This window comes from Miniopterus schreibersii (genome assembly GCF_964146895.1).
Source record: "Miniopterus schreibersii genome assembly, chromosome: 14".
NCBI classification, from domain to species: domain Eukaryota; kingdom Metazoa; phylum Chordata; class Mammalia; order Chiroptera; family Miniopteridae; genus Miniopterus; species Miniopterus schreibersii.
This window is the reverse complement of record NC_138114.1, coordinates 9,194,352-9,338,530: the sequence shown is the minus strand read 5'-3', so window position 1 is coordinate 9,338,530 and position 144,179 is coordinate 9,194,352. Positions and strand designations below refer to the sequence as shown.

The 144,179-nt window shown below is 41.1% G+C and overlaps 3 protein-coding genes, 1 long non-coding RNA gene and 1 pseudogene across 14 annotated transcripts; 2 read left to right on the top strand and 3 right to left on the bottom strand.

Moving 5' to 3' along the window:
* Positions 1-42,376: 42,376 nt before the first annotated feature.
* LOC308566754 (uncharacterized protein) lies at positions 42,377-59,537 on the bottom strand. 7 transcript variants are annotated; one of them, XM_081157424.1, is made up of 7 exons: positions 59,453-59,498; positions 59,038-59,198; positions 58,767-58,957; positions 58,379-58,436; positions 55,947-56,091; positions 55,577-55,672; positions 42,377-46,094 (listed from the first exon to the last, which is right to left on the bottom strand). In XM_081157424.1, the coding sequence occupies exons 4-7, from the start codon at positions 58,391-58,393 to the stop codon at positions 44,008-44,010; spliced, it is 2,343 nt and encodes a 780-aa protein (XP_081013550.1). In that variant the 5' UTR covers positions 58,394-58,436; positions 58,767-58,957; positions 59,038-59,198; positions 59,453-59,498; the 3' UTR covers positions 42,377-44,007. The 7 variants fall into 7 exon arrangements, with proteins under 7 accessions (XP_081013550.1, XP_081013552.1, XP_081013551.1 ...); XM_081157426.1 differs by lacking the exon at positions 59,038-59,198 and having other exon boundaries at positions 58,779-59,037; positions 59,453-59,537; XM_081157425.1 differs by lacking the exon at positions 58,767-58,957 and having other exon boundaries at positions 59,453-59,528.
* An 11,722-nt stretch (positions 59,538-71,259) lies between these two features.
* On the top strand, positions 71,260-89,901 carry ZNF25 (zinc finger protein 25). 3 transcript variants are annotated; one of them, XM_081158137.1, is made up of 7 exons: positions 71,260-71,879; positions 72,669-72,754; positions 73,436-73,550; positions 82,371-82,497; positions 82,783-82,878; positions 85,045-85,105; positions 86,471-89,901. In XM_081158137.1, the coding sequence occupies exons 3-7, from the start codon at positions 73,536-73,538 to the stop codon at positions 87,516-87,518; spliced, it is 1,347 nt and encodes a 448-aa protein (XP_081014263.1). In that variant the 5' UTR covers positions 71,260-71,879; positions 72,669-72,754; positions 73,436-73,535; the 3' UTR covers positions 87,519-89,901. The 3 variants fall into 3 exon arrangements, with proteins under 3 accessions (XP_081014263.1, XP_081014262.1, XP_081014264.1); XM_081158136.1 differs by lacking the exon at positions 72,669-72,754; XM_081158138.1 differs by lacking the exons at positions 71,260-71,879; positions 72,669-72,754 and adding an exon at positions 72,784-73,328.
* Positions 75,076-76,892, bottom strand: LOC308567158 (rRNA-processing protein FCF1 homolog pseudogene; annotated as a pseudogene). The gene has a single exon. The product of its transcript is annotated as an rRNA-processing protein FCF1 homolog pseudogene (transcript).
* LOC308567008 lies at positions 85,784-105,144 on the bottom strand. Its single transcript, XR_014000253.1, has 3 exons — positions 104,932-105,144; positions 102,244-102,338; positions 85,784-85,999 (listed from the first exon to the last, which is right to left on the bottom strand). It is a non-coding gene; the product is annotated as an uncharacterized lncRNA (long non-coding RNA).
* Positions 105,145-105,332: 188 nt separating this feature from the next.
* Positions 105,333-127,061, top strand: ZNF248 (zinc finger protein 248). Of its 2 annotated transcripts, none has more exons than XM_081158863.1 (5): positions 105,333-105,395; positions 106,827-107,059; positions 115,594-115,720; positions 115,982-116,077; positions 123,695-125,588. In XM_081158863.1, the coding sequence occupies exons 2-5, from the start codon at positions 107,045-107,047 to the stop codon at positions 125,191-125,193; spliced, it is 1,737 nt and encodes a 578-aa protein (XP_081014989.1). In that variant the 5' UTR covers positions 105,333-105,395; positions 106,827-107,044; the 3' UTR covers positions 125,194-125,588. The 2 variants fall into 2 exon arrangements, with proteins under 2 accessions (XP_081014989.1, XP_081014990.1); XM_081158864.1 differs by lacking the exon at positions 105,333-105,395 and adding an exon at positions 105,711-106,116 and having other exon boundaries at positions 123,695-127,061.
* Positions 127,062-144,179: the final 17,118 nt, after the last annotated feature.

Below are 144,179 nucleotides of genomic sequence, written 5' to 3'. Positions count from 1 at the left end.
TCCATCCCCAGTCAGGGCACATACCCAGGTTGTGGGGTCCATCCCCAGTCAGGGCACATACCCAGGTTGTGGGGTCCATCCCCAGTCAGGGCACATACCCAGGTTGTGGGGTCCATCCCCAGTCAGGGCACATACCCAGGTTCTGGGGTCCATCCCCAGTCAGGGCACATACCCAGGTTCTGGGGTCCATCCCCAGTCAGGGAATGTACAGGAGGCAACCCATCGATGTTTCTCTCTCTGTTCCTTCCCCTCTCTCTCAAATCAGTAAACATATCCTTAGGTGAGGATTAAAAAGTAAAAACAATAACAGCACCTGTCAACGTATTAACGATGATTAAATAACAGAGTCCATGAGAAACTTAAGACAGTGTCCACTAGACAGTGAAAACTAAGTAAGTTATGATTATTGCCAAGTCCGGTGTCACTGTGTGCGTCTGAAACACTCCAAATGTGTCAGCTCCACACATGCATGGCCTGTAACCAGCACAGGTTCCAACCTGTGGTCTCAAATTGCCTTGTCCTTTATACCCCTTTTGGCTTCGCCCATGCCAGGGCTTCTTCAACCCTTTAAGTGTCTATCGGACTCTTGGTCTTTTTTTCACTTCCTATTTCCTTTTATTCCTCCTACTTAGAATTCCACCTCTGGCCTGAAGTTCTCAGCAGAATTTCAGCTTCGCTGATTTTATCATGAGCAAATCCCCAGACAGAATTTGCATTGCCCTTCTACCTCTTTCACATGGGAAGACCCAATCCACTTGACCCTGCTCTGGCCTCCTGGATCCCCCACCCACTTGGCAAACCTTAGTTGGTTACATCATAAGCAGTAAACTCTTTTAAAAGAGAATATGAAACTATATATGAAGAGCTTAAATGTTCATACTTTCTGACTCAGAAATCTCACTTTCAAAAATATATCCTAAGAAAATAATACAAAACATAAGAAAAAAAACATAACATACAACATTTTTAATACAGACTTACTTATGATAGTGATAAATTAGAAACAAACTAAATGTCCTACAGTAGAGGAATGCTTAATTAACTTATGGCACATTCACTCCATGAAATATTATGCAGTCATTTAAAAGGAAAATTATAGCCCTGGCCAGGTAGCTCAGTTGGTTACAGCATAGTCCCAATACACCAAGGTTGTGAATTTGATCTCTGGTCAGGGCACATAAAAGAAGCAACCAACTAAGTCCACAACTTAGTTGTGTGAATGCACAACTAAGTGTAACAACAAATTGACATTTCTCTCTCTTTCTCTAAAATCAATCATTAAATAAATTTTAAAAAGAAAAATTATAAAGACTACAAAGCAACTGAAAATAATGCTTATGAATCAAGTGGGGGAAAAACAGATAAAACTATTTATTCTGTATGGTTGCAATTATGTAAAAATATGGGTTCATATAAAAAGAAATGAATAAATACTCAAAAAGGGTAGTAACTATGTTAATGAGATTAGTGGTGTTTCTCTTTTCTGTTTTTTAACTTCCTGTAATATTATTACATTGATTTTATAATAAAAAGAAGTTCCTTATAAATGTAAATAGTTACAAGGCCAAACGCAGCTCCCAGAATATCTTGTACTTTTCGCTCAGATGATTCATATTTCAGGTTTAATTTCTCATGCTCGAAGGATGTTCTAGAGGGAAATGTTTTTCTTTACAGATAGAGTAAAGAAAGTAATTTAGTTCGCTGCAGAAAATTTGACCTCTATGTAAAAGTAATGTTATACTTGGATAATGCATTTGCTCCTCTGTGAGCAGGGCATGTGTTTTGAATTGTTTTTTCAATCATGGAATAGATTTAAGCTGAACTATCATCTCTCCTTTCACCTTGCTCTCTTCAGCTGATGATGAAGCATTTGTAAGCCTGGGGACTGGGGGTCGGGGGATGGGGAGAATTCAGGATCCTGGCCAAGCAAAGTGAACCGACCTGTCCACTGAGACCTTGGCCAAATACTCAGTCCAAACATGCTGAATTGATATGTAATGAAATGTTTGTAGGTGATTCTGTGCCAGCCCAGTGAAGCACATTCATTGATGGTGGAATGATGAATTATCTAGAATACCGCAAGATGACATTGTGTGTGTGTGTGTGTGTGTGTGTGTGTGTGTGTGTGTGTGTGTGTGTTTTAATAAGGGGAATTACCCATGCTAATATATAAAGAATAAATATGCTTAGAGCCCTAATGTATGAGTATGAGGGGAGAACATAATAATAATCTACATGGAACATCCTCGCCTCCTCCCATCCTCTCTCTTTCCCAGATCCTTCGAAGCCCCTGAAAGCGTTGTCTGTATGCACAGTCTCTCTTTCTTCATCTCCCTTAGGAATCCATAGGGTCTGCCCTCCCCACTATGTTGAAATTGCCTTCATTAGTCACAAATTAATAGTTGCCGTCTATTTTAGTCTTTTTCTTACTTGACTTTTCTGTAACCCAGATGCTGGTGAGTAGTCCCTCCTCCACGAGACTTTTCCTCACTCAGCTCGCATTTTCCCAGGGTGTTGGTTTCCTTCTGCTGCTCCAGGTGTACATTTTCATTCCGTGTGCATGCATGTCTCTTCCTCTCCCTGCCTTTATGCCGGTTTTCCTTAACTTCTCTACATACTGGTCCAGGACAACTTCGTGCGTCTCTGTGTCCCACCTCCCACCTACCTACTGATGACTTGCAGATCTATATTGCTATGCCGCCTCTCCTCTAAGCTCCAGCCTTTTGCATGACTAAATTTCTGAGACAATCTCCCATGGATATTCCATGGGGGTGCCCGAACTCTGCATGTCCATTGTATAGTTCGTCTTAGCGCTCTTCTTCCATAACCAATATTATTTCTCTCTAAGACAGAAACCGAGGGCCACACTTGATGCCTTCCTTCTTTGCTCACATCTAGTAAGTCACCATGTTCTCTTGATTCTACATCTTAAATATTTCTCATATTAGTTACCTCCCTGCATTACCCTGGCCTAAGTTCAGGCCCTTGTCATCTCTCCTAAAGTATTTCAATAGTCTCCTACCTTGTAGTCTCTCTGCCTCCAGCCTTCCTTCCTTCCAATGTCTCATACATCTATTACAATTGCAGGATCCTGCCATTCCTCAAAACAGCCAAGTGATGCACTGAGAAGGGCAAATCACTTCCGTAGTATTCTTGCCCATCTAATTGTGAGGAAACTTCAGACAAACCTAAGTTAAGACACATTCTACAAAATCCATGGCCAATACTTTTCAAACAGGTGAAGGTTAGGAAAACAAAGAAAGGCTGAAAAACTGTCGCAGATTAGAGAATGCTAAAGACCTGTGACAACTAAATGCAACGTGGTATTCTGGATTAAATCTTGGAGGTTTACAGAAAAACAATTATTTGTAAAAGTGGTAAAAATCTGAATAAAGTCTATAATTTGGTTGTTAGTATTGTACAATGTAAATTTTCTAGTTTTGATAAAATATAAGTTGTTGATATTAGAGGAATCTGGGTAAACAGCATATAGGACTTTGTACTATTTTTGCAATGCTTATGTAAGTCTAAAGTTATTTCTAATTAAAATTTTTTTAAATGATTATTTCCTTGGTACCTAAAAAATAAAATCCAATTTCTTTAGCATGACATATAATGTCCCTCATGATCTGGCCTACTTGTCCACCGCTATCTCCCACCACTGGTTATGGCACACCCAGCATTTCAGCTATGCTAAACTTCTTACCTTGTGTCATTATTTATAAACATACACAAAAATGCCCAGACACACACACTCATGTACACTCACATACCCAAAACTCCTGAGGCTCACATAAAATTGCCCGACCTCATTTTTAATGGACATAGGACTAAAATACTGATTCCCTGTTTCCTGAACTGCTAGCCTTTATTGAATCACTATAATTCCAATCCACTCGCTGGGACACCCAGCTTATGACATATGACAAGTTATAGCTAAGTCAAGGTAGTCAACTTAATTTTACCATCAGCTTAATTAAAACTTTTGGTGGGGAGTAATATCCAATAATGGTGTATGTCACACATGGAATTGAGGACTCCAAACTCATTCATCTCAAATGCAAACACTTCAATCAGTTCTCACGAAGCCAAAAATGGGCACACTCATGCACATTTACAAAGTATACAGTTCTGCTTTTGTCAGCCCCATTACAATCCTGTCTAAATTCTAAAGTGAAATGAATGGCACAGTGAAAAATTACTGATGCATGTGAAACAGCCTGGTCTAACTTTTATAATTTATTCACAAATAGGGATTTGATTTTTTATTAGTAGTTAGCAAAGGTTGCATTAATATTCAGTAGTTAAAATGTGCCATCCTAAATTTTTCATAACTTGCCATGGGGGAATAAATTTTTTAGAAAATATTTCCAGTAGGTGAATGACTTTAAGAATGCGGTGTCTGTGAAGATGGCAAATAAAATGGCTCATAGAGCTATGCTTTCACAAATAGTTGAAATAGCTTTTCTTTATAGACAAGTGTTAGTCCTGCTCACCTGAGGTTGAGATTGGTTAGCTTCTGAATATACAAGTATGTTGACAGTTCTTTGAGTCCTACTGACTTTTTGGGTTCCCAAATCTTTCCCTGAAAACTTTAAAAGCTAATGGCTTAGTAGAGAGAGCAGAGTACAGACATATGGGCTTGAGGGAACAGAAGGGTTATAAAATTTTAAAAATGAAGACACTCATGAAGGCACTAAATGGAATTCTCTGTGTGTGTGTGTCTCTCTCTGTCTCTCTCTCTCCCTCTCTCTCAGTAGTAGAGGTAGGGGACCAACCTCTAATTATTTATTTTTTTAAAGAATAGCAACTTGAAGGAGCAGAAGGGGAAACTTCTTACTCAAGTGAGGGAAAGAGCTACTAGAAGCCACAGAGGGAGACAAGCAATCATAGAGCCACAAAGGACTGCAATCCTATCGAGAGCTTTTATTCATGGGGTGCTGGCGAGCACCGTGGAGCACTCTGCAATTCACAGGCAGGACCAGAAGCAAAATTTCCTGGGCAGAAAGAATACCAGCTGCTACACACAAGGCTAATGATAGACTCTTCTAAAAACTGTTCACAAGCAAGTAAATAGCCCTTTTCCTTGAGAGTGCCATGTCTGAGGATTCCAACCTTTTGAAGTAGGAGCTACTTTTCTGCCTCCCAGAGTTCTGAGTAGATTTGTAGATATGAATGTGAGGGACTGGCAGTTCCCAGGCAGGCTCACATTCATAAGCAAACACCTCAGCGATAGTAGGGAAGGGATGAGCGGAAGATTTGGCGACAACCCTCTCTCAAGTCCCTTCTGCAAGGGAGAGAACAGCAATGTCCCAAAAGTAGAAAAATGACTAATGAAATTGAAGAAGTAATCAAAAAACTCCTAGCAAACAGAAGTCCTGGATCAGATGGATTTACAGGCGAGTTTTACAAAACATTCAAAGAATTAACACCTATTCTATTCAAACTATTCCAGAAAATTCAAGAGGAGGGAAAACTCCCAAACTCTTTTTATGAGGTCAGCATCACCCTAATCCCAAAATCAGATAAAGATACTACAAAGAAAGAAAATTACAGGCCAATATCCCTGATGAACATAGATGCTAAAATCCTCAACAAAATACTAGCAAACCAGATCCAGCAATACATTAAAAAGATCATACATCATGACCAACTGGGATTTATTCCGGGGATGCAAGGCTGGTACAACATCCACAAATCAGTAAATGTGATACATCACATAAACAAAATGAAGGACAAAATATCATATGATCATATCAACAGACGCAGAGAAAGCATTTGACAAAATCCAGCACCCATTTCTGATAAAAACTCTCAGCAAAGTGGGAATAGAGGGATCATACCTTAACATAATAAAGGCCATATATGACAGACCTACAGCCACCATCATACTCAATGGGAAAAAACTAAAACCACTTCCATTAAAAACCAGAACAAGACAGGGATGTCCACTTTCACCACTCTTATTCAACATTATACTGGAAGTCCTCGCCATAGCCATCAGACAGGAAGAAAACATAAAAGGTATTCAAATTGGAAAGGAGGAAGTAAAACTGTCATTATTTGCAGATGACATGATATTGTACATAGAAAACCCTAAAGACTCCATCAAAGTACTACTAGATTTGATAAACGAATTTGGCAAGGTAGCTGGATACAAAATCAACATCCAGAAATCAATGGCATTCTTATACACCAACAATGAACTTTCAGAGAGAGAAACTAAAAAAGCAATACCATTTACCATTGCAACTAAAAAAATAAGATACCTAGGAATAAACTTAACCAAGGATGTAAAAGACCTGTACTCAGAAAACTACGTGACACTGAAAAAAGAAATAGAAGATTTAAACAAGTGGAAGAATATACGATGCTCATGGATTGGAAGAATTAATATCATTAAAATGTCCATACTACCCAAAGCAATTTATAAATTCAGTGCAATTCCTATGAAAATACCAACAGCATATTTCACAGACCTAGAACAAACATTTCGAAAATTTATATGGAACCAAAAAAGACCCTGAATAGCTGCAGCCATCTTGAGAAAAAAGAACAGAGTGGGAGGGATCACATTACCGGACTTCAAACTGTATTACAAAGCCAGTGTAATCAAAAGGGCCTGGTACTGGTACAACAACAGGCATATAGATCAATGGAACAGAATCGAGACCCCAGAAATAGACCCACACCATTATGGTCAGTTCATATTTGACAAAGGAGGCAAGAGCATACAATGGAGTAAAGACAGTCTCTTCAATAAGTGGTGCTGGGAAAATTGGACAGATACATGCAAAAGAATGAAACTAGACCACCAACTTTCACTATACACAAAAATAAACTCAAAATGGATAAAAGACTTAAATGTAAGTTACGAAACCATAAAAATCCTGGAAGAAAACATAGGCAGTAAAGTCACAGACATCCCACGTAGTGGACTCTTCACTGATACATCTCCTAGGGCAAGAGAAACAAAAGAAAAAATAAACATATGGGACTACCTCAAACTAAAAAGCTTCTGCACAGCAAAAGAAAACAGCCTCAAAATACAAAGGGACCCCACGGTCTGGGAAAACATATTTGCCAAGGATGTATCTGATAAGGGGCTAATTTCCAAAGTGTACAAAGAACTCATATTACTCAGCAAGAGGAAGACAAACAACCCAATTAAGAAATGGGCAAAGGACCTGAATAGACACTTCTCCAAAGAGGACATAGGGATGGCCAAGAGACACATGAGAAAAAGCTCAACATCGCTAATCATCAGAGAGATGCAAATTAAAACCACAATGAGGTATAACTTCACACCTGTCAGAATGGCTCCATCAACAAATCAACAAACGACAGGTGCTGGCGAGGGTGTGGAGAGAGGGGAGCCCTGGTACACTGCTGGTGGGAAGGCAGACTGGTGCAACCACTTTGGAAAACAGTATGGAGGTTCCTCAAAAAATTAAAAATGGAGCTGCCGTTTGACCCAGTGATTCCACTCCTAGGAATGTATCCTAAGAATCCTGAAACATTCATCAGAAAGGATATATGTACCCCGATGTTCATAGCAGCACAGTTTACAATAGCTAAGATCTGGAAACAGCCCAAGTGCCCATCAGTAGATGAGTGGGTAAAAAAGCTGTGGGACATTTACACCATGGAATACTACACAGCTGTAAAGAAGAAGAATCTCATACCCTTTGGGACAGCATGGAGGGACCTGGAGAATATTATGCTAAGTGAAATAAGCCAGGCAGCGAAAGACAAATATCACATGATCTCGCTTATATGTGGAATCTAAAGAACTTAATAAACTGATGAACAGAATAGATTCAATGACATGGAAGCATAGGTGAGACTGATGAATGTCAGAGGGATGGAGGAGGGTGGGTGGGTGGAGGGGGAGAGAGTAACCAAAGAATTTATGTGCATATATGCACAACCCAAGGACATGGACAATGGTGGGGAGAGGGACTGGGGAGGGGGGAGGAACGGGGTGGAACGGGTCATTGGGGAGAAAAAGGGACATCTGTAATATTTTAAACAATAATAAAATTTTTAAAAAATTAGAAATGGAGCTGCCTTTTGATGCAGTGATTTCATTCCTAGGAATGTATCCTAAGAATCCTGAAACATTAATCAGAAAGAATATATGTACCCCGATGTTCATAGCAGCACAGTTTACAATAGCCAAGATCTGGAAACAGCCCAAGTGCCCATCAGTAGATGAGTGGATAAAAAAGCTGTGGGACATTTACACCATGGATTACTAAGCGGCTGTAAAGAAGAAGAATCTCTTACCCTTTGGGACAGTATGGATGGACCTGGAGAGTAACTAAAGAATTTATATGCATATATGCACAACCCAAGGACACGGACAATGGTGGGGAAAGGGACAGGGGAGGGGGAAGGGACGGGGGTGGAACGGGTCATTGGGGAGAAAAAGGGACATCTGTAATATTTTAAACAGAAATAAAATTTTAAAAAAATAAACAAATAATAAAAGTAGAAAAATGACCTTGTAGATACATATACATTGGGGGAACATGAAAAAAAAAATAATAAACAATGAAAGAAATAGATGAATAGATAGACCAACAACAGTGATTCATCTACATTCACAGACAAGGCTCTGGAAGAACATAACTGTCGTATTAACAGTGCTTATCTCTGACCACTGGGATTGTGGGTGGCTTTGTTTCTTCTTATTTTGATTCTGTGGAGCATTCACTTTGGGATAACCCTGACTCTGGGATAACCCTGACCACTCATTGGAAGCCCCAGCTCTAGGCAGCATCTATTCTAGGAAAAAGATTAAGCCGAATGACAAAATGTTCCTCCTGGATCTAAAGAGGTGACAAAGAAAATCAAACAGGAATCTGGGCACTTTGCTGAATGATTTTATTAAAAAGAGGAATAAAATTCTAGTGTATATTTCTATAAAAATACTAATTTTATTTGACAATTACCTCCCAAATATTTCCATATTACCTTTCTTCATTATTTTAATCACTTTTTAAATGAGACTATAAAAATTACAAGTGATTTGTTGTCCTAGAAAAACATCATTTTACCTTACAGTAATGAAACTCAAAATTAGGAAAATAATTTTAACTTGTTTTCATTTTAAAGATGTTTGTTAATTTATATCTGAAATTAACTGAAATCAGCTGTTGTTCTAATTTGCCTTCGCTGGCCTTAAACTCTAAAAGAATGTATAATTAATTACCATGATTTCTTGCAGAAATGGTAAGATAAAGAATTACTTTGCCATAAAATTATTGAGATCTTTGAAGTTGGGTATGTAGAGAAATGGTGTAACCAGTGAGGACAACAAGGACAATCACGGAGATAGTAAGGCCAAACCCCAACGAATGTATGGCTTACAATGGGCAGAAGGCCAGCTTGACCCAACATGATGACTAATTTCACCCTGCGATGACCCCTAGGCTCCTTATACACTCACTTTGATACATTAGCAAACTAAATGACACACCCCACAACACCGTGATCAGAAGTGGAAAGCCCATATAAGGACACAAGATGGCTGATAGGACTCTTCCAAGAAGTCTTCACCACTTTCCGGAAAAATCTTGAATATTCCTCCCCCTTATTGAATGCCCTACTCCTGGATTAAATGAGCCTCAATAAAAGAAGTAAATACCACTGAGGGGCAGGGGCTGCTCTGCCTGTGGGGTAGCCTCTCTCCAACCCACAGCTTCACTAATAAACTCTTTCACTATAAACTTTATGCTGGCTTGTCTTTGAATTCTTTCCTGCAAGAAGCCAAGAACCTACAGTGGGTCACAGATCGTGGGGTCCCTGGAACTCTGGAACCCCTGTATCACTCTGATTCCTCACAGTGTGTCATGAGGACTTCTGAACAAAAAGCCTAGCTCTACCACTCAGAGGCGCTGGCTCATGAGTATTCACAAGCTGGCAATAGGGAGCAAATACTATATACCACTATCTTAAAAATTCAATAATTGTTTTTTGTGCAAACTTTTTGTTTCCCATTGGTTACAGGAAACTTGGTAGTTCTGAAATACATGATGACTTCTCTCCTTGAAATAGGCCCTAAAGGAGGTTGCATATTTCAAATGGATACTAATAAACCTATAACTTGGAACACATTTTTTCCTTAAGATCTCTTTAATTCCAACTGTCAGTGTCCTCAACATTAGCCTTTGTCCAGTATAAACCTGCAAGCTTCTAATTTACATTCATTTCTAAAACAAGAGCCAAGAATGAATAGTAAATGGAGAATGAAGAATGAATGAAAGAATCAAGAACATAGATGCTCCTGCCCTGGCTGAGTGGCTCACTTGGTTGGAGTGTCATCCCATACACCAAAAAGTTGCAGGTTCAATTCCTGGTCAGGGCATATACCTAAGTTTTGGGTTTGATCCCCAGTCAAGGTGTGGACGGGAGGCAACCAATCAATATTTCTCTCTCACATAGATGTCTCTCTCTCTCTGTCTCTCTGTCTAGGTCTCTCCCCCTTTCTCTCTCTCTAAAATCAATAAAAACATATCCTCGGGTAAGGATTTAAAAAAAAGAACATAAATGCTTCTGCATAAAAAGGATTTGGACCTAATATTATTCTAGTTACGTTTGAGGGCAAGGCTCAGGAACTCCAGCATGCTAAATATTTAAGAGTACTCGCAGAAACTCTGCTCCCAAGTCCACAGTGATGTAGGTGCTGTCTCCATATGTCACTGTTAAAATATTTATTATGAAGGCTAGAACAGAGACAGATCTTTTATTAAATAGATATGATAATATAAACATAAATAGCTTCAATAGATAAGCACCCGAATCCCTGTGCAATGCACTGAGAGGCATCTAGAATTCAGAGTAGGAGGCAAAGCCATGGCATGCTCAGATTTTTTTCCCCCAGATCTAATTTTAAAAACTTCAGTGCAAGCTCACTCCAAGGAGAAATTGATTAAGCACAGACTCATTTATTTTCTGCTGATGAACACAGCCGTGAACAGCTGATAAAGTTGTCTCTCTCTGCAAAAGGATGCCAGCAATGTAGTTATGAGTTTCAGATCCAAATTTCAAAACCACCCTATTTGCTAATGCAATTATAGGTTTGTTGCCATTGAGCTCGGCTAATATATAGGTGACCTAGTTCTATATTTTTTATTTTCTTACTTAGTAGGGATGTCAAGAAAATGTGTTCCACCTACCAGAAAGAAAAAAAAAAGGTTTCCACACATCCCTTCAGGAAATGAATGCAATGGGAGGTAATATGAGTATTTCTGGAAAAGTATGAAAAAATCCTTAACAAAAGAAGTTCTCAGCATCAACATGCTAAGTGTGTGTTTTTAAATTGGGCAAGTAACCACTAGCAGTAGAGTTTTCAGCTGCCATCTGCTAAGGGTCTCCCATGCTCCTCCAAGGCCCATTGAAAATGACCCTTTGCTGGGGCCATTTGGGGGGAATTTCTTATTGAGTCTCCATTTCATTCAATCTCAAAGCCTTGAAGATAGTCACAGAGGGTCTGGCATCTATTACAAATTTCTCCACTCTAGTCCTGCAACTTCTTTTTAAAGCTATTAAGCCTATAGACAGAACCACATAAATGATTTGCAAGGTCCAATGCAAAATTAAATTCTTAATAATTTTTAAACATATTCTAGACAGCAAAAGCAGAGCACTAACCCAAGCACTGATTCTTCTAAGCAGAGCGCCCTACGTGGCCGCATAGGTCACAGGCCCATGAAGATATATGTGCCTATAGAAATGCTATGCACCTTCTCCGACAATCAATGCCATAAATACTGGCTGCACTTCTCTCCGTGAATCCATGTGATTTCCCTGATTTTGCTCCACTCCTCAGTAAGCTAATATAATCAGCTTCTTACATATAGACAATGTGTGTTCATGCAGGTGCGCGTGTGTGTGTATGTGTGTGTGTGAAGAACTCCCGGGAACACATTTTGAAAAAAGAAGCAGAGAATATTGACTCTCATTTACTTGGTCTCACTAAGCTCACTGCTAGATTTCTTTAGGCCAGCGATTTTCAACCATGTGCCACAAGAATTTTTAAAACATGTAATACCTGACTATTTAGTCAGGGCACTGACCTCTTTTCCCTTAGACTGTCAAATAAAATAAAATAAAAATGACAACAGCCAACACAACAATAGCCGTCCAATTATACCTATTTTTTGGGTCAGATCAGCAAAAAATACATGTTTTGTTGTGCCACAGAATTTTAGTAACTAGTTTATGTGCCATGTGATGAAAAAGGCCAAAAATCACTACTTTAGGCTTTGGACTCATGGGACAAAGCACAGGATGCTCACCTCTAAATCCTTGCTGGAAATTATTTTTCAAACATAAAATATTGCCTTAAGCATAATAATATCAAATGCTCACATTCATAACACAATAGGAATATTAAAAAGAAAAATGTCAGCATTTTTACTTAGCAGTAAAAAGTCTGCATGGAGCTTAGGCATGAAATATAAAATGTGAAATGCTAGGAGTACTCCCACTAATATTAATAACTAGCACCCTGCATTTAATCAGGTATGATTAACACATGACTTGTTTAAATTAGTGCTACAGCATAACAGATTTGGAATCACTATAAATAATGTAAGGTGTTTTACTGTTAATATTTTCTTTTAAACCTGAATTATCTGAAGATGTTGAAGGTGATCCCACGGACCTGGTTTTAATGACCTATCTTAGAGCGGCATCTCCAGAACACTGCTTAGGGAACTTCTCCAAGAGTAAATAAATACAAAGCAGCAAACGGCTTGAGAGGAAGCATGGAAAGCCAATGGACATTCAAGTGTATCTGAACAAGGCTTTTAGCCCAGTTTGTGGCTTTATCACGCACAGCTAGCGCCACCTACGGAAACAAAAGTGGAAAATTGTGTTGACAGCAAATAGGCTATTTCTGCAACAATTGAATGGGATCGAACGTGACAAAGGAAGGGCAGCACTTTAGCGGGAAGCTGTCCTCTTTGTTCAGTAAGCAAAGAGCTCTGCCCTAATGAGCCTCAGCAGCCAGCAACTCGGGGTCGACTGGAAATGGAACCGGGCTTGTTATCAAGGCCGCTTCTGCGTCGCCTCCCAGCCGATCGGGAGGGAAGAGCAAAAGCCAAACGAGCACGATTCTCCCGGAGAGGGGATGAGCATTGAGACTTTCATTTTAACTAAGACACCATATTACTTGTCCTTTTATTCTCTAAACTGTTCATCTACATTAAAAATTGTTTGGGGGACACCTACTTTCTGCCAGGTACTTGGAAATAAAATGCTCACTGTCCTTCCGGAGCATCCAACATAATTGGAAACACACACAGATGCACATAAATAATAGAACCCAGCACAGTGAATAGCAAGCACGTAAGGCTCGCGGGGCTGCCAAGCAGGACAGAGCTGAGGCTGCAAAGCAAAGTAAACGCCCAGTGAGGGTCTCATCAGGGTTTGAACCTGGGAGTCACAGACTCAGGAAAAACCTGGGATGCGCTCCTGGGAAGACCTAACGGCATAAACCACGTGTGCGGGTCCGTCCTCCTGTGCAAACGACAGCTTCTCACTACGTGGCCGGGGACCTGTCGGCCTGTGATGCAGAGGAGGCGCTGAGCCCGGCTCTTCTCAAGGTGAGGGACGCGCCTCTGGTCCAGGCGCCGCGGTGCGGAGGCCAAGTTCGGGGTGTGGCTTAAAAGTTTAAAAGTTCAAGGTTGCCTCACGGAGCTGGAGTGCAGGCTTTGAGAGCCCGCTGTCCCAGTGGGGTGGGTGTGGTGGCTCCATGGCCTCTGGAGGTGGGGTCCTACTGATGACGACCAGGCTGCTGGGCTGGAGCAGGAGGTTGCGATGGCTGCACGGAAGGCCCTGGACCCATACGATACGCTAGCACCAGGGGACACCCTAATTCAGTCCCCCCCACCGCCAACAAGCCAGTGGTGGCTGCATCTGCGAAGAGGACAATAGTGCTGGCATCTGGTTCTGGGTGCACAAGGCAAGAGACCCAGCGATGCCCCTAACTGTGGAACCCATTATGAGCTGGCGCCCACAGGTGGCCCACCGAGCCCCTGCACTAACTCACTCAGAATGTGCTGTAAGGGTTCTGGTTTCCAATGAAGACTGGCCATTGTTTTGGCTCCTTCTGCCCCCATCAAAAAAAGTTTACAAGTTCGTGGGGGAGACATGCATAAGGCGACTTCCTCAGGGCCTCCCAGCTGCATTTCTCTTTTGTTCCCTTGACATAAATGGCTCTATCTTGGTATCTTCCGCTCCCAGGGCTCAGATAAAAGCTGTAGTCATAGAGGAGGGAGAGGCACTTCTGGGGGGGAGATCGGAGGAAGCTACATGGAGAAGTGGTACATTCATGGGCTGACCTTTGAAGAAAGAGCTGATTTGGAAATAAAGAGATTGAAACAGAAGGGAAAGTGGGCAATACAATGTGTGAGGGGAGGAAAGCAGAGAGACCCACTGGAAGGACACCCCGGAGCCAGATCATAAAGAACCTTCATCAGCAAAGTAGTAAAATAGTGAGCACTTGTATAACGTCTGCAGAGTGCCAGGTACCGGTCCCCAGCTTTCTATAGGTTAACTCATGTCATCCTCAGAACCGTCATTAATAGGCAGGTGCCACATTCACTGTCTCGACTTCACAGAGAGGACACCGAAGCACGGCGGGGTTATGTAATGACTGAGACCGTGTGCACAGCCACGCTCATGACCACCATCCCTACTGCTTCTTGATAGTAAGGAGTTAAATCTCAACAAGATGAAGAAAAGCGGACCAGTCGCTATTGTTTTCTAAAAGTAAACAAAAGTTTCCGTGAAAGGGGAAACAAAGCTCGTTATAGATAACTCAAAAGATAAAGGGAGAAGAAGGGGGAAACGCAGTTTTACTTCCTAGAAACAAATGCTATTAACATTTTATTGTTTTATTCCAGTGTGTTTTAAAACCTTTTAAAAACAATTTAGAGAATAAGAGAGAGTTTAGGCTGAAAAGAAACAGCCTGCCCTCTACCATCCCTGCTCCCCAGCTCAGCCCGGAGGCAGCCGATTCCTTGTTTGACAATTGGAGGCAAAAATCTACTGAGTCCAGGTGTGCTACGCCTCCTCCTAATGTAACTGTGCCAGTTACAGGGTTGCTTTTAAGACTGCTATCGGTTATCTTTACCATTTTCGAGAAGATAGTAGTCCTCTGCTTATTCTACCAACTTTAGTTCTTCCCTTTGAAAAATGAGAATATTAACACCTCTCACCTGCCTTCAGCTGTCCTCCCTGACCTTCGTCACTGCACCTTCACTTCTACAGTAAGTACCAAGGCTGTGAACATTTACACCATAGTCAAGTCTTCTGTTCTTTGCATTTAGGTTGGCTTTAAGAGGTGAAAAACCAATAAACAGCATTTACATTAACATGACTGAATATTTTTTACTGCAAGGCCAAGTATAAAACTATGCTATTATTTTATTTTTAAAGTCCAGTGTCACAACCCCTGGGCCATAAAAAAAGAAATGATCCTTGCATCAAAATGAAATGGGTTCTCTTACATTCTATCAATTGCATTTAAAATCACTGAGTATTTTGCCCTGGCCAGATTGCTCAGTGGTTAGAGCATCGGCCCGGGGACTGAAGGGTCCAGGGTTCGATTCCGGCCCAGGGCACATACCTCAGTTACAGGCTCGATTCTCAGCCCAGGTCGGGGCACACGTGGGAGGCACCCAATCGATGTGTCTCTCTCACATCGATGTTTCTCTCTCTCCCTTCCATTCTCTCTGAAAAGCAATGGAAAAAATATCCTCGGGTGATGATTAAAAAATAAATAAATAATAAAACTTTAAAAAATAAAATCATTGCATATTTTATTTTGCTTTAAATTTGGATCACGACAGCTTGTGATCTTACATGGATTTCATTTGGGGTGGAGGGAATTAAACTGCCTGTTTTTCAGCATTCTCTACTCCTGTTTCAAGCTAGAATGTTTGTGCCCCAGGCCTGTGGCATGGCTCGTACCCCAATTTTCCCTCACTGCCCTCTAGGATTGGGTCCACTGTTCCCTCTTGCCCTCTTTGAGTGGATCGAGGTGCTTTTATTTTTAATTCCTCCCTTGATTTTCTAGAGTATGTCACATGAAACTCCCTAAGAAGGATTATGGTTTCTGATACCATGAATTTCTGAAAATGTCTTATCTTGCTGTTTTCCTCCGATTCCCAATAGGAAAAGTAAAATCACTATAAGCACTTAACAGAGGAAATTTAACAGAGAAAATTGAATACATAAATAATGGAAGGACTGAGATACCAAACCGGGAGAAAGGCAGCCTGGATATGACAGACAGTGGACATTCCCAACCACCCTTAGGCTGGAGGGAAAAGGCAGGAGGTGTTGTTAGCAGATCCCAGCCCTGGGCCAGGTCACCCAGGAGAAACTATAATCACAGAGAACACACAGCAAAGGTCGGATTCCACTAGAGGGGTAGGGACAGGAAGAATTGGGGGGAATTAGACCCTGGTTTCTCCATTCCTCCTGCACTCTCCCTGCTTGAACCCAAACAGAAGCCGATACAGGAGCCTGGGATCGGCAGCCGACAGAGCCAGTCCCCTGAAATACAGAGCAGAGTGGAGCAAAGCCAAGGGATCCAGCCCAGCTCAAACTCCTGTGCTCACTCACAATTTGTATGCTTACTTGGTACAAAATTATAGGCCCTCGGTTTATTTCTTCAGAGCTCTGAAGGCATTGTTCTGCTGACATCCAGACCCAAATGTTGTGGACAAGACATCTCATGTCATTCGGATTCTTCTTCCATGTTAGGTGGCTTATCTTTTCTCCAGCCTATCAAGCCACCAGACAAAGTGGAAGATCCAAGCTTCCCATTCCTAGTAATACTTCTCTCCGGTCGACATCCTTTCCATCTCGTCTCCCCTCAACCAGCCCAGCCTGTCACACCACATTGCCCCAGAACAGAGAAGAAGCTTTTGAGCAATTCAAATCTCTGGCATTGAGGAGAACTGCCCCCAAGAATCCCCAGGAGGATGCGCTAGCTTGCCCTGGGTCAACAAATTATTCATACCCATAGCAGACCCCTGTCACAGGAGGTGATGAATGAGTATGTGTTGAACATGTAAATGAAACCACCTGGAGATGAGAGACCCACAGGACTCTCACCTCACTTCCTTATTTATCCAGGTGGCATCAGAAACCCAAACGGTCTAGATTCTTCATCAGCATATCCCTAGTCTGAGCTGGATCTACACGGCCTGACCCTGTTCCCCACCCTTCCCTCATGACCCCTGGAACACACGATCTATCACCTGTAAAACCCCTTCCCCCTTCTAAAAGCCCAGCAGCACTTACGTGTCCACATCAGGCGTTACCTCCTTAGTTCTGTCACTTGCCACCCCACCTCCTACCCACTACCACCACTCTCCCTAATTCCTTCCCTACTCCACTATCTACTGTGCTCATTTTCTATTGCGGCTGTGACAAATTACCACAAACTTATTGCCTTAAAACGACATGAATTTACCATTTATGTTTTGGAGTCTAAAACGGTTCCAGCAGGGCTGCACTTCGTGGTGGGGAGGGGTCTGCATCTGCGGCTTTTCCGGCCCTGCAGCGGCCCACAGCCCTTGCCCGTGACCCGCACTGCCCCAGCCTCTATCTTCACCATCGCGTCTCCTCTGACTCTGATCCCATTGCCTCACCCTTATAAGGACCTTTGTAACTAAACTGTTCCTTAATCCAGGATAAATTCCCCATCTGAAGATCCTTAACTTAATCATATATGCAAAGTCCACTTTGCCACCAAGGTCAGATAGTGACAGGTCCTGTGAATTTTTAAGGGGCCATCATTGTACTCACCACACCTGCCTTCCCTTCCGCCCCTAGTCCTGCCGCCATTCTCAGGGCATCAGCATCCACGGAAGATCCTCCCAGTACCTCTCAGCTCTTAGCCACTTACGATCATCTTTTTTCCTCACGTACCTCGGTCTCCTATCCATGGTAATACTCATGACTTTGCCATTACCTATAACCACACTTCCTCCAAAATCTGAATTTCAAATATCCAATTTTGTGTACTAGAACCTCATTTCATTGAAATCACTAACACTAGCAATTATACAAATTCAAAAACTTCCAACCCATTAGCTATACCAGGTTTTTTTTCTTTTTTCTTTTTTTTAGTTTCTCTCATTCTTCTCATATCCATCCTGACCCAGTTCAGATCCTATGGTCCATCATCCTAATCTCTCCCTTGAAAACTCAATTTGTTAGCCCTTTTTACCCACCTACACACTCACCTAGAACAGCCCCATCCCTGGTTAAATCTAATCAAGGGATTTCAGTTCCTTTGGGGGAGAGGGGAAGGAATGGGGAAAGGGCAGGGCCAGCCTCTGAAGCTATCTTACCATACACAACATAATAAACATAAGATGACCAACAACTAGTAATGTCTACCCACAGGAGAATTCAGTAAGCCTTAGCTATTACTAGACTATTCTTTTGGCCTGCTTTTCGTATTGTTGCTGAAACAGTGTCGTCTTGATAACTGACACCCTGTTTCACCAGGGTCATCCTTTTTCAAAAGATTTACGTGGGCCCCACACGTTCAGGTTTCTGATCATGTGGCCCAGTTCTGAAGTATCTGGGTGACAAGCACATTTATGTTCCAGTGAATCTAAATAAGTCAAGTCCTAAAATGTGAATTCTTTTTACCCAAAAGGATTTTCATTATTTTTTAAACTATCAGTGTGCTTGATGCTTAAAACTGATGTATAAAATGATATCAAATGAGTGCTTTCTGCCCAGAATAATTTATGAACCAAAAAGACAAGCAAGGCAAGATGTAAAACACTGAAGATAAAAATGAAAATAGTGTTGGGTCTATTATTTGACAAGAACATTTTGAAACATGGCAGGTGAGCTTCATTGGGCTGATAAAAAGTAATTCACTCAGAAAAATAATATAATCTATAGAGAGAGAGTAATGAGCTCAGAACCATCTGTTATAAAGCAGTAAAGAAGACATTAAAAACTGCTGAAATGAGACACTCACCCAACGTTACAGAGGTCAGGGAAGGGAATGAGACATTAACAAAAGCAGATTACAAATAAAATGTAAAAAGCTATCCTAAACCACATATATCATGTATGAACACCTACTTGGTTCACCTCAAGAAAAATAAATGAAGCTCAAAAAAACAAAAACATAGAGAGTAGTATCTAAAAATCATAAAATGAGGTCACCGTTTAACTCTTAATACTACAATAAAAATAATAGAGTGACCAATTTTTGTGTACCTTCTCAGCTCAGAAACTACATTCATGCGTGTAATGTCATTTAATCCTCATAGAAACCCATGAGATACGTATTATCATCTTCACCTTATAAATGATGTGTTAGCTCAGGCTGCCATAACAAAATGCCACACACTGGGTGGCTTAAGCAACAGAAATTTATTTTCCCACAGTTCTGGAAGCTAAAAGTCCAAGATCAAGGTGCCACCAGGGTTGGTGCTTGGTGAGACCTCTCCTCCTGGCTTATAGACAGCTGCCTCCTGGCTGTGTCCTCGGGTGAGGGGAGTGAAAGAAGAGAGGGGTCTGGCCTTTATTCTGCTTCTCCTAAGGCCATTGGTCCTTTCAGATTAAGACCCCACCCTTATAACCTCTTTTAACTTTACATCCTGAAAGTCCCCATCTTCAAATACAGTCACATTGTGAGTTAGAGCTTCAACATATGATTTTGAGAAGACACAATTTAGCCTATAGCATATGAGAAACTCAAGATCCACTCTCCACACATCTCCACCCCGCCATGGTCCCTGGAAGGCTGGCCTCTGGGGACTGCATCATCCCCCATCCCTCTGGCTTAGAGTTGAGTTCAGTCATTGGGAGGCAATAGCAGGTGGTCAGAAGGTAAGATGCTGGAGCATTTATCCCCATGGACCCCATCCTGCCGTGCCATGGGTTTAGTGGTGGTCACAGCTCCTGGTTGGTGATCCCTCTCCTACATCTGGGACTCTTGCCAGCATCCACTGACCATTCCTTCCCCTTGTCCCTCTAGGCTCAGCATGGTAACAGCTTCTCACTGCTGCTAACTCCAGGGTGCTTTACCAACCCCATGTGCTTTGTTATTCAAGCGCACACATTTTTTAAAAGTGCCTTCATTAGGCTATTCAATTGCCTCTTTTTAATGTACCATCTGTTTCCTACCAGATGCTAATACAGTAAGTGATACCCAGGAGCAAAAAAGATTTCTGAAATGGATCACATATTTGAAGCGAGCACAAGTAACCCCTTTTCCAGACATGTCGTAGCATCACAATTATTCAAATTATTCCTAGTAGTGGCAAGGGATGAAGCATGATCCAGAGAAAGGAGCTGAGAAATAGTTGTGGCATTTAGTTGCTAAGAAAAAATGTGGCGCTTACTTGTTAAGGCAACAGAGGTCATTATAAACATTGTGGAGCCAGTTGGCTATTTCTTATTGTCCTGCACAGGGACAAGGAAACTCTGAAATCCAAACTCAAGTAATGGGTGTAAAATCAAAATACTACTGTAATAAAAACGTCTTATCTCCTGTGACCACAGAGCAGATGTAGTTGAGGATGAAGCTGAGGGCCTGGTTGGAATGGAAGGGTTATGAAGTCCAGTAGGAATAACTGGGGGAAATGTGCCAAGTCTCTTAAGCTAAGGTAAGGGTGTTGGTGCCGAGAGAACAGTGTGGCAACGTTTGAGCAGACATTAATGAAGCTGAGAATTTTGAACCCTCAAGTGCCCCTTAAAATTCTTCCCTGGCAACAGTAGCCACACACACACACACACACACACACACACACACACACACACACCCCATCTTAGGAAACCAGCCTTTGTCCCATTTAAAAAATAAAATAAAATCCAACAACCACACTTAAAGCACTTGACTCACAGTGGATGCAGGGCCTCTCCACCTATGTCACCCTTCAGTGGCTCTGGGCCTGAAACAAAAGTTAGATTTCAGTATAGCCCAGAAAGAGAAATATAAAGCCTGCTCCTAGAGAGACATATTACATACCAAAAACGATGTAGGATCTCACCACTTTACATCTTCAGGTGTCTGGTTAGCATGTATGGAAGTGGATCTAGGGTCTTAGATTAAAGAAAAGAAAATGTATGGCTCAATTATCAATATGGACGCATTTGTCCTGGAATTCAGAATTTAGATGTGTTAGTGTAAACTTGTGTAAGAGCCCTTATTGTTTTCTGGTTGGTTAGTCAAAGATTGGAATCAACAACGGCCTGTAGTCTAAGATGCCAAAATTTCTCTAGCATACTGCAGTAATTTTTAAATTTTAGCATGCATAAACATCACCTGGAGATCCAGTTAAACAGTTTCCTGGACCCCATCCCCAGAAATTCTGACTTAGTAAGGGGGCAGGGGGAGGGGGGTTGAGTTTGCCTTTCTAACAAGCTTGTGGGTGATGCTAATGGTGCTGGCATTAGGACTACATGCTGAGAAGCACTGCAATGAAGAAATGTGATTAGAGAGAAAGGAACATTAGAGAATATCTATTATGTGCAATCTCACTGAGAGTGCTTTGGTAAGAGCAAAACCTAAAACATCCTCAAAATTCCTATGGGGGCAGACGTTATAGGTGAGAGAGGACGATTTGGAGATGCCAACATGGAACTGGGCTCCCCAGTCTCTATGCTAGCAAGATCCCAATGCAGTAGAGGCCAGGGTTTGATTCTTAACAATTAAATAAAAATGTGGAATTATTACCATAATAAAAACCAAAGAAAGAGTAGTAATCAGAATATTTTGCCCTACAGGCAATTGAGACTAACACAATGGACCACTCAGTCCCTGGGAATAAAATAGATGAGTGGCCTAGTCAAGAACTGTTTGATAACATGTAAGCAAAAAACTTCTTAGTCTAATAAGCAGACACCAGACTAAGTTGCCATAGTGAAGATTGATAGCTTCCTGCCCAGTTCCCAGACTAAAACCAATAAAAAGACTCAGAAATCTTTCTTTGAAATATGGCTATAAGCACGTACTTTGACTCTCCTTCCAAGTCTTCTTTGGAAAGATTTATGGCCATTTACTAGAGAAACAAAAATGCCCAGGCCTTCTGGGGGTCTTAGATTCTGCCTCTGAAGTGTCACTACTCCCTGGAGAATCACATCACCATGACCCACTGCTACAAGGGAGGACTTGAGGAGCTCAGGTGACATGTGGAATCTTAGCCTAAGCCTGTCTCACAGTGGGTCCCATGGGTCCGTAGACACGTCCTGTTATTTCCCAAGAACCAGACTATATAATGAGAAGATTACTTGTACCTGAAAAAATCTCCACACTGCTTACCTGATTATGAAAATTATGGAAGAAAGGACAAGTGGAACCCCCTGGAATCCTCTCTGCCAATAGAGTAAATACAAAGTAATATCCCTGAAGAAATGCCAAGATTCGTGTCACCACCAAAGACTTAAAAGATGCAAGGGTGGTCATTTCTATCACATCCCCATTTAACCTGACAAGATGGCCAATGCCAAAGTCTTCTAGGTCTTGGATATGAGCCTTAGTTATCATAAATTAAATTAGGTGATGATGTCAATTGCAACTGAAGTTCCAGACGTAGTATCATTACTGGAGCAACCACCAAAGACTCTGGCACCTGGTGTGTAACAGCTAATCTAGCAATATTTGGTTCTATTCCGAGCAATAAAGATCATCAGATGAATTTGCCTTTACATGGCAGGGTGATCAGTCCGCCTCCGCCTTAACTCAGGTCTATGTCAACTTGACTGCTCAGTCCTAACATATCCCAGAGCTGCACTGTCCAATATAATAACCGTTATAGCCACTTGTGACTATTGAGCACTTGAAGTATGGCCGTTCTGAATGGAAATGTTCTAAAAGTGTAAGATACACACCAGACTCCAAAGACTTGCTACAAAAAATGCAAAATAGGTCATTAATAATTTCATATGTTGTATGTTGAAATTATAATATTTTGGATATGTTGGGTTAAAGAAGATTATTTAAATTAATTTCACTTCCTTTTTACTTTTTTAATGTGGTTGTGCATAGGAGGGGCCAATCTGCAAACTGAGGCCAGCTGCAACCAATGCTGGGTTTGGGGCAGATATCAAAAGCCAAAGGCACCCTGAGATTCAGAGAGTCATCAGGTAGGAGTGAGTGGTGTTCACCTGGTTGATACAGATTCAAACTCAGTGCCAGTACTGGGTCTGAGGCCACTGAGAAAAAGTCTCAGGGCACCAAGACCAGCCACCACCTGCCTGTGACCTGTAGACCTTTGGGTGGAGCAGAGTCTTAGGGAACTGTCAGAATGGGGTCATTAGAGTTCATCAAGCTGAGAGATTAAGATTTGACCCTGTGGAAGGAGGGCTCTGCACAAGAACAGTGCTGCCTGTCAAAAGTTTTCAAGGACTGCAACATGGGTTTGGTTTGGCTACTGCCAGCAGATCCCTCTGTCAGACGAGAGCTTGGCAAGGTGGGGTTTAGGGAGCTGGCAGGGTAGTTCTTACGCATCTCCCCAGGCTGATGCCATGGGTGGGGGGCGGGGGGAGTCGGCAGCCCAACACAGGAATGGTAGCACTGGATGGGCTCATGAAAGAAAAAATGGCCTTTGCCCTAAAGCCACACAACTCTGTCTTTCCCTGTGTGTCTCTGGCACCCCATGAGTTTAACACAAAATTCCTCTAGAGTTTTTAAGAAAGGCTGTAATGTGGGTCCAGACCAGCTGCCACCAGTAGATCCCTCCACCAGGTAAGAGCTTGGCAGGGCGGGGCTTCAGGGAGTTAGCAGTATGGGGCTAGTGCATCTCTCCAAGCTAATGCCATATGGAGGAGAGGGCTTGTCCCAGGAAAGATGGCACCTGTGGGCGGTGTGGGAGAGGGACTCAGCACAAGGGCATTGGCAGCTGTCCCTTCTGTCCTCTCCCTGAAGCCACACAACCCAATGTCTCCCTGTATGACTCTGGTCCCCTCCGAGTCATTGTCCTTCTGCCAGAGCTCAGGGCAAGTGCCCATGAGGGATTTATTTTTGTGCTGGCCTTTTAAAACGGCACATGTGTTTCCAGCAGTATCCTTCTCACACAGGCGACAAATTCCCTGCTGATGTTTCCAGGCAGATATTACACGGGCTCCTCTTTCCAGCACTGGTGTTCTGGGCTGGGCAGCCTCGCATGGGGTTGAGACCCCCTCGCTCTTCTGGGGACCTTCGTAGCTGAGATATTCCTCTGGATTTTCAAATGCCTCACGTAGGTGCAGGGCCACCCTTTTTGCCTCCCCACCCTTCCTACCTGCCTTCATATGGCTTCTCCTGTATATCTTTAGTTATAAAAATTCTATTCAGCTAGTCTCCAGATGGTTATTCAGATTTATTTTCCTATAATTTAGTTGTAATTTTGATATGGTCCTGGAAGGAAGTGAGTGTAAATTGTACCTATTTCACCATCATTTTGGATCCTCGAGTTTATTCCTGTGTATGATGTAAGAAAGTACTTTCGTTTCTTTTTATTTTTATTTTTTTGCATGTATCTGTCCAGTTTTTCCATTCATTGAACAGATTGCTATTAACCCATTGCATATTATTGCCTTCTTTGTCAAAGATTCATGAACTTTATAGGTCCAAGTTTATTTCTGGACTGGCTGTCCTAGTCCATTGATCTATGCATCTGTTTTTATGCGAGGAGCATGCTTTTTGATAATAGCCTTGCAGTGTAGTTTGGTATTGGTAGTGGAACACCTCCAACTTTGTTCTCTTTCAACATTGCTTTGGCTATTCCAGGTCCTTTTAGGTTCCATATACATTCTAGGAGTATTTGCTCCACCCTCTGGGGCCCTTCTGGGTTGTACTTCCAGGACACAACTGGTCAAAAAATCCTTACTTCGACAAGCTCTGTGGACTTCATTCAGTAAATCATTTCTCAGAAATTCATTTTAGGAATTCAATGTATGATAGTCATAGCAAAAATCTATTGGGAACACTTAATTTATATTTAGGCCCTTAGTTAAAAAGAGTTCAACTGTAAACGCTTCCATGAAATAGGTACACACAGGCACACGGCCAGAGTCCTGACTCAAGGCTTCGGACATCGCGAATCAGAGCGTCTCTCAAAGGAGCGCACAGATGCACACCGAGCCTTCTGGAGAGGCCGTGGGGTGTAGCAGGAAGGCTTCGGAGTCCGAAAGACATAGGTTCAAGCTCGGTTTAACCACTTCCTGGTGGTGGGGTCCTGGATATAATTTCAACTCTTTGAGTCCCAGTTTCCTCGTTGAAAAACGGGGAGGAGGCATGCTGTATAATGGAATAAATTGTTGATAATTCCTGGAATTTATTAGTAAGTGGTCAAAGAAACGGTTTCTCATAAAAATGTTTTAATTTACGTGAAGTACGTAGACGGGAGCCTGGCATATAATACGTGCTACGTAAATGTAGTCTGCCGTTAGTATTTTGTTACTTTTTTACTTGCACAATGATTTCACTCTTCTTTGTCTGCCAGGAAGCTCAGAAGTCACCTCAGTGCAGTAATAAATGGTAGTAAGGGCCCGGCCGGTGTGGCTCAGCGGTTGAGCATCGACCTAGGATCCAGGCGATCAGGGCTCGATTCCCGGTCAGGGCACATGCCCGGGTTGCGGGCTTGATCCCCAGTCAGGGGCATGCAGGAGGCAGCTGATCAATGACTCTCTCATCATTGATGTTTCTCTCTCTCCCTCCCTTTTCCTCTCTCTGAAATCAATAAAGATATATTTAAAAAAATAAAATAAATAAATGACAGTAAGGAATATTTATTATCACTCTTATTCACACATTTCTCTCTCCTGCACCAGACCCTTTCTAACTTTTTATACGCTCTCTGAAAGCCTTTGTATTTCCAGCATCTTTCACTACAAAGCTTCTTGGTTATAGGAGCTGCGTCTCGTGGGCTTTGTTACATCTCATTTTACACTCCTCTTTTCCTCCCGCTTCCCCTCCTCACCCAGGCTCCTTGGGCTCTGAATCTCACACAGCCTTCTAGAACACCTTTTGTAATTCTTAAAACACTTTCCAAGACTCTTCTCTCATGTCCTGTGAAATTTATCATGTTCTGCAGACTGATTTTCATCCCTACGCCATGCTGACTTTATTGCACATAAATAGAATGGCCAATAAAGCTAGCGCTTTATTTTCGCAGACGACACTTCTGTCTTCTTTCATCATTTCTCTTCTTAGCACCACGCAGTGAATGTGTTATCTGTCTTTCCATCAGCCATTCTTTTGGAAGCTCCTGCCATGCACAGTATGTGCTCGTGAATGGGCTTCAGTCCCATGGTCCTGACTCCTTTTCCTCAGCAACAGGCCTGAGTTCACTGAAACAGGAGCAATAAGAGTAAATCTGAGAGGGGCTGGGGAACAGCTGGCGGGTAGGGAGCAGCTGCACCCGCCGCCTCCCGCAGCCACATCAACATCACAACTAAAACACAGAACCACCGTCACTCAGAGCCCCCTGAGATCTGGCTGCACAGAAGCCCCACAACCAGGGAGCTGAAGGAGCATCAAGACCAGTAGGAGGGACGGAGACGCGGGCGGATGGGGCTGAATTGGAGACCAGGCCGTGGGCCCACACCCAGTGCCGCGGTTTAAACCCGGGAGGACATCTCGGCGGTGGGGGTTTCCCGGAGGAGCGAGGGGTCCCAGTCCCACATCAGGCCCCCAGCCCAGGGCTCCAGGGCCTGGAAGAGACGTCCCCACAGCTTTGGGCTGTGAAACCAGCAGGGACTGTCGCTGAGGGTCAAGAAGCCTGCGGGAGCCCCAGCAGCTCCCCTAAAGGGCCCGGCACTGACTCACTCGGACGCTCCCTCTGAGCCCAGCGCCGGGCAGCAGCTTGAAGGGACCCGGGACACTCGGGGAGGAACTAACCTGCCTGAAGTCGGGGCGAGAGCTGGAGGGACGGCTTCCTCCCAGGCAGAAGGGCTGGCGGAGGCCATGGCTCCTGTGGCGAGTCCTCCCTGCACAGCCGGCAGGCAGGCGCCATGTTTGAGTCGCCAGCGCCTGACGTACACCGTTGGCCCCGCCCCGTGATTCCCGGAGGCCCCGCCCCTCCCCACCTGCAGCTCATCCGGGCCATTTCCAGGGGCTTTTCTATGCTAGTGGCCTCTCCAGCCTCAATGCTTAGGACTTTCCTAAAATCTCTCAAACAAGCAGCAGCTGCCCCATACGGCTTGATAAGTGGCCCAGGCCTAGCACTAGCGGCAGCTGCACTGGCTCATAGCTTGGCCTCTCCTGGGCACCTCCAAGCCCAGCACAAGTAGCAGCCAACTACGGTTTGCTGTGTAGCTCATGCTGGGTGGCCCTGGGCAAGGCACTGGCACAGGCTGACTTTGCACCTCCCGGGAGGCCCCAGAGACAGTGCACCTGGTGGTCAGACTCAACCATGCAGGATTACAACCCTACCACATCCACGAGTGACACACTCAAGGGGTGCACTTGGTGAACACCAAAGCCCCACTGAAGTAAATCCTGATCCATAGGGGTGTCTCCAGCACAGCAGTTCTTTGGCTGTAGTTGCAGCTGGTCCTCATAGCTGATTGGCCTGGGCATCAATTCCTCCCAGTGATGCTAACAGCAACCAAGGCTCAACTACAACAGGACAGTGCACACGGCCCACACAGAGGAGCACCTAGAAGGCCCAGATCAGGTGACTGGGGAGGCTGAGCCACTGGACCCTACAGGATGCCTACTACACAAAGCCACTCTACAAATTCCAGGAGACATAGCAGCTCTACCTAATACATACAAACACCTGGAAGCAGCCAAAATGTGGAGGCAAAGAAACATGTCACAAAGGAAACAACAGAAGAAATCTCTAGAAGAGGAACTAAATGAAATAGATCCAAACAAGCTAACATATACAGAGTTCAGAATTTTGGTTATAAGGATGTTTAAGCAGACTATTAGGGAAATAACTGAGAAAATCAATAACATAATAAAGTACCAATTTGAAATGAAGGCTACATGAACTAAAATGAAAAATAATTTACAGGGAATCAACAGTAGAGTAGAGGACCCTGAGAATCAAATCAGCAATTTGGAACATGAGGAAACAAAAAACACCCAACCAGAAGGGCAAAAAGAAAAAAGAATCCAGAAATATGAAGACAGTGTAAGGAGCCTCTGGGACAACTTCAAGAGGCCAGAAGGGGAAAAAAGAGAGCAAGAAATTGAAAACCTATTTGAAAAAATAATTACAGAAAACTTCCCCTACCTGGGGAAAGAAATAGACTTACAAGTCCAGGAAGCACAGAGGGTCCCAAACAAGAGGAACCCAAAGAGGCCCACACCAAGACACATCATAATTAAAATGCCAAAGGTTAAAGACAAAGAGAGAATCTTAAAAGCAGCAAGAGAAAAGCAGTTAGCTACCTACAAGGAAGCACCCATATGACTGTCAGCTGATTTCTCAACAGAAACCTTGCAGGCCAGAAGGGAGTGGCAAGAAATATTCAAAGTGATGGAAAACATGGAACTACAACCAAGATTGCTCTACTCAGCAAAGCTATCATTTAGAATTGAAGGTCAGAGAAAGAGCTTCACAGATAAGAAAAAGCTAAAGACCAGCACTACAGGAAATGTTGAAGGGTCTCCTTGAAGAAGAAGCTAATGAACAAAAGAATCTGACAAACTAAATAGATCCAGAGACACTGAAGCATGCAACAGACAATCATATTTCAGAGGAAAGAGGGAAGGGGGGTGGAGGGTGGAAAGAGAATTTACACCCTTTCCCTCAGCTTTGGAATAAATTTTTCTGGGATTATAAATTTGTAAAATATATATAGATAACTTGTTAAATTTTAAAACATGTGTAAGTATTTAATGTGAAAACACATGTGAAAGTGCTTAGAGTAACCTAAAGGCCAATATAAATTCAAGACCTTTTTTTCTGTGATGTATTCCAAAGAGACAAACTCATTTTATTTTCTCTAAACCATCCTGGAAGTGCCTGTCCTGAAAAGTGATTGGGTGTTTTCAATTGTTAAACCTCCTGAACTAACTGAAAATGTGTAGGTCCCTTTTTTATAGAAGTCTAAATGAACACCACTCTGCCTCTGCTATTACTGTTTTAATCATGAAGAGCCAGGGCACGATATCTTTGCAGTTTGCAACCATGCTTTATGCTAAGAGCGATTATTAGTGCTTCTTCCTAATTCAGGACCCAGTAGGCATCACAGGGCCTTTAGGGGTTTCTCTTTTGAGCTGCCTTCTTTGCTAAAAGTGTGTGCCTTCCGTCATAATTTATTGCAGGATTCAATAGCTAAAGTGAGTTTTGCCAGCCAGGTGTCGGCAATGCCAGACCTGGCCACTAGGCGGCAGAGCAGGCTTGGAGGACAGCCTCTGGGCAGGCGGGCGCCAGGGCCAAGGCCAGCCAGGTCCCCAGGGTGCCGGCAGGCCTGGAACTGCGCTCAGCTGTGCCGACCCAGGGTGTCAAACATGGGCAGCAAACCCTCTGCAATCAAACGTGGCTTTCAAGGGAATCGAGCTTTTTCCAGTTTGCACAGTCAGAACCTAACTTAGGAACTCTTTTTATTCGTTTCCAGCTGCAAGGAGGAAAGATGGCCCTAATATGGTGCAGTGGCTCCTGTTGTGCGCAGAACATTCGAGAATGCGGGAACTGGAACAGCTTTCCGCTTCAAAAGGAGAAGCTTGCTTTCAGAGGAACCCGCTGCCTTCCCTGGCTGCTGCCTCTCGTAGCTTTTGGTCAACTTGACCGAAGTGAAGGGTGTTTGGAACAGTGCTGCGTCAGTGCTGACTGTCCCAGCAGCTGCGGCTGAAATCCCTGCCTGTCCTCAGGACACAGGCAAGCTGGACTAATGCTTACCCGCATCAGCACTCGGAAGCCTGGAGCATTTATTAGAACTTCTAGAGAAAGGGCACGAAGTGAAAACAAGTGTGGAGCAGCCCTTTTCCACATTCGTGAGGACGCTCGGGCCGGGGCTCTGCTCTGCTGAGGGGAGGCCAGGGGTGACGTCCTACCGCAAACTCACGACGGAAGACTTAGCTGTTCTTTTTCCAACATCCTGAAAACTTGTGGTTATTTATTTTGAGGACTGTGCTTTTGTAATGAAGGGTCATAAATGATTCGTTTAAAATGCTAGTAGAGCTAATATAATTGGACAAATAATTCTGATTAGAAACCTTCTGGTAAAAACAGTCCTTTGGACTAAGTATTTCTAACACGTTCTTTATATGCTGAAGGAAAACCTGGTGAAGCTCTTTTGTCTGTTTACTGTAAGCTGGACTATTTATTTTTTCAAGGTCCACAGTTACCAGAGTATTTGTTTTTTGTAGCTGGACGTATTCCATGCATCTCGTTTCCCTTTCAACGTCAGCCTTTTGGCACTCCCCAGTTCACACTTGTACAGGAGACTTATGTTTGCAAAGAAAGCAGAAGTCATGTAGGCGACAGGCCCTGCCATCAAGCATTAGGGTCAGGAAACAGTCCTGCCACGTGGGCAAAGCCCCTGAGCAGGCCGGTCCTGCTCTCTCAGCCCCACAGTGAGCAGCGTCGTTCCTGAGGACTGGACAGATGCACAGAAAGCATTCAGTAGAGCCTGACTGGGCCACAGCAGTTTTTCAAAAACAGTAAGATTAATTTTAATTTTAAGAATTTTCCATGATGGTTTGATTTTATAGAACGGTCTTTTTCAAGGGTAACCAGATCCAGCATTTGTTGAGTACAAAACATTTGTTGAGTTGAGTTTTCAACCCAGGGTGACTCTGCCCTGGGCGGACCTTTGCCAGTGTCTGGAGACCCTGTGCTTGCCACAACTTGTGGAGAGCACGCTTACTGGCATTTAGTGGGTAAAGGCCAGAGGGGCTGATAAACATCCCACAATGCACAGGACAGGCCCCTACAACTAACAGTTATCTAGCTTTAAAGGTCAATAGTGCTGAAGTTGAAAAACTTCAGTGTAAAGAGAGATAAGAGAGATCCAGGGAAATGTTGCAGCATTCCATTTACCAGGAAAATCTAGAAAATGTCCTTGCACTTACTAGCCTGGCAAAATTCTAACTCTCTTCAAGAATCCACTCAATTTCTCTGGAAACCACAATTTCCACCCTCCATCAAGGATGAATCTCATATCCATTTACTCAGCTCTTCAATTGCTATTTCAGGTTGTCAATTCCTGCAAGTGTGTAGTGCAGGCCTTCCAGTGGGCACAGTTGTTGCATCCCTGGACCTGCCTGTAGACACCACCAACTAAACAAAACCACTGCAGGGGGCAGGGGGAAGGCAGGGGCAGTAAATACTCAGCTCTGCTGGAGTCAGCAAGGAGGGAGCAGAGTAGAGGACACTTTGTGGGTCTTGAGGAATAAAACTGACTGCCAGGCAGCAAAGGGGGAACACAGCGATCATGACGGAGGACAGGCTATGGGAAGTCTGCCCCCATCGCGGACGGCATTTCCATGGTCTCTCTCAGTGCGCTAAAGGTGCCTTGGAGAGAGGGCCCATCTCCTCCTACCAAACATTTCACTCTGAGATCTAGCACAGATCTTTTCCTGTAGTAGACCTAGAGCTATTGGCATTATTGGGATTAACATGGGATTAACATCATTACACTTTTGACAGGAGAAATGATCACAGAAGGGCTCAAGGAGATAAAATTGCCATTGTATGGATTTACCAGTTTGTGTATCCATTCACCTGTCGAAGGAAATCTTGGTTGCTTCCAGTTTTGGGGATTATGAATAAAGCTGCTATAAATACTTATATGCAGACTTTCATGTGAATGTAAGTTTTCAAATGAGTTGAGGGCAATGGCTGGATTGCATGATAGGACTATGTTTAGCTTTTTAGGAAACTGCCAATGTTTGCAAATATTATTAACCTCCATTTCTAGTAATAAACTCATTTGCGGTCATGATCCAGTATAAACACTAACATTTTTTCAACCCCCATTCACTGGGTATTTACCATATGCCAGTTTTAGGCACTGGGTTTACAGTAGTAAAACAAACAAAACTCCAAGTTCTGGTGGAGTTTATATTCTAGTGAGGGGATATAAAATAATAAAATAAATAAATGAAATATCTTACAAGCCAAATGATACCTTAGTGAAAAACTAAAGAAAGTGGGATAAAGAGTTTCCAGAAAGCAAAAACTATGGCGACAGTAAAAAGATTCAGAGTTGGGGTGGAAGAAGAGGGGACACTCCATATGATACCATAATGATGGTTACATGTCAGCAGACATTCTTCCAAGCCCACGGAATGCACACCACCAGCAGTGAGCTGTATGCGTCCGTGTGGGTTCATCAGTCGTAATACATGCACCACTCTGGTTAGGGGTGTTGATGATGCGGGAGGCTATGCATGTGGCGGGGGAAGGATACGTGGAAAACCTCTCTACCTTCCACTCCAATTTAGAGCAAACTGTCTCAACATAATAACGGCCATATATGATAGAGTAAACTGAAAATTACTCTAAAATTTTGTCTTTTTTTTTTTAAGTTGCCAGAAGACTGGTTCAACCTTTAACATGCATATGTATTAATCTGCTAAGGCTGCTGGCTGTCCATTCAGGCTACTGAAACAGAATCCCACAGGCTGGGTGGCTTATAAACAACAGAAATTTATTTCTCACAGCTCTGGAGGCTGGAGCACCCAAGGTCAAAGTACAAGCTTGGTCAGGCTCTGATGAGGGCCCTCTCTGGTTAATATCCAGCACTTCTCACTGTGTCCTCGCAGGTGGAAAAGTTGGATCTCTGTGGGCTCCCATTCATGACCTAATCACCTCCCAAAGGCCCACCTCCTGATACCACCATCACATTAGATTTCAACATATGAATGGGTGGCAGGGGCACAAACTGTAGCAGCTGTCATATAACAAAAACCACAGACTGGTGACAAACACAGAAATTTATTTGCTCACAGTCTGGAGGCTAAAAGTACACGATCAAGATATCAGTAGGTTTCTTTTCTCCAGAGGCGTCTTTCCTTGGCTTGTAGATGGCTGCTTTCTCACTGTGGCCTCATGTCCTTTCCTGGGCGCATGGTGCATGCACATTCTTGGAGTCTCTTCCTCTTCTTATAAGGACACCAATCATATTGGATTAGGGCCCCACCCTTACAACCTCATTTAATTTTATTGCTTTAAAGATCCTATCTCCAAATATACTCAAACTGGGGTTAAGGCTTCAACATGTAGATTTGGGGAGGAAAACAATTCAGTACATGACAACATATAACTGATTATATTTTTCATGAAACAATATTTACCCATACCAATAATAAATTCTGATATTATGTTTTGTTTCCTTAAAAATATTAGTGATTCATTGAATGTATTTCACAGTTCCTTAATAGACCAATGTAGTTGCTTTATAATGTTACCTTAGCTAGGCTGAACTATTTTTCCCAGAATTCCCTTTCTGGTAGGTTTCCCATTGAGATGGACCACAACACAGATTCTTGTGCATTATTTGGAGGGCATAGGAGATGTAACAGCCATTTTGTAGCTCACACATGCTATTGCTGATCTACTGACCACCTCATTGACATGAGACAGCACTAGGCACATGACTGTTCCACCTTCTCCAGTGCCTACCCCAGGTGTGTGATTACCAGGTATATGTGATTACCTCTATGACTAAGGGGCCCAGCTTCTCTAAAATATCACACCATCAAGATCAGAGGCCATGAGACCTGCCCCAGGTTTTAGTAAATCCTTATGAGCTCCACTCATGTTTATGGGTTCTAGCTTGCTTTTTCTCTCTTCCATGTCACATGCATCTTCCTTTCCTTACTATCTGCCCTGTGGTCTTAAAATGTCTTCATCAAACATAAAGACAACCACTTTAGACAGACTGCTTAACCAGTTTCCACAACTGCATAAGGTCAAAGCCCTGTAACAAATCCCTTTAGGCATGCACACTCTCTTAAAGGTTCTGTGTCTCTAATTAAATCCCGCCTGAATCATAAATTTGTACCAAATTGGGTCTTGTTTCTCTGAATTGGGTGTGGGTTTTCTGGATTAGATTCTGCAATATGCTTAGATTTATATTTAAAATGATTAATGACTCTGTCTCAGTGGTACGCAGTATCAATACAGTTACTCAAATGATTACCTTTAGACACCTGTAATCAAGTGCCTGTACAAAGCAAAGCTCTGGGGGATCAAGTATTTTATTGAACATAAGGAATACAATGGGATTGGTTGTTTACTTCTAAATATTCTAGAGAACTTGGGAAAAGGACACTAGAAGCTCGGGGGTTTAAATCCCCAGCTCAAGACCCATGAAATGGACTATATAAGCTTCTATAAATACCCTTAAAGAAGTTCTTAACCCCTAAATCTTCAGGGCTGAGATTTATGAAAACCAAACCCAATGACAAACCCTTTGGGTGGCTTAATTACAATGCAAATTGAGTTTCCAACCTTACCGGGTCTCTTATTAGGGCATTCATTGGGAAGGAATGGGATCCTGAACACTGAGATGGAGAGAGGAGTAGATTTCAAAGAAGCTGAGCATCTTCAATGCCTATAAATAGTTTCAATGTATGTTCAACTTTCTTTATAGCAGAACTGATACCGTTGTAATTAACCTAGTTATTAAAAACAGAAAAGGAGCAAAGGGAAGGCCACATATTATAGGTATGTCATTTAGACAGCTTCACCAGGAAGCTAAAGCTTTACAATCCCCAGGGAGCCACTGGTCTGTTCCCCATGGACCACTGGGCTTGGAAGAGGCTGGACAGGGAGGTGATAGACACCTGCCCAGTAAAGTTGGGGTGACGTGAGGAAGGTACTTGCCTGTCAGTCACACCTGGGAATAATTCATTGGCCAGAATGGGCACGGCCACTGCAAAGGCATGAAATTTGGGGTATTTACTTCCTTAAACAAAGTTCACTCTTTTGGTTTCTCTTGTGCTCTTGTGCTCATGTGCTGTTGGGCCCCTTGGCACTCCCGTTGCCTGGGGCACACCCTCTTGTGTTCACCCATATGGCCCACAGCCATGCAGATCCCCACACACAGCGGACTAAATGGACTGTACCTATACTGGGCCTGGCTGTAACATGGAACGAAAATTCTGGACACTGGCTTTCCTTCTAGCTCTATGGAAACCCCAGCTACACTTCTTCTATGACTGGACTGGGACTTTGGAAACCTAGAGATGTAATTCCACACAAATAAAAATCACTCATCCTCCCATGAGAGTCTCAGAAAATTCTTTTTCTCAAGGTATCGTAAGGACCCCACTCAGTGTGAAAGAGGGCACACCAATTTACCTGATAACAGAATTAGCCCTTCCACTCCTACCTGAGTTTAGCCTCTCTTGGCTTTATGAAACTATCATGAAAGAAAGGGGAAAAAAAAGAACTTATTATGGTCTCTCCTGTCACAGTTGTCTTGGAAAGGACTTCTGATCTTCAGGACCTACTTTCACTGCCTCTCCTTGCTTCTAGACCTATAACCAGACATAAGTCTCATCAGATGTCAAAGAGTTCAAATTGTGACCCATGAAGAGTTGTGCTACACACCTAAAGAATTGTACAATTTTACAACTTTATATTAATAGAAATCTGGGAATATGTTTGGAATTAGAGTAAAAAGAATATTAAGGTGGATCAGGCTAAATTTATTGACATGGGCCCACTAAGTTGATATTTTAGATTGAATATTTTAGCTTGAGGGGCTAGTAATGGCTCTTACTGTCTGCTTGATTTGATTGAACAAAATATAGACCTACACTAAAGAAAATGAAATGTCAAAGCTGACTTGATAGAGGAAAGTATCCAAAGGCTTACGAAGATTGGAATGTTAGATTTTTTTTTTTTTAGTATGTTTTTATTGATTTTTAGAGAGAGAGGAAGGGAAAGGAATAGATAGAAACATTGATGAGAGGGAAACATCAATTGGCTGCCTCCTGCACGCCCCCTACTGGAGACCCAGCCCACAACCCAGGCATGTGCCCTGACTGGGAACCAAACTGGTAACCTCTTGGTTCATGAGTCAACACTCAGCCACTGAGCCACACCAGCTGAGCTAGAATGGATTTATGTAAGACTTCTCACCAACCTTGAAAGGCCCAGAAGACATGCCTTTTGTCAGGCAAGCCCCAAGTCCTTGAAGAACTCTGTGGTTGATCTTCCCTATAAGTCAGAAATTACAAAGGGAACTGCTATCTTCTAATGGGGATGTAAATGTAAGTCCAATGGGGATGCTGAAACCCCAAAGTGGCAGGGGCAAAGTGAGGCATTTAATCATCAAAAACATGGACATGGTTACTGTTATGAACAGTGGAGCCAAAGCAGTGATCAGAATAGTTTAGCTTGCAGAGATATTTGGTGTACACTAATTGATCATGGTGTAACTAGAACTAAAATAGATGGAAAGCCCACTAAAGTCTTCATCTAAGTAGAAAACATCCAAATATAATGAGCAGAAGTATGACTTGAATCATAAAAAGAGTCATGCCCTCTCAGGCAATTCCCAGCATTGAGCCAGTTTACAGAACCAGAGAGTCTCTTGAATAGCAGAGTGTCTGGGTCTGCTTGAGGAAGAACCCACTACACTGCCCAAAATGTATGTTGTTAACCTTCCTCCCAGCATTCTCCAAAAGAACCTACAACCATTTACTAGTGTGACTGTGCATTGGGTAGAGGAAGTAATCAGACTTTTGGGAATTCCCAAACACCGCTTCTGAACTGATGGTAATTCCTAGTGACCCTAAGTCACTGTAGTACACCATTCAGAGTAGGGGCTCACGGAGGTCAAGTGGCCAATGGAATTTGAGCTACTGTCTATCTTACAGCGGACCCAGTGGGTTCCAAACCCATAATGTAGTTCCTTCCTCAACTGTGAAATGCATAATTGGAATAGAGACACCAGAAATTCTCTGAATCCCCACATTGGTTCCTTGACTTGTCAAGTGAGAGCTATTACAGCGAAACTAGCCATGTAGAAGTCATAGGAACTGCCTCTGCTTATGAAGATAAAAAAACAAAAGCAATAATGCATTCCTAGAGGGATGACAGATATTTGTGCCACTGTCAAGGTCTGGAAAGATCTAGGGGTGGTGATATCTACATCTCCATTCAAATTACCTATTTGGCCAATGCAGAAGACTATGTACCTTAGATAATCACAGGGGATTATCAAATATGTAATCAGGTGGTGACTTCACTTGTCACTGTGTCTCCAGATGTGGTTTTGTTGCTGGAACAAATCCACACTCCTTAGGCACCTGGTGTGCAGCTATTTAGTGGCAAATGCTTTTTCCCCTATACCTGGTTGTAGATACAATCATAGACAGTTTGCTTTCTGCTGGGAAGGCCAGTAATACACCTTCACTGCTCTACCTGAGGGATATAGCAACTCTTCATCCCTGTATCAGTCTCGTCTACAGAAATCTGGATCGTCTTTTTCTCCCACCATGCATCTTGCTGGTCCATCACAATGATTACACAATGCTGATCGAACCTCCTGTGTAAAAAGTAGGCATTATTCAAGGTACCTTGGTAAGACACTTGTGTACCTGAGGGTGGGATATAAATCCCACAAAAACTCCAGGGTCTGCCACCTTGGTAAGATTTCTAAGGGTCCAGTCAAGGAGAAATGGCCAAACTTACAGGTCCACATTGATTCACATTTCTACTTGAGGATTTCTCTTTTCTCTGATGAAACTTATACATTTCTTTCTCATGAGCCTCCAATCAGGATCATCAAGGTTCGGGGCCTTCTCCATGGCAACAATTGCTTCATACAGCTTAAAAATCCCCAGCTTAAGTCACACTTGAATTAATGTCTTTCCTGTACCATATGGTGGGTGTTTTCCCCTCGAACCATGAGGATACGCTACTGTTTGTCCTCATATACAAAAATTAACTCAAAATGGATCAAAGACCTAAATAAAAGAGCTGAAACAATAAATTACATAGAAAAAAAATAGGTACTAAACTTATGAACCTTGTTCTCAGAGGTGATTTTATGAATTTGACCCCAACAGCAAGGGAAGTAGAGGCAAAAATAAATGAATGGCACTATAGCAAACTCAAAAGCTATGTTGGCTGCAAAAGAAAGCACCAACCAAACAAAAAGGCAACTAACTGAATGGAAGAAGATATTTATGAACAACAGCTCTGACAAGGGGTTAATATTGAAAATATATTTAAAAACTCATACACCACCAAACAATCTGATTAAAAAGTGGACAGAGGATCCCTGGCTGATTTTGGTTGGTGGTTAGAGCATCAGCCCACAGACCAAAGGGTTGCGGGTTCGATTTCCGGTCAAGGGCACGTACCTTGGTTGCAGGTTCAATACCCTGCCCCATTCGGAACACATGCAGGAGGCAATCAATCAGTGTGTCTCTCTCATCAATGTTTTTTTTTCTCTCTCTCTCCCCCCACCCCTCCCCTCCCTTCCCTAAAAATCAATGGAAAAAATATCCTTGGGTGAGGATTACCAAAAAAAAAAAAAAAAAATGGGCAGAGGACCTGAACAGACATAAGCAGCACAGTGGTGAAGCAAAGCATGCTGGGCCCGAAACCGAGGTTCACTGACGGAACATCCTGTGCTATGGCTGCCTCTTTTTTCTGCCATGAGGTTTCCTTCACTGTCGCTCATCTCCCTACAAATTCCCTCAGAATATTTTGGATTGCCAGTCATGTAGAATCTCAGCTTCCAGTTTTAGTGTCTATCCAGTCACCTATGTCATGGATCTTCTGGGTGGTTATAGGAGAAAGTAAGAGCCCTGCAGGCTGCCTCTTAGATAGCTGCCTCCCTCCTCCAGGAAATGCCAATCAATCTCTCTGGGGGCAGGGTCCACAAACAGTAAGGTCATTTTGTCTATGACCTGGGTCAAGGCCACCAAGCCCCATGATTGTAAGATTAGCCTTTTGGTGTCTTGGTAAACAGCAGCGCTAACCAATCCCAGGTACATTGGCTAGGGGTTTTCCATGGGAAGAGCAGTTAGGGTACCTCCCCTGGTAATTTGAGAGGGACTGGTCCCCTTTTCTTTTCTCATCAGTGTCTGGGCCCTGGGACATCATGAATGTGCACTTCAATATTCCTGAGCGTCAGGAGTGTGTGAGATGGCGGAAAGAAAAGGAGCAGCAGAGGAGTTGGGGAGAGCTGCTACCCTTCCCTAAACGGTGACAGCTCATTAGGCAACTGTGGTGCCGTGCTCGTTTCTCCCTGGAGTGGTGATGTCCTACCTTTTCACAGATTTCACCAAGGGCCATCCGCATGCCCATCCCAACCGTGCACAATACAGCAGTATGTATGGCTACCGCAAGCAGCCAGGGATGGTCACCAGGCTATATATGCAGTGACCAGAGCGCCCTAGCCAGAACCTTGGTAGGTGGGGCTCAAATGCTCACCATTTGGGGTGCTGTATGGTCACTGCCTTTACAGGCATGAGCCTCAGAGACCACCTATCAAGCAGACTGAACCCAATGACAAGCCACCCAACGGTTAGCCAAAAAAAGTTCTCTTAAGGATGAGAGCCTGCTGGGGTGGTAAGAGATAATGACACCCAAGAAAGAACGCCGTGCTGTACAGACCAAAGTGCAAGCCCGACAGCAATGGCTGGTTCTGTCCCAAGAGGCTTTGCCATTTCATGAACCCAGTTAGTTAGCCAAAAGAAATCAGTCAACACGGAATAGGTGACCCTGTTCTTGAATAAACCGTCCTGTTCACGAGCCAGCTGTACAGCCTGCGTCCCACTGTTGATAGAGGAATTCCTGCACGAGGGTAATGGAATGAACATACCTGACAACGTACAGATGAGATCTACATAAGTTTCCCAGCCTTGCACATTCTCCCACCAAGTGAGGGGGACACCACGTGCCACACAGGGCCACACAGGTGTCACACCTGGGAACAGAAGAAACAACTGGGGTCATGGTAAGTGGCTCTGTAGTAGCAAGAGGGTGCAGTGACCCCTGGTGCTGTGAGAGGATGTGACTGGCTTGTTTGAATAATTTTGCTGGCTGGGAGGAAAGTGAAACTTCCTTCTCAGGAATAAGCAAGAACTATGCCTCTGCCTGGTCTTCCTGGGGAAGGGAAGGGGGTAGTCTGAGCACAGGGCCTTGTCTGTGGGAAGAGAACAGGGAGGGAAACTTGCAGCTAGGTCATCAGAAGTCCTGCCAGCCTCAGGTGTCAAGAGAGTCTATGATATTGGGTATGAATTTCAGGCCACAGTTACTATAATTTGAAATATTTCAGGACTATAAAAACAATTAAAATGTTCATTAGTGATGATTATAGTTAAAATACAGAAACATATAACCGACAAACAAAAAACTTCCATACAGAAACAAGATGTTATAAAGAGAAAAAGAGGTAAGACATTTAAGATAATTACAAAAAATGACATTAAGGCTTAGAAAAGCAGAAAGCGGTAACTGAAACACACTTTTATGGTTGTCAATAGATGACTTCTGAGAATGCATTTCCCCCACTACAGGAAAACTGGTACTGGATGACGTTTTGAATTTTGTAAATATCTAAAAATGTATCCTTAGAGATATGTACACACAGGGTTGTTTAATTAATATACTTTATTTTGTAGAGTAGTTGTAGGTTACAAAACGATTGAGAAGTACTAGTTCACACATACCCCTTCACCTCTAACCCTCTCCAGTTTCCCCTATAATTATCTTGCATTAGGTGGTACGTTTGTCACAACCCATGAGCCAATATTGATATGTGATTACTAGTCCATAGTTTACATCAGGGTTTACCATTTTACATTCTCCTGACAAACCAATGGCATGTATCCACCCCTAGAATATCTTAGAGGGTAGCTTTGCTGCCCTAAAAGTCCTCTGTAACCTACCTTTTCATCCCTTCCACTCCCACCCCCAAACCCTAGCAACCCCAGATATTTATGTGTCTCCAGTTTTATCAGAATGCATTATTGTTGGAATCATACATTATAAAGCCTTTTCAGTTTGGCTCCTTTCATTTAGCAATATGCATCTAAGGTTCCTCCATGTCTTTAGTTACTGCATCACTCATTTCTTTTTATCACCCACCCAAGCATCACTTCCTCCAACCCTGCTATAATTGCTTACTGGTATCAGGAAGTTTTGTTGTTGATTCTTTGGAATTTTCTACATAATGATGTTATCTGTGAACAGTTTTCTCTTCCTTCTAAGTCTGTGTACCTTTTATTTCATTTGTCTTCCTGCATTAGCTAGGACAAGGAGGATGTTGAAAAGGAGTGGTGACAGAGGACCTCCTTACATTGCACCTTAACTTACTAGGAAAGCATCTAGTTTCTTACCATTAAGCATATTATCTATAGCTTTTTTGTAGATGTTCCTTACCAAGTTAAGGAAGTCCCTTGTATTCTTAGATTTTTATAATGAGAGTGTTAAGATTTTGCAAAATGCTGCCCTAGCTGGTTTTGCTCAATGGTTAGAGCATTGGCCCGTGGACTGACGGGTCTCAGGTTCTATTACGGCCAAGGGCACGTACCTCAGTTGCAGATTTGGCCCCAGTCATGGTGTGTGCAGGAGGCAACCAATTGATGTCCCTCTCTCACATCGATGTTTCTCTCTCCCCCCACCCCCACTCTCTCTGAAAAGCAATGGAAAAAATATCCTCTGGTAAAGATTAAAAAAATAAAAATTTAAAAAGGTTTTGTGAAATGCTTTTCTGCATCTATTAACATGACCATATGGTATTTCTTCTTTAGCCTGCTGATGTGATGTGTCATATTGATTACCAAATGTTGACTCAGCCTTGCATACCTGGAACAAATCCCACCTGGTCATGACATATAATTATTTTATACATTGCTGGATTCAATTTGCTACTGTTTGGTTCAGTATTTCTGCATGTCTGTTCATGAGCAATATTGGTCTGCAGTTTTCCATTCTTGTAATGTCTGCCTGGTTTTGCTAGTAGGGTAATGCCAGCCACAGAATGAATTAGAAAGTATTCCCTCTGCTTTTACTTTCTGAGATTGTAGAGGATTGGTATTTCTTTCTTAAATATTGTTAGAATTCACAAAGGAACCCATCAGGGTTGATACTTTTTTATTTGGAATATTAAGTGTTGATTCAATTTAATAGATACATGTCCATTCAGCTTTATAATTCTGTGAGTTTTGGCAGATCGTGTCTTTCAAGGAATTGGTTCATCTAGGTTATCAAATTTGTAGGCACAGAGTCCACTATATTCCTTTATACTCCTTTTCATGCCCATGGAGTTAAGGGCCCTTTTTCATTTCTGATTTAGCAATTTATGTCTTCTCTTTTTCTCAGTTAACTTAGCTAGAGGTTTAACAATTTTACTGACTTTTTCAAAGAAGCTTTTGGCTTTACTAATTTTCTCGATAGATTTTCTGTTTTCAGTCTGATTTCCACTTTGATCCTTACTATTTCTTTGTTTTGCTTACTTTAATTTGTCCTTGTTTCTCTAGTTTCCTAAGATGGAAGTTTAGACTATTTATTTAGACTCTAAGATCACTAGGTTGTATAATCTTAGATTACTTGTGTAACTTAATGATGTAACTGGCTATACACAGTCAATAAAAGGCCTGGTCTAGCTCTACCCTGTCCCTGCTCCAGCCTCAACCCTCCCATTCATATAGTCAAATGTCTCCAAGGGTCCAGATACCTCTCTGGGTATATCAGACCCCTGAATTTACAGCCCAGCTTACACCCAAGTGTCATCTAGTTTGTCTGTGACTTCTCTCCTGGACCCAGTCTCGGAGGGCAACTGATTAGAGGGTTTGGATAAAGTTTAGGCTTATGGCTAGAATATTCACATATGTATACTCAAGGAACCCCATGGCTAAGATGAACTGAATGAAAAAGGGAGGCAATGAGACTAGGACCTAGACCTCCTCATGCACAGATTACATTTTATTTTTTTGTTGTTGTTTTTATTTATAACTTTTAAGTGGTTGACATTAGCTTTGCAGTCCTACTTTTAAACTACTGCTTTGGGCCCTACACACATGGGGAATGTACCTGATGTAACTACTACTAAACTAGGAATACTTATTTCCTATTCACAATTATATTGAGTTCCATTATGCATATGAAACACATATAGTTTTTGTAATATAGCACTTATACACACATAAGTCCTGTGAACTTAAGGGATGCTTCATGTATGCATTTAATGTGGCTGCCCTGATTACTCAATTTATCTCTGCTTTTAAAAAGCTTCATATTCAAATGGTTGGCAGGATTTGGAATGCAAAAGGGTATAATTAAAGCAAGAAAACTTCCTGTGGTGAAATCCTTATTCCTTTGTAAACCTGATGAAATACAGGTTCTAGATTTCTTTTTGATTTTGTAACCTGATTATGAGGATGGTTGTGCAAAGTGATAAAATTTCATAGAACTACACACACAAACACACATAGCACATGTAAAAATAGGGGAAATCTGAATATGATCTGTATCTGACACAGAAGTAGGGCACCATCAATTTCTTGTACTTGAGAATGTAATATGGTTAGGTAGGATATAATCATCAGAGGCAGCTTGGTGAAGGGCACATGAAAATTCTATGTACTATTATTGCAACTTCTTGTGATTCTATTTTTTCATTTTGCTATTTCTTTTTTGTTTTGTTTTAAAGCTTTACATTGTACAATATACATCCATAAATTACAAAATTCTGACATAAAAACCAAAACACAACTATTAATGTTATATTACATCTAAATAAGTTTTTCAAACTATATGCTTCAAATTGACAGATTTCTCTCTAGTATAAATTCTGACATAACCTACTTTGAATTTTTGCTAAAAACTTTTACAAAATAAAACATTTGTAGGGTTTTATAGCAATAATAGTTATTTGACATTCAATGGAATGTTACTACTTAACAAGACTGTCCTCTATTTGTTATAGTCTATGAGTTTGTCCCATATCATTATTTTGAAGTAAAATAAGGCCTGTTTGTGGACAAAAGTTACTGAATTCAGAATGTCAACAGAGCTTTCTCCACAGGGTGAACTTTCTGAAGTGTAGTGGGTGCTAAATTGTGACTCAACATTTCTAATATTCACTTCAATCACAAGATTTTCCTCCTGTGTGTGTTCTCTGATGTACAATGAGGTTTGACTTCTGAGAGAAGTATTTTCCACATGTGTTACATTCATAGGGTTTCTCCCCTGTGTGTGATCTCTGATGTTTAGCAAGGTCTGATTTACGATAAAAAATTTTCCCACATTCATTACATTGACAAGCTTTCTCTCCTGTGTGAGCTCTGTGATGCACTGTGAGGGATGATTTGTGACTGAAAGACTTCCCACATTCATTACATTCATAGGGTTTCTCCCCTGTGTGTTTTCTCTGATGTAGAATAAGTCCTGACTTCACACAGAAAGATTTTCCACACTCATTACATTTATAGGGCTTTTCATCTGTATGAGTTCTCTGGTGTACAATTAGAGCTGACTTATGACAGAAAGCCTTTCCACATTCACTACATTCATAGGGTTTCTCCCCTACATGAATTCTCTGGTGCTGAGTGAGTTGTGATTTCTGGCAGAAGGTTTTCCCACATTCAATGCATTCATATGGTTTCTCCCCTGTATGTGTTCTATTATGTTTAGCTAGGTATGATTTATTATAGAAGATTTTTCCACATTCCTGACATTCATAGGGTTTCTCCCCTGTATGTGTTCTATAATGTTGAGAGAGGGTGGACTTATGGCTGAAGAATTTCCCACATTCAGGACATGCAAAGGGTTTTTCCCCTGTGTGAGTTCTCTGATGTACTGTGAGGTCAGACTTCAAGCAGAAGGTTTTTCCACATTCGTAACATTCATAAGGTTTCACCCCTGTATGAATTATTTGATGCCTGGTGAGTACAGACTTGTGGTAGAAAGCTTTGCCACATACATTACATTCATAGGGTTTATCCCCTATATGAGTTCTCTGATGTTGTGTAAGATGTGACTTCTGACAGAAAGACTTCCCACACTGAAGGCATTCAAAGGGTTTCTCACCTGTATGAGTTCGCCGGTGTACTGTGAGATGTGAATTCATGCAGAAGAACTTACCACATTCATAACATTCATAGGGTTTCAGTCCTGTGTGTGTTCTCTGATGTTTAGTGAGGTCTGACTTCTGGTAAAAAGTTTTCCCACATACATTACATTGATAGGGTTTCTTCCCTGTATGTGTTCTCTGGTGTAATGTGAGGGCTGACTTGTAGCTGAAGGCTTTCTCACATTCACTGCATTCATAGGGTTTCTCCCCTGTGTGTGACCTCTGATGTTTAGTGAGGTTTGACTTCTCCCAAAACATTTTTCCACATTCATTACATTGAAAGCATTTCTGTCCCGTATGTATCCTCTGATGTCGAGTGAGGTGTGACTTCATCCAGAAAGCTTTTCCACACTCATTACATTCAAAGTGTTTCTCTCCTTTATGAGTTTTCTGAACTTGTGAGATGTATAACTTCTTCCTGAAATTATTCCCATTTTCACTACATTCACAGTGTTTCATATATGACCCATGATGCTTCAAAAAGGTAGAATTCACACATAAGGATTTCCCACAAACACTAAATTCATAATGATTCTCCTTTGAGGGCATTATCTGATGTAATAACAAGGATGGATCCTCACAGGATGTTCTTCCATATTCATTATACTCACAATCATTTCCATCTGTGATTTCTCTTTTGTGTGTATTAAATATTGCCTTTTCAAGAAAATTTTCTCGATATATGTTAAATTCAAATTTTTGCTGCAAAGTTTGAACCTTGTCGTGTTGAACAAGGTCCTCAATATGACTGGAAGTTTTCCCATTTTTAAAAAATTCACTTTTCTCTCTAATATGAGTTTCTTCATGTATAATATTGAGTAGCAACTTTCCATAGGCATTAAATTCATCAGTCTTTTTTCCTAAATAGTTTTTCTTATTGATAATCAATCCTGAAATATAGTTGAAACTCATTCCACATGAGTCACACTGACAGAGTATTTTTCTGGAAGTAAAAAAATTTGTATCCAAGTTAAATGGTTTTCGTATTACATTACTTTGCTCTTCAGTCAGCATTTTGTTATTCATGAACACAACTTCCCACACATGGTGAAACTGGTTTTCTTGGCTCCTCTCTTTCATGTAATCAGGTTTCCAAATGCCTAAAAATAAGAAAAATGCATCTTACCTATATAAATATTAACACATTTCTTATTAACGTGACCTATATACAAATGCTTTATGTTGTAGCTGACTTTGATGTCTTGTCCAGTCTCCAGGGATTAAAATAATTGCAAGTACATATTTTTTTTTCTATTTGGGATGTTTCAGGTGAGGGAAAAAAAGAAAAAAGAAAAAAAACTTGCCATAGTGGAAGAAGGGAGAAGAAACTAGCTATTAGGACACATACACTTAGTTTCCAATGTCTGAGAAATAATAGTAACTGCTTAAATCTGAATCTCTCATCATGTATCCTCCAAAAGAACTACAAGGATCTATATAAGTAGAGCAATAAAATTACCTATACTAACCCATGACTTTAGCATAACTAGGAGCTACAGAATGGTACTAAATGCAGATCACCACTAAGGAAATAAATATGCAAATATAGAAGAAACTGATATAGAGCCCAAATCTATGGAAAAAGTTAGCTATAGACTAAGGCAACCACATGTAAAAGAATAGAGAGAACTTAAAGATAATTAAGTACAAGTACAATTACTTCGAGAAAGGAAAATCCCACTGTCAGTAGGAAAATGCTGAGATGATGTTTCAGTTCTGACAGATAAGCTCAGACTACTAGGAAATCCCAAAGAGGGTACTTGTAGTAGATGGGAGTCAAGGAGGCAAGGCCTGAATGAAGTGAGGAATAAAACTGTAAAAACAACAAAATGATCTTAGAAAATAGGACTTAAGTTACAAGGAGCTTGTTATGGACTGAATTATGCCCCCCTCCAAATTCATATGTTAAATGAGTCTCCCTAATCCCAGATGTGATGGTATTTCAAGATAGGGCCTTTAAGGGGGTAAGGGAAGGTTAAATGAGGTCATAAGTGTGGAGCACTAATCCAATATGAATAGTGTTCACATGAGAAAAAGAAGGGACACCAGAGCTTGCTTGCTCTCCACACAAGTACAGAGAAAAGGCCACATGAGGACACAGAGAGAAGGTACTGCCTGCAGGCCAAGGAGAGGGGCCTCACTAAAAACCAACCCTGTGGGGCCTTCATTTTAGACGTTCAGGCTCCATAACTCTGATATAATAAATTTTTGTTATTTAAGCCACCCAGTCTGTGGTATTTTGCTACAGAAGTCCAAGCAGAAAAATAACAGACAAATAGAAAACCCAAAGAGAAAACAGATGTGACTGAAATTTTAATAGATAGCATTGAAAAAAAAAGGCATGGAAACAGAAAAAAGAACAAAAACAGCCCTAGCCGGCTTGGCTCAGTGGTTAGAGCATCAGCCCTCAGACCAAAGGGTCTTGGGTTCGATTTCAGTCAATGACAAGTACCTCGGTTGCAGGCTCGACCCGCGGCCCCAGTCAGGGCGCATGCAGGAGGCAACCAAGTGATATGTCTTTCTCACATTAATGTTTCTTTCTTTCCCTCCCTCCCTCTACTTTCTCTGAAAAGCAATGGAAAAAAATGTCCTCAGGTGAGGATTTAAAAAAAAGAAAACAAGACTAAAGAAAGAAAATTGGATCCAAAAAATTTGTGGATGAAATAGTCCGCAATTTTTTTAAATTTAAAATACAATTATATGTACATATGTATGTATGACTGCAATCTCTAAAAAGAAAAAACAAAACAATGGGGAAAAATCTAGTATTAAAAACAATAATCTAAGAAACTGTCCAAAAATAAAGAAAGATCTGATCCACATATTCAAAAGGACCATCACGAACCTGGGAAAGCTGACCTGGAACAGTCCTCTCTCAGATATACCTTAACAAAACTACTACACCTAAAAAAATGAAGAAAAAGCCGTCTGGACAAAAAGACAAAGTCTCAACAAACAAAAATGTAGGTTTGGCAATAGACTTTTGTGACCAATAAAGCAAGGATCAGTGGAGCAACACTGTTTCAGAAAAAGAAAGTAGGAGTCAAGGGTTGAATGTCCAGCCATCTTACCCTTTAAGCATCAAAGAAATAGAAAGAGGCAAACCAGTTTAGAAAGTGAAGAACTTAGGTACTACTATGATCATGAAGCCTTTTAGAAGAGAACAAACCTCAAGCAACCAAGATTTGATTGGCAAAAAAAAATTTAAAAAAATGAGCACTGGATATATTTAATCGTAGATGTAGATCTAAGACCAAAACAGAGAACAGGATAAAAAATAATATATAAATGTTACATGTTCTGTTGAAGCAAAAGTAATGCAACTAAAAAATCTTTAGGAACAGAAGAGAAAAAAGAAGAAATAAGAATAAGCTCAAAGACAGTCACATAAATAATAGAGCCTGAAGGGGGTCACTAAAACCTGAAAAATCAAATAGAGGTTTTAAGTAAGAAAATAAGCAACTGCCCGGCCGGGCGTGGCTCAGCGGTTGAGCGTCGACCTAGGATCCAGGCAATCAGGGTTCGATTCCCAGTCAGGGCACATGCTCGTGTTGTGGGCTGCAGCCGATCAATGACTCTCTCATCATTGATGTTTCTATCTCCCTCTCTCCCTCTCCTTTCCTCTCTCTGAAATCAATAAAGATATATTTTAAAAAAAAAAAAGAAAAGAAAATAAGCAACTAAGGCAAACATAAGAGATATCAAAACAAAAGTACCTACTGGGACAAAAAGGCCAAAATTTCCCAACTGCCTGCCTCTAAGAAGAACAAAGGAAATATACCAAATAGAAAAATTCGGTAAATGTGATACACTCATTAAATGTAACAATAGGAGAGAACTGAGACTTAACAAATGAGTCATATCACTAAATGTGATGGACTTAACTCATCAATGAAAACAATTTTCACAGGCAAAACCCAAATCTATGCTGTAAAGAACAGACTTTAAAAAAATGATTCAAAAAGGCTAAAAACAAAGAGATAATACATATTATTCCAGACAAATGAAAAGAGAGATGCAATTTCGATATCAGGAAGGAAAAAGAAACACTTTAAAATGCTAAAGTCCTGTGAATAGATAAAATAACAGTTATGAGTGTCTAGAGACCAAACAGTGCTCATGAAGCAGAACTCAGAGATGCAAGAAAAAAATGGAAGCATACTAAGAAGAAAATTTCAAGACAGAACAAAACAAAAAGTTATGGGGAAACAGGACAAATATAATAATCAATAAGACATGTATTATTAAACTTATAATAAAATATACCTGCATTTCAAGTGTATATGAAACATTAACAAAAACTGACATAGATAACAAACTCAGGTAATAATGCAGTAAAACTAGATATTAATAAGAAAAAATGAGCTTCCCTCTGGACGTACAAACAACTCTCTAGTAATTGGCTCTCTGGTGAGAAGGGAAACACAAACTAAAGTTGAAGGAGTTATAAAATAAAAACCAATAAAAATATTACCTAGAAAGGCTGCTGTGCTCACCACTGAACCATCAATGCAATTCTGAGACCAAAGCTGGACAAAATACATTACAAAGCTACAATAATCAAAACAACATGGTATTGGCAGAAAAATACACACACAAACCAATGAGGAAAAACTGAGAGCCTAGAAATGATTCCACATGTATATGGACAAATAATTTATGATAAAAGAGCCAAAAACATGCAATGGAGAAAATAAAGCCTCTTCCATAAACGGTGGTGGGAACATTGGAAAGCCACATGCAAAAGAATGAAACTAGACTACTGTCTGTCCCCATATACAAAAATGAACTCAGAATGGATCAAAGACCTAAATATAAGACCCAAAACAATCATAGAAGAAAACATAGGTACTACATTTATGAACCTTGGTCTTAGAAAGGATTTTATGAATTTGACGCCAAAGACAAGGGAAGTAAAAGCAAAAATAAATGAATGGGACTCTATCAAAACAAAGACGGCAACCAACCAAATGAGAGAAGGTATTTGCAAAAGCTCTAACAAGGAGTTAATATCCAAAATATAGTATACATATGTGATATGTTCAAAAGGAAACGGCTTAAGGAAGTAAAGGGAGTATCATGACACCTCAGCACATAAAGAATATCAATAAAGATAAAGAAGAGAATGAAATAAAAATTCTAAATCTGAAAATTACAATAACTATAATGGAAACTCATTAGGTCTCAACAGTAGATTGAAGTTGAAAGGAGAATTAGTGAACTGGAAGACAGACCAACAGACATTATGCAATCTAAAAAACCGAGAGAAATAAAAATGAAGAAAACAGGACCAAGACTCATATATGTAGACACCATTAACTCCACCAACATGTTCCTAAGGGAGTACCAGAAAGAGAGGTGAAATATAAGCACAAGAAATATTCAAACTAATGATGGCAAAAATCTTGTAAATTTGATAAAAGACATCAATCTGCAAATTCAAGATAAATAAACTCTAAATGGGATAAACACAGAGATCTACACCAAGATGCATCATAGTCAAAATATTTTTTAAAAAGACAAAGAGAAAACTTCTTGAGCATGACGAGAACTGTAACTCATCTCATACAAGGGAACTCCAGTAAGATTAACACCTGACTCACCATAAGAAACTATAATAGAGTCCAGGAAGTAAGATGGCATATTCAGTGTGCTGGGGAAAACAAAACCTGTCAACCGAAATAGAACTATTTTTCAAAACTAAAGGTAAAATAAATAAATCCAGATTAAAAAACTAAAAGAAACAAATAAATAAAATAATAAAATTAAATAAATAAAATAAAATAAAATACCATGAATCCACTGCTACCAGACCACCCTTACAAGAAAAAAGAAATTCTTCAGACTGAAAGCAAGTTTGGATAAAATGTGAAAATCCAAACAAACGACACTTCAGACTCAAAGACAAAAATAGGCTGAAATTTTAAAAAATAAAGACACAACATGTACACACATCCATAGAAGCCTGGAGAGACTTTACTGTATCAGACAAAATACACTTTAACACAAAATGTTATAAGAGATAAAGAGGGACATTTTGTACAGTACAAATACAAAAATGATTATAAGGGAATGCTATGAACAACTGTATGCCAACAAATTAGATAACTGATGAAATGGAAAAATTCGTAGAATAACAAAAACTAGAGAGACTGCCTCAAAAAAATTAAAAAATCTGGAAAAACCTTTAAGAAATTAAAACATGGAATTAGTAATTTTAAAGCTTCACATTTAAAAAGTCCAGGTCCAGATGATTTCACTGATGAGTTTTACCAAGTATTTTTAAAAGAATTAATACCAACTATTCAAAAACCCCTCTTGCCTAATTGTGGCGTGGGGGTTGGACAGTGGTGTCTGGAGCCATGGGGGGTGGGCAGGTGACCCCTGGAGAGGGAAAGTGATTCTCCAGTCATAGCGCCCAGAAGGCCAAAGCTGGGAAGACACTTGTCATTCAAGCCTATCTGCATTCAGATTCGCTGGTAGGCATTTCTTCTCAACATTCAGGGAAGCACAGAGCACCCAGAGAAGGGTGTTAAGGGTAGGGGAGTAGGGATGAAGATGGCCTCTTTTGTCCCCTACCAGCTGGGTTGCAGTCCCAGCTGGGTTGAGTTTCAGAGACCTGTCTTCCTATTCCATTTAAGGAGTTTTTGGGCAGCTGGAGTTGAAGGTGAGGGGATGAAAGAGAGATTGATGTGTATCAAAATCAAAACTGTTCTGTTACAGCAGCCCCTGGGGCCAAGGCAGAAACTGTGGTCTACATCTTACTTTTTGCCCTTGAGAGTGAGTAAATAAATAAATAAATAAATAACAAATAAATATTCATGTGAAAATTTGAGGAGTTGAAAATGATCAAAAAATCTTGGGGGGAAAAAGGTATAAAGTTGGAAGATTCAGCCTTCCCAATTTCAAAATCTGCTACAAAGCTACAGCAATCAAAACAATGCAGGGCCCTGGCCAGGTAGCTCAGTTGGCTAGAGCATCATCCACACACCAAGGTTGCAGGTTCCATCCCCAGTCAGGGCACATAGAAGAATCAACTAATGGATGCATAAGTAAGTGGAACAACAAATTGATGTTTCTCTCTCTCCCTTCCTTTCTCTTTCTAAAATAAATAAATAAAAATAAAAAATAAAAAAAGATGAGGTACTGGCATAAGTACAAATATATACATCTATGGAATGAAATTAGAGTCCAAAAATAAATCCTAATAAATATGTTCAGTTCATTTTTAATAAGTATGCCAACATGATTCAATGGTGAAAAAAATAGCTTTTCAACAAATGGCACTGAGGCAATTGGATGTCTACAAACAGAACAAACCCCTTCCTCACGCCATATACAAAATGGGTCAGACCTAAATGGAAGAGTTATTTACTTCTTAAAATATAGGGGTAAATCTTTGTGTCCTTGGGATAGGCAGAACCCTTTTAGATATAACACCAAAAACAAACGGGAAAAAAGGAATAATAAATTGTACTTCATGAAAATTTTGCTGCAAAGTACGAAGTCAAGATAGTGAAATAACCACCCACAAATGAAAGAAAAATCTGCAAATTACATATCTAATTAGAGACTGAAGTACCTATAGAATATGGAAAGAACTATTTCAATTCAACAATAAAAAGACATAAGTAAAATATTGACAAAGCAATTCACTTTTGAATATTAAGCTTGTTTCCTGCAAACTTACTAAAATAACTTAATAGTTCCAGAAATTTGCACTTCTTGAGGATTTTCTACTTAAACAATCATGCCTCTGTGAAAAAGGAGTCTAATTTCTTCCAGAGCCATCTGTATACTTTTTATTTTCCTGTCTATTGCATGACCTAAAATTTCAGGTAGGACACTGAAAGAGTGTTGAGACAGGACATCCTTGCCTTGCTCCTTGTATTATGAAGAAAGCATCCAGTTTCTATTAAGTATGACAATAACAGGTTTTTACTGATAAATGTTTTTCATTAAGTTGAGGAAATTCCCCTCTATTCCTAGTTTGCTGAGTTTTGATCGTGAATAGGTATTGGATTTAGTCAAATGCTTCTTCTGCATCAATTAATATATATGATCATATTATTTTTCTCTATATAGCCTGCTGATAGGGCGGATTCTATTAATTGATTTTTGAATGTTGAACCAGCCTTGCACACCTTGAATAAATCCTACTTGGTCATGGTATCTAATTCTTTTTATACAGTGTTGGATTCTGTTTCAATTTCTGCATCTATGTTCATCTTATGTCATCATCTGCTTTTGAGGTTAGGGAAAGAAAGACCTTAAAGAAAAACTAAGGAAGGTTCCCTCTAAATACAGAATAACCTAAGGAATCTATAAGAAGGCTGGTATAGCTAATACAAAATTCAGCAAAGTTTCAGAGTAAAAGATCAACACCCTAAATCAGTTGTGTTTCTATATACCTGCAATGAACAATCTGAAAGAAAATTTAGAAAGCAATACAATGTATAATAGCATCTTATTTAGCCTATGGTGGACTACACTGATTGATTTTTTGAATGTTAAACAGCCTGCATACCTGGAATATATCCCACTTGGTCATGGTATATAATTCTTTTTCTACATGGCTGATTTCTATTTGCTAGTATTTTGTTAATAATTTTTGCTAGATTTACGGGAGATATAGACCTGTAGTTTTATTATTTTTGTACTATCTCTGTATGATTTCAGTATCAGAATAATAAACTTCTTAGGAAGTGTTTCCTCATCTTCTACTTTCTGGAAGACATTGTGTAAAATCATTGTTAATTCTTTAAATGTTTTGTAAAATTCTCCAGTGATGATATTCCACATTTCTTTTCAATTGGAGCTTTTTATTTAAAATTTCTTTAGTTAGAATTATCTATGACACTTTCTATGACAATCTATAGGCCATTCAAATTATGTATATTATCTTGATTAAGTTTTGATAGTTTGGGGTTTCTAAAGAATTGTTCCATTTCTTTAAATTGTCAAACTATGGGCATAATTGTTGACAACACTCACTTATTATCCTGTTAATAGGTACAGAAATGATTTCCCTTTCTTTCCTGATATTGCTGATTTTTTAATATTTGTCAGTATTATTTTTGTCAATATTGCTAAAGGTGTATCAATTTTACTGTTTTTCCCCCCAAAAAAACAGATTTTTGTTTCATTCTTTTTCTCTATTCTTTTCCTATTTTCAACCTCACTAACTTCTGCTCTTTATTTTCTTTCTTCTACTTGCTTTGGGTTTACTTGGCTCTTTTCCAGTTTGTTTGTGGTTTTTTTTAATATATCTTTATTGATTTCAGAGAGAGAGAGAGAGAGAGAGAGAGAGAGAGAGAGAGGGAGAGAGGGAGAGAGGGAGAGAGGGAGAGAGGGATGTGGAAACATCAATGATGAGTCATTGATCGGCCGCCTCCTGCACACCCTGACTGGGGATCGAGCCCGAAACCCGGGCATGTGCCCTGACCGGGAACTGAACCTCGATCTCCTGGATCCTAGGTCGGGGCTGAAAGTTTGGCTTTTTTAGATTCCACAAATAAGTGATACAATACAGTTCTTATCTTCCTTTGTCTGACTTACTTAGCACAATGTGCTCAAGGTACATTCATGTTGTGACAAATAGCAGGATGGCCTCTTTTGTCATAGCTGAATAATGTTCCATTGTGTGTGTCTGTGTGTGTGTGTGTGTGTGTGTGTACACACATATATATACATATTTACCATATCTTCTTTATCCATTCATCCACTTATGGGCACTCAGGTTGTTTCTGTATCTGGCTATTGTGACTAAGACTGCAATAAACGTGGTAGTGCATTTATCTCTTCAATATTCTGTTTTCATTTCCTTTCAGTACAAACCCAGGAGGTGAATTGCTGGATCAAGTAAATCTATTTTTAATTTTTGAGGAACCTCCACAGATTTCCACAGTAGCTGAACCAATTACATTCCCACCAACAATGTACAAGTATTCCCTTCTTAAAACATTCTTGCAAACACTTGCTACCTCTTGTCTTCTAGATGCTAGCCATTCTAACAGGTGTGAAGTGATATCTCATTGCAACTATGATCTGAATTTCCTTAATGATTAATGATGATGGCATCTTTTCATGTACCTGTGGCCATTAGCACTACTTGAATAAACTCATTAAGAGACATTATTTTTTCACTAATATACTCTCAGCTCTTAGAAAATGACTGGCACATAGCATGTACTCAAAAATTATTTGAGTCAAAAAATGAGTGTATAAAAGAAAGCCTGATAACAGCAGGAATGCAGGGCAGTGAGGTAAGGTGAGCAACTGAATTGTCTGAAAAATATACAATAACTGAAATAAACAGTGTAAAGACAAAATGGGCAAAAACTGGACTGTTGGTAAATATAAGAAAAGTAAATATTCAACAAGTGAATCAAAAAGGAGAAGCTTTTTTGTAATAGTGGTATCTGGATGTTTGATTCCATAGTCAGTATTCTTAGTCATTTCCAAGGATCAAGGACCTCTAAAGAGATATTCATGAAAAAACATCTCAAAGTTGTGAACCTCTGGATTAACCAGAGGAAAATAAAGCCCCTGACGTTCATCCGTAGAGTACACATTAACATACCTGGGAATCTCTGGGTTGGGCATTCTTCCTCCAATATCCATGGCTCCTCTCCTCGCTCCAACCTGAAGATCACCTCAGGTTTGGTGACACAATACCCTGTCAAAGTGAAATAATTTAGGACTTGGACCAGGCAGCCTAGACTGCAGGGGCTCTAAAAGAGGAGGAAGCTTCTGGAGTTGGTCAATGAAGGTGCCACTGAACATTCATTGGAGAGGTAAACACAGATACCTTCCTGGTGTCCAAAAGTGATCAATCAACATTGATTCCTGAATTCTAATCTTAACTGTCATTGAACTCTACAGTGTCTCTATGGTTCATAATTAGAAAAACTTTCAAATGCCATTTAGAATCACACAGTAACAGACCTTACCCACTGAGACGAGGTTGCTGTAGTTCTCTAGCATCACGTCTCTATACAGGGACCTCTGACTGGGGTCCAGGTGCTGCCACTCCTCCTGGGTGAAGCCCACAGTCACATCCTTAAATGACACTGATGCCTGGAAGATCTGTTCACCCTGAAATGTTCAGAATTAGGTAACATGGAAAAAGATGTATGGGAACTAATCCTTACCATGATTACTGTTCAGAGATTAGCAAAATGGTTTATAGAACACTTGCTGGTTCAATTCCCAGTCAGGGCACATACCTGGGTTGCGGGTTTGATCCCCGGCATGGGAGTGTACAAAAGGCAACCAATGGATACTTCTCTCTCACATCGATGTCAATGTCTCTCTCTCTCTCTCTTTTCCTCTCTCTAAGCACATCCTCAAGTGAGGATTAAAAAAATTTAAAAAAATAAAAATAAAAAATTAAATTAAGATAAAATAAAATAAAATAAGATCCTTTCATCACATCTATTTAAAAAAATTCCAGATGGATTAAGGTACTAAATATTTTTTAAACTTTTTTATTTTTAGACAAAATATTGAAAAATTTTCATTAGGCCCATGGGGTAAGGAAAACAAGAATAAAAGACAGAAGACACGAAGGGTTGTATAAAAGTTTCAGAAAGCATGCTGTTAAGTTAATAGACAAAAAAACATACTGAGTAAAGAGAGTTCTCACAAAAGTCAGTAGAAAACCTGAAAAGCCATAAATTTATGAAAGTTTTACAACCTCAATGATCAGACACATGAAAATTAAACAGTGAGCCCTAGCTAGTCTGGTTCAGTGGTTAGAGCATCAGCCCACGGACTGAAGGGTCTTGGGTTTGATTCCAGTCAAGGGCACGTACCTCGATTGTAGGCTCGATCCCCAGCCCCATTTGGGGCATGTTTCTTTCTCTCTCTCTTCCCCTTTCCCTCCCTTCCACTCTCTCTGAAAAGCAACAGAAAAAATATCCTCAGGTGAGGATTAAAAAACAATAAGCCCGGACAGCGTGGCTCAGCCGGAGAACATCAATCTATGATCCAGTAGATCACGGTTCGATTCCCAGTCAGGGTACATGCCCGAGTTTCGGGCTCAATCCCCAGTGAGGGGTGTGCAGGAGGCAGCTGATCAAGGACTCTCTCATCATTGATGTTTCTCTCTCTCTTCCTTCCTCTCTCTGAAGTCACTAAAGATATATTTTAAAAAATAATAATAATTAATTAAACAGTGAAGTTTTTCACACATTAGCATAGAAGTAATTTTTTATATCTGGAGAGAAAAGTAGTCTTCTAATTAATAATAATATACCTAGAAAAATTAGAAATCCTCATATTCTACAACTCAAAAATATTAATTATAAGACTCTAGAACAGTGATTCTCAAAATTAGTAGGTGTCAGCATCACATGGATGCCTTATTAAAACACGATTGCTGGGTCTCATCCCAGAATTTCTCTCCCATGAGTTTGGAATGGGGCATAAGAATCTGCATTTCAAACAAGTTATGCTGCTGCTCTGGTCAAAGAACCTCACTTCAAGAAGCACTGCTCTAGAGTCTAGAAATACATATTTTTAAAAGCACCCAAAACAATAAACTGTATTGCTCAACTATCTACATATTTCTTCAATGTACACAGAGATAAAACGGAAAGACTAGCGGACAAGGGATGAAAACTTAGAACTAGACTAGGGACACAATGAGGAAGACTCCAAACACGAGCCCTCTTTTGGGAGATGGTAGGAGAAGTAGACAAAGGAGACCTTCCAGGAGAGAGCAGTCTAGTCTGTAGGGTAACGTAGCCGCTGCTCAGGATAGGCAACTACGATTAAGTCACTGGTGACCTTTACCCGGGTAGATTCTAAAGAGTGGAGGGGAAGAGGCAAGACAGAATGCTATGGGGTGAAATTAGACTGAGAAACTCTGAAACATTTACTAGAGAACTTAACTTTTAACCATTTGCTGCACACCTTATACACACAGCCTAGCTAAGATAAAACAGTTACGGAGAGTTTTTGCAACAGACATGCAGGCCATTCATTCCTCTAAACATACTAGGTTTTATTCTAGGAACAAACAAGACCATCCTGAAACTGACTGCTTGAACCACAAAAGGGTCCTGGACCCTTTTGCTTCCAGTGAGGAACAGTTTGAGGCACTCATTGTGTCCTGAACAGAATTTTCCTGTATCCAAGTGTCTTCCTTTCCACCACGGTTATCAGAAATATCAGAGACATACTTGCGAGTCTACCTAGAAACTCTAATGTATATTAACAATCAGTATAAATCTACAAGCCACCATGGCCCTGCTACGGATCTGTTACTTTACATTTCCTGTGAAGTTTGATATTTAGCACCAATTTCCCATCTTAATGTATAGATTCTTAGAAATCAGACAGAGTCTACTGTAAAATAAAGTGGAGACAGACAACTTACCTGGGATTTGTTCATTTTCTGGTGTTCTTGGGAAAATGTAGACAACTCTGAAGATATGCTGGGTTACAAGAAGAAAGGAGTCATGACAGATCTGGCCTGCCTGGCAGCTCCTGAAGTCTCCTGCCCTATGAAGCCATACTGACCCCCCCCACAAGTAGTCAGTAAGATTGTCAAGACCCCTTTGACCTTCAGAAGGTACAGGGGGACGATGAAGGACCACCTATCTGACTCTAATATAATCGTACAGCTTTGGGCATAAAATGTTTAGTGCGTTAATATAAGTATTTGCTTCCTATGGGTTTTTTAATAGTTTAAATCTCTCCTGGTGTTCACAAAAACATTTTAATAACAAACCCGATTAAAACCTAATGAAGGAAGGAACACTAACCCCTCACCAAACCTGCTGTAAAGAATTCTGAGGGCTCAGCTCTTTATCCTTGTTCCTCGTAACTTTACTAAATCTTTAGTCAGTGACTCCGAAGAAAGCTATACAGAGCAGCGCTTCAGGGAAAGGTCTATGTTGCCATTTATCTTTGCCGCCATTTCTCCAAGGGGTCTCTCGCACACGCCTCCTTCCACCTGCGTGGAAACAGTCAGTCCTGGCTACCTGGCTTCCCGACCTCGCCACGAGCACCGCTCAAGCTGAATAAGCCGCTAACCTGCAGGAGGACAGCGAGGCGAAAACAGGTAGTTCTCCAAAATCCTCCCCGAGCGCGAGCGCGAGCGCGGGTCGGGACGGCAGCCGCGCGTCCCGGCGCGGGGCCGGGCGCCACGGGCGGCGCTGCGCACGGGAACCGACAGCGGGGGGCCAGGAGCCGTCCTTCGGGGAAACGCGGGTGGAACAGGCCGCTGTGGCCGCGGGGCCGCACCCGCACCGCGCTGCCGGGCACACGGCGGGGTCCCGACACCCGGCCCGCGGACGGCGCCCCGCGCCCCCCCCCCCCCGCTCCGCCGGGCTGGTCACGTGGGCGCTCCCGCTCCCCGTCCCGACCGGGGGTCCCCAGGGCTCCTCCGCACGCCGCCCCCGGCAGCCTCCGCGCGAGCCCGCCTCCGTCCCGAACGCCCCGCGCTCACCCGCGCTCCCTCCTCCGCTGACACCGGCCCCGCACCCGCCTGCCGCGCGAGGCCCGAGACCGAGAGCGAAGGCGACGGTGTGGAGGGAAGGGCGGTACTAGGCATGCGCAGGAGGCCGCTCGCCGGGCCGGGGCTGCCTCCCCCCACCCCGCCCCCACCCCGCTCTGCGCCCCAGCCTTTCGGGACTGGCGGAGGGGCGCAGCCTCTCGTAGCCCTTGGGCAGTTTGGGGAGGTCTGAGAGAGGTCCCGGTTCCGCCAGGGGCTCCCCAGAAGTTATGGGTGCCGCTGGGCTCTTTGCGCGGCGCGGGTTAGACCGGAGCTGCGGAGCGAGGCAGCCCGCAGTCCCCGCGCTCTGGAAACGTCACGGAGCCAACGCGCGAGCACCCGGCCCGTGGCGCCCCGTCCCCGCGCCCGGGCGGCGCCGCTGACCCCCCCGCGTGGCGCCTCCCTCCCCTCCCCTCTCCCGGGGTCGTCGGGGACACATCCCGGGGAGGGCTTCAAGGAAGGATGAATCGTATCGTGCACCCGAAAATAATACAATCAATGTGAGATTGTGTGCCAGCTATACTTAAATAAAAAACAAGACGAGAAGTGTTACTTCTTTCACAGTAAAACATATTAATGACAGTCCATCAGATATAACAATGGTTGAAGTGCATACACTTAAAAAAACACATGAAGCTAGTTGATAAAATGGAAGGGAGAAAGAGACGTCAAACAATAAGACTTGGAAAAATCAATAGAGGAAATTTAGAAAATTCACAAATGTGTGCTTAGAGGGAAACTTATAGCTCTAAACATCTATATTAACAAAAATGATTTTTCTGTTGTTAATACTCACCAAAGGATATTTTTTCCATTGATTTTTAGAGAGAGGGGAGGGGAGGGGGGAGGGGAGAGAGAGAAGCATCAATGTGAGAGCGACACCCCATTGGTTGCCCCCTGCACACGCCTGGGGCGGGGGATGGAACCTACAACCCAGGTACGTGCCCTTGACCGTGAATCAAACCCACTTCCCTTCAGGGTGTGGGCTGAAGCTCTAACCACTGAGCCACAGCTGGAATGATCTTAAGTCAACAACCTGACCACTCAACTTAGGAAACTGGAAAGTAAACCCAAAGCAAGAAGGAGGAAGTAAATAATAAAGAGCAGAAACATGTGAAATAGGACAAAATTAATAAAGCCAAAAGTTAGTTTTTGAAACTATCAACAGAACTAATAAACTTGTAGTGAGAATGACCATAAAAAAATAGAGAAAAAACAAATATCAAAAACAAGAATCAAAGAGGGGACATCACTACTGACATTACAAAAATTAAAATTACTATGAGGAAATATATAAACAACTGTGTATAACTCAGATGAGATGCACAAAATCCCACAAAGGCACAAATTTACTGATAATACTCAAGAAGAAATAAAAAATCTGACCAACCTTATAATAAGTAAAGAGACTCAATCAGTAATAATAATTTCAAAAAACTTCTCAACAAAATAAGTCCAGAATTTAATGGCTTCCCTGGTATAGTCTATCAGATATTTATAGAAGAATTTATACAAATCCTTTAAAAACTTTTCCACAAAATAGAAGAGAAGGAAACACTTCCCACCTTATTCTCTTTGGCTAGTATCACTCTGATACCAAAATTTTAAAAAGCATCACAAGCAAAGAAACTACAGGCCAATATCTCATAAATAGGGATGCAAAATTTTTCAACAAAATACTAGCAAACTAAATCTAGCAATATATTAAAAATGATTATGCACCATAACTATGTGAGATTGATCCCAGAAATGCAAGGTTAATTTTAACATGAAAAAATCAGTAATGTAATTCAACATATTAATAGCATAGGCAAAACCCACATGATCAACACCCCTGCATGATAAAAACACTCAAGCTGCCCTGGCCAGGGGGCTCAGTTGGTTGGAGGACCATACCCGAGGCACTGGGGATGCAGGTTGATCCGAGGTCAGGACACGTGCAGGAGGCAGCCACTGAACGCGTGGATGGGCAGAGCAGCAGGTCAACGTTTCTCTCTCTCTCTCTCTCTCTCTCTCTCTCTCGTCTCTCCCTCTCTCTTCCTCCCTCTCTCAAATCAATAAATAAAAACTTTTTTAAAAACACTCAATCTAAAAATAGAAGGGAACATCCTTAACCTGGTAAGTGGGATCTATGAAACACCTACAACTAACATCATACTTAATGTTGAAAAATTCAACCTTTTCCATCTTAGATTAGGAATTAAGACAAAAATGTTCATTCTCACCACTTTTATTCAACATTATACTGTTCAGTAATATATTGCACTGTTCAGCAATGTGTTCAACATTGTTAAACACTGAACATTAGGTAAGGCATTAGGTAAGAAGAAGACATCCAGGTTATAAAGAAAGGAATATCACTATCTTTATCTGTAGGTGAAGTGATCTTGTTCAGAGAAAATCCTAAGGAATTTATTTTAGAAACTACTAAAACAAACATGTTAAGCAAGTTTGTAGGACACAAGGTCAATATTTTAAAATTGTATTTCTATACATACACTAGCAATTAATAATCTGAAAATTAAATTAGGAAAATAATTCCATTCAAAATAGCATCAAAAAATTTAAATATTTATAAATATATCTAACAAAGGAAATGCAAGACTTGTACACTGAAAGCTACAAGGAAAAACAACTCTTCTCTGGAAGATTACAACACCTACTTGAACAAAATCTGCCAAACTTCCACAGAGTATTCTAAAGCTTTTCTTTCCCCTATGAAACGTATCTTGATTCCCACGTTGGAAAAACACTCTCTTTGATCGTTCCCTCTATTGCAACTGCTTAATTAGAGTAGCCCTTCCATTCATTTGGGTCACAGAATTTAGACACCATAGAGGGTTAACTCCAGAAATAAGTGTATTTAAATATAGATTTTTAGGAAGTATTATATAATGAAAATAATATATATAAAGCAGTGAGGAAAGAATGGAAGATTCAATCAATCATGTTAGGACTACTAGTTAGCCATCTAGAATGAAAATAAGATCTATGCATACCTCACATATAACAAATAAATTTTGCATGGATTCAAGAATCTAAAAGACAATATGTGCATTTTTTTGTATTAATTCTTGATTAGGAAAGTATGATATTAAAGACAAACCACAAAGTTAATGACCAAAAAGTGTTGTTAGAAAAATATTTGAAACTTGAATCTCAGGGGGAAAAGATGAAAAAGGTTTAAAACCTAATAAACTAAGAAAAAAATGTTTGTTACATATGTAAGACACAAGTAATTTAATTAAAAAGCAGGTTTTACAGCCAGCCAGTGTGGTTCAGTGGCTGAGCACCAACCCATGAACCAGGAGGTAATAGTTCTATTCCGCGTCAGGGCACATGCGGGTTGCCAGTGGATTCCCAGTAGGGGGCATGCAGGAGGCAGCAGATCAATGATTCTCTCTCACTGATGTTTCTATCTCCCTTCCTCTCTTGGAAATCAATAAAGCCATGTTTAAAAACAATACTTAAAAAAATGCAGGGAGAGATTAATCAAAGAACCTACATGCATAAATGCATTATCCATGGACACAGACAATAGTATGGGGAAGGCATGGGGGTGGAGAAGATACGGGGTGGAGGAGATCAATGGGGGAATAAAAGAGAGACATCTGTAATACTTTCAGCAATAAAGATAAGGGTTTTTTTAATTCAAAAACCAGGTTTTACAAATCAATGCAAGTACTGATGCTACAATAAAGATAGGCTAACCACGAACAGGCTTTTAAGAAAAAAGAAAATACAAATAAAAATAAAAACAATAAAAAAGTAGTGATAAGGAAAAACATTCTAGTCTATGTTAAAAGGAAAATAATATTTGGTATATAAAATTGGGAAACAAATTCTAAGTATTATCCAGGGTTTACATGAGTTTGAGAAATTGTTCACTAACTCATTTTTTTTTAAATTTATCTTTATTGTTGAAAGTATTAGATATCCCTCCTTTTGTCCCCCATTGATCCCTCCACCCCACATCCACCCTCCCCCACCCCCCAGGCCTTCACCACACTATTGTCTGTGTCCATGGGTTATGCGTCTATGCATAGATGTTCTTCGATTAATTTCTTCCCACCCACTCCCCCAACCCCGCCTTCTCTCTGAGATTCCTCAGTCTGTTCCATGCTTCTGTCTCTGGATCTATTTTGTTCCTCAGTCTGTTTTGTTTATTAGAGTCCACATATGAGTGACATCATATAAAACTGAATCAGGAAGAATCAGAAAACATGAATAGGCCAGTAACAACTGATGAAATCGAAGCAGAAATGAAAAAACTCCCAGCAAACAAAAGCCCTGGTCCACACAGCCTCACAGGGGAGCTTTCTAATTCTTTAAGTTGTGGGGTTAGATAGTTTACTAAAACTTTTTCTTGTTTTTTGAGGTAGGCCTGCAGTGCTCTGAACTTCCTTCTTAGGACTGCTTTCACTGTGTCCATAGATTTGGGGTTGTTGTGTGTTCATTTTCATTTGTTGCCAGGATGTTTTTGATTTTTTTCTTGATCTTATTGGTAACCCATTCATTTTTTAATAACATGTTATTTAGCCCCCATGTGTTTGAATGTTTTTGAGTGTTTTTACTGTAGTTGATTTCTAATTTCATGCTCTTGTGATCTGAGATGCTTGGTATGATTTCAGTCTTCTTGAACTTGTAGAGACTTGTTTTGTGTCCTAACATGCGGTCTATCTTTGAGAATGATCCATGTGCACTTGAGAGGAATGTATATTCTGCAGCTTTGGGGCAAAATGTTCTGTAAATATCAATTTAATCCATCTGATCTAGTGTGCCATTTAGTCACTTTCTGTGTTGACTTTTTGTCTAGAAGATCTATCCAGTGAAGTCAGTAGGGTGTTAAAGTCTTGACTATGATTGTATTGCTGTTGATCTCTCCCTTAAAGTCCTTAAGGTTATTACTGATAGGTTTTTATTTATTGCCATTTTAATTCTTTATGCTTATGTCTCTCTCTCTCTATTTCTTCTTATTATTACAGCTGTCCCTTTAACAATCCCTGCAATGCTGGTTTGGTGGTGATAAACTCCTTTAGGCTTTTTTTTCTGCCTGAGAAGCTCTTTATTTCACCATCTATTTTGAATGATAGCCTTGCTGGATAGAGTAGTATTGGTTTCCGATCCTTGTTTTGCATTACCTTGAATACTTCATTCCATTCCCTTCTGCCTATAGAGTTTCTGATGAGAAGTTATCTGACAGCCTTATGGGAGCTCCTTTGTAGGTAACAGATTGCTTTTCTCTTATTGCCTTTAAGATTCTCTTTCTCTTGAATTTTTGTCATTTTAATTATGATGTGTCTGGGCATGGACCTCTTTGGATTTTTCTTGCTTGGGACTCTCTGTGCCTCCTGAACTTGTGTGACTTTCTCCTTCACCACGTTAGGGAAGGTAAACGTCTGCCTCTGCAGTATGGGAGAATAACTCTGCACAGGAAACCAGAGGGCTGCCCCCTGAGCTCTTTCTCCAGAGCCCACAACTCTAGATTCTCCTCACACAGCTCCAGTCCACTCTGCGCTTCCTTTGCCGGAGTCCAAGGTGAGTGGCTGCACACAAAACTTTGTGCCTTGGCTCTTTAAGAGGGTGCCTGCATTTCTAGCCATCTCTCCCTGGCAGACAGAAACCTGCTGCTTTTCACAGCCAGATGTTATGTGGGCACCTTTCTCCATTCTGGTGCTCTTGGCTGGGAAGCCCAGCTTTGGGTTTAGGCCCCAGAGTCCTCAGTGGGAACCCCCCACAGCTGAGATATCCCTCGGGACTTTCAGCTGCTGCCTGTGGGAGCCCAGCCAGTCCTCTCATGCCTCCGCACCTCCTACCAGTCTTTATGAGGTCTCCACTTTTCCTTCTTGGTTATGAGGGTGCTCTAAGGAGCCCATCTTCAGTTGCAGTTGATTATTCAGGATGTTTTTTCTGTATTTTAGTTGTAATTCCAGTTTTGTCTCAGGAGAGTGTCAGTGTAGCTTCCACTCAGTCCACTGCCATCTTTAATTTCCTCACTCATTTCTATGGTCAGTGTAATTCATCAAAGATTCGAGAGGCTACTCTTTCAAAGTTTTTAATGAGCAAGTTCTTTATGCAAGTAATTCCACTTCTTGGGTTATATGCTAATATAATAATTATTCAAAGACTTATATACAAGAAAGTCCTTCACAGTTTTAAGTCAATGGACTCAGCAGATTTTGTGGGTAAAATTAATTATGGTTAACCACATGGTACAATAATAAGCAGCAGCCTTTGAATGAGATAAAGTAAAAGTATACTAAATTAAACAAGAAATATTCAAAATATGTTATAAAATTTAAAAACAAGACACACATCACTAATAAAACAAAGCAGTCTATATGTGGTATGTATTCGTGGAGATATGACAGAATCTGTCACAAGGTAAGCATTCTAATAAATGGTACCTGTAATATATAGTCAGCTTATGTGAACTTTTTATTGTATTTTGTTGTAGTTATTGTATCAGTGAACCTGTGTGTATGCATATGTTGTGAAAGAGGCTATTTCTGTAGATGACTTGTATATTTTGTGTTTCTATCCATCAATTTTGAGTGTGATCACCTCAAGCTCTCTTGAAAATAAGGCTGGCACTAAACAAAACAATAAATAAAAGTGACACATTTGTTATGTGAAAATACATATCTGTATGTGTGAATTATCTTTTACCAGTAAATAGTAATTACTTCCCTACTTCCCCAGGCCAACATCTAAAATCACTTATTCGGGCCCAACTGGTGTGGTTCAGTGGTTGAGTGTCAACCCATGAACCAGAAGATCACAGTTCAATTCCCAGTCAGGGCACATGCCTTGGTTTTGGGCTCAACCCCCAGTAGGGGGCATGCAGGAAGCAGCTGATCAATGACTTTCATCATTGATGTTTTTATTTTTCTCTCCCTCTCCCTTCCTCTCTCTGAAATCAATAAATAATAATAAAATCATTTCTTCGGGCAGAATTCTAGCATGACCCTCAAAGACCCATACCACTAAGGACCTGTAATTTATTTCTAGCCAATAAAGTATGGCAAAAGTAATAGGATATAATTCTCATAATTATGGCAAAGATGAAGAAATTTTGCATCTATAATTAAAGACTCTATTTTGAATTGAAGATAATTTAAAATAAGATTTTCTTTGTGTTTCTGACCTACTCAGGTGACCTTTTCTTTGTTTTTCTTGTTTAATTTATTTTTATTTATATTATTTTATTTTTCAATTACTGTTGATATACGATATTATATTAGTTTCAGATGCACATCAAAGAAATTAGACATTCATATAACTTACAAAGTGATCACCCTAATAGGTCTAGTACCATCTGACACTATACATATATATTACAATATTGTTTACTATATTCCCTATGCTGTACTTTATATCCCCATGACTATTTTTATAACCGGCAATTTGTACTTCTTAATCCCTTTACCTTTTTTACCCGGCCCCCAAACCAACTCCAATCTGGCATCCATCAGTTTGTTCTCTGTACCTATGAGTTTGTTTCTGCTTTGTTCATTTACTTTTTTAGGTTCCACATATAAATAAAACCATACTGTATTTGTCTTTCTCTGTGTGACTCATTTCACTTAACATAATACCTTCTAGGTCCATCCACATTGTCACAAATGGCAAGATTTCAGTCTTTTTTATGGCCAAGAAATATTCCATTGTATACCTGCACCACTTCTTTATTCATTCATCTATCCATAGATGCTTAGGTTGCTTCCATATCTTGGCTACTGTAAATAATACTGCAATGAACACAGGGGTGCATATATCTTTTTGAATTAGTGTTTTGGATTTCTTCAGACAAATACCCAGAAGTGAGAGTCTGAGGTCACGTGGTAGTTCTAGCTTTAATTTTTTGAGGAACCTCCACACCGTTTTCCCCAGTGGCTGCACCAATCTGATTTCCAACACAGTGCATGAGGGTTGTCTTTTCCCCACAGCCTCCACAACACTTTTTATTAATGATAGCCATTCTGACAGGTGTGAGGTGATATGTCATTTTGTTTAATTTGCATTTCCCTGATGATTAGTGACATTGAGCATGTTTATATATGTCTATTGACCACTTGTATGTTCTTTTTGGAGAAATGTATATTCACATCCTCTGCCCATTTCATAATCTTGTCTTTGTGGTATTAAGTTGTATGAGTTCTTTACATATTTTGGATATTAGCCCCTTATCAGACGTGTCATTGGTGAATAATTTCTCCTATTCAGTAGGTTGTATTTTCATTTTATTGATGGTTTCCTTCACTGTGCAAAAATTTTTTAGTTTGATGTAGTTCCATTTATTTAATTTTCCTTTTGTTTCTCTTGCCTGGGGAGACATATCAAAAAAATAATATTACTAAGAGAAATGCCATAGAGTTTATGGCCTATGTTTTTTCCAGAAGTTTTATAGTCTTGAGACTTACATTTAATTCTTTATTTTGAGTTTTTCTTGTATATGGTGTAAGAACGTAGTCGAGTTTTATTTTTTGTATGTATCTGTCGAGCTTTTCCAGGACATTTTGTGAAGACACTGTATTTCCCCTATTGTCTGTTCTTGCCTCCTCTCAGTAGGGAGTGGTAGCGGAGGAGATGTAGAGGAGACAGACAGGAAGGAAGAAGGGAGGAGAGGAGTCTGGACAGGGAAGCTCAGAGAGCAGGTATCCTGGAGAAACCGCAGAAGGGGAGGAGTGGGGTGCGGGCATTTCCTAGCTTCAGAAGCCTCCTTTAGTTCACAGGCCGTCTCTAAAATTTCTTAACTTTTTTTTTTTAAAGAATTTATCTGTGCTCCTCCTAGAAGCTTCTGATTTCCAAATCAAGATATGCTTCTCATTCATTCAGTTTAATTTTAGAGCTGGCATTTTCTAATTTTGCATGCAAAGAAATTAATTTAGGTGCCAGAAAAACACCTCCACTTTGGCCATCTTAAGTTGATATCATTTCTAGTTAAATCTTCCCAGTTTTGTAAGGACTTACAGGCAGAGACTTCCTATTTATTGTATATCTCCTGGTGTGTTAATTGGGGCTGAGGGCTCTGCTCTGGTGGTTGTGCTTTGAGGGGTCCCGAAAAAAGAAATTACTTCGCTATTCCCAAGGTATGTTATCAGGTATGCTACCTTAGATGTAAGAGGGCAGCAGACAGGCTCAGTTACGGTGAAGGTTGATCTTTGTTAGGGAATATGCTGGCCTAGGACATGAATGACTACCTGGCATGGATTGCTTTTCATTAAAAAGTTTTAAGCCCGGCCGGGCGTGGCTCAGCGGTTGAGCGTCAACCTAGGATCCAGGCGATTGGGGTTCGATTCCCGGTCAGGGCACATGCCCGGGTTGTGGGCTTGATCAATGACTCTCTCATCACTGATGTTTCTATCTCTCTCTCTCCCTCTCCTTTCCTCTCTCTGAAATCAACAAAGATATATTAAAAAAAAAAAAAAAAGTTTTAAGCACGGCCAGCATGGCTCAGCAGTTGAGCATCAGCCTATGACCCAGAAGATCGATGTTCGATTTCCCATCTAGGCACATGCCCGGGTTGCGGGCTCGATGCCCCAGTAGCAGGCGGGCAGGAGGCAGCAGATCCATGACTCTCTCTCATCATTGATGTTTCTCTCTCTCTCCCTCTCCTTTCCTCTCTCTGAAATCAATAAAAATATATATATTTTAAAACAAGTTTTAATTTCAGACCATCCTGTGTGGTTACTTTAGGTCTCTGAGTTTGAAAGGCCACCATGCAGGCCTCCCCTGAGCTTGTCAGGTTTAGTATGTGACCCTTTTTCATCCACATTTTTAAAAATTTACATACTGAATCCATGTACCATTTATTTTTTGGAGTATGTGAGATGACTATTTAATCTACCTTATTTTCTCAACATCATCTACTGTACATCAACTGAATGCTATATCTTATTTCCATTATTTGAAATGACAATTTTAACATATACTAAATTCTTATGTATATTTAGATCTGTTTCTGTTCTTTTTGGAAGCCAGCACCACTCTTTTAAATTATTTTTTATAATAATACACATTCCCAAAAGAAAATTCCTGCTTATTCTTTAAGGTTATATATTTCCTGACAAGGTTAAGAATTATTTGTCAAGTAGAACAAAACCAAACTCCCCATCAAAAGTTTTTATTGTGGTTTTGATTGAAATTAAGTATTATAGAATTTTCTGTAAAGGTAAATACAAATATGAAACGATAGACTTTTCCCCGGTGCAAAAAGTGGGAAAGGCCTTCGCTCCCGTTTTCTTAGAGCATTTCCTTGAGAAAACTGTGAATCTTCTCTTTGTCCTTCTCATACGAATGCAAATCTCAAAAGTAAACACGGCCTCTTGTTATTTTACACCCCAGGACACCTCTGTAGAGGCCGCGAAGCTGTGACTTTGAAATGTAAGTAACCCAGACAACCGCCCTTCCAGGGGAATTTAGGATCAACTAACCCAGACAACCACTCTAGTTACCAGGGGAATTTAGGATGCAACTAACCCAGACAACCACTCTAGTTACCAGGGCAATTTAGGATGCAACTAACCCAGACAACCACTCTAGTTACCAGGGGAATTTAGGATGTAATATAACCCAGACAACCACACTAGTTACCAGGGGAATTTAGGTCAACTAACCCAGACAACTCTAGTTACCAGGGGAATTTAGGATGCCACTAACCCAGACAACTCTAGTTACCAGGGGAATTTAGGATGCAACTAACGCAGACAACCACTCTAGTTACCAGGGGAATTTAGGATATAACTAACCCAGATAACCACTCTAGTTACCAGGGGAATTTAGGATGAACTAACCCAGATAACCAGTCTAGTTACCAGGGGAATTTAGGATGAACTATGTAGCAAATGGGTTAAGTCCTGTCGAATGGGATGTATATACCTGGCTATGCAAAATTGTGGTATTTCCATCTTTGCGAACTCATTAACAGATGTCCTGGGATGGTACCACAGTTCCCTCTAATGCTTATTCAATCATAAAATCGTTTCTTCTATTATCCATCTGTGGACAGGATTTTCTGGGTTGACAAGAGACATTTTTAATCATTTCCCCAACACCTCTCATTCGGAAAACTGGTATGTGTGTGTGTCTGTGTGTGTGTGTGTGTGTGTGCCCGCGCGCATACATATACAGGGTGGGGCAAAAGTAGGTTTACACTTGTGAGTGTAGAAAATAATACAGTAATTAATAAATAATAATATAGGAATAAACTTTTGCATACTCACAACTGTAAACCTACTTTTGCCCCACCCGGTACACACACACTCTCAAATATATGTACGTATTTTTCTTATATGAATTCCACGGTTTAAAATTACTTTATGGAAAACATTTTTGTAATTATTTTGAATGGACACATGTCTACTGCTCGCACGTGGGGAAATTACTGCCTTGAAGTTACTGAGCAGGAAATCAGCGCACATTCAGCGCCTGGCCCCTAGTGAAACGACAGCGCCGTGGCCCACTGGGATGACACCAGTGGGCATCTCGGAGGAGTGGGCCCCGGGCGCTGGGCGGGTTTCCCTCCCGCAGCGGAGCGTGTGGCCCTCGCGCTCTCAGCTTCTCCAGCTTCTCTTCCCCGCGCGTTTCCCGCGTCGTTTGAATCATTCCGGGCGCCCGGCGCCCGAGCGCGGTCCCAGCTCCTTTGTCCCGCGCGTCGGCCCCCGCGCGGGCGGCCCCGCCTCCCGCCCGCTGCGCTCGCGGGCTCCCAGCTGCCGGCGGGAACGCGAGGCCCCGGCGCCCGCGCAGAAACCGCGGCCGCGCGCTCCGCCGCTGGGGGGCGGCCCGTGACGTCACAAAGGGAGTCGGCGCTCGCAGCCGGCGGGTCGCGAGTGGGCCGCGGGCGGCTCCTGCGCTGCTCCATCACCTCCGCTGCGAGTCGCCATCTTCCCCGCCCGCGGGAGGCCTCGGAGCCCCGGTGCGCGGCTGCCCCCGACCCGGGCTGCGCGGCGGTGGAGGCCGAGCGCGGCCGGCGTGTCCGAGGCCTGACTGGCGGCCGAGGCGGGCGGGAGCCGCGGCTCCGCAGCCGCGCGCGGGTCCGAGACCCGGAGCCGCCGCCCCCTCGGAGCCGCGGGCCGGCCGAGGGCCCTGCGGGGAGCCTCGAGGCCGCCAGTCCGCCCACGGGGCCGCGCGCGGCCGCGGGGCCAGCGAGGCGCCCGGTGCGGCCGGCATCCGCAGCCCCGCGCGTCCCGGAGCCAGCGTGGCGAACAAAGCCCGAGGGCCCCGGCCGGCCCAGCGCCGCGGGTGAACGGGCGGCGGTCTCGGTTCGGCTCGGACGCGTCCCTAACCCGCGGACGCTCGCGCCGGGCGGTCTCGCGTCTGGGACGGGGCAGAGCGCTCGAAGGCGCGGACTCAGTAAAGGCGAGCTGCGCGTCGCTGCAAGGTACGCCGGTCCTTTCATTGCTGCCTCGGGCCATTTTCACCGCCAGCCCCCCTCCCCGGGCGTCGCCCCTCCGTTTCCACGACTTCGAGTGCTAACGGTTCAGAGATTGTTTTGCGCAGCATCGGCAGATGGGCTTTCAAGCCTCTGCAGTTTCCCACGCTAAAATTTGCACTTAGCGCGGTAATTGCCCAGAACACTACGTGGAGTGGAGCGGAGTGGAGGAGTGGAGTGGAGGAGTGGAGCGGGGCGGCGAGGCTGAGGACAACCTCGTCCCACCACGTAGCGTTGTTTGCAAGCGCGCTGGAGGCTGCCTCAGAGCCCGTGTTACAATGTTGCCCTGCGTTCTGCAGCCCGGCCCTGCCCGCACAGAGCCGTTCAACGTGTACATTGAAGCCATAACCTAAGCCCTGACTTCTAAGTTTTACGGGAGAAGCTGGGAATCCTTTCCAGGCAAGAGGGGAAGTGAGACAGACATTGCCAAAAAAAATGCGAAAACTGCAATTTCATCCATGCTCCATATTTTGAAAGTGACGTCATAGTGCCTCTGATTGGCTGGTGTGCCTGGGCTTATGGAAGCATTCTGTGAGCACCAAGGCAACTGGAAGGGGTTTCTGCTGCTCGTGGGAAGGATCTCAGGCTTAGGCCATCTAGTTAACCTTTTGCTACCTACACAGAGTGCCTGTTGGGGATTATGGTACCAAATTGTTATTTTAGAAGTTAGGTTTGTGACGTGAGCAGATTAGATGGCCGTGCCAAAATTCATTAACTCCTAATTAAATTTCATCCTAGGCCCAGCCCAAGTTTGGAGGGGACAGTGAATTCCATGGTACTGTCTGGGTTTGTGGCACTGGGTCAAGAATTACAGAGTCAAAATGGTACATGAAGTTTGTTCAAAATTATCTAATTCTTCCTCTTGTTAAAGATAATAGCATTGAAAATAAGACAGTCACTAGGTTTGTTAATAGCAGAGCCTAGCATGGACCAGAAGACTGCAGGACCACTGTATTTAAGTCAACACAAGGTTCTTGGAGAAGTGATTTTTGAGAAACTGCAATTTAGGGAGAAGAAACATCTTATTTTTGAGAGCTTTGGAGACTTTCTAAACTTGTGGGGTTTATAGTGGTAACAGGAAAAATTGTTATGACTTGAATTTCAACACTTTTCCATATCAATAAATATTTCTCGTCACCATCTTATGTAATACCAACACAACATTCCATACTTTGGGTATATATTGTACACCTTGCTGCCTGGGGGAAGGATCTCAGCCTTATGGCATCTAGTTACCTTTTGCTACTAGTCTAGTATTGGAATTTTATGTTTTCAATTCTTTTGTGGTCTTTAGTAAACAGACATAATTTTCAAAGCAGTCAATAGGAAAGAAATGTTTAAATTCACGCAAAAATGTCCCAAGGTCATCAAGATTTTTTCAGGGTCACCAGTGGATAGGTGGGTACTCCTTAATCATAGCCCTTCCTATTCCTTCTCATGGCTCCAAGAAATGTTTTTCCAAAGGTTTACCTTTTACTAAACTGTTGTCTGAAAATTTCTCACAGGTGATTCTTGGAGCTGCAAGATAAAGTCTCATGACTTCTGTCTTTCAACTTCCTCTATTCTGGCTTCATAGTTTCTATCCTTTCCCAGGAGCAGCAGAAAATGAACAAGTTCAAGGTGAGTCATTTACTTAGCCCTTACTTTGTTTCATTGTGTGAGTTTTCAAGGAGTTTTATGAAAGGGAGCCCTTTTATTAAATTTAAAAGGTTAAAAATCACCTTAGGGAAAATACTCTTTGACTAGCACAGAGGTTCTCACAGTGTGGTCTGCAGACCCCTGGGAGCCCCAAGACCTTTGCAAGGGACCCCTTTTCAAGGGATCTGTGAAGTCAGCATGTAATAGTAAGATGCAAATTGCAATTTACACTGTTGACATTTGCACTGATGGTGTAAAAATAGTGAAGAGATTGCCATCTGTTTGGCATGAATTAAGACAGTGACACCAATGACACTGCATTCCTCTGCAGTGTGCTTAAAATTAATATTAACAAAAATTTTATTAATATTAATAAATTAGGAACACATCTTTTTAATATTCAGTGTGACAAAATGGGAAGTTCACATAAACTACTTTTGCTGGACCCAGAAGTGTGATAGTTGGTTGTCCGGAGGGGAGAAAAAAGCACTTGTGTGACTGTTTGATTTGTGAGCCCATCTAGCCCTTTTTTTTTTTTTTTTAATGTATCTTGATTGATTTCAGAGAGAAGAAAGGAGGGGGAGAGAGAGAGAGACAGAAACATCAATGATAAGAGAGTCATTGATCAGCTGCCTAGCCTGCAACCTGGGCATGTGCCCCGACTAGGAATCGAACCCCGATCTCCTGGATCCTAGGTCGATGCTCAACCGCTGAGCCACGCCCGGCCGGGCTAGCCCCTTTTTTCATGGAATGCTATTTTTACTTGAAAGAGCAACTGGCAGACAAACTGGTTATTCAGACTTGGGTATTTAACAAACATTTTCTCAAAAGTGAGTGAAGTGAGCGTGTCAATGAAAATAACTGTCACTATTTGTTGCTAATGTTAAAATGTAAGCTTTAAGTGAAAATTAGAATTTTGGAAAACATGCATCCTTCACTATGAACTTGACAACTTTTAATAAAGACTTTTCTGATGAGATTGGTGAGGATACTTACAAATGTGATACTTTTTTTTATGTTATATAATGTGTCAACATTTGATTAATATTTCTGATATGCATGCTCAGAGGCAAACTCAAGCAACTTAAGAGGACAGAGGAATACAGTGAAGTGAAAAACGGGGAATAAGTTGGTTAGGGATTGTCCACTCTTAAAGGTAATATTTGCCCTAGCTGGTTCAGCTCAGTGGTTAAAGCATCAGCCTACAGATTGAAGGGTGGTGGGTTCGATTCCAGCCAAGGGCACGTACCTCACTATTGCGGGCTCAATCCTTCGCCCTGGTTGGGGCTCATGTGGGAGGCAGCCAATTGATGTGTCTCACATCAATGTTTCTCTCTCTCTCTCTCTCTCCCTCTCCCTCCCTATCTTTTTCTCTTCCCCTTCCACTCTCTCTGAAAAGCAATGGAAAAAATATCCTCAGGTGAGGATTAAAAAAAAAGGGCCAGGCTGGGCATGACTCAGTGGTTGAGCATCGACCTATGATCCAGGAGATCACAGTTTGATTCCCACTCAGGGCACATGCCGGGATTTTGGGCTCGATCCTCAGTCCGGGGCGTGCAGGAGGCAGCCGATCAATGTCTCTTTCATCATTGATGTTTCTATCTCTCCCCCTTCCTCTCTCTGAAATCAATAAAGATATATTTTTTAAAAAAGTAATATTTGAGGAAAGTTCTGAATAAAATGAGACAGGGAGCCAAGCAGAAATATGTCAGAAGAGCATTCTAGATAGGAGAAACAGCAAGTACAAATACCCTGAAGCATGTTCCAGAAACAGTGTTTAGGACATCAGAGCTAGAGAGACGTGACTTAAGGGAAGAAAGGGGAGAGGTAAAGTCAAAGAAATAAAAGGAGCTAGAATATGTAGGACCTTGTAATTTGTAGAAAACATTGAATTTTTATTTTACTTATTGGTCCATTAAAAATATTTAAATCATTTTATACAATCAAAGGAATGTACATAATGTTTATGTATAATTTAGGGAACATTGATTAAGTAAACAGCAGTGTATCCCCTTCCTGGCTTAAGAAATAAAATTTGCTAGTACCTTTGAAGCCCCTGTGTGACACTCCTTCATCTCTTACATTATTACCCAGAGAAAACTAATCCTGAATTCTGTGGTAATCAAAGCAAGATCCATAAGTTTAGTGCCTATGTTTTCTTCTATGTAATTTGTTGTGTCAGATCTTATATTTAGGTCTTTGATCCATTTTGAATTAATTTTTGTACCTGGGGACAAACTGTAGTCTAGTTTCATTCTTTTGCATATGGCTTTCCAGTTCTCCCAGCACCTTTTATTGAAGAGGCTTTCTTTTCTCCATTGTGTGTTTCTGGCTCCTTTGTCAAAAATCATCTGCCCATATACGTGCGGTTTTATATCTGGGCTCTCAATTCTCTTCCATTGACCTGTGCGCCTGTTTTTCTGCCAATACCATTCTGGGTTTTGTTTGTTTGTGAGCAGTCATCTGATTTATAAAAAGATGCAACAAATTAAAAAAATGTTCAAAACATCAAAAAGAAAGGGTATTTAACCGTAGTCAGCTCATAACAGAGCAAGTGGGTGAGTGGAGCAATAACTCATGCTGTAGCATGTTTAATAAATTGGCAGCAGAAGTAGTTGGTTGAAGGGAAGCAGAGGAACTTTGTCTTTTAAGTGTTAGAACCAAGGGGCTCCGTAGTCATCGGGCATCCGCTCAGTGTTGTACCTATGGTTAGAAATGTACATGATGGGAACTCCAGGGATCTTCCAGATTCTTCATTTAAGGTCTCCAGTCACCTGTGGCTACAATGTAACACTTGCGCCGAGTTACTCTCTGTACCAAGCAGTCTGCATAGGTCCCTTTGTGTGTGCATGGTGATTGTTCAAATCCAGGATCCTTGGCGATCCTTAGAGCCACTCGATGCTTCTGCCCCAATTCCTCAGTTTCAGCCATTGCACAGTCAGTTAAACGAGGGATACAGCTGGCATAGAGACTGTCCATCACTGACTGCACTAAGGCCAGTTTGGCCTTAATGGACAAGTTGATAAAGTTGGTATCAACCAGGATGTGGTAAGGTGGGCCCAGCTGTGTGTTATATTGGAAAAATAAGCGGGAGGGGTGTTGGGGGACTTCTCTTTCTTTGAGTGCATTGGGATCTTTCTTTTCTTTCTTTTTAGGCTTTAATCTATCCTTCTCTTTAAGGCTCTGATCTCTGAGACTAAGCATTTGCGTCATGGTTCCACACTTGTTTTCTTTTGCTTTCCCTTGTTCACGCCGCCACCATTCAGTTTCGATTATCGTAGCTCTGTAATATAATTTGAAGTTAGGTAATGTGATACCTCCGGCTTCATTCTTTTTTTCTCAGGATTGCTTTTTGTCTATTTGGGATCTTATGTGGTTCCATACAAATCTGATGATTTTTTGTTCAGTTTCTATAAAATATGACATTGGGATTTGGTCGGGATTACACTAAATCTGTATGATGTTCTAGGTAATATGGCCATTTTTAATCTATTTTGAGTCTTCTGATCCATGAACATGGAATATCTTTCCATTTTGTTGTCTTTTTAAATTTCTTTTTAATAATGCTTTGTAGTTTTCACCATATAGGTCCTTCGCATCCTTTGATAAGTTTATCCCTAAGTATTTTATTCTATTCGTTGCAGTTGCAAAAGGAATTGGTTTTTTGGTGTGTGGTGTTTTGTTTTGTTTTTCATTTCTATTTCTGAAGTTTCATTTTTAGTATATAGGAAAGCAGTGGATTTTTGTACATTGATTTTGTATTCTGCAACTTTGTTTATTGTTTCTAATAGTTTTTTGGTGGAGTCCTTAGGGTTTTCTATGTATAGAATCATGTCATCTGCAAAAAGTGGCACTTTTACTTCTTCCTTCCCAATTTGGATGCCTTTTATTTTTTTCTCTTGCTTGGTTGCTCTGGCTAGGACTTCCAGAACTATGTGAATAAGAGTGGTGGGAGTGGACATCCTTGTCTTGTTCCTGATTTTAGAGGATAAGCTTTCAGTTTTTCATCACTGAGTATGATACTGGCTGAGGGTTTGTCACATATGGCCTTTGTTGTGTTGAGATACGTACCTTCTGCATCTACTGATAAGATCATATGATTTTTATCCTTTGTTAATATGTTGCATTACATTGATCAATTTGCGTATGTTGAACCATCCTGTGCCCCTGGAATGAACCCCACTTGATTGTGATGTATTATTTTTTTAACATATTATTGTATTCAACTTGCTAATATTTTGTTTAAGATTTTTGCATCTGTAGTTGTCTTTTTAAAAAAAATATGTGTAGTTGTCTTTTTTTGTGTGTTAGTTACCCTTGCCAGGTTTTGGTATCAGGGTTATGTTGGCTTCATAAATGTGTTAGGAAGTATTGCCTCTCGTTCAGTTTTTTGGAAAAGCTTGAGAAGGACAGGTATCTAATCTTCTTGGAATGTTTTGGTGGAATTCACTAGTGAAGCCATCTGGTCGTGGACTTTAATTTTTTGTGAGATTTTTGGTGGTGATTTCAATTTCCTCACTGTTTTCTGATCTATTTAGATTTTTCAATTCTACATGATTCAGTCTAGGAATGTTATATACTTTTAGGAAGTTAGCCATTTCTTCTAGGTTATTGAATTTGGTGGCACATAGTTTTTCATTGTATTCTAGTATGATCCTTTGTATTTCTGTGATGTCTGTGGTGACTTCGCTTTCATTTCTGATATTGTTTGTATGAGTCTTTCCTCTTTTTTACTTAGTGAGTGTAGCCAGGGGTATGTCAACTTTATTAATCTTTTCAAAGAACCAGCTCTTTGTTGTATTAATTTTTTTTAAGCTCACTTCTCTCTCTTCTTCCCTCTATGTCATTTTTAGATTTCTATCTTTCTTCCGTCTGGGCTGCTCTATTTTCTATGCTTGCTAGTTCATTCTTGATCTCTTTTACTGAGTTCTTTATTTACAGAATTTCTGTTTGGTTCTTTTTAAAACTTTCAAACTCTTTGGTAAAGTACTCATTTTGTTCATTATTTTTTTTTTTTTTTCTGAGTGCATTAAATTGCCTGTCTGCATTTTTTTGCATACAGACAGGCAATTTAATGCACTCAGAATTCTCTGTCATTTATATCCCATATTTTTGCATGTTTAAGTTTGCTTTCTGGAGATTTATTTTTCCTGAGCTGCCTCACTACCTTGGTTATTCATGGCATTTGATTGGTTCCTTCTCTGCCTAGGCATCTATGTATGAGTGACATTTCTCTAGCAGATTGCTAGGAGGAGGTCTTTCTATTACTTTCCCGTAGCCGGTGCCGAATCACAAGTTGTTCAGCTCTGTGAAACCCTAATGCTGATCCCAGCAGCTTTGTCTCCGGCTGCCGTCAGTGTAGCCAAGATGTGTGGGGGTGGGGCTTCTGGAGGAAGCAGCTGCCGCCTTTGTTTTGCCCTCCTAGTGATACCACCTCGGACCTCCGCCAGGGGCTCAGAGAGTGCACCTTCACTCAGGAAACAGTGATTCTGTCACACCAGTTCTCACGTACGCAGATAATGTGTTCCCCAACCCCAAACCAAGGGCAAAGGGGAGCGAGTTCTGAAAGTCTGTGGGGTGGCAAGGCTCTGTGGCTTTGTTTCTCTCTCCGGAATGCCAACGGCCCAACAGCTGCACCGGCACCCCAGTGCTGTGCCCTGGCCCACTCGAGTGGGAATGCCCACTGACTCTCCCTGCTCCTTCCAGCTGAAGGAAGCGCCAGTCACAACCAGGTTTCTCCCCTCTCCAGGTTGAGCCCCATCATGAGCCTGGCCGCAGGGCTGTGCTCTCCTCCCTTCTCATCTCCCCCTTTTTGTTCCCACTTGCCCACCTTTAGGTGCTTCAATGTGCAGATCTCTCAGGCATGCCTGTTTGTAGAGCAGGGGACCCTTTGTTGAGTTATGGCTGTTGAAATTTCAAGGGGAGAAAACAAAGGGATCTCTCATGCCACCATTCCTCTGACGTTACTCCTGAACACACCGGATACTCTTTGTTTAAAAAAAAAAAATGTTAATAGTCATTTAAGCTTGAATGTGATTAATTTCTCTGCCAAATCATTCACTCTACTGTCCTTGTCAAATTGCGGCCCTTCAGCTCTAAGCATAAAACTTTTCCTGAGCTATCTGTTTGGATGTGTCCAAAAGCTGGTTTCTCTTTTCTGATTCTTATGAATTCTAGATCTTCCAAAAATTCCTCAAGTTGTCTTATTTACTGATTGCAGCTTTTATTTCTTTGCTATGCTTTTATTGAGTTATACTAATTTGGACATTTTACATTTTGGTTTTGAGCATTAGCTGTTTGTTATTTGTAAATCTCTCTATTTAGTTTCCTCACACTTTCCTCTTGGCCTTTTCTCAGGCTTCATGGTCTTGCCGATCATCTTAAATGATCCCTTAAGGGATCCCACAGATCCCCCCCTTTTTTGATACTTCTAGAGCCCTACTGTTCATACATATAAAATATTTGTGAAATATATGTATAGCTGCCCAAATGGACAGTTCCAGCTGTATGTTCCACAGTCGCTTCAAGCACAGCATGAACAAAATTCAAATCATTGCTTCCATCTGCCCAACTTACTCTTTTTTCCCCGTTTTCTTTTATGGATTTCCTATTTTCCATAGAATAATGTTAGTTGGTAAAATACAAAAGTTTCTATACGCCATAACTTACTCCTGTTGTATCGCTAGGAGACAGGAAACTTCAGTTTCCATATACGTTGGGAGATCATTGTCAGGAGAGCAGCAGCAGCTTGAACCTCACTCCAGAGCAGGAGGTCAGGAGGACTGTGATGGGAGAGCAGAGATGCTGGTGTTCTAGCTGTAAAGGAACAAAAGATCCAGTCGGCATGCTTCCAGAAGCAGAGGCTCTTGCCCTGACTGGAGAAAGGTGGATAAGAGGTTTGAGACCTGTGGGATCTAAGCACTGAGACTTGGACTAGAAAAGAAGGGACCTAGAATGTGTGCAGGAACACAGGAGCAGCCTGGAGCAGGCAGCAACTCAGAGGAAAGGAGGAACACCTTGCACGCTTGGTGGTGAAGGCAAGTAAGAAAACGAGCAACTGAAATCAGGCGTCCTAAGAAAAGCATGCAGTAGCACAGGATCTCAAGGCGCCACCTGCAATGATGCGGTTCTTTAAGAATGGGAACGTACTATGCCAACAGAAGGGAGAGCTTTTCAACTAAGAACTAGAGTAACCCTTTCATTCCTTCCCACCATGTGAGAAACATGGATCGGCTGCCTCCTGCACGCCCCCTACTGGGGCTCGAGCCCACAACCCAGGCATGTGCCCTGACTGGGAACTGAACCGACAACCTCTTGGTGCGTGGGACAACGCTCAGCCAACCGAGCCACACCAGCCAGGGCCAGAACAGTATTTGCAAGAAGAAAAAGTGTGAAGCAAGAATTTATATCCAGCCAGCATGTTCTTCATTTGAGAATACATTTCAGATTCTATAGAATACAAATCAATTATCAGAGGAAGTTTTATAGCCTTAAGTAGTTCTATCAACAAAATAATTAGCATTATGGCTGTAGCCATTACCTAACCATATAGACACTATGTGAGTTACCCTTGCCTTTTCTCACGTAGTTATTAATCTCCAATTTTACAAAGTTGTATGATGCTGCTTTCCCCCACTGCTGCTACTTTAATGTAAATGTTTATTGCTTACCTATGTCTCTAAATTTTCTAACACTCCATCTTTCTGATGTGCCATTTGCCTCTTCTATTTTAGTTTTATTTTAAATTACTAATCTCAGATGACCCTAATGCTTACATCTGTCTCTTCAGTGGCTCCCCATTATCTGTATTTGTGTCTCCAAAGCGAAAGAGTGAACATCCCAAAGATACGTAAGTCAGGCCATGTAGTGTGAAATAGCAGAATATTGATTCCTATTTTTCACCTAAATACAAGAAAGAAAACTTGGCAATTTTTAATAAACAGACATTATGCCTGGCTGTCATGGCTCAGCGGTTGAGCATCGACGTGGGATCCCGGAGATCGCAGTTCGATTCCCAGTCAGGGCACATGCCCAGGTTGTGGGCTCCATCCCCGGTAGGGGGCGTTCAGGAGGCAGCCAATCAGTGACTCTCTCATCATTGATGTTTCTCTCTCCCTCTCCCTTCCTCTCTCAAATCAATAAAGACATTTTTAAAGATAAAAATAAACAGACCTTAATTAAGTGGGTGTACAAAATATATTTTAATGTCCCAAATGGCAAATTCAGAATTACTCCATGTTTTGTAACCTGACTTGACTGTCACATAACTAACTAATTTGGGTGCTACACTGTATTCTCACATTATGCTGTCTAATTCATAGTTTCCTAAACTTGCCGTTTTTTATGCATCCATGCCTTTGCCAGTTCTGTTTTCTTAATTCCTGAAGTTTACATAGTCAGTTGAACCACCTAATAGAATCTAACTTGATAATGCAAAACACCCATCCCCATTTGTGACCTCTTACATCTTGTGCGTATCTCCGTCACAGCACCTGCTGTGCATATTGCACTTGGGATTTTACATCTTTGCCTCCCTGTCAGAATGTAAGCTCCTTGGTACCAAGAATAGTTGTTTTCATTCACCTTTGTGTCTCCAGCAGAGATCTAGGCATTGAATGATGTCCCAGTGAGTATATAACAGACAAATATTTTATCTATGTGTAAATCCGGGTACAGAGTAGCAGTGTATCTTAACTTTCCAGAGTAAATTCTACAGTTGGCACATTAATAGCTCGTTTACATGTCTTTTCAGTGGTTCTCTATTCTGATTACTTCCGTTTGAACTGAAACATGTTGTTACAGGGACCAGTAACACTCAAAGATGTCACTGTGGAATTCACCAAGGAGGAGTGGCAATTACTGGACGCTGCTCAGAGGACCCTGTACAGGGAGGTGATGCAGGAGAACTACCGCCACCTGGTCTCAGTGGGTGAGAAAAACGCCCCTCCGTGACTCCCAGTAGCTTACATTTTCCTTCCCACCTGTGGAACATGTAGATTTGAATAGTAGTAGTTTTGCTTCAGGGGTCAAAGTTGATGGATCCATTTTGGGTACCAGAAAAAATATCTGTGTCTCCACCCTCCCAACTGAAAGACTCTAAATTTGCCAGGCCTAGGGGGATCTTCATTGTTCTGCTCTGAAAAGTGTACTTCCTGTCCTTCAGAGTCCCTAAATTCCAAGCAATTTATATTTTCTTTATCTTTCCCATTAATAGGTTATTTTGCAAATAAGCCAAATGCAGTCTTGAGGCTGAAGCAAGGAAAGGAGCCGTGGATATTAGAAGTAGAATTTGTCCATCGGAATGGCCCTGGTGAGTGAGAAATTACAGCCCTTGTTACTAGTGGCAGGATTCCTGGTGCCTTTTGCCTTTTGAAACATTTTTCAGGAATCTTTAAGTGCCCTGTATGTTTGGAAATGAATGAGGACCCTTGATCTGCACATGTAAGCGACGTAAATCACACCTCCAAGTTTTATTCTCACCAGTGAAAGTCCTTCCTTTGCTCAATGTTTATATAGGTTTACCTTTCTTATACAGTGACCTTGACTTAAACTTTTGTCTTTTTTCTAGAATTCCTAGTTACCCTCTGCCATCAAAGCATGCAGCTATGATCCTAACGTGTTTATAAATCTGACTTATACATTTTTTTCAAATGCCATTTCCCTCCTTTTATTAGCAATAAAATGCCTTCAGTATTTTCTGCATGTTTTAACTTCCTGTCCTTTCTTTAAACTCTGAAATTAGAGTATAAATCATTGTGCCTTTCATCAATTTTATTCTTTCAGAGTTGATACTTCTAGATGGTGTTCGTCTTTTACACAAAGTACTGATCATCCTTCCTAAAATAGCACTAAGATAAAAAATAAAACAAACCAAAAAAGATAATCTCACTTTGCTTCCTTCAATGCTTTTCGTGTGTTTTCTGACGTGTACACTCATGTGCAGAAGCAATGCCTGGTGTATATTCGTTGTTCACTAGATATTTGTTGATTCAGTTTCAGTTAACAAGAGACAGACACTCTCTGTCTTCTGCCCTGTATAGTAACTTTCTAGACCAAAGCTTTGCTTTTTAGGCCTAAAATTGACGTCTGCAGCATCTTTACCTTATTTGTATTCTGGTACCACATTTTACTATTTTACAGGATAGTTCCACTGATCTAAATCCCTTCTTTCTCAGAGTCAGAAGCTAATTTTTCATTAAAACCTCATAGTATTTGTGTCATGCTGCAAACACATTGCTGCTGGCCTATCACAGTGAACATACACTGACTCACTATTACAAAACACGGGGAAATTAATTTTCTCTCAGGAACTAGTCCAGGCCTTTCTTGCCAACTGCATCTTCTTTCTCCTGTGACCCCCAAACACATGCTAATCATCACTTCACTTACTCTCTTAAGTGTCTTTCATAAATAGAATCTTATTTCATGTGTATCCAACCTAACCTTGCACAAGTCCCAAATAACTTTCATTTTTCCCTTACAAATGCCATGAACTTCCAACTACAAGCCTCTGCTCATAATCTTTGACTTTCTTTTAAGCATTTAAACAGGAATAAATATGAAGATCAGTAAAGGTTCCAGAATGATGTTGAACAATTAATCTTTAATGATCATGTAGTAAACTGAAGTAAACATGTGGCAGCTAAGACATGAAAGTAGAATAAGACTTGTTGAGTCATAGGTAACATTGCTTTGAAGATGCAGTATTTGGTGGTCGGGGTTGAACATCTCTGTGCTATAACTGGGAATTCATTCTGTTAGATGGATGGCTTACACTCTCCTTTTTAAAAATCTTTCCTTTTGAACATATATGTTCCTGGTTCCCCTGTCCCAGTGAAAATTAAGCCAACTAAACATAGAGTGAAAGCCTGAGCTATAGAGCTGTTCCTCTAAACATGAGGAAATTGATGTTCTGAGTGAGTCACTTTAGTATTGACATCTAGATTGTTGTGTATGGTAAAGAGGAAATAAAGTAGAAGTTTATAGCCTGCTAACTAGGAATCCTAACACAATAAACTAGATGTGAGCAGATAAAAACCTAATACTTTAGGCTCCTTCATCCAGTTTAACCTTTGCCCTGATATTTCCAGTGAACATAGTTGCCTACTGATTTTTAGCACCGTACTACTGTTCATTGTCCTTGATGGGCTCACAGCACTCTGAATGAATCTCACATTCCTGTTCAGCAACACTTTAAATATTTTTGTTCTCTGCTCCGTTCTTTTTTTTTTTTTTGTCTTAACTTTCTCCTCTGAGTTTTTAAGGTCATGTTACATTTGTAAAGTGTCAGAGGTACTTGGGTTTATAACCATGTTCCTTCCCCTTTCTGATACAGCAGTTTTTAGTGTTTGTTATTTTTGTCTAAACCAATGACATGGTGGAAATTTGCATTTGGGAGTTGCTTCATCAACCCAACCCTATGATCGTAATATTGTATTATGATTTATAGGGTATTAAATTTTGTATTCCTTTGCAGACCCACGGAATATTCGTGACCCAGGAGCAAGACACCAGAAAAGCCAAGCTGAAAATTCAAGGTAAGGTCAAGAATTCAATTTTAAGATTAGAAGCTTTGTGAGGGTCTTGATGAGGACACGGGAAGTGGGAGAGCACTAGTTAGTACTAAATGTGAGAAAACTAATACTGGAGCAAGTTCCAAAGAATATAATGCAAGTGAGAAAGCCATTTCTCGTAGTGGAGGCCCTGCTTAGGATCAGGGGATTCAAATATTGAAGCAGTCTTCTGATTGTTCAGGGAGGTTTTGTTATACACAGTAGAGTTCAGGTGGTTGAGAGACCCTGTGTATATAATGCAGGTGAAAGTTCCTTCTATGAAACAGTAAACCGCGATGTGTATCAGAGAACATTCACAGTGGAGAGACCCTGTGAATCTAACGAATACGGGCAAATCTGTAGAAATCGGTTCTTATGTTGCGACAAGAACAGCACCAGGTGTTACACTGGTGAAGTCAGACCAGACCTCAGTTCAGCAACCTTGGTACTTGAGTTCTGGCTAAGAAAGAATTCAGAGTCAAGACTCAAACTATAAGAGAAAGTTTATTTTGTAAGTCACAGAGATAGAAGATGTGAGCTATAGAAGGAATTGGCTCAGGAAACAAGTTACAAAGGCAAAAGAAGAGCCCTTGGAACTTAGGAGAGAGAAAGGTAAAGATAATGCCCCTGGGTGGAAGAAGAGGGGGAGGATAAAGGCTCAGGTGTGCTCCCAGGATGGAGAGCTGCCCTGCGCCCTCCATCTTGCGGGTATTTATCTGCAGGTCTCAGAGGAGGATCCCAATAGAATATTCATCAGATTTCCAGTTGTGTCATTTGATTGGGTGGCACCCAATCAAAGGAGTCATTAGTCATTGCAGCTGGTCCTGATGTCAGCAATTGCAGCATTTGTATGGTTTTGCTGCTTTTCTGGGCCTGGAACTGAAACATAATTGAGGCCTAGATGTAATCTCTAGGGGTTAATGCTTAAGGGAGTGGTTGTGCAAGTGCCTGAATGGGAGTTGCATAAAGCCTCTCTTTGGCTACTTGTTCCTCCTCTGAGGGGTCTACTGTATGACTAGTGACATGCAAGAGGTGGGGGAGGAGGTTGGGGGAGGAGATCAAGGGAAGATCTGAACCACACAAGCAAATGAAAGGTCGGGGGGTTTAAACCAAATAACTAGCAATATGCTATGTGAGGAAATGTTACACTGGATTAAACTGGGTGTAACCCAGTTTTTCCCATTGCTAGGTACCGGGGTTTTCTGCCCTGGTGATCTTTTGTACCTGGCCCATTATTCTTGCTCTGCTTAACGTCTAACTGCCTACCACATTTAGAGTTATTTGGAAAATACACACATCAGACACATAAAAAAGCCTTATGCATTAATGAATTTGGAAATTTTTCTCTAGGACTGGAGAACTCACAAGTCAGCAAACTCATACCAAAGCAAAAACCTATACATGCAATGAATGTGGGAAGTCCTTCTGCCAGGAGTCTACCCTTATAGGACATCAGAAGACTCACTCGAAGGACAAACCTGGTGAAGGTGGGAAATCTGTCCCTAAGAATACAGACCTCACAAGACATCAGAAGACTCACAATAGAGAGAAAACCTATGAATGTCAAGAATGTAAGAAAACTTTTTACCACCTGTCATCCCTCAGTAGACACTTGAGAACTCACGCAGGGGAGAAACCGTACGAATGTGGTGAGTGTGGGAAGTCCTTCTACCAGAAGCCACACCTCACGGAACATCAGAAAACACACACAGGAGAGAAACCCTTTGAATGTGCTGAATGTGGGAAGTTCTTCTACGTTAAGGCATACCTAATGGTACATCAGAAGACACACACGGGGGAGAAACCCTTTGAATGTAAGGAATGTGGGAAATACTTTTCCCAGAAATCACACCTTACAGTACATCAAAGAACACATACAGGGGAAAAACCCTATAAGTGTAAGGAATGTGGGAAATTCTTCTCTAGAAACACACACCTCAAAACTCATCAGAGAACTCACACTGGGGAGAAACCCTATGAATGTAGTGAATGTGGGAAATGCTTCTACCAGAAGTCAGCCCTCACCGTACATCAGCGAACCCACACAGGAGAGAAACCCTTTGAATGTAATAAATGTGGAAAACACTTTTACTATAAATCAGACCTCACTAAACATCAAAGAAAACACACAGGGGAGAAGCCCTATGAATGTACGGAATGTGGTAAATCTTTCTCTGTGAATTCAGTCCTGAGGTTACATCAGAGAACTCACACTGGGGAGAAACCTTATGAATGTAAGGAGTGTGGGAAGTTATTCTCTCAGAAGTCACATTTTATTATACACCAGAGAAAACACACAGGGGAGAAGCCCTATGAATGTCAAGATTGTAAGAAAACTTTTATCCAGAAATCAGAACTCACTGCACATCAGAAGACACACAGAGCAAGAAAGAGCTAATAAATTACTATAAATTGGGAAATTCTGCCTGAATGCATTCTTCAGAACAATTAGATAATTTACATAAGGCAAAACCCTTATGTATATCATCAATATGGGAAAATTTAGCCACAGTCTTTCTTCACAGAGAAGAAATACACAGAGAAATTCTATAAGGGCAAGAATTTTACCATATGTCAGACTTTTCTGAATATCAGACAGCATAGATGGCAGAGACACTACAAATCTTAAAACATGAAGAAACCCTTGAGAAGTCATACTTTATTGTACAATATAGAAATCACACAGGAGAGAAGCCCTGTAAGTGAATGAAGGCCAGGAAATTTCCTGCCAGGGCAGCCATCACTAGATAGCCAAAGGCTCACATGCGTGAGAAACTCCTGTCGGTATCCTGAGCATTCAGAAGCCTTTTCACACTAGTTAGACTCAGAACACTCGGGGGTACCTGTGAAGACTGGGACAGATACAGGAGCCTCTGTTGGAGGGATGTCTTAGCAAAGGTCAGATGGTCGACACTGAGAGCCTTGAAATATATGAAAGCTTTCAAAAGAAAATTCAGAGAATCTGTAATGCGGGAAGTAGTTATACTAGAAGTCATGTTAGAGATCTCATTGTAAGGTGGTTGTTTGTTTGTTTTTAGAAAGCTACAAATGTCTAGACATAGGAGGCTTTTGAAAAGTACAGATGAATAATCCAGCAACATGATTAAGCAGGTGGAGAGTCCTGTAGTATGTAGTATGTAGAGTGTGCGTGTGAGTGTGCGTGTGAGTGAGTGCGCTATGAAACATGGACTGTGGATGTCTGATGTGCCTGTGGAGTCCATAACTGTACATAGGGAAATACATAACATTAGTTCAATAGCTTTATGTACATGAAGATAATCCACATTAAGTTCCAGCAGTGATTCCTATTAATGTGTATTTAAGTACAATAATTTTTTAAAATTGTAACATCATTTTCTCCTGTTTCCTGTTATTTTTAAATGGTTATGTATATTGTTACTGAACTAATCGTTCAGAAAGAAGTTAAAAATGTTTTTGTAAAATTTTCAACTGTCAGCTATGTTTTTTGTTTCTTTTAATCATCACCTGAGGATATTTTTTCCAATGCTTTTCAGAGAGAGTGGAAAGGAGAGAGAGAGACATCAATGTGAGAGAGAGAGAGACATCATTTGGCTGCCTCCCACATGTACCCTGACAAGGGCCAGGGATCGAGCCCACAACCAAGGTGCGTGCCCTTGGCCAGAATCGAACCTGGGACCCTTCAGTCCTCAGCCCAACGCTCTAACCACTGAGCCAAGCTGGCCAGGGCTGTCAGCTACATTTTACATTAGGGGCACATTTATTTGTAGGACAAGCCCACGTTTATTTTTTTAAACAGCTGAAAATACTCTACACAGTAAAAACAAATGATACGTAAAGAAATGTTATCTTTCTTACTGATGATTTAGCAGGTACAGAGCTGTCTGTTCTGTAGTTTATAGCGCGTCCTAAATGCTCTGCATTGCCTTTCTTCCTGGGAGAAGCAGCATGGCGTAGGCACAGATTCCAGCCCGGGCCAGCTGCTTACCCACGATGCCTCAGCTTTCCTCTTTAGGGGAAGTGATAATAGGTTAGGGTTGGTTGGAGTATAAATGAGTTATTTTTCATGCACTTAGAATAGTTTCTGAGATAGAAAAAGAGCTATATGTTAGATATTATCCTCGTTGTAATTTGTATTTCTTGAATTATGCTGAAGGAAAAAGATTAGCTGCCAACATTCATCCCCCACTTTTTTGCTGTAGTATCCTTTGGTTTGGTTGTACATTTTCCCATAAATAATTCAGAGCTAGCCCACTGCCCATTTTTGTAGCTGGAAGGCTAAGAATGGCTTTCCATTTCTAAATAGTTGAAAAAATTCAAGAGTGTTTTGTGATGTGAAATTATGAGATATTCAAATTTCAGTTTCCCATTAATAAAGTCTTACTAGAACACTAATACAGACAAAAACCATTCATTTCTGTTTTACCTGTGGCCCCTTTCACACTCCAAGAGCAGAGGTTAGTAGTTCTAGCAGAGGCCTTATGGCCCATACAGCCTAACACAGTTACTGTCTGGCACTTGACATGGTTAATGTTTTCTGTTACATAGAGCTAAAATCATTACAACCAATGAAAAGGCACTTTTCTGTTTGGTATGTGTCTCAGAAATGGTGCATACAGCAATTTGTGGTGGGGTAGTTTTATGCTGTATATTTTGTGTAGTAATATTTACATGTGAAAAGCTTAAGCATTAGAATTTTTTTTAAATGTATTTTACTTGATGATTTTTCATTACATCATGAAATTTCCTGATGGAATTTAGCAGTAAATATACAAAATAAACATTGTCTAAATTGAACTGTTTATGGATCACTATCCACATTATTAATTTTCTAAGTGAATTGCCAGTTTTCCCTATATCATTTTATAACTTTTTCACTATCCCATGATAAAATACCATCTTTATGTCATACTTAACTAACCTAACCCAATAAGACAAAAAACTCATAATACCCAGCTCCACCAATTACATTACTAGTAATCTACATTACTAATATTATATTGCTAATAAAACTAACTTACTGTCCATACTTCATATAATTGTCAAATGCTGCTCCAATCTAAATCCTGCCACCTTTCTTTACCCTTTTTAATGAAGATGACTTTCAATGATGTTCCACTTTTTAAGCATGGCTCATTCTGACATCTGATGTTTAACACTAGTCATCACCTAGTGTGGAGATATTTAGTGATTGCTTGTACCTTAAGAATAAAGTATATATTTATATAAGTTTTTTTTTTTCAATCCTCACCCAAGGATATTTTTTCCATTGCTTTTCAGAGAGAGTGTTGGGGGGGGGAGAGAGAGAGACATCAACTGGTTGCCTCCCGCATGCACCCTGACCAGGGATGGAGCCTGTAACCAAGGTATGTGCCCTTAGCCAGAATCAAACCCAGGACCCTTCAGTCCACCGGCTGACACTCTAACCACTGAGACAAACTGACTAGGGCTATAGAACTTCTGAATATTCCATGGTAAAATATTGTTACCAATATTCTACTCAGCTCTGACACGAGCGCTCCATCTTGATAGAGGTTTAAGAGAAAACTTAATGCCTTTCTTTTTTTAAAAAAATATATATTTATTGATTTCAGAGAGAGGAAAGGAGAGAGAGAGAGAGAGAAACATCAATGATGAGAGAGTCATCAAGCCTGCAACCTGGGCATGTGCCCTGACCAGGAATCGAACCCCGATTGCCTGGATCCTAGGTCGACGCGCAACTGCTGAGCCACGCCCGGCAGGGCAATGCCTTTAGAGTTGCTCTTTATTTCAACCTGCTGTGAAAGCAAATACATTCCTAACTTCCTCAGTCTTCTCAAATAAAAACTAAATAAAAATTAATTAGTACTTTCCAAGGACATCCCAATAATAGAAAATCTATTAAGAATAAAGCCTGTATTGCCCTGGCTGCTTTCGCTGAGTGGTTAGTGTCGGCCTGTGAACCTAAGGGTCTCGGGTTCAATTCCCAGTCAAGGATGCTTGCAGGCTCCTTCTCCGGTCGTGGTTCGTGTGGGAGGCAACCAATCAATGTGTCTCTCTCACACTGATGTTTCTCTCTCTCTTCCCCCTCCCTCCCTTCCACTCTCTAAAAATCCATGGAAAAATATCCTGCATGAGGATTAAAAAAAGAATAAAGCCTGTAATAATAAAAGGGAACCCCAGTGCATACTGGTGGGAATGCAGACTGGTGCAGACACTTTGGAAAATAGTATGGAGTTTCCTCAGAAAGTTAAATATGGAGCTGCCTTTTGACCCAGCAACCCTACTTCTGGGAACATACCCTAAGAATCCTGAAACACCATTTTGAAAGAATATATGCCCCCCTATGTTCATGGAAGTGTCATTTACAATAGCCAAGATCTGGAAACAGCCCAAGTGCCCATCAGTAGATGAGTAGATAAAAAAGCTGTGGGACATTTACAAGATGGGACACTACATAGCCGTAAAAAAGAAGGAAATCTTATCTCTTACAACAGCGTAGATGGACCTGGAGAGCATTATGACAAATGAAATAAGCCAGTCAGAGCAAGACAAATACCATATGATCTGCTTTATATGTGGAATCTGACAACAAACATGAACAAAATAGAGAGGCCTGGATACATGGAACAGCCAGCCAGCCATCGGGGAGGGGGAGGGGGACTGGAGGAAAGAAGGAGGGATTAGCCAAAGAACATGTATGCACAGCCCACAGACACACACGACACTGGTGAGGGCCAGAGGGAGAGGGAGGGTTGTGGAGCTTTGTGGACGTGGGCAAAGAGGGCAAAATGGGCACATCTGTAATACTGTCAACAGTAAAAATAAAATTAATAAAAAAATATACTTTAAAAATAAATTACATAATAGATATAAAAATATTCCTAGTCTCCAAGAAAGCCTAGGACTGACTGCTTGGACATAACCTCAAGCCTTGAATTAGTAAGCACCAGAATTGATGGATCAAAGACAAGTGATCAGACACTGATAGCAATTAATCAGAAACAGTGTTTCATCAGCACACATGCTCACGAAGGTCAACCAATCTATGACAGTAGCACATTTCTGGAAGCCAATCAACAGCTTTCGCTCCAACCATACTACAAAGGCAGCAAGGGAGCGACAGCCTCACTCCAGTCACTACACGCTCATGACTGGAAGTCTTTCAGTCAGACCCTCAACACTCCTCTTTCAAAAGCCTTCCAGTACTTGAATACTTCAGTTCCCAAAACTGTGCATCATTTCCTTCTTTGGCTGATTTACAAGTATGGCATTCCTCTGGCTAGTGTGGTGGTCAAAGACAGTCTGAACGAAAAAGCTATGTACAAATTCAGTGACAGAAAGCTTCCAGGGCAATCTGATCATAAAATCCTAACTGGGCAGGTCATGATAGGTAGTCATGCTCCAGGCATACCTGGGAATTGAAACCCCCTCAGGAGAGCACATAATCCTGTTAACTATACTGCAATCCAATACTAGAGATTTCTCTGCCTTGCTTTCGTCCAAGTTTATGTAACCTCTCTTACATCCCCTTCTTAATTCCACGTGTAAAAAGAGACTACAAACTATCATTCTAGGTATTTTTCTCAATCTGTTGAGATCTTGCTTCCAGGTGTGTCCTCTGTTTGGCTCAAATAAACTAATAAACTCTTATAAAAATCATCTACAGGTTGATGTTCTTGTTTTTTTTTAAATATGTCTTTATTGATTTCAGAGAGGAAGGGAGAGGGAGAGAGAGATGGAAACATCAATGATGAGAGTCATTGATCGGCTACCTCCTGCACATCCCCTACTGGGGATCAAGCCCAAAACTGGGCACATGCCCTGACCGGGAATCGAACCTTGAACTCCTCTATTATAGGTGGATGCTCAACTGCTGGGCCATGCCCGGCCTGGCCAGGTTGGATGTTCTTATGTCAACAGTACAAAATATCAATACCTTCCCTCATGCCACTCTATTCAAAAGAGATCGATTCTTTTTCCAACCCTCTTGAATCTGAATTGGCCTGTGACTTGCTCTGGCTCATTGGAATGTGGCAGAAGCTCCAGGCCTGCCCTTTAGGAAGTGTGACGGCTTCCACTTTCCTTCTGGAAGCAAATCATCAAGTAAAGGCTCTACTAGTCTCACCGAGCCCACCAACCTGTGAAGAAACTCAAGCTACTGGTGGTGAAACCCTATGATGCCAGACATGTGAGTGAAGTTTTTTAAGACCTTCCATCCAAGCCCCATCCTTTGCTCAATGTAGCTAGTCAAATGAGAGGCTTCAGTTAATGCCATGAGGAGCAGAAAAACTGTTACCGGGGAGATGATGAGGAGACCTCGGTAAGACTTCAATCAGGAGACAAAGTGTAGAAAAGCAAGCAAGAATTTATTGGTCACAGCAAAAATATATTTAGGACGGTGAAACAAGGAAGCCCATAGAGGAAGCAACAGAAGAGCCTAGGCTGGGCTGCTTTGGCTCACTGAGCGGTCAGAGTAAAGGGGGCCTTGGAGACAGGTTCAGGGACCTTGGAGACAGATTCAAGGGGTAAGCCCAGGACAAGCTGCTGCTGCCCATTGCTCCCCTGGTTGCAAGTCTCGTGGGGTCCCCTCGAAGGGGAGAAGGGGGAAGGAGATGGTGCTGGCATGCTTCCCTGGGAGGAGAGAGGGCACTGGGACATTCATTTTCAGGGGTTTGAAATGCTGGGTGTTTAGGGGAGGATCCATAGAATAAGCTTCAGCTATGTGCTGATATACCAAAATGAGGTTTATTCTTAATTTCATTTTGTCTTTGGGTGAGGTTGGCAAATGGTACTAATTGGGTTTGTTATCCGTCTCCATGAATAGGGTGATTGAAGCTATCTACCCTCCAGCTGGGGAGAAGTGCAACCCATTCACCCTCAAGTGTCCTTGGTTTAGGGAGATAGGATTTACTGGGTGGCTGAAAACTACTGTTTAACTATGTCTTAGTTTCCCTATTCTGCTTGTCCTGTAATTTTCCTAGCTTCTTACTATGCTATAAACAAAAGCACCCCCTACCTGCAGAAAAATAATTGTTGCTTTAAGCCATTAAGTTCTGAATGTTTTTATTATACAATAGATAACTGAAACAGAAAGTGAGCAATAAATCAATCTTTTTGTTTCAGATATTGAATGGTTAGTCTCCTCTTTCATAATAATTGCCCTAGCTGGTTTGGCGTAGTGGTTAGGGCACCAGCCAGTGGACCAAAGGGTCATGGGTTCGATTCCTGGTCAAGGGCACTCACTTTGGTTGCAGGCTCAATCTCCTTACAGGTAAAGTTCAGGTGTGGGACCCTCCCTCATACAGAATTATAGCTCTGGGCTATAAGACAACTATCTCTAGTTCTCTGGTACCTGGCCTCAGGTTGTCAAAACTCCACAGAGAGAGTCATGTGTTGCTTAATGATGAAAACTACCTCTGAGAAACGTTTCTGTTGTAGGCAGTGAGAGTGGCACCAGGTGTCTGACTGGACCTGGGTTCAGCAACCTCGGTACTTGGGTTCTGGCTAAGAAAGAATTCAGAGCCAAGACCCAAACTGAAGAACATTTGGTCAATCACAGAGGTGCAAAAGTTATTCCTAGAATAGATGGGCTTAGGAAACAAGTTATAGAGGCAAAGGAAAGGCCAATGGAGCTTGGGAGTGAGGAAGCTAATGCTAATGCTAATGCTAGTGCTAAGGCGCCTGGGGGAGGGAGGGGAAGGCTGCAGCATGCTCCCAGGAGGAAGAGGGTCAAGTCCTCCATCCTAATGGTTTTAAAGGTGGAGATTTTAGGGGAGGTCCCAGGGGAAGATCTCAAGAGAATATTCAGCAGTTTTTCAGGCATGTCCTTTCAGGGTCAGAGGTCTCCACTGATTGATTGGTGGGCACCAGGGCAGGAGCCATCATTCAGTGCAGCTGGTCCTGAGGTGAGCTGTGGCTGGTTTTGTTGCTTTTTGGGGCCTGGAGCTGAAATACAACTGAGGACTAGATGTTATCTCTAGGGAGGAAACATCAGAGAGTCCAAACCGAGTGAACATCAATATGCTAGAGGAAGAAAGGCCACCCGGGGGGCAAGGTCCCACCCTACTCTACAATTGTCCCTTGCTAGGCACCTGGGGCTTTCCACCCTGGTGACCTTTGTACCTGGCCCATCATCCTTGCTCTGCTCATGTCTGTGTGCCTACCACACTTCATTTGGCAATCTTGCCATTGTGTGAATATTGTAGAGCATACTTATGCAAACGTAGAAGGTACAGCCTATTACACACCTGGACTATATGATCTAGCCTATTGCTCCTAGGCTACAACCCTGTGCAGTATCTTACTGTACTGATTACTATAGGCAACTGTAACACAATGGTAAGTATTTGGGTATCTAAACATAGAAAAGGTACAATAAAAGTACAGTATAAAAGATATAAAACTGGTACAACTGAATGGAGCTTGCAGGATGGGACATTGCTCTGGGGGAGTCAGTGAGTGGGTGGTGAGTGAATGCAAAGGCCTAGGACATTACTGTCCAACACCGTAGACTTTATATACAAACACTGTACACATAGGCTACACTAAAGTGATAAAAAGTTTTACTTCACGAATGAATTAACCTTAGCATACTCTAACATTTTAACTTTCTAAACTTAATTTTTTAATTCCTTTGTAATAACACTTAGCTTAAAATGCAAACACATTGTACAGCTGTACAAAAATACTTACTATCCTTATTCTAGAAAGTTTTTTCTATTTTAAATTATTTATTTATCCATTACTTTTTAAACTTTTTTGTTAGAAACTAAAACAAATATACATATAGCCTAGGCCTACAAAAGGTGAGCCAAGATCATCAGTGTCATTGTCATTCATCTCCACATCTTCCCCACTGGAAGGTCTGGGGGGGGGGGGGGTAAACAACATTTATAGAGCTGACATCTGCTGTGATAACAATGCCTTCTGCTCAGCCCAGCCAGCGTGGCTCAGTGGTTGAACATTGACCTAGGATCCAGGAGATCAAGGTTCGATTTCTAGTCAGGGCACATGCTGGGGTTTCGGGCTCCATCCCCAGTAGGGGGTGAGCAGGAGGCAGCCGATCAATGACTCTCTCTCATCATTGATGTTTCTCTCTCTCTCTCCCTCTCCCTTCCTCTCTCTGAAATCAATAAAGATATATTTTAAAAACAAAAACAAAAACCCCTGAGAATAAGGTTAACCAAGGAGGTAAAAGCCCATGACTCAAAGAATTATAAGACCTTGAAGAAAGGTACTGAAGAAGATGCAAATAAATGGCAGCACATGACATGCTCATGGACAGAAAGAACTAACAGTGTTAAGATGTCCCTACTGCCCAGAGCAATCTATAGATTCAATGCCATCCCTATCAAAATACCAATGGCATTTTTCACAGAACTAGAACAAATAATCCAAAAATTTATATGGAACCACGAAATACCCCGACTAGCCACAGCAATCTTGACAAAGAACAACAAAGTTGGAGGGATCACACTGCCTGTTATGAAGCAATACAAGACCAGGCTATAGTAATCAAAAGAGCCTGGCACTGGCATATAAACACACACAGATCAATGGAACAGAAGAGAGAGCCCAGAAATGAACCCACACCGATACGGTCAATTAATCTATGACAAAAGAACCAAGAATATAAAATGGAGTAAAAATAATCTTCAATAAATGGTGTTGGAAAAAGTGAACAGATATATATGCAAAAAAATTTTTTTTAACTAGAGCACTTTTTTATAGCATATAAAAGAATAAACTCAAAATGGATTAAAGACTTAAATGCAAGACCCCAAACCATAAAACTCCAAGAAAAAAGCATAGGCAGTAAAATCTAACATTGCTCTTAGTAATATTTTTGGGTGTATGTCCACTTGGGTAAAGAAAACAAAAGAAAAAGTAAACAAATTGGACAACATCAATTTATTTTTATTTATTTATTTTTGCACAGCAGCAAAGGAAACCATCAAAAACCCCACAAAACAATCTAACTAAAAATGGGCAGAGAACCTGAATAGACACTTTTCCAAAGAGGACATACAGACGGTCAAGACACATGAAAAGAGGCTCAACATCACTAATCATCAGAGAAATGCAAATTAAAACCACAATGAGATATCACCTCACACTGTCAGAATGGCTATCAATTAATCAAGTGTTGGTGAGAATGTGGAAAAAAAGAGAACCCTTGTTAACTTTTGGTGGGATTGCAAATTTGTGCAACCACTATGAAAAACAGAATGGAGTTTCCTCAAGAAATTAAAAATAGGACTACATTATGACCCAGCATTTCCACTTCTGAGTATAGATTCAAAGAAATCTGATACACTAATTTAAAAAAAAAAAATGCACCCCTATGTTTATTACAGTGTCATTTACAACAGCCAAAATATGGAAGCAACTTAAGTACCCAGCAATCGACTGGATAAAGAAGAGGTACATATCGCCCGACTGGCATGGCCCAGCAGTTGAGCATCCACCTATGATCCAGGAGATCATGGTTTGATTCCTGGTCAGGGCACATGCCCAGGTTGTGGGCTTGATACCCAGTGTGGGGCATATAGGAGGCAGCGGGTGAATGACTCTCTCTCATCATTGATGTTTCTATCTCTCTCTCTTCCTCTCCCTTCCTCTCTCTAAAATCAATAAAGATATGTTAAAAAAAAAAAGATGTGGTACATATCTACAATGGAATAGTATTTGGCCATAAAAAAGAATGAAATAGCCCTAGCCAAACAGCTCAGTGGTTAGAGCGTTGGCCCATGGACTAAAGGATCCCAGGTTCAATTCCTCAGCTGTAGGTCAGGAGGCAACCAATCGATGTGTCTCTCTCACATCAGTGTTTCTCTCTCTGTCTCTCCCCTTCCCTTCCACTCTCTCTAAAAAATCAATGGAAAAAATATCCTCGTGTGAGGATTAACAAAAAATAAAAATAAAAAATGAAATATTATGATTTCCAATAATACAGATGGACCTAGAGAGTATTATGTTAAGTGAAATAAGTCAGACAGAGAAAGACAAATACTATAATATTTCAGTTATATGTGGAATCTTAAAAACATAGTTAAAAAAAAAAAATAGAAGCTGACTCATAGATTGAGAGAACAAACTGATGGTTGCCAGAGGGGATTGCATTTGGGGGACTGGGTGAAAAAGATGAAGGGATTAAGAAGTACAAATTAGTAGTTACAAAATAATCATGGGGATGTAAATTACAGCATAAGAAACATAGTCAATAATATTGTAATAACTATGCATGGTGCCAGATGGGTACTTGAATTATTGGGGGATCACTTTGTAAATTATATAACAGTCTAATCACTATGCTTGCACCTGAAAGTAACACAAAATAATACTGAATGTCAACTGATATTAAAATATATAAATAAATAAAACAAAACTACTCTAAAATAAAAAGTTTAAAAAAGTAATCAGTGTAGCTCACCATATTAACAGATTAAGAAAAAAAGCCACATGCTCATCTCCATAGAGAACTCATGGAGAAAACACTTGACAAAATTCAACACCCATTCATGGTAAAAACTTTCAGAATAGTAGGAACAGAAATTAACTTCCTTACCCTGATAAAGGGCATCAAAACAGACCTCTAGGTAACATCATATATATATTTATATTTTAATCCTCACCCGAGGATATGTTTTCCATTGCTTCTCAGAGAGTGGAAGGGGGAGAGAGAAACCTCGATGTGAGAGAGACATGGATTGGCTGCCTCCTGCATGTGCCTGGATGGGGCTGGGGATCAAGCCTGCAACCAAGGTACATGCCCTTGGCTGGAATCAAACACAGGCCCCTTTAGTCCAAGGGCCGATGCTCTAACCACTGAGCAAAACTGGCTAAGGCCAGGTAACATGATATTTAATAGTAAAGAGTGGTGAAAAAAATTAATGTTTTCCCTTTAACACTAGGAGCAAAGCAAGGATGACCTCCCTTACAACTTTTAAAAACATTTTACTGGAATTCTTGCTAGTGCAATAGGGCAAGAAAAAAAAATGTAGACAAAAAAATGAGAAATAAAAACACTTTCTACTTGTAGAGGACATGTTTGTTCATGTGGAATATCCCATGGAACTCACCAAAAAAGCTTTTAAACATAACAGATTATAGGATACAAATTCAGCACACAAAAATTGTATTTTATGTATTAGAAATGAGACACTGAAATTTGAAATTTTATATATATATATATATATACACATATACATACATATATGTAGTAAATATAGGGTGTCCCAAAAAATGTATACACACACGTTGAATAATTCTAAAGGCAGTGTTTATTAAAATATATTTCATTTTTAAACATTTTTTAAAAAATATATCTTTATTGATTTCAGAGACAGGAAAGCAGAGGGAGAGAGATAGAAACATCAATGATTAGAGAGTCATTGATCGGCTGCCTCCTGCACACCCCTGACTGGGGATTGAGCCCGCAACCTGGGCATGTGCCCTGACCAGGAATCGAACCCTGATCGCCTGGATCCTAGGTCAATGCTCAACCGCTGACCCACGCCCGGCTGGGCAAAATATATTTCATTTTTAAAACTGAGCCATCAGCTGTTAAAATGTGTATACATTTTGGGGGAACACCCTGTTTGTTATATATTTTGTGCTTTTGTAATTATGTGTGTAATTTTTGTAAATATGTGCATGTATGAATTTTAAAAGTGTCAAAACTCAAAATACTCATATATAAACTTAACAAATATGTATAGAATTTGTATGCTAAAAGCTACAAGCATTGATAAAAGAAATTAAAGAAAATCTAGCCCGGCCGGGCGTGGCTCAGCGGTTGAGCATCGACCTAGGATCCAGGCGATCGGGGTTTGATTCTCGGTCAGGGCACATGCCCGGGTTGTGGGCTAGGCAGCTGACCAATGACTCTCTCATCATTGATGTTTCTATCTCTCTCTCTCCCCCTCCTTTCCTCTCTCTGAAATCAATAAAGATATATTTAAAAAAAAATCTAAATAAATGGAGAATATAGCATGTTCATAGATTGTAACATTTAATATTATGCAATAATTATTCCCAATTTAACCTATAGACTAAATGCAATTTCAGTCTCTGTACAAATATGAAAAACATTTTATTTTATTTTTTAATTATTTAAAAATATATATATATCTTTATTGATTTCAGAGAGAGGAAGGGAGAGGGAGAGAGAGGTAGAAACATCAGTGATGAGAGAGTCATTGCTCAGCTGCCTCCTATGAACCCCTCACTGGAGATTGAGCCCGCAACCTGGGCATGTGCCCTGACAGGAAATCGAACCTCGATCTCCTGGATTATAGGTCGACACTAAACCACTGAGCCACACCGGCCAGGCTGAAAAACATTTTAAAATTAGCATAAAAATGTCAAAGATTTAGAATAACCAAAAACATTCTGAACAAGAACAATTAAGTTGATGGTCTTACATGACCAATTTCAAGACTTACTATAAAGCTATAATATTAAAGGCAGTGTGATAATGATGAAAGGATAAACACACAGATCAATGAAACAGAATAGAGCACAGAAATAAATCCAGACAAATATTGCCACTTGGTTTTTGACATAGGTACAAAGCCAATTCAGTACAGAAAGGATAGTCTTTTCAACAAATGACGCTGGGACCGTTGTCAGCCCTGAAGTGGGATCTGTTAGTCTGGCGCCTAGACAGCCAAGTGAACTGACACTGTGTTACAGTGAAAGGAAAAAGAGCATATATTTCAAAGGTACCAGTGAAAGGAGAACAGGCTCCTGATGCTCGAAGACCCAATCTCCCCAATGGTCTACATCCGAGGTCTTTAAGGGAAGAAGGGGGGAAAATCATGAGTGAAAGGTTCAGACTCATAGGCTATGTGGATTGGTTATGATGTAAGTTTCCATGATCTTTTTAATCCGATTTATTTCTCCCCAGGCGCCATCCTGATGCAGGAATTCCACTCCAATGTGTTTACCCAAGTGAACTAAAATCTTTTGTTCACACAAAAGCTTGAACACAAAATGTTTATAGTATCTTTATTCATAACCACCAAATCAGGTGAGTGGATAAACAAACTGTGGAACACCTACAAATGGAATACTACTCAGTAAGAAGAAGGAATGAATTAATACCTGACACTACAATATGAATAAATCTTAAATGATTTTTGCTAAGTGAAAGAAGTCAAACCTGGAAGCTGCATATGATATCATTCCATCTATCTGACATTATGCAACAGTTAAATTATAGAAAAAAGAATAGATCAGTGGATGCCAGGGCAGAGGTGGGGGCTGGGGGGGGAGGAGGAGTAGGCATTGAGTAACAACAGGTCGCTCAAGGCAATATTTATGATAATAGAACTGTTTCGCTTGGTATTTATTCATCAAGACCCATAAAGCTATGCACCACCAAGAGAGAAACTAACTCTATTCCAATAAAATCAAACAGGGTGTGAATGGAATGCAGACTGCGATGAGTCGCTCTTTTTTACAAATAAATGCATAACATAACTTAAATGAAAAAGGAGGGAGTAAGGAGCTATCCTAAATAACTTTGTAAAACATTTTTACTGGATAATATGAAACTGAAAACAAAAAAGACCAGTACATAAACATTGCAGTCTCTTTGGTAAATTCTCACAGGGTGTAGCAATTCTGAGACTACTTCCCGTGTATCACAGTGTGAGCGAAGGTAACTAGATACTAACAATGAAAGGAAGCAAAGGCACCAAACATTATTCAGCATAATAATCTAGGAGCCTGAGTCAAACAATAAGCCTGCTTCACTAGGAAGCTACAGTCTCACACACTCCCCAGGGCATCCTCTGCCCTGGGGACCTAATCCCCCAAGTAGGCAGGAGGGATTGTTACTGGTCATTACCAGGGGAGGAACAAAAACAGCAGGAGCAAGTCCTCTGCTGGGTGGATGCCCAGTAGGAGCCAAGATGGCACCATAGAGGCCTGTCAGTCTAGCCTGGGCAAAGGATGGGACTGTACAAGGGACACAGAACCCTGGAAGATCAAGGAAATGGATTGGTTAGGGGAGAACCCAATGCCATCCCGTGAAAGATTGGGAAGTTGATAGGTTAGTTTGAAAGGGAACCTAGCTATTGCCAGTTTACTTGGTGGTTAGAGCTTCGGCGGGCGGACTGAAGGGTTCCGGTTGGATTCCGGACAAGGGCACATACCTCGGTTGTAGGTTCAGCTCCCGTCAGTCGGGGCACGTGTGGGAGGCTACCAATTGATGTGCCTCTCTTACATCTATGTTTCTCTCTCCCACTGTCTGAAATGCAATGGAAAAAATATCCTTGGGTGAGGGAAAAAAACACGGGGCCTAGTTTACCCAAGCCCAAGATAAATAATCAGCCTAACAAAGGCAGAGCTCGCTCCCCCCCCCCCCCTCCAAGCACACACCCGCCCTGTTTCTGCATTCTCTTTCCTTAACAGTCATGCGGCAGCCGCAGACTCCAAGTGCAGGGCCCAAGCACGAGGCTGGGTATAGCAACCCAGCGCCAGCCAGAGTGCAGCCAGGAGCAGGTTAAGCTGGCGACAAGGACAGGGACTGGACTGGACTGAACCAATGGCACAGAATTTATGGACACTGCCTTTCTTCTGGACTTGATGAAGAAAAAGCTAGACTTCTTTCACAGTGGGATGGAGCTAAACCCGGGGCAGTCCTTTGATTTTGCTTCTACAGTAAATCTTACAACTCCTCAACCTCCCATGAGTGGGTCCCCAGAAGTGTTTTTCTGGTGACTCCATGAAAGGACCCCATTTCCACTGGCAACATCAGGGCTAAAACAATAAGCAAATATATTTAGCTAATGGTAGCCAGGTATCTCAGGGAGTTACTGAAGCTAAAAATAAGCAAAGGGAAAGCTAGAATGAACTCTGAGTTAGAGTAAAAGATGTCAGCGTGAACTCATATTAACATATTTACACATATACAGTGTGGACCAAAAGTAGGCTTACAGTTGTTCATATTGTGGACGAAAAGAGGCTACATGCTAAACCTGACAAGCTCAGGGGAGGCCTGTATGGTGGCCTTGCAAACTAAGATACCTAAAGTAACCACAAAAGATGGCCTGAAATTAAAACTTTTTTAACTAAAAGCAGTCTATGGTGGGGAACCATGTCCTAAGGCAGTATTTTTCCCTAACAAAGGTTAATTTTCACTTTAAGCCTGTCAGTTGTCTTTTTGCATCTGAGATAACATAACTGATTAACATGACTTTATAACTTCCCCTTTTCTGGCACCTGAAAGCATACAGCAGAGACCACAAACCCCCCTCATTATCATTATCACGTTAATAGTTGACTGTTAACTATCCTGCACCCACCTAAGTAAAAGAAGTGTGTGGTCTATTATTTTACTTTTTATCCAATCCATGAGGTCGCGCCCCCCCCCATCCCCCCATTTGCTTTCTCCAGCCTCCCTAATCTGTCGCCCACTTACGTCCCCTCAAGGTGCAAAACTGCCATTCTCTGGAGCATTATCTCAATCTGTTGAGATTCTGCTTCCCTGCACGTATTGACAGTTTGGCTCAAATAAACTCACAAAAATTCTTCACAGGTCAGTTTCTCACATTAACAATATAGAAAATAATACAACAGTTAATACATAATAATACAAGAATAAACTCTTCGTTTTGCATACTCACAACTGTGAGCCTACCTTTGCCCCACCCTATATGTGTGTATTTGTATATAGATAGATGCATGTGTATATATAGGTACTGTAATATAGACTGCTTTGTAAGCATACAAGTACTTCTTAGCTCTATCTGCTGAGAGAGTCTAGAAACAGTTTTAAGGCTTCCTCAAAAGAACCCAGATCTCACACACTTTTATGTCAAGGGAAGGGAGAAAACGGGTAGGGCAAGAGTTATGTGACATCCACGCATCAACAGGGATCCAAGAAAGAGTACAAAATCTCTAAATCTCTGTTTCCTGAATCTTTGACCCCTGCTAATCTGAGTTTTCAGACTCCTGCAAATTTTTACCAAAAGCTCAGCCTCAAGTATAATTCCTCTAATAATTAGTATCTACAGCGGGAGCCTTTTGCCTGAAGGCCAGGGTAGAAATGCAGGCTAGAAGATAATTCCAGTTAAACCCAGTGTCAATAAGCACACCTAGAACTCAAACCTTGATTTCTCCAATAAGAGGAACCAGGGTTCCTTGGGAAAATGCTTTGATATTAGGGCAGGGGCAGAGCAAATGCAAGATGAACCTGGAGCATCTTGTGGTGTCAAAAAGAAAGTCCTTTTTCACAAAATTGTAAGGGTCTGTTAAAAGGATTCAAAAGCTAATCTACCATTGCCCTCAGTGCCCGAAGCTGGAACAATTGTAGCAACATAATAGTATTGGATAAAATAAAGAGTGGGGGGGGGGAGAGCCGACCTAAAGAAAGGAACAGCAGCCCTGGCTGGTTTGGCTGGGTGGTTAGAGCCCTGCCCAGCTGACTGAAGGGCCCAGGGTTTGACTCCAGCCAAGGGCACGCGGGGGTTGCAGGCTCACCCCCGCCTGGGTCAGGGCTGGAGGCGCCGATCAGTGCCCATCGCACACTGATGTTCCTCTCTCCCCCTCCACTCGCTCTTAGGAAAAATATTCTCGGGTGAGGAGTAAAAAATATATATACATATTTAAAATGTCAGGAGGATGTGCACGGAAAAGAATGCACATATGGCGCCAGGGGCATTTTGGCTGGGCCGGGGCAATGACGTGCGCCCTTCCCCTCATATGAAGTTTACCGCACGTGAGCGATTTTTATAATTAATACCAAACTGCTAGCGTGCTTTACTCCTCATTCTAGAGAGCCACGTGGTGACAAATACCACATTAGTTTAAATTTATTTTCCAAGTGTCAAAAAATTTACCTAAAGAACCGCTCGCGCTCAGACTGGGATTCAGGCTCGGTGCCCCCCTGGTCTGCGCGAAGGGGCGCTGCTCCGAGCGCGCCTCCGGGACGGCGGGCGGGGACCCGGCGCGGCCCGTCCGCCCGCGGAGGCCCCCGGGGCGAGGGGCGGGCTGGCGCCCGGGGAAGGGCCCCTCCAGGAGCGTACTTGGCAGCTCCGCGCAGACACCGTCCCGCGCGCTCCCACCGCGACGCCGCCTTCGAGACGCCCTCCCACGCCCGCGGCGGCCGGGCCGGGAGCGAGCCGGCGCCGCGAGGGCAGGGCCGCCGCCGGAGCCGCGGGACCCCGCGCCCGCGCCCGCCCGCCCGCGGGCCCGCCCTCTGCGCATGTGCATCCCCGCCTCCTCCTCCCGCTCGTCCCGCCCGGCCTCAGCCCTCCGGGGAAGCCACCCCGGGCCCCGGGGCCGCGCGGCGAGGGAGCTGCGGGTGAGCGGAGCGCGGGCGCAGGGCCGAGGGGGCCCGCGCCGCTCGGGGTGCGGCGGTCCGGGGGTGGGGAGGAGCCCCGCGCAGCCCGCCGGGCCCCCGGGCGGCTGCGGCGCCCAGAGCTGAAGGGACGCCGGGCGGGGGCTGCTCGGTCCCGAGCGGCCGGTCGGCGAGGGACGCCGGCTCCCGGGCTGGCGGGGTCCGCGGGCGTGCAGCCTGCGCTGAACGGGCGGCGCCCTCGTGTGGCCGCCGGGGGGCGGTGCGCGTGCGTGACGCTCGCGCCGGGCCCGCGTGGAGGGCGTGGGGCGGGGGCGGCGCGCGCGTGCGCGGGCGGCTGTGGGAGAGCGGGCGCGCCGGGCGGGGGTGGCTGTGAATGAATCGGTCGCGCCCCCGGCCCGCGGAGACTCGGCTTTCCTCCGCCAGACGCGGGCACCGGGAGGGCGCGCTGCTCGGCGCCGTCCCGCGCCCTGCGTTTCGCGGCCGCTTTGTGGCCGTGCGTTGCGCGTGCGGCACGCGCGGCTGGCGCTCGCACGAGTCGTGAGGCCTCCATTTCTCGGCCAACTCTCGGGGAAGTGGAGAGGGAAAGGGCCGGGCCAGGCGCGCTCGCGGCCCGTCCCTGGCGGCAGCCTTCCCCGCCCCAGGCTGCTGCTGTTCGTTATGTTCTCGTTTGTTATGTGTTGTGTACAATCACGACGGTGCCCCGAAGCCCTGGGCGAGACGCGAGGTGAGCTGGAGCCGGCAGGGGCGGCGCGCGGGCTGCGCGGGGAGCGTGCGACCTTACAGGGGGATGAAGGGCTCCCCGGCGACAGCTAAGGAAGTTCTGGCCTGACCCCCGATACCCCCTGCTCCCCTTGGCTCACTCTGTGCATTCCCTCCAGCGGGGAGCTGCCCTGGGCGTCCCGCTCGTGGGCTGTGGATGGCATCCAGGGAGATGCTGAGGCGCCCACTCCCCCGGCCACGCGCGGGATGGTAGCCACGCAGGCAGGTCCGCTGTGCATTATCTGGTTGGACCTTGTTTGAAAGGTTTTTGTTGTTTTTTTTTTAAATGAGTCTGAGAAGGTGACTGGCTCAGATCATGCAATTTGTTAGTGGCAGAACCAAGATTAAGTTAGGTCTGCAGATTCCTGAGCAGGAGCCCATTTCGTCACTGTTAGGTCAAAGTTAGTTTCTTATTAAAGGGTCCTTTTGAAAATTGTAAGCAGGTTAGAACGAACATTACGAAATTTACCTGGTCTTAAACATCCCCATCCCCTTTTTTCAGAGGTTTCTTGGGTTATTTGACTTCAAGGGATTAATGGTGTTAGCAGGTATATGGATAAGCAATGTAGTTTGAGGGTGTTCTTTTTTCTCTACATCAGTTTTAACAAACTCGTAGTTTCCTTTACTGTTCTATATTAAACTCATCTTCTTATGTTTTTAATTTTTGTGTCACAGAACTTAAATTGATAATAAACCAGTACAAAAAATGTTACATTCACTCAGTGAAGATTATCATGTCTGAACTCAACACACTTTGGAGCTGCTCGTGGACATGTAATTACCTTGTGTGTGGAGCTGTGTAGGCAGGTGAATCCAGGACCCGCCACACAGGTCAAGGTCTCCTGACTGCCTTCCCTCTCACTCTGCACTGCCTCCTCCACTAAGAAGAGAAAATGAACGAATCCCAGGTGAGTTTTTTGTTTATTTATTCCCAGTTGTTTTAAAATGTGTTCTGTAAACTTTATAAGGATTCATATTTTTAAAATGAAAAAGTAGAAATAGGCAAAATTTTACATTAACAGCACTGAAGTAAATGCATTATATTGCCGGTAATCATTTTTTGGTGGAAATAGCACAGTGCTAAGGCAGAACTCAATGCATATACTTTTCAGGAGACCTAACAGTGAGGTTTGAGGCAACAGCTCTCTCATGGTCCTGCTCGATCCAGGAATGAAAACCTTGAAGATATAGCCGAATGGAGGGACTTTATGTCACCAGAATAACTCCCCGTAAATGTTTGTGTCAGCTTGTTTGTATTTCTGGCTTGAGTAGTAAACAGCTCTGACTTTTGTTTCTGCATTTGTCATTTACATTTCAACTTGATGTATGCAGTCTTGCTCCTTTACCACTGCTAACTTGAATCAGTTCTGGAAAAGGCCACCAAATTGTAATAAAATCCAGGTTTTGTTTTGCCTGCTATCTTTTCCTAACTCTGATAGAATTTCTTTCTATCCCCCATGAAGTGTGTTTTCTTTTTCCTCCAGGCATTACTTATCCATAGGTTATTGCTTATCCATTGCTTACCTATTATTTTTTAAAAATATATATTAGGGAGAGAGAGAGAGAGAGAGAGAGAGAGAGAGACAGAGACACATCAGTGATGAGAGTCATTGAGCGGCTGCCTCCTGCACACCCCCCACTGTGGATCGAGCCGGCAACCTGGCCATATACCCTGACCAGGAATTGAACCACAGTCTCCTGGATCCTAGGTCGATGCTCAACCGCTAAGCCATGCCAGCCGGGCTGTTTATCTATTCTTGGACCATTGCTCACCTCAGTCTGTCTATTCTTTATGACTGGTATTATCTTTTTAAAAATAAAATATCTTTGAATTGGTAATATATTAACATGATTTAAAAAGTGATACAGAAAGTAATTTAAAAACTCACACTTCCATCCTCTCTGTACCTGATGCTTCCTCTAGGTACCATGACATTTATCATTTAAATTGGGACACTTTCACTGAGAGTGAAAGAGGTTCTACAAACAATTATGCTGGTATAACCGGCAGATATTGGAACAATCTCAGACAAACTGGAGTGTAGGTTCACCCTACTATTTTTAAATTTTTTTTAATCCTTACCCGAGGATGTATTTTCCATTGCTTTTCAGAGAGAGTGGGAGAGAGAGAGAGAGAGAGAAAGAAAGAGAGAAAGAAATATCAATGTGAGAGTGACACATCGATTGGTTGCCTCCCACACACACCCTGACACCGGGCCAGAGATTCAGCCCTTGGCAGGAATCACACCCAGGACCCTTCAGTCCTCAGGCTGATGCTCCAACCACTGAGCCAAACCAGCAGGGCTGGTCACCCTACTATTGATACCCATTATTAATAGTTTCTTATTTGTCCTCCCAATATTTCTTTTTTCAGTTAAAAGAAAACATGTATATATTCTTGTATGCCTTCTCTCTTTATTTAAAAAGAAATTCATTATCCTTAAATGCTTCTCAAATTTAGATGCGCCCATATTTGTTTATTGTTGCTAATAGTTTTTGGTGTAGTCTTTAGGGTTTTCTACATAGAGAATCATGTCTGCAAAAAGCGGTACTTTTACTTCATTCCCAATTTGGATGCCTTTTATTTCTTTCTTTTGCCTGATGGCTCTGGCCAGCACTTCCAGAACTATGCTGAATAAGAGTGGTGGGAGTGGGCATCCTTGTCTTGTTCCTGATCTTAGAGGAAAAGCTTTCAGTTTTTCGCCATCGAGTGTGATATTAGCTGAGGGTTTGTCATATACGGGCTTTATTATGTTGAGGTACTTTCCTTCTATACCTATTTTGAGTTTTTAATCATAAATGGATATTGTATCTTATCAAATGCTTTTTCTGCATCTACTGATAAGATCATATGATTTTTATCCTTTGTTAATATGTTGCATTACATCAATCAACTTGCATATGTTGAACCATCCTGTGCCCCTGGAATGAACCCCATTTGATTGTGATGTATTATTTTTTTAACATATTATCGTATTCGACTTGCTAATATTTTGTTTAAGATTTTTGCATCTGTATTCATCAGAGATACTGATCTGTAGTTGTCTTTTTTTAAATATGTGTAGTTGTCTTTTTTTGTGTGTTAGTTATCCTTGCCAGGTTTTGGTATCAGGGTTATGTTAGCCTCATAAAATGTGTTAGGAAGTATTGCCTCTCGTTCAGTTTTTTGGAAAAGCTTGAGAAGGACAGGTATCTAATCTTCTTGGAATGTTTGGTGGAATTCACTAGTGAAGCCATCTGGTCCTGAACTTTTATTTTTTGTGAGATTTTTGGTGGTGGTTTCAATTTCCTCACTGTTCTCTGGTCTATTTAGATTTTTCAATTCTTCATGATTCAGTCTAGGAATGTTATATACTTTTAGGAAGTTAGCCATTTCTTCTAGGTTATTGAATTTGGTGGCATATAGTTTTTCATTGTATTCTAGTATGATCCTTTGTATTTCTGTGATGTCTGTGGTGACTTCGCTGTCATTTCTGATATTGTTTGTATGAGGTTTTCCTCTTTTTTACTTAGTGAGTGTAGCCAGGGGTTTTATTAATCTTTTCAAAGAACCAAAATTAATTGTTTTATTAATTTTTTGTATAGTGTTTTTGTTCTTTATTTCATTCAGTTCTCTAATTTTTATTATTTCCTTCTGCTGAAAGGAAAGGGTTGCTTTCTTCTTTTTCTAGTTCTTTAAGAAGTAATACTGGGTTGTTTAGTTGGGATTTCTCTTGTTTCTTGAGATAGTCCTGTAATGAATGATATAAACTTCCCTCTTATTACTGCTTTCACTGCATCCCAGAAGTTTTGTATTGTCATTCTCATTTGTCTCTTTTTTTTAAATACATCTTTATTGTTTTCAGAGAGAGGGAAAGAGAGAGAGAGAAACATCGATGATGTCATTGATCGGCTGCCTCCTGCATGCCCCTGACTGGGGATTGAGCCCGCAACATGTGCCCCGACTGAGAATCGAACCCCAATCACCCCGATCCCAGGTCGCTGCTCAACCGCTGAGCCACGCCCAGCCAGGCTCTCTCTATCTTTTGATCTCACCTTTTATTACTTCTTTGACCCAGTCATTTTTTTGCAGTATGTTCTTTAATCTCCACATATTTGTGGGTTTCTTTACTTCCTTTTTGCAGTTGATTTCTAATTACAAAAGATTGTGATCAGAGAATATACTTGGTATAATTTCAGTCTTCTTGAATTTGTTGAGGCTAGTTTTGTGACCCAGCATATGGCCTATCCTTGAGAATATGCCATGTGCACTGGAGAATACTGTATAATCTGATGTTCTGGGATGAAAGTCTCTGCAAATGTCAACTTTGTCCATTTGGTCTAATGTGTCACTTAAGGCCAATATTTCTTTATTGGTTTTCTGTTTGGATGATCTACAGCTATCAATGGAGTATTGAGGTCTCCAACTATGATTGTGTTTTTGTCAGTTTCTCCCTTTAGTTCTGTTAGTAGTTGCTTTATATGTTTCAGTGGTCCCTAAATGGATGTATATACATTAGGTAGTATCCCCTTTATCATTATAAAATATCCACCTTTGTCTCTTGGTACCCTTGTTATCTTGAAATCTATTTTGCCAGATATAACTATGGATACATGTGCTTTTCTGTGGATATTTGCTTTGAGAATCATTTTCCACCCTTTCACTTTGAGTCTAACTTTGTCCTTGTAGTTTAGATGTGTCTCCTGAAGGCAGCATATGGTTGGGTTTTTTTCTTGATCCAGTCTGCTACTCTGTGTCTCTTTATTGGTGAATTCAGCTCATTTACATTTGGGGTAATTATTGATGTATGAGGATTCCTTATGGCCATTTTATCTTTTGTTTCTGGTAGCTCTGTGCCTCCATTGATTCTTTACTTTTGTGTTTCTTTCATTTTTGTTTGGTGGCCATACCTCTTTCTTCTGTTTCTCTCTCTCTTTTTTTTAATATATGTTTATTGAGCCCTGCCGGGCGTGGCTCAGGGGTTGAGCGTTGATCTAGGATCTAGGCGATCGGGGTTCGATTCCCGGTCAGGGCACATTCCCGGGTTGTGGGCTCAATCAATGACTCTTTCATCATTGATGTTTCTCTCTCTCTCTTTCTCCCTCTCCTTTCCTCTCTCTGAAATCAATAAACATATATATTTTTATATCTTTATTGATTTCAGAGAGAGGAAGGGAGAGGGAGAGCGAGATAGAAACATCAATGATGAGAATCATTGATTGGTTGCCCCCTGCACGCCCCCTGCTGGGGATCGATCCCGCAACCCAGGCATGTGCCCTGACCGGGAATCAAACTGCGATCTCCTGCATCATAGGTTGATGTTCAGTCGCTGAGCCACGCCAGCCTGGCTGCTTCTCATTTTTTTAAGCTATGTGTCTTAGTTTTTGTGTGTGTGTGTGTGTTTACCATTAGGTTGATGCAAAAGAAAGTTTCATACATATAGTAGCCCTCTCTATTGAATGCATCTGATCCCCACCCTCCTCCCAACATTCAGACCTTTACCCCTCTCCTTTTATGTTTGTTGTCACATATTATCCCTGTTTATGCTGTTAGTTTGTTGGTACTCTTACTCGTAGTGTTGTGACCTTGTGCTCTTTGTTTCAGGTAGAATAACCGCCTTGAGTGTTTCCTACAATGAACCTCTTCTGGTAATAAGTTCTCTCAGCTTCCGTATGTCTGGAAAAGTATTTATTTTTCCTTCTTCTTTAAAGGGTCACTTTGCTGGATATATTATTCCTGGCTGGTAATTTCTGTCTTTCAGTAGTTTGAATATTTTGATCCACTCCCTTCTGGCTCGTAGAGTTCCTGAGAAGTCCGATGATAGCCTAAACGGGCTTTCCTCTATAAATCTCTTTCTTCTCATCCCTGCTACCTGAGAATTCCTTATTTGTCACTAATTTTTGACAGTTTTAATACAGTGTACCTTGGATAAGGCCTTTTTCAGTTGAGGTATTTCGGTGTTCTGTTTGCTTCTTGGATTTCTGGATCTAGCTCTTTCCATAGGTTTGGGAAGTTTTCATCAACTATTTGTTTGAATAGGCTCTTTTTTTCAGAACTACACTCTTGAATTCTCTGTCATTTAAATCACATATTCAATGTCCCTAAATTTATTTTCTCAAGATTTTTAATTTTCTTTCTGAATTGCCTTATTACCTTGGTTATTATGGTATTTATGGATTCTATCTAAGCATCTATGTATGAGTGACATTTTTCTATAGTAGATTGATAAGAACTCTTTCTATTATTTTCCCGTAGGTTGCACTGAATCACAAGCTTTTTAGCTCTCTTGAACTTCTCTGGCTTTTCAGATATCTGCAGGGTGGTGGAAAAATGGCCTATGTTCCCTGGAAAGATGGGTGTCTCCTGTGTGTTCAGGTTGCCTCGGTCTCAATGAACAAACCCCGCGGGGGAATATGGTGGGCTATGGGGCTCCAAATCCATGAAATCTTAATGCTGTCCTCCACTGCCTGACACTGCTGGCAGTGCAGCCTGAATATTTGGGACGAGGTGAGTTGAGGAAACCTAGCTGCCTCCTTTGTTGCTTTGCCCTTCCAGCAATGGTGACCAGCGGACCTCTAAGGCGTCCCCCCGTACTTTTACCTGCCCTGGGGTTAGTCACAGAGTACACCCTTTACTCAGGGAAAAAGTGTTTCTGTAGTACCATTTTTCAGGTTTGCAGATAATGTGCTGTGCAACTCAACACGAAGAGTGAGGGGAGGCGAGCTCTGGGTAGTTAGGGAAAGGTGGCCAGGCTCCTGGGCTTTGTTATTCTATCTGGAATACCGATTGCCAGACAACCATGGCTGCACCTCTGCTTCGTGCTTGTCGTGGACACTGGACTCAGCTGCAGCTTGGACTGCCCACTCCTGTAGGAATGCTAACTAAATCTCTTTGCTCCTTTTGGCTGAAGGGAGTGTCATTCACAGCCTGATTCCTCCTCTGTCTGGGCTCAGCCCCACAGTGAGCTCCGGGCAGCAGCAGGCTGCGTCCATGGCTCCTCTGAACTCTTCTCCCTTCTCGCCATCCTGGTTTGCTCCCACTTGCCCACCTTTAGATGTTTCAGTGCACAGATAGATCTTTCAGACATGTTTGTGTGTTGAGAAAGGAATTCTTTGTTGAATTATAGCTGTTCAAATTGTCGAAACTTTAAGGGGAGAGACCAAAGGGAACTCTCAAGCCGTCATTCCTCTGACATCACAGGTTACGGATTTTAAAACTTTTATTTCTAACATATACTTTTGATGCTATAAATTTCCCTTTATGCACTGCTTTCACTGGATCCCACAAATTTTGATGAATGGTATTTTCATTTCAGTTTTATTTTTAAAATATTAAAATTTATCTTGAGACTTCTTATTTGACCTATAAGATAATTATAAATGTGTTGTTTAATTTCAAGTATTTGGGGGATTTTCCAGCTGCCAACTTGCTTATTAATTTCTGTTTAATTCCATTGTGGTCTTAGGACATATTTTATATGATTAGCTATTGTTTTAAATTCATTAAGATGTGTTTTGTGGCCTGGACTATGTTCCATGTGACCCAGAATGGAGTGATAGAATATGTATTTTATTGTTTTGGATGAAGTCGGTTAGCTCATGTTGATTGATAGTGCTGTTCAGGTCATCTATATACTTACTGACTGATCTCTCAATACTGAGAGAGGAGTGTTGAAATTTCTCACTGTGATCATAGATTTGTCTGTTTCTCCTTTCAGTTCTATCCGTTTTCCTTGTGCATATTTTGATACTCTTCTGTTAGACTCATACGTGTTTCACATCGTCTCCTTTCTGTGGTATGATTTTGAACCCACCTAATGAGTTCTTAATTTCAGATATTGTATTTTGCAGCTCTAGATGCCCTTTTTGTGTATGTGTGAGTGTATATAGCACATGTGTGTGTGTATACACAGGTATCAGAGGTCCCCAAGAGCATTCCCAGGTTGTCTCACCATGTAGCTGTACTTATAGTCATGACTTATTAAAGTGAAAGAACACGAAGCACAATCAGCAGAGGGAAAAGGCACATGGGGCCCAGACCAGAGGAAACCAGGCACAGGATTCTAAGAGTCTTCTCCCAGGACATACTTAGTCCTCTAGCAATGAGCTATGACAGCAAACATGAAATGTCTTCCAGGGAAGCTCAGTAGACACTCAGTGCTCAGCGTTTTTATCAGGGGCTGGCCACATTGGTACTCTCTGCTTAGCACATAAAATCCCAGGCTCCAGAAGGAATGCACATGTACAGCGTAAAGCATATTGTCTACACAGAGAGTTTATGCTCAGTGAACCATTCTTATCAGGGAATGGTGAGAACCCTCCTGAAATCCACATTTCCAGATACCAGCTAAAGGACACCCTTGTGGCAGACCTTTCAAGGGCTGGTGGTCTCAGCCTGCTCTTTTCTGCACAATGCACACACCATGTATCTACTGAACTCCCATCTTTCATTTATTTTGTTTATATTTTTATCTGTTTTATTGAACATACTATTCATAATTTATTTTGAAGTTCTTGCTTATCAATTTCAATATCTAGGTCCCCTGCGAGTCTGCTTTTATTGTCTATTTTTTTCTTGGTTCTTACCCTTTTCACAAAACATGAAATTTTTTATTGATGCCAAACATTATATTTAACAACAAAAACATAGTACAGGCTCCAGAAAATGACCTCTTTTAGCAGAGAGGACTCATCCTTTTCTCTGCTGGGTGGGTCGAATGCAGGGCTGGCCACTCGAATCAGTCGTGGGTTGAGCTTGGTCAGGGCCTGCACATTATTCATTTCAGTCCCACTCCTCATTTCAACAACCGAAAGTTTTACTTCCTCAGTGAAAGGTAACTTAATAATATAAGAGAACGAACTTTTCCATGGTAACCCCATTTCCTTGGTAACCCCAGTCTACTTTGTGCACACTGCTGGCTCCTACAATGCCTAATTTAGTAAATGATAATGTATATGTCTCCTTATCAAGTCATAAGCACTTTGAGAACAGAAACTGTGTTTATTTTCATCAGCAGTATTGGTAGCAGTTAGGACAGTTCTACGCCCTTAGTGGAAACTCAATTTGTACATACACAGTTGTACCTCGGTTTTCAAGTGTAATCTGTTCCGGGAGACCGTTCGAGTTCTGAAACGTTTGAAAACTGAGGGAACAACAGCCGACAGCTAGGTCTCAGGATCTTGCCCTCAGCGGAAGCAGTGTGGCATGTTCGACTTCCGAGGCGTGTTCGAAAAACCAAAGCATTTCCTTCTGGGTTTTCGGCGTTCATAAACCGAAATGTTCGTTAATGGAGACATTCGAAAACCAAGGTACCTCTGTATTATTTTATCCTACATAATATAGCACAAAAGAAGGCATCCTATATGACAATTTTTAGTAAACTCTAAAGGGATGAGTTTTCAGGTCTTTTCCTCATCATATAGTTCTGACGGCTTCATGTAGAAAAGGAATATACCGTTACAGGAACAAGTATCATTCAAAGATGTATGTGTGGACTTCACCCAGGAAGAGTGGTATCTGCTGGATCCTTCTCAGAAGATACTATACAGGGACATGATGCTGGAAAATTACAGCCACCTTGTCTCAGTAGGTAAGCATTTTTTTCCATGTTACTACCATTAGTATGCATCTCTTAGTTGAAAAGTATGAACTTCCTGTAGAATTTTCTGATTTGAAGTTTGAGATTTTGGCCATCATAAGGAATGCTGTGTTCTTACCTTCTCAGGGATTGGTTCATTTGGGCACTTCCTTTGACCAGCTCCTTAAGCTGTACCTTTCTTCTCCATCATTTTTTTCAGAGTCCCTAAAACCAGGCTGTCCAGCCATAGTGCTGCATTATTTTCTCTTACAGGGTATTGCATTACTAAGCCAGAAGTGATCATCAAGATAGAGCAAGGAGAAGAGCCCTGGATATTAAAGCAAGGATTCCCAAGCCAGTGCCACCCAGGTGAGTTCATGAATTCACAAGCAGATGGAAGCCGTAGGAAATGAGCTCTTAAGCCATTGGTTTAGGGCTTATCACCTTTCAGATAGTTTTCAGATATTTCCTTTTATAGCCCTAGACCTTTGGAAGTGACTAAGGACAATTGGCCCCATCCCGCCATTACCTTAATCACATTCATCCATCTGTCACTTTCACTCATAAGTGCTTTCCTTTGTTCTTTGGCATTTTAAGAGCGATTTACCCATGCTCATAATCCAGACTCAGTTGGCTTCATCTTAGGATAATGTTTCTTGGTTAGTATCTTTTAGAATTGTTCACCTTCCCTCTGTTGTCTTTGGACACCTTCTGTTAGCTGGTGTGTTTTCATTCCCTACTTCTGTATATTCACTTAACAAATGTATGATGAGCACTCACTATGGTCCAGTTATGTTTTTAGGTAGTTAAAAGAGTAATGTCCCTGCTATCATATAGTATATATTACAGTGAGGGACACAAAGCATACGCTCTGTGTGTGTGTGTGTGTGTGTGTTGTGTGTGTGTATGTATAGCTGTATGTGCATGTGTACATACAATGTTGGGTTTTGTAAGTACTGTAAAGAGACCGAGTAGAATGGGGTGGAGAATGATGGCACGTACTATTTGGTAAGAAAGTCAAGGAAAGCCTTTTTGATGAGATCAGTAGAGATGAGACTTTGCTAGAGGGAAAGTGTGAGTTATGTGGATTCTGAGTATACCAGGCAGGAAACATTGGGTGCTGAACCTCTCAGACAGATGTATTCTTCAGATAAAGAATGGCAAGGAGGCCAATGTGGCTGGGACCAGCGGGCATGGGGGAGGTTGATAGGAGATGATGTCATAAGAAGTAGCATGGACCTTGGTAGATACATTAATTTTATTTTGAGTGGTGTGAAAAATCCTTTGTTTTTTGGTTTTTAGTAAACGTAAATCAAAGTATGTCATCAAATCTGATTTGCAGTTTAAAAGGGTCTCTCTGACATCTAGGCAGTGAATAAACTGTGGTGGGTGAGTAGTACTTAGGCATGAGAAAGAAAGTACCAGTTAGGAGGCTATTATGTACTCCAGAGGAGAGAAGATAGTGGCTAAGGTTATGTTGGAAGTGCCTAGAAGTGATAGATTTGGACAGATGTATTGAAGATGAGACTAAGAGGATTTGCTATTGGATTGGACAATAGCATGTGACTCCTTTTCTAGAGAACAGTTGTTTGTGAAAGAAGTAGTGTTGGGACAATACACTTTTACAAGGCATGTGGATCTATTAAATCTCATCATTAGAGGAGATTGAAAAAGAACAGTGTGAGTAATATGAAAACCAGAGAGGCAGGTTTTTCAGGAATCAAATAAGGGACATTCTACCATCCTTTTACTACCTTAAGTAGCAACCACGGGTAACTGTACTAAGCCTGTTATCTCCTATTACTAGTCTATTCAGACTCCTGTTGTTTTCAAAACCATCTACTGTATCTCTTAATTTTCTCACTTGTCCCTGATACGTCTAAAAACCAGAACTGTGCCTGTGATTTTCATTCCTGGCTTGAGCTAACTCCTAAACGGCTTTTGTTTTTTAACTTAAAGCATCCACTGTATCTTTTACTAGCCTGCTTTTTATTAATAAATGAAATTAAAGTCTTCTTTCATTGACTATTATAATGTGATCCTATTCTACCTTTTTTTTTTCTAAATATGTTTTTTATTGATTTTTAGGGAGAGAGAGGAAGGGAGAGGGATAAAGAGATAGAAATATCAATGAGAGAGAAACATCGTCAATCGCCTGCCTCCTGCACGCCCCCTACTGGGGATTGAGCTCGAAACCCCCGGCGTGTGCCCTGACTGGGGATCCAACTTGGTCACTTCTTGGGTTGACACTCAACCACTGAGCATACCAGCCAGGCATATTCTGCCTATCTTAATTTCTTTCTGTTCTCCAGAATTTAGACTAAATTCCAAACTATTTGTCTTAAGTTTCACTTACAAATGCTTTCTCCCTTTTTTTTCCCTACTTTAAATAATTATTTTATTTTTCAGTTACAGTTGACATGCAATTTGAGTTTCTGGTGTACAACCCAGTGATTAGACATTATATAACTTACTGAGCAATCACTCGTATAAATCTAGTACCCATCTGACAACATACATAATTATTACAATATTATTGACTATATTCCCTATGCAGTACTTACCTCTCCGTAACTGTTCTGTAACTACCAATTTGTACTTCTTAATCCTTCACGTTTTTTAGCCGTCCCCCCCAGTGGCCCTCCCATCTGGCATCCATCAAATTTTCTCTATATCTGTGAGTCTGTTTCTGTTCTGCCTGTTTATTTTTTTTTTTAGATCTGTTTTGCCTAGTGTAAGTATTACTACCCCAGCTTTTTGTGTGTGTGTTTGTTGCCATTTTCATGAAATATCTTTTTCCATCCCTTTACTTTTAGTCTGTGTATGTCTTTTGATCTGGAGTCTCTTGTAGGCAGCATATATAAGGGTCTGTTTTTGTTATCCATTCAGCTTCCATATGTCTTTTGATTGGAGCATTTAATTAATTTGCATTTAAAGTAATTGTTGATAGATATGTATTTCTTGCCATTTTATTATCCATACTTTTTTCTTCTTCTTAAAGAAGACCCTTTAGCCCAGCCGGACATGGCTCAGTGGTTGAGCGTCGACCTAGGATACAGGCAATTGGGGTTCGATTCCCGGTCAGGGTACATGCCCCGGTTGTGGGCTTGATCAATGACTCTCTCATCATTGATGTTTCTATCTCTCACTCCCTCTCCTTTCCTCTCTCTGAAATCAATAAAGATATATTTAAAAAAAAAAAAAAGACCCTTTAACGTTTTTTGTAATACTGGTTTGGTGGTGATGAACTGCTTTAGTTTTTCCTTGCCTGGGAAGCTCTTTATCTCTCCTTTGATTCTAAATGATAGCTTTGCTGGGGAGAGTAATCTTGGTTGTAGGTCCTTGTTTTTTATCACTGAATATTTCTTGCCAGTCTGTTCTGGCCTACAAGGTTTCTGTTGAGAAATCAGCTGACAGTCTTATGGGAGCTCCCTTGTAGAAAACTAATTGCTTTTCTCTTGCTGCTTTTAAGATTCTCTCTTTGTCTTTGAACTTTAGTGTTTTAATTATGATGTGTTTTAGTGTGGTCCTCTCTGGGTTCCTCTTGTTTGGGACTCTGTGTGCTTCCTGGACTTGTGTGTCTATTTCCTTCACCAGGTTGGGGAGGTTTTCTATCATTTTTTCACATAGGTTGTCAATTTCTTGCTCCCTCACTTCTCCTGGCATCCCCATGATGTGAATGTTGGTATGTTGAAGTTGTCCCAGAGGCTCCTTATACTATCTTCATTTTTTTTCTTTTTTCTGTTCTGATTGGGTTTTTCCTGCTTCCCTATCTTCCAAATCTCTGATTTGATCCTCTGCTTCATGTACTCCACTGTTGATTCCCTATAACATAATCTTCATTTCAGTTTGTGTATTCTTCATTTTTTTGTTGACATTTTCACTAAGTTCATCTATCTTACCCTAAGTTCATTGCACATCCGTATAACCATTGTTTTGAACTCTGCATCTAGTAGATTGCTTGTCTCCATTTTATTTCATTCTTTTTCCGGAGTTTTGGTCTGTTGTTTCATTTGGGACATGTTTCTTTGTCTCATCATTTTGGCTGCCTCCATGTATTAGGTAAAGCTGCTACATCTCCCAGGCTTTTAGAGTGGCCTTATGTAGTAGGTATCCTGTAGGGTCGAGTGGCACAGCCTCCCTAATCACTGCAGCTGGACATTACAGGTGTGTCTCACCCCACCTGGGTGCTGTACACCATCCTGTTATAGTTGAGCCTTGATTGCTATTGATACCTCAGTGGGATAGATTTTTTGCAACTGATTGGCTGCGAGGACTAGCTCTGACCATCATGGAGGATCAGCTGTGCAGGGGCTGACCCCATGGAGCAGGACTTAACTTCGACAAGGCTCTGGTGCCTGCTGAGTTCGCCCCTTGGGTGTGTCCCTTGTGGAAGAGGTTAGGTGGTACTTTGATGTGGTCTGAAGCTGTCCACTGGATGTGCTGGCTCATAGGGCCTCCTGAGTGGTGCAGGCCAGGTCAGCCACCATTTGTGCCTTGCCTGGGGCTGCCCAGCATGAGCTATGAAGCAATCTGCAATTGCTTATTACTTATGCATGGCTTTGAGGTACCCAGGAAAGGCCAAGTCTCTCTTTGAGAGACTTTAGGAAAGCCTGAAGCATGAGCCAAGAGAGGCCTTTTGTATGGAAAAGGCACTGGAAACAGCTTGGGCAGGTCTACAAGTTGGGAGGGGTGGGGTCTAGGAAGCACATGGGGGGGCAAACAGTGTTAGCCAAATTGATGGAGACTCAGATATGGTTCCTGCTTGTAGTCTGTGGGGGAGGTCCCAGGAAAGGAACAATAGCCTCTGCCAAGCACTTCTGTCTGGAAGAAAGCTGCCCCTTCAGTTCTTACCTGATGCCAGACAACTCAGTTCTTCCCCTTATATCCCCGGTGCCCAGTGCTGGAACTCTGAATGAGTGAGTCTGACTAAGTCCATGCACAGCCCCTTGAAGGGGAATGCTTAGGACTCCAGCAGCCCTCTGTCTCACTCAGCCACAATCCAAGCTGGGTTTTACTACCAGAACTTATGGGGACTCCTCTTCCTGGCACTGGAATTCTGGTCTGGGACCCCTTGCTCCTCAGGGAGGACCACTGCATCCAAGATAAACATCAAGACCACTCCTGATGTTTATCCGACACGTGGGTGTGGGACCACGCTGTTCCGCATCTCCACCCCTCCAGTCTTTTTTTTTTTCTTCTTCCTTTTTTTTTTAATCCTCACCCAAGGATATTTTTTTCCATTCCTTGGAAGAGAGAGAGAGAGAAACATCGATTGGTTGCCTCCCACACACATGCACACACCTGACTGGGGCTAGAGGTCGAGCCTGCAACTGAGGTATATGCCCTTGGCTGGAATCGAACCTGGGACCCTTCAGTCCAAGGGCCAACGCTCTAACGACTGAGCCAAACCAGCCAGGGCTCTCCTACCAGTCTTGATGTGGCCTCTTTATATCCTTAGTTGTAGGACTTCTATTCAACTAGATTTCAGGCAGTTCTGAATGATGGTTGTTCTGTAGTTTAGTTGTGATTTTGATATTGTTGTGGGGGGATTCGAGTTCCACATTTACTTATGCCGCCATCTTGACTGGAAGCCCTTAAATGCTTTCTTTTTATCTATAACTTTCATTCTTGTTCACTTTGCCTTTTCAGATACTTTAATTAATATTGTACATATAAAGTATTCAGACATTGCATGGTACATAGAAATGGCTGTTATTTCACTTATTTTATTTTACTTTTTTTAAATATATCTTTATTGATTTCAGAGAGAGGAAAGGAGAGGGAGAGAGAGAGATAGAAACATCAATGATGAGAGAGTCATTGATCGAGCCTGCAACCCAGGCATGTGCCTTGACCGGGAATTGAACCCCGATCGCCTGGATCCCAGGTCGACACTCAACCACTGAGCCACGCCTGGCTGGGCTTATTTCACTTCTTTTAAGTTAGAGCTTAATTTTTTGCTATAACTTAATAGTTATAACAAAAAATTTGATTACCCTAACCCACTAGTGGCTATATCCCCCAAAACTTAGACCTGATCATAAGTCTGTTGCTAAGGGTTTCTTTCCTATTTCCTAAACAGAAGGCCCTTTCTTACTTTTTAGGAAAAGTAATTATGGTATTTTAGTAATTATTTATCTATGCAGTCAGGTTTAGAAGAGGGCTTTCTCTTTGAGTCATTCTGAAAGCATTCTAGAGTACTTTTTCTAAATGCACATTCCCAAGTTTTGTCCTTGTGTATTACAGCTCATCAGGTACAGACTGGAAATAATTCATATGCACATTGTTTTTTAATAATTATTATTTTTAAAAGTAGCATTTTCTGAAGGATGTCCAAATTCCAAGGAGATCCAGACTGGAATGCAGCTAGTTAAGTCAAAGGTGTATTGCTGGGAATGAGCAATTTATAAGAGACCCAGCTAGAGCCACAGAGAGATATTTTAAATGGATTGTGGAATGGTGGCTTGAACACTAAATGTGAATCCAGTTGGTGTAAAGTTAGCTTGTTTTTGTTTTGATTTGTTTTTGCCAGGATAATAACTATCATCTGTTGGTCCTTGGATCATTGGGCTCAGGACTGTTATAGGTATTTTTTAACATGTTTTTTTAAATATTGTTGCATTAGGTGAAGTAGGGCCAAAAATTTTAAGATAATGTCTACTTAACGTCTCAGAACCATATAGAGAAATGTGATCTTTATGGGTATTACAAGTAAGTAAAATCCACAGATGAGGCTAGGTATAAAGCTGAAAACCTCAATATAAAAGATAAACCTAGAAATAAAAGCAGACGTAAAAATTAACATTGCTTCAGAAACAAAATTATGGGGAGAAGCCAGCACATTGAGGTGAAGAATCATATGACTTGATGGTCAGTACAAATTAATTAACAGCTGTGAGAAAACAAAGTGAACCTGATCCTTTTGCAGAGATGGCCTGTTATTCTTGTGTGTTGTATTTCCTGTTGAACATTGGTGTTATAAATCACAGCTAGATAGAGAGTTGGAGTCTGGGGTAAAGCAGTGTTCCTTAATACATGAGGAAATAGATGCTTTCAGAAATTTATTTTGATGTTGACATAAAATGGGGAGAGTAAGAAATGGCAATATGCATATTAGTGAGGATCTTACCACAGTAATCAAGCTGTGAGGAGGTAAGGATGTAAATCATGATCTTCCACTAATACATTTTTTACTCTCTTTTCCTTAAAAACAAAAACAAAACAAGAATTTCCCTTGTTGAACTCATCCAGTTTTGAATTTCTTGCTTTCTAAATGAACAGCTCTCAGAAAATCTCTACTGTTTGCTCTCACCATGTTTTCAGTTTATTTCACCTTCTCTAACTTGCTTCTCTTAAAGCATGTTTACAAATAATTACTTTTGTATGATTTATATTAAAGGAAAATCTAGATTCTGGGTTATAGGACTCTTCTTTTGGACCTGAGCAAGTTGGTGTTTTCAGAACTTTAGTTTGGTATTGATGTTTACAGTGGAGGCATGTACTCTAGTAGGAATCCCACCCCAGTAATCTGTGTATGAGGGGAATAGGACTAAACTGTTCTCTCTCTACCAAACACAGTTCATCTTCTGAAAGCCCTTGTCTACTTGTCGTCAGTGTCACTTTACTCAGTGTTTAATGTCTCTTTTGGGCTCACCCCATTCTCCGAGTTTCCCTGTTTCTGAATCAACCACTCCTCAGTTCCCTGTGCTTTGAATTTTATTTCCCTTTTTTTGTCTAGTTCTGAAGTTTATGTTTATCAAGTGTTAAATGCCATTGCCAGGTTCCTTTCCCTGCTTCCACTGCAGCATGTATTTCCCACTCAAACCAGAAAGGTAAAGGAAATGTATACTTGGATTTAGTTCATACCAGGAAAGTGGGTCTAAAACAAAGGATTGACTATATAATAGGGCATTTGTGTAAAAGTCCAATTCCATTATAAATGTATTGAGATTCATAAGATGTGGTTATTTTTCTCATTTCTAGGAGACTGGAAAGTTGATGACATGACAGAGAGCAGCCAAGAAAATCAAGGTGAATATTTTTGGCAATTTGCTCTCACCACCAACAAAACAGTAACTATAAATGGTGATGACAGAGTAAGGAAAACTTTCAGTCTAGATACAGACTGTGTTCCTTCAAGAAACTTTTCATATAAGATATGTTCCTCTTGTGAAATGAATTTGAAGAATATTTCAGGCTTAATTATTAGTAGAAAGAACTATTCTGGAACAAAGCCTGATAAGTTTAATTTATATGAGAAATTGCTGCTTGATATTAGGCATGAGAAAACTCCTACTGGAGGGAAATCTTATAACTATAATCAAAAAGGGAATATCCTTACTCATGGCCAGGATCTCACTCAGCCAGTTTTCGACCAGCCTTTTGGGTATCATGAAAATGGACAAGGCTTCCAAGAGGAGGCAGCCTTTTTCTCAAACAAGAGAGCTCAGATAGGAGAGACACTCAGTAAATATAATGAATGTCAAGGAACCTTCATCCAAAGTTTAAAGCTCAATTTATCTCAGAGAACTCATTTGGAAAGGGAGCCATATGAATGTAGTATTTGTGGGAATTCCTTCTGTATGGATTTAAGATTGGGACATCAGAGAGCTCATACAGGGGACAACCCTTATGAATATGATGAATATGGGCAAATATTCTGTGACAATTCAGCTTTCATTATTTATCCGAGAACTTACGCCGGAAAGATTCCCCATGAATATAAAGTAAGTCACAAAACGGGGGGAACATCAGCCCTCTTTAAACATCAGGTAGTACATATGGGGGAAATACCTTATGAGCACAAGGAAAATGGAAATCATTTCAACAAGAAGTCACACCTCACCCAACCTCGAAGAGCTCACTCAGGAGAAAAAAACTTTGAATGTGCCGAATGTGGGAAAACATTCTGGGAGAAGTCAAATCTCACTCAACATCAGAGAACACACACAGGAGAGAAACCCTATGAATGTGCTGAATGTGGGAAATCCTTCTGCCAGAAACCACACCTTACCAACCATCAACGAACACATACAGGAGAAAAACCTTATGAATGTAAGCAGTGTGGAAAAACATTCTGTGTGAAGTCAAACCTCACTGAACATCACAGAACACACACAGGAGAGAAGCCTTATGAATGTAATGCATGTGGAAAATCCTTCTGCCACAGGTCAGCACTAACTGTACATCAGAGAACACACACAGGAGAGAAACCCTTCATATGTAATGAATGTGGGAAATCCTTCTGTGTGAAGTCAAACCTCATTGTACATCAAAGGACTCACACGGGGGAGAAACCATATAAATGTAATGAGTGCGGAAAAACCTTCTGTGAGAAATCAGCTCTTACTAAGCATCATAGAACTCACACAGGGGAGAAGCCCTATGAGTGTAATGGATGTGGGAAAACCTTTAGTCAGAGGTCAGTACTTACTAAACATCAGAGAATTCACACAAGGGTGAAAGCTCTTTCAACATCCTGAATATTCAGAAACCTTTGTCCACCCTTTCAAATTCGTTATTCAGTTTTTAAAAATAAGATTAATGAAGCCCAAAGAACATTACAAATTACTCAAAAGTTATGTCTTATTGTACCTAAGATAATATTAGAATAAAACCTTATTAATGTTTTAAATATTTGCTTTTAAGAAAAGTTTTTGTAAGAAAATTTGTACTGGGGAAATTTTTTCATTTAAGTAATATGGTAAAAATCTTCATACAGAATTTATGTTGTCTAGTGTCATATTCCAAAGGTGATACCAAAATTTTATTGTAAAAATAATGGGTGGTACTCACTTAGTGTACTGATATTCACAGTGTAATTTGAAGCTTAAAAAACGTTGAATGACAATAGCATTAAACATTTATGTGAAGAGTCCCTCTTGTGCAGGCCTTATGTAAGTAAGTGTACTAACGTAACAAATTTGAGGTATGCTTCATTTGTACATTAGAGCCCAACATGCTTGTGAAGAGAAAGTATGAACACTTAGTTACAACTATTGTGGTCTATATTAATATTTCCAACACTAAATACCACCAGTATCTTTGTAGGTTGACATAATTTTATATATGTACATGTAAATATATTTACACACATAGTAGTGTGCTAGAGTAAGTTCATACTGGCCTGGAAGTACCACTGATTGTTAAATTTTCAGAATTTTGTGGGCCAGTTGTTAAACACAGTCATTATTTAAAAATTAAATTATATAAAGTTACAATCAAATTACATTAAAAACAAAGGTAATAAATACTCAATACTCATTACTTCCTAATTATAACATTTTGCTATTTAGGTTACTTATTATTGAATCAGCATGGAGAAAATACTGTAAAATGGTGTGCTACTGCACATCGTTTTCTAGCTCTACATTCAGTTTCGTCATGTTGGTAACAGCTTTAGTGGGAGTATTTACACCATAGAAATTGGCAAGCTCTACAAATCAAGGTTATTTATTTTTTTAAAATGTTTTTATTGATTTTAGAGAGAGGAAGGGAGAGAGAGAAACATGAATGATGAGTCATTGATAGGATGCCTCCTGCACACGCCTACTGGAGATCAACCCCAGACATGTGCCCTGACCAGGACTTGAACTGCGATCTACTGGATCATAGGTCCACATTCAGCCACTGAGCCACTAGGGTTATTTTCTCAGAGAACCTATTGCCAAATGTTTACCAGCACACCACTATGGATATAAGAAACTATGCTTGGAAAAGTTAAAGTGAAAACCACATATCCTTTCCCTATTTCCTGACATAACTATCCGGCTATGCTCTTTGCTGTACTGCCTTTTCAACAAAGAAGACAAAATATGTTTTTGTGAGGTTCTTAACTACCTCTGCATCATTTCTATTCTCAGCACTACTGAGCCTCTTTAAAGCAGGGGTGGAGAACTTATAGATATGGCCCATGAAATCATTTGGTCTGGCCCTGCTGAAGCAACCACAGGCAGGACTTGAAATTCAGTACATCTAGGAGCTTTTTCATAGCTAATTTTTAAGTTGATAATTTTGTATGGCCCTCGAATGATGTTATAAATATCCAAATGTCCCTTGGCAGAAAAAAGGTTCCCACCCCTGCTTTAGAGTATGGCCAGTATATGTTATTTTACAGCCATGTCACCTACCTTCCTTCTGACTTTTTTTTTGGCATATGTGAATGAGTATGGCCATTATTACTGAACTACTTCCATTAAAAAGCCAAACATTTTTTCAGAGTTTTTTAAGCTGTCTCTCAGTCAGTCAATACTGTAAATGCTGTTAGTGGTACTTAGCATTAATTCCACAAAGGTTAATAGCAATTATAAACAGTAATACTGCACTGTACAAATAAAAGTATAGTGGTATGTAATGAAATGCCTCTTTCATACTCTTGGTATTTCATTGCTGTATCTATTTAGGCATGATATGTGTAACCTGAGTTTTATGTAATCCAAGAACTATGTATTTGTATTTCATATAATACTGTGTCATATACTGTCTCTTTTGCCTTTGTCCTGTTTCCTATGCTTCCTTGCAACATGTTGATAAACAGTTCCAAGAGACTCTTCTTCTCGGGCTCTGTTTTGTCTGCCCATCTTTCCCCCAGATATAAGGGTAAATCTAGGTTAGTCTGAGTTAATTATGGATATGGTAATGATTTTGTTGGGTGGCCATGTGAGCTATGAGATGTTTGGAAAATATTCTGCAGTGCTTCTGGGAAAGATCTCAGCAATAAAATATTGTCATGACATGAGAAGAGACTGTCTATTCTACTGGACTCTTTCATGTCTGTATGTTATATCAAATTATAATTGGTTTCCCTTAAGGGCAATAGCCTGAAAATAACAGTACAGAAGAACCCTGGCTCAGAGGTAACATCACTGAGATGTGCAACTCTATGGACCTGCTCTCTATGAAGACCTTATGTTACTGTGATGATAATGGTTTCTTATTTATTCTTAGGGCTATTTAGAGCTGAAGGCATTCCCAATAGAGATGAGTTCTTTTCTAAGTGTGAATGTTATATACAGTGAATTTTGGGAAGAAGTCTTTCTTTTGACAAGTCCATATAGGGATGGGTCTTGTGTCAGCCATGGTTCTGGTAAAAACTAATTCTAGAATATTTTAATGGCAAACTTACAGTGATGTGGGCCAGAAACAAGGGCTGTTGAAGCACCTAGAGACTAGCATAAGCAGGAAGCCATTACCATTCTAAATCCTACAGGGGCAAAAGATGGAAACAAGTGTTACCAGAGCCCAGTGAGACTTGCTCTCATGAAGGAGGGGGCCACCATACAGGAGATACTGTCACTACCAGAACTGTGACTCCAAATTGCTGGTGCCTCCCTTTGGAGAACCCAAGCAGATGCCATCTGCAGGAGGCCCACATGGGCGCAGAGGATCTGGGTGGAGCCAATGGAGAATAGGCATCACAGTGCTTTTTTAATTCCTAAAAATTCCTATGTAAAGGTTCAGTACTAGAAATGTATTCTAGTTGAAAGTTGTGTGCTTGCTTTGTTGTGCTTTTTTGTCATAAGTAAATTCCTTTTGAAACCGAGCACTGTGGCAGGTATGTCTCCTTTAGCGTGTGAAGCAGACACATATAACTACATTTCTCATATAACCATCTATGGTGTTTCTCGTTACATGTGTGAGGGAAGTAGCCATCTGTTTTTCCAAATAAATAGCCAGTTGCCCCTGCACTGTTTGATTAACTCACCCTCTTTCTTGTTGGCTTGATACAGTATTTTTATTACATCTTTACAGGACATTTGGTCCTGTCCAAAATGTCCATTGAGACATTTGGTCTATGATTCATTAAATAACACATTTAACTTTGTTAAAATTTTGATATTTTAAATTTATGATGAATTTTAGATTTCATATTCTTGTTTTTCCTCATCATGAAGTTTAGCAGGGTTACTCTGTAAAGTTGAACAGCTCAAGAATATATCAACCTGCCTGGCCGTCATGGCTCAGTGGTTGAGTGTCGACTCATGAACCAAGAGTTCCCCAGTTCGATTCCCTGTGAGGGCACATGCCCAGGTTGTGGGCTTGATCCCAGTAGGGAGCATGCAGGTGGCAGCTGATCAATGATTCCCTCTCATCACTGATGTTTCTATCTACCCTTCCTCTCTCTCAAATCAATAAAAACATTACACACACACACAGATATATAATCAACTTGATTATTGGGGTTGTATTTGTTGTATCTCTTAATAATTTTGGTTATGCAAATTTGATTTTGTTATCATTGTGAAGTATGTGACCACCAAGAATCTGGGTTTATCTTTCGACACTTCAATAAATCTCCAAATGGAAGGATGATACACTACCATCAGCTTTGAAACTTGCCATACCACCCTTCCACTGTGTTGTGTGTCCCATGATTGGCCTTCAGCATCATCTGCATTCCAAGTTTCTGGTGGAAATCTTGGAGCTTCTGGTTTATTGCCTCTGCCCCACCTTCCACAGACATACCCTCTCTCAACATAATCTGCTAGGTCATCTAAATTTTCTTCTGCATTCTCTACAATGTAAAGTTTTATTTAAATCTGCCAAAGGCACAAATGGAAGTCCAAACAATGTGGATGCAGTTACGGGAGTGACTTTTAAACATCGTCATTTACTTGAGTGTTAGACCCCAGCATCTACAGAGGTTGTGAAACAAGTGTCCTTTTACTTGTGCATTTACATTTGGGAGTAGTCAGGTCGCATCGTATTTGCAATCTTAAAATCCATCATGTACAATGAAGGGTTAATGCTATTTCTTTACTGTGCAAATATATATGTGACTTCTTGTCTTTTTCTTTGTTAGCGCATAAATCAATGGCATAGTGTAACCCAATACTACACCTTGCATAGTAAATAACTGTGTAGGTGCTGTCTTGAAGGTTCCTTCATTGAATAATGTACCGGCACTTGAATATTGCCCAAAATTGTGTAAACAATTCTTTCATCATCCTGAGCACCAGAATTGTGTGTAAGTGGGTTCTCTGAGCCTGGTCACTTTATACTCTTCTGTAATTTCAATTTCATGCAATGAAAGTGGGGTTTGGAGGTCGATACCTGTTTTGAATTTTTTACTTGCCTCCTTAAATGAGCTGCTTTCTGGTAGTAGTAACAGGATCTCTTTATCAAGAATATCATGGAGAACTCTTCCAAGTACCTGTGATGGTGTTACTTTTGGTTCTTCTGCATGTTTTAACTTTTTCAGGGTTTTCCTTACGTCTCCTTCAATACCAGCTTTCTACTGTTTTCCTTTCTCATCTCGAATGCTACCGCACTCTCCTGTCTTCACAGCAGCAATATCTTCTACTACTATCTTTGTTAAAGGAATGGAAATGGCAACGAAAACCATTATAATGTAGCATTGGCTTTCCTTCATGTGAGTATAAGATTTCTGCCATATTGTGCGGAGAATCTTCAAATAAAGATATCATGTTGCCAAGCAATAGATTTTTTTTTTTCCTTTCTAGCTGATCAATGATTGCTGGTTTACTGGTAGGGGAAATCTTACTATTGTCTTATAGATTTTTTAAAAAATATATCTTTATTGACTTTAGAGAGAGGAAGGGAGAGAGAGAGAAACATCAATGATGAGAGTCATTGATCGGCTACCTCCCGCATGCCCCCTGCTGGGGATGGAGCCCAAAACCTGGGCATGAGCCCTGACCGGGAATTGAACCGCTATCTCCTGAATCCTAGGCAGATGCTCAACTGCTGAGCCATGCCAGCTGGGCTGTCTTATGGATTTGATACCTGGTTTGGTCTCTGGACCAGCCAGTAGGTAGGCACCAGGTAAGGGTGTAGTGGTCCACACTGTCAGGTAAGTGTGGGAGACCTACTAAAACCTCTCTCCAAATAACGGCAGACTCTTCTTGCAGTCTGCTGCAATCATACTTTTGTAGGACATTAATTCAAGGGAAGCATCAGAAATTAACCCTGGGCAATGGGATGGCTGTAGGGGATTAATTGGCTATCCAGCATTACCCCATAAGAGCTATTATACCTGACTGCTGTGTGGTAGGGAGAGCCACACCCATTCTCACTCCTGAACAAGCCAGACGCTCTGACTAGGCTCCTTTTATACTCTACCGTTCTTGAACAACAGCCATACCCAAGCAAATGCCCAGTCACGTGAATGGCACCATGCACCACGAGATCCCATCCATGACTTGTCTCCTCTGCATTTCTCTAGCTGTCGGATTCTTCCTCTCTACACATAGGTAGTTCAAATCCCACTCTTATGCACAATTTGAACCCCAATCCATCTACCTAGTCCCACGTGCCTTTACCAGCTAGTATATCAAGGTAAGAAAGGTTATTATTGGTAATACAGCCACAACAAAATTACTGGACCAATAAAACATGATAGTATTTTTTATATATTAATCTTGTAAACCAAAAGCATAAATAAACATGGGCTGTTTGAACCCAGGGATGTTTCCTAAGCATGAACTTTTTTTACAAGTCCAAATTTCCAGGATCATTTGGCATGGACCAAATTTTGACTGGACAGATTTCAAGACCTTTTAGTGTGGACCAAATGTCTCCATGCACATTAGGGACAGGACCACATTTCAAAGAACTTTTGGCATGGACCAAATGTCTCAATGGACATTTGAACAGGACCAAGTGCCCACTAATTTTTCATGTACTTAATTATTATGTAGTGGCTATTGATTTTGTCTGCTCAAGGCAGCATTTTTGTGTTCTAGTAATATGTCCAATACTTGTGAGAAAATCTTGGTCCCACATTTGTATTAATCTGGAAATGATCTTTTGTTATAAAATAGACCAATGAGAACCCACCCTAGAATATTCTTTATTGAGAAGACACCATGACTACATAGCTTGTGTCCTTGTTGCCACCAGCAGCCATATCAGGAAAATACATTTATAAGGGAGAAGTGCTATAAAGGAAAATAAAAATAGGAGAAGTCATCTAAAAGATGGTTTGATTTTAGCCCGGCTAGGCATGACTTAGTGGTTGAGCATCGACCTAGGATCCAGGCGATCAAGGTTCGGTTCCCAGTCAGGGCACATGCCCAGGTTGCAGGCTCAATCCCCAGTTGGGAGCTTGCAGGAGGCAGCTGATCAATGACTCTCTCATCACTGATGTTTCTATCTCTCTCCCTCTCCCTTCCTCTCTCTGAAATCAATAAAGATATATTTTAAAAAATAAAGTACAGTAAAATAAAATAAAAGATGGTTTGATTTTAAATAGCACGGAGAGGGGAAGGCCTCACTAGGAAGGCTACAGTGGAGAGAGTGAGCCATTCGGGTATCTGAAGGAAGTGTGTGTGTGTGCAATGCACATACATGTATAACCAACAATTTTATATACCTGTGATTCTGTTCCATGTAACACACAAATTCACCCATGGAGAGACTGAGTTGTGTGGCTGTTAAGGACAGGCCATTTTTTCCTTGTGCACCTGAGCAGTGCCACCATTCTAGTGCTGGACAGCCCCCACCTCCCCAAGGCATCACTCTGGGGAGTGGCACAAGCCAAGCCCCTGAGACCCCTCCCACCCCAACCAGGATTGCTCCAGGTGGACAGGTCTGTCTCGTCCTCCAGCCTGAGTCCATGGCGCAGCCTTTATTGAGGAGCTCTAGAGAAAGTTTGGGAAGGCTTGTGGAGTGCCAGAGACACACAGGAAGAAACTGAGATGTGTGGCTTTTGGAAGAGACATTTTCCCCCCCATGTCTGAATGACACAATCATTACTGTGTTGGGCACATCCCAATCCCCCCAAAACATCAGCCTGGGCAGAGGCACTAGCCCCACCACAAAGATCCACAGTCCCCAAACAGGTAGTGGCTAAGCTTTGTGTACCCTGAAAATTTTGCTGAGTGGCCTCAGACCCAGCACAGGTGCTGAGTTAGAATCTCTATACACCTAGTGTGCACCAGTAGCACCTATCTGGTGACTTACTGAGAACCTGCCTCACACAACTCGAATACACCAGAAGATCTTTCAGAGGCTAAGCCTAATGGGCAGCCAGCAAATAGCAATGGATCTCCAGGTGCCTTGGTGCTTTTGCTGACCTGTCCTGGGCCCAGTATGGATGACAGCAAGTCTTGGTGCATAGATTGGCCAATCTCATGAGAATCCAGTCCCAGCACAGGCAGCTACCACCCAGGGATTGCCTTGTAGCTCCCAATAGGTTGCCTGAAGTTGGTCACAAGCAGCATCTGACATTGACATGCACCAGAGTCCATGAGGCCCCAGAACCAACACACCCAGTAGCTGGCTTCAGACCGCATCAGAACACGAACTGATTAGCTCCACAAGTGGCACACCGAAAGGGAGGTCTTGGCAGGCACAAGACTATGCCAGGGTAAATTCATGAGGTCAGGCCCACACATCAGCTTGTACACTGCTTGGGGTGAATTCTCACAGACAGATGGAGGTCAACCCCACCCATGGTCAGGCAAACAGCAATCAAGGAGAGGGCTCACATAACCCCCACAAAAGACGCCCCTGGAAATCCAGTTCAGGGAATTGGAGAGACCATACCACTGAGACCCGCAGGACTCCTGCCACATAAGACCACCCTAACAAGGCTGGGAGACATTGTAGACCTAATGAATACATAAAAACCAACGCAGAGAGGCAGCCAAAATGGGAGGACAGAAACATGTTCCAAATAAAGGAACAGGAGGAATAGCCAGAGAAAGAACTAAATGAAATAGAGGCAAGCAATCTGCTAGATACAAGTTCAAAACAATGGTTTTAAGAATACTGAAGGAACTTGGTGAGAACTTCATATACACCAACATAATCAGGCCATATATGACCAATCCACAGCTAATGTCCTACTCAGCGAGGGAAAACTAAAAGCATTTCCCTTAAGGTCAGGAACAAGACAGGGATGTCAGCTTTCACCACTCTCATTCCATACAGTACTGGAAGTCCTAGCTGCAGCAATAAAAAAGACCGGGCCAGTGTGCTCAGTGGTTAGAGCGGCAGCCTGCCCACCGAATGGTCGTGGATTCGATTCCCCGGCAAGGACACGCACCTGGGTTGCAGGTTCAATGCCTGGGTTCGGTCGGGGGCGTATGTGGGAGGCAGCCAGTCAACGTGTCTCTCACATCCGTGTTTCTCTCTCTCTCCCACCCCCTCCCTTCCAGTCTCTCTAAAAATCAGTGGAGGACATATCCCCAGGTAAGGATTAACAACAACAAAAAGTAGAAGCAGAAGAAATTGGGGGGGAAAAGAGGCATAACTGTCATTATTTACTTATGATACTGTATATAGAGAACCCTAAAGATTACACCAAAAAGCTATGAGAACTGATAAATAAACTGAGTCAAGTAGCAGGATACAATATTAATATTCAGAAGTCAGTTGTATTTTTATACCCCATAATGAGCTGTGGGAAAGAGAAACTAAGAAAACAGTCCCATGTACAATTGCATCCTCCCCCCTCCCCCCCCATAACATATCTAGGAATAAATTTAACCAAGGTTACTAAAAGGTATGTACTTGGAAAATTACAGGACATTGAATTAAAAAACTGAAGAATATACAAATAAATTGAACCATATACCGTGCTCATGGAGAGGAAGAATTAACATCATTAAAAATGTCCACACTACCCAAAGCAACCTATAGATTCAATGCAAGCACTATCAAAACCACAGGTATTTTTCACAGACTTAGAAAAAATAATCCTAAAATTTATACAGAACCTGAAAAGACCCCGAAAACCCATGGAAATCTTCAGAAAGAAAAACCAAGAGGTATCACACTACCTGATATCAAACTATCCTATAACAACACTATGGTTATCAAGACAACAGATAACAGGCACATAGATCAATGGACCAGAAATAAACCCACACCTACATGGTCAATTATATGACTAAGGAGGCAAGAACATACAATGGGGTAAAGACAGTCTATTCAATAAATTGGTGCTGGGAAAATTGGACAGATACATGCAACAAATAAAAATAAAACTATACCACTTCTGTGCACCATGCACAAGAATAAACTCAAAATGGAGTAAAGACTTAAATTTAAGACCTGAAGCCATAAAATTCCTAGAGGGAACAAAGGCAATAAAATATCATATATTTCTCTTAGCAATATTTTTTCTGACGTATCTTCAGGAAAGGAAAACAAGAAAAAAATAAACAAATGGAACTACATCAAACTAAAAAGGTTTTGTACAGCAACAAAAACAATAAAATGAAAAGACAATTTGCTAAATGAGAGAACATATTCACCAATGATGCATCTGATAAAGGATTAATATATTAAAAAGTCAAACAACTGAACACACACACACACACAAACTCTACTAAAAAGTGGGTAAAGAACATGAATAGACAATTTTCCAAAGTGGACATACAGATGACCAATAGACATATGTAAAGATGCACGGCATGATTATCAGATAATACAAATAAAAACCACAATGAGATATCACTTCATATGTTAGATAGGATATCATCAATAAATCAACCACAAGTGTTTGCAAGGATGTGAAGAAAGGGGAGCTCTCGTGGACTGTTGGTGGGAATGTAGGCTGGTGCAGCTACTGGGGAAAACAGTGTGGAGGTTCCTCAAAAAATTAAAAATGAAATGGCTTATGACCCAGCAATTTCACTTCTGGATATATATCTGAAGGAACTCAAAACACTAATTTGGAAGAATATATGCACCCCACATTCATTATAGCATTATCTACAATAACCAAGATATGTAAGCAACACAAGTGCCCATTAATAGATGAGTGAATAAAAAAGCGGTGGTACATATAAACAATGGAATATTACTTGGTCATAAAAGAGAATGAAATTTTACCATTTGCAACAGCATGGATGGACCTACAGGGTATTATGTTAAGTGAAATAAGCCAGAGGGAGAAATACAAGTATCATATAACTTACATGTGGAATCAAAGAATATAAATAAATAAACAAACAATAAAACAGACTTATAGATATGGAGAACAGACTGATGAATGCCAGAGGGGAGGCCTGCTTAGGGGCAGGGAGAAAATGGTGAAGGGATTAAGAAGTACTAATTGGTAGTAGGAATGTAATTAAGAAGTGCTAATTGGTAGTAGGCACAGGCATGTAAAATAAAACATAGGGATGAGTCAACAATATTGTAATAACTATCTATGGTATTGTGTAAATTGTGACTTCAACATAAAGTGGTGGGAAGGTGGATAAAAGGGTAGTTTTTATATGTGATAAAAGTTATCAGTTTAAAATATACAGTTGTGTCAGTAAGATGTTTCAAGTAAACCTCAGAGTAGCAACAAAAAATACCTATAGTAGATACAAGATGAAAAGAAGGGAACCAAAGTATACAACTAAAAACAAATTGTCCACATGCAAAAGAATGAAATTGCACTCCTATCTTAAACCACTCAGAGAAATTTACTCAAAATGGATTAAGGTCTTAAACATGAGGCCTGAAACCATAAACTTCTAGAAGAAAACATAGAGAAAGTTTTTTTGAAATTTGTCTTTGCAATGATTTCTTGGATATGACACCTAAAGCACCAGCCACAAGAGCAAAAGTCAAGTAGACTACGTTCAACTAAAAAGCTTCTGTATGTCAAAAGAAAGAAAATAAAAATTAAACCTATGAAATGGAAGAAAATATTTTCAAAACCATTTATCTGATAAGGGGTTAGTATCCAGAACATATCAAAAACTCATACATCTTCATAGCAATGTGTGTGTGTGTGTATATGATGGAGGAAATAGACATTTCTCCAAAGACGACATACAAATGGCCAAATTTAAAGTAGATTCTGATAAATTCAGATATTGTTTTAGGGCAAGCAATCACTAAGAAAATTAAAAAATAATAAAAGAAATCATTACAAGATAAACAAACTGCCCCCATGTAATGGAATATTACTCATCAATAAAAAGGCATGAAAAAACATTGAGAACCCTGAAATGTATATTCCAAAATGAAAGATGCCAGTAATAACTGAAACAAACAAAAAAATAAATAAAGGACTAGATGGGCTCAATAGCAGGATGGAGATAAGTGGGAGAGTTAATTAACTTGAAGATGTATCAATAGAAGCTATGCAGTATGAGGAATAGGGAGAAAAAGTATTAAAAGAAAACCAAAGAACAGAGGTCTGTGGAAAATTTTCCTGTAGGAAAATTTTTTTTAAAAAATGCCTAACATTTAATCCTAGAAGCAAGGAGAACAAGTTTGGTATTTTTTAAAAAATTGGCATATGATATAAACCTACAGTCCCAAGAAGGTTAGTGAATCCAAAATAGGTTAAACCCAAATAAATACATACCAAGATACATCATAATCAAATAGCTGAAAACTACAGACAAAATAGGTAAAATATTAACCATAAGGGAAACAATGATTTGAATGACTACAAATTTCACATAAAAAAAAATGGAACTCAGCAAGAAGTGGCACATTTTTAAAGTGCTGAAAGAACTGTCAACCTGGAATTTTTTAAAAAAATACATCTTTATTGATTTCAGAAAGAGGAAAGGAGAGAGAGAGAGTTAGAAACATCAATGATGAGAGAGTCATTGATCGGCTGCCTCCTGCACGCCCTGAGTGGGGATCGAGCCCACAACCTGGGCATGTGCCCTGACCGGGAATCGAACTCTGATGTCCTGGATCCTAAGTCGATGCTCAACTGCTGAGCCACGCCCGGCCGGACTGGAATTTTATATGTACACACACACACACACACACACACACATATAAAATCTCCTTCAGAAAAACTAAGAGAATTCATTGCCTATAATCAAGCATCAAAAAAAAGTTGCTAACAGAAGTTTTTCAGACAGAAGGGCAATGATAGCAGAAAGAACTTTGTACCTCCACAATGAAGAAAGAGCAATAGAAATAATAAATATCTGAGTAAACATAATAGACTATTCTTAAGTTCTTTAAAATGTTTCACAATTGAAAGTAAAATTATAATATGGTCTGATTTTCAATATTGTAGGTGTAACATGGAACAGTAAACAACCAATACAGTGACAAGGTGGCTATATTACAATTGAGGAAGTAAAATACAATTCTGTATAGTTTATAAAAAGTTAAGTATGTATTTTGTATTTCCTAGCACAACTTGCTAAAAACCTTATAAACAAATAATAGTAAAAAGTACAACAAAGAGAAATACTAGGAAATTAAAAAAATATATATATATATCTTTATTGATTTTAGAGAGAGGAAAGGAAGGGAGAGTCAGAAACATCAATAATGAGAGAGTCATTGATCCACTGCCTCCTGCACGCCGGACTGGGGATTGAGCCCGCAACTCGGGCATTTGCCCTGACTGGGAATCAAACTTTGATTTCCTGGATCCTAGGTTGATGCTCAGTCACTGAGCCATGCCTGGCTGGGCACTAGAAAATATTTAAATAACCAGAAAGAGGACAATAAAGGGAAAAACAGATAGAAACAATGAAAGGCAAAAAGAGAAATAATATAGTGGTAGACCTGAAACTTAATATATCAATAATAACATTAAATATTATTTATTTAAACACATTAATTAAAAAAAGACTCTGGAAACAAAGGATATATTCAGTATCTGATTATAGATGTTAATCAGAGGGTTTGAGTAAGAAGAGACCCAAGATGGCAGCAGACTGAGTGGAAGCTACACTGACATTCTCCCAGGACCAAACTGGAATTACAACTAAGATATAGAAAAACCATCCTGAATAATCAACTGCAACTAAAGACGAGCTGGAAAGCACCGTCATAACCAAGGAGGAAAAGTGGAAACCACACAGAGACCGGTAAAAGTGTGGAGGTGCTGGCTGGGCTCCCACAGGCAGCAGCCAAAGGTCTGGAGGGATATCTCAGCTGGGGGGGGGGGGGAGTTCCCACTGAGGACTCTGGGGCCTAAACCCCAAGCTGGGCTCCCCAGCCCAGAGCAACAGAACTGAGAAAGTTGCCCACATAACATCTGGCTGTGAAAGGCAGCCAGTTTTCTTTGTGTCAGGAGAGCTGGAAATGCGGGCACCCTCTTAAAGAGGCAACACACTAATTTTTGTGTGCAGCTGCTCACCTGGCGCTCTGGGAGAGGGAAGGCAGAATGGGCTAGAGCAGTGTGAAAAGAATCCGGGGAGGCTGGCTGGGGGAATATTTATCAGAAGGTGCTCATCTGGACCATGGTGCTGAGCCATTCCCCTATATGGCAGAGGACATCTTTCTCAGGTAGATATTTAGCTTCCACGCAGCTTTTGCCCTGGGGGGAAGCAATTGCCCCACCCTGCTGGAAAACGTCTGATCCCACCCCATGGCGTTTCTACAGCTTGAGGCTCCTTCAGTGACTGAATAACAGCCTCTGGGTGTTTTGAGTCTTTGCCTGATTTGCTTTTGGACCCAGGGCTTGGAAAAGCAGTCCTTGGTGCATATCTTGGTCCTGTCCAAACACACCCAGTGCCAGCAGAAGAAACCAAAAGCTGTGGAGTGTGGAAAATTTCAAACAGGGTACTCAAGGCTAGTCACAAACAGCATCTGACGTTGGCCTGCACCAGAGATCATCCAAAAGACTGGGAGTCCTAGCAGATCTAACTAATATATAGAAACAAATCCAAACAGGCAGACAAAATGGAAGACAAAAACAAGCCCCATGTGAAAGAACAAAAGAATTCTCCAGATGAAGAGCTAAGTGAAATGGAGGTAAGAAATCTATCAGATATAGAGTTCAGAGAATACTGATAATAAGGATGCTCAACAGCATGAAAAAAGATATAGAAACTATGAAGGAAATTAAGAATGACATAGAAATAAAAAAAAAAAACATTGGAAGGAATGAACAGCAGATTCGGGGAAGCTGAGAATCAGATCAGCAAGTTAGAAGACAGGGTAGGAAAAAATCACTCAATCAGAGAACCAAAAAGTAAAAACAATTAAAAAACAGGAGGACAGTTTAAGGGAGCTGTGGGACAACATGAAATGTAACAGTATTTGCATCATAAAAGTGCCAGAAGAGGTAGAAAGTAAGCAAGGGTTAGAGAACCTGTTTGAAGAAATAATGGTAGAAAGCTTCCCTAATCTGGTAAAGGAAAAAGTCACACAAGTTCAGGAGGCACAGAATGTTCCAAGCAAGAAGAATCCAAAGAGGCTCATACCCAGACACATCCATAATTAAAATGCCAAAAATTCAAGACAAAGAGAGAATCTTAAAGGCAGCAAGAGAAAAGCAATCTGTTACCTACAACGGAGCTCCCATAAGGCTGTCAGCTGATTTCTCATCAGAAACTCTACTGGCCAGAAGGGAATGGCATGAAGTATTCAAGGTAATGCAAAACAAGGATCTGAAACCAAGAATACTCTATCCAGCAAGGCTATCATTCAAAATAGATGGTGAAATAAAGAGCTTCCCAGACAAAAAAAGGCTAAAGGAGTTAATCACCACTGCAAAAAATGTTAAAGGGATTGCTCTAATTAGAAGTAGAAAGAGAAACATAGGCATAAAGAATTAAAACGGCAATAGATAATATACTTATCGATAACTTTAAATATAAGTGGATTAGATGTCCCAATCAAAAGACAGAGGGTAGATCACAAGACCCAAATATATGCTGTCTACAAGAGACTCACCTCAGAACAAAAGATTCACACAGGCTGGGAAAAAAAAAAAACCACCAAAAAACTTCTGGAGGACTTTAAAGGAGAGATCGGCAGCAATACAGTGATAGTAGGGACTTTAACACCCCACTGACTTTACTGGATAGAACTTCCAGACAAAAATCAACAAGGAAACAGTGACTCTAGATGACACACTAGATCAGATGGATTTCATTGACATTTACAGAACATTGCATTCCAAAGCTGCAGAATAGGCATTCTCCTCAGGTGCACATGGGACATTCTCAAAGATAGACCACATGTTAGGATACAAAACATGTCTCTACAAGTTCAGGAAGATTAAAATTATATCAAACATTTTCCCAGACATTTACACCATAGAATACTATGGAGCTGTAAAAAGGAAGGATCCCTTACCATCTGAGAGAGCATGGTGGGACCTGGAGAGTATTTCACTTATGCTAAGTGAAATAAGACAGTCAGAGAAAGACAAGTGTCAATGATCTTACTCATATGTGGAATCTAATGAACAAAATAAACCAATGAACCAAATAGATCCAGAGCCATAGAAACATGGAATAGACTTATGAATCTCAGAAGGAAGGCGGGGGGTGCATGGGTGGGTGGGGAGAGATTAACATAAGAATTTATATGCATATATGCAGAACCCAAGGACACAGAAAATAGTGGGGTGAAGGCCTAAGGGGAGGGGTACATCATGGAGGGGATCAATGGGGGAATAAAGGGGACATCTGTAATACTTTCAACAATAAAGATAAAATTTAAAAAACAAACAAAACAACCCTCTCAGAATGAATAAAAAGCTCAACCCAACTATGTGTAGTCTATAGAAAACTCCCTTCAATATATAATTACATAAGTAAATCAAAAGTAAAACAGATTTTTAAAAAGATATAACATGTACACACAATTCAGTATAAAGCTCAAGTGGCTATGCTAATATCAGACAAAAACGACTTCAGAGGAAAGAAAATTACCAGAAGAGAAACATTGCATAATAATAAAAAAGTCAATAAACAGGAATGCATATCAATTCTAAATGTGTATGTACCTAACAAGAGGGCTCCAAGACACATGAAGCAAAAACTAAAAGAACTGAGAGGTGAAGTAGGCAAATCCTCAGTTATATTTGGAGACTTCAATATTTGTCTACCATTGATGAAAGTAGTTAACAAAAAAGTCAGCAAAGACATAGAACTGAATTATACCATCAGCAAACTAGATCTGATTTACAGAACACTATACCCAATAACAGTTAAATAACATTTATTTCAAGTTTACAAAGATAAAACAAATATTACATTTAAAAGAAATTGAAAACACAAAGTATGTTATTAGACACAAATAAAACCAAGCTGAAAATCAACTACAAAAGATAATGGGTAAATCTTCATATACTTGTAAATTAAAGACTTCTAAATAATCAACGGGATAAGGCGACACCTGAAGGGAAATTAGAAACTATCTGGAACAGAAAAACATAAAAATATATCAACATTTGTGGTATATAGTATGGACCCTGAGAAAGAAGATAGCTACTAAGAAGAGCTCCTTGTGGCTAATTGGGATCAAATTTAAAAAACAGCCTAGCAGCCATTTCTACACAGGGGCGTCTCCCACAAATCACACTTCAGGAAGAAGCCTGAACTGAACTGCCTGCCTGCATTGTGTTCCTGACATCTGAGCCAGCCCTTATAAAGGAGTTCCTGGAGTTGTATTTTAACCAATAAAACTGAGGCTTTTCCTGTCCAATCTGAGCTGCCACAGCTACATACCCATCAGCATTTTCACTGACCAGTTAGAGCAGCTCCATTTTGACAAATCAAGACAGTGCCTTTTCCAACCAATCACACTGAAGATTTGGAGTCCTCATTTGCCTGAGGACAGACCAATCAGGGAGTTCTATCTATATAAATTAGCTCCCCTCTGGGGCCTAGAATGCTTTCCATTTTCACCCAAGACTGAAGACTGTATTCCCTGGCTGGAGCTGAAAAACCAAAGATGAAATACCAAAGACAGCTTGAAGGACCAGAGCAGTGAAGAGAAAGTAGAGAAGAGCAAGGCAGAGCAGAACTGCCAAGCCAGGGAGGGCTACCTCACCCTGGGGCCTGTTCATAGCCATGCTATTTTACAGCCATGCTGTATTGCAACTGAAATTTTGCACTGAACAGTTTCCTTCACTGCACCCCTAATTGGGAATTTCTGTTGGTGTTGGTCTGGCGCCAATGACCATCAGTTGACAATAGCTAACCCTTAGGAGAAAATTTACAGCATTAAATATTTATATTAGGAAAAAAGGAAAGATCTCAAATCAATAATCAAAGTATCCACCTTAAGAAATATGAAAAAGAAAATAAAACCTACGTGTGTTGAACAAAGAAAATAAGAAAAATAAGAGCAGAAATCAGTGAAATTAAAATGAAAGAAGCAGTAGAGAAAATTAGTGAAAAAGGGTGGTTCTTTGCAAAAAAGTGAATGAAATTGATAAAAATATGACAGATTAGAAATTTTAGGAATAAAGAGGGAATAACACCAAAGACCTCACAGGTGTTAAGTAGATAAAAAAGAAATACTACAAAAATAAGAATACTACAAACAACTTTGGCATATACATTTAAAAACTTTAATGAAAGTGAACAATTTCTCAAAAACCACAAGCAATTAAAAGTCACCCAAGATGAAATAATTGTAATGAAAATTTACATTCACACAGAATGCTGGACGTGAGCTCTATTTGTAATTGCAAAATGTGAGCCTCAACCAAAACCTCTTACAACATTGTTTAAAACTTAAAAAAAAAAAAAAAAATTATAGAGTCACAGCAAGTTGTAATGACAGCACAGAGGTTCTGTTTACCATCCACCTAGTTGCCATTAATAGTTAGATCTTATGTAATAACATCAAACCAAAATATTATCATTGTTACAAAGTTAATTTGGTGCATTTTATCACGTGTAACCTTGACCTCAATCAGGTTAAAGAACTATTCAATTACCATAAAGATCTCCCTCATGCAACCCCCTTATAATCACACATAATTCATAATTAAAAGCTTTCTGACAAAGAAATATATGAAACTACATGGTTTTACTGGTGAATTCTACCAAACACTTAAAGAAGAAATTACACCAACTCTACATATACACTTGCTTCCAAAAAACACAAAAGGAGGCAACATTTCCCAATTAATTTTATGAGGCCTAGATTCCCTTGTTAGCAAAATCAAACAGAGACACAAAAGCAAAATAAAACTACACAATACCTCTACATCAGGGGTGGGGAACGTCTGGTCCTGCCAAGGCAACTGCGGGCAGGGCTCGAAATTCAATAAATCTAGGTTTTTTCATAGCTAATTTTTAAGTTGATAATTTTGTATGGCCCACGAATAATAATATAAATATCCAAATGACCCCTGATCTACCTGTATACTGAAAGCTACAAGAAGAGCAGCAGTGTTATAAAATTATAAGTTCTGCACAGATGAGGGAAGTGTGTGCCCTGGAGGGTAGCCTCCCTAGCATAGCCGAGTGTATAGTGATGCGGAGGGAATACCTGCGGGATACTTAGGGAGAACACAAGCGTGCTGTAAAGGCCATGGAGTATAGGGGGGTCTCAATTACTAGAGTGCGCCTAGTTTAGTGAGGGAGAAGAACTGAGCCCTGGGGGGCACTGGTAGGATACCAGAAAGAAAACCTCCAAGACAACAGGGAGATACCACCTCTGTAGGCACAAGGGCACCCAGGCCACCCGAGATGGGGGATGGATGAACCCCAAGGCACTCCCTCAGGTGGGAATGGGCAATCCTGTGCTCGAAGAAAACCGAGAGGCCGCATTCTCCGATGGAAAGCCCCTTTCCCAGAAACAGAGAAAGGCGAGGCATTTCATG

Excerpts from the sequence above, each read along its gene's own strand:
- LOC308566754 (XM_081157426.1), bottom strand. Across the intron at positions 55,673-55,946 it reads CAGCAACCTCGTCTCAGTGG|GGTATTGTGTCACCAAACCT; the intron begins GTAAGGTCTGTT and ends TCACTTTGACAG. Across the intron at positions 46,095-55,576 it reads CCCAACCCAGAGATTCCCAG|GCATTTGGAAACCTGATTAC; the intron begins GTATGTTAATGT and ends TCTTATTTTTAG.
- ZNF25 (XM_081158136.1), top strand. Across the intron at positions 82,498-82,782 it reads CCGCCACCTGGTCTCAGTGG|GTTATTTTGCAAATAAGCCA; the intron begins GTGAGAAAAACG and ends TCCCATTAATAG. Across the intron at positions 82,879-85,044 it reads TGTCCATCGGAATGGCCCTG|ACCCACGGAATATTCGTGAC; the intron begins GTGAGTGAGAAA and ends ATTCCTTTGCAG.
- ZNF248 (XM_081158864.1), top strand. Across the intron at positions 115,721-115,981 it reads CAGCCACCTTGTCTCAGTAG|GGTATTGCATTACTAAGCCA; the intron begins GTAAGCATTTTT and ends TTTCTCTTACAG. Across the intron at positions 116,078-123,694 it reads CCCAAGCCAGTGCCACCCAG|GAGACTGGAAAGTTGATGAC; the intron begins GTGAGTTCATGA and ends TCTCATTTCTAG.